General features: G+C 37.4%; 1 protein-coding gene and 1 non-coding gene across 3 annotated transcripts; both read left to right on the top strand.

Moving 5' to 3' along the window:
* The first annotated feature begins 1,894 nt into the window (after window positions 1-1,894).
* On the top strand, window positions 1,895-2,001 carry LOC132186001 (small nucleolar RNA R71). Its single transcript, XR_009440684.1, has one exon. It is a non-coding gene; the product is annotated as a small nucleolar RNA R71 (small nucleolar RNA).
* Window positions 2,002-42,362: 40,361 nt separating this feature from the next.
* LOC132185610 (nuclear-pore anchor) lies at window positions 42,363-107,283 on the top strand. 2 transcript variants are annotated; one of them, XM_059599369.1, is made up of 48 exons: window positions 42,363-42,957; window positions 43,083-43,229; window positions 43,341-43,439; window positions 45,649-45,777; window positions 45,892-45,984; window positions 46,078-46,143; window positions 51,790-51,879; window positions 51,980-52,057; window positions 52,579-52,688; window positions 53,878-54,016; window positions 55,688-55,780; window positions 56,458-56,506; window positions 69,044-69,147; window positions 69,226-69,294; window positions 70,109-70,246; window positions 70,358-70,462; window positions 70,564-70,677; window positions 70,858-70,936; window positions 78,244-78,284; window positions 78,383-78,456; window positions 84,917-85,019; window positions 85,146-85,280; window positions 85,357-85,455; window positions 85,523-85,564; window positions 85,680-85,733; window positions 86,030-86,209; window positions 86,376-86,423; window positions 88,182-88,232; window positions 89,413-89,496; window positions 89,577-89,651; window positions 89,747-89,931; window positions 90,002-90,104; window positions 90,613-90,729; window positions 92,064-92,156; window positions 93,366-93,524; window positions 93,649-93,702; window positions 95,457-95,575; window positions 95,879-95,951; window positions 96,084-96,233; window positions 96,322-96,393; window positions 97,234-97,389; window positions 97,483-97,536; window positions 97,712-97,799; window positions 99,061-99,128; window positions 99,214-99,288; window positions 101,465-101,569; window positions 105,261-105,441; window positions 105,632-107,283. In XM_059599369.1, the coding sequence occupies exons 1-48, from the start codon at window positions 42,652-42,654 to the stop codon at window positions 107,008-107,010; spliced, it is 6,225 nt and encodes a 2,074-aa protein (XP_059455352.1). In that variant the 5' UTR covers window positions 42,363-42,651; the 3' UTR covers window positions 107,011-107,283. The 2 variants fall into 2 exon arrangements, with proteins under 2 accessions (XP_059455352.1, XP_059455351.1); XM_059599368.1 differs by having other exon boundaries at window positions 99,214-99,321.
* Window positions 107,284-121,500: the final 14,217 nt, after the last annotated feature.

Raw genomic sequence — 121,500 nt, 5'->3', positions numbered from 1 at the left:
CCAACAAATAACAAATGCATATCCATTTTGGACTTTAATTTTTGTTTAGATTTTGAAAATTTAGAATAAATATGTAAATGTTAAAAATTAAAAAAAAAAAAAAAACAAAGGAAAAAACAAAAGAAAACAAATAACATAGCTAGCTAGATTTATTTTATTTACGGTCCCCATATATAACAAATGTATAAATGTTATAATAAACGAAAAAAAAAAGCAACAAATAACCTAGCTAGCTAGATCTATTTTATCTAGGGTCCCCATACATAAAAAATTCATTTAGGTCTTACAAATTTAGATTATGTAAATGTCATAAAAAACGAAAAAAAACAAAACAAAACAAAACAAAACAAATAACCTAGCTAGCTAGCTATATCTATTTTATCTAGGGTCCCCATGTATAACAAATGCATTTAAATTTGGACCTTAATTTTGTTTAGGTTTTGCAAATTTAGATTATGTAGATGTTATAATTAAAACTAAATGTATGTGTTTATTTGTTAAAAATAAACAAAAAATTGAAACTATGTAATTAAAGAAATACACTAAAAAAAATAACAACTAATTAACTAACCTAGATTTATTTTATTCAATTAGGGTTCCAGTAATTAAAGCTATGGACAAGAGTTGGATGACAAAGTCTAGAGGTACGAGGAAGTACAGAGACAGGTGTAGATTATTTGTGGACTTCGCAGTTATGAACTGTACAATCCCTCATGGAAAAATTCACTGCCCCTGTAAGTCATGTCGTAATAAGTAGCGCCACCTGCCGGGTTTCGTATTTGACCACTTGACAGGGGGTAAATGAATAATGATTGCATATAGAAACTGATATTATCACGGTGAGAAGCTTGTACGGTCTCCTGTTGCAGTCTCTAATTTGACTACCACAATCACAGATGCGGGTATAAGCACAGAACAAGGTGAAAACATGCACGCAATGTTGCGTGATCTATTCGGCATGCACAGTGTTATAGAAGACAATTGTGAGCCTTAAGTAATAGTGCAGGGGAATGAAGAAACTATGAATGAAGAAGCCGCTAAAGGTGACATACTAAAGTACTACAACTTGCTTAGAAAGGCAGAGAAGCCACTTCATGATGGGACCAAACATAGCAAGCTTAGTATTACTATATATCTGTACAACTTGAAGTGCGTTGCCGGACTTAGTAATGCGATATTTTCATCTTTCCTTGAGTTCATCAATCAATTACTACCTGTGAGTGATGAAGCTTTGCCAGTTAATATATATGAGGTGAAAAAAGTTTCTAAGGGACATGGGACTCGGGTATGAGAAGATCCCGGTGTGTCGTAATGATTGTATGTTATTCTTAAAGAACAATAAGGATTTAGATTCATGTACCGTTTGTGGAGTATCTAAGTGGAAGGATAAAATTCATTTGGATGAGGATGGTCAACCCATATCATCGAGTAAGAAACACTCGGTCAAGGTGTTGCGGTGGTTTCCACTCATATCACGACTACAGAGGCTGTTTATGTTAGAGCATACTGCCCCTATATGAGGTGGCATGCAGAAGGCCAAACTAAGGACGATGTATTGAAGCATCCGGCTGATGGTGAATCATGGAGGGCATTCGACAATTTACATCCAGACTTTTCAGTGGACAGCAGGAATGTCAGGCTTGGACTAATCTCGGATGGCAGCCATTTGAGCCTGAATTCCTCCATTGGTGCTCTCTTTATATATCCTTTTCCTTTGAGTCATTGTCTCCTATTAGATGTGAATTGTTGGGAGTGCTCACTCAATGTCTCGAAGAACTCCATGGCTTCCTCACTGCTTTTCTCCATCAACATGCTACCACAAGCTAAATCTACAAGACTCTTGTTAAGATCATTTAAACTCTCATAGAATGTCAGTACCTGATCGTCTTGAGATATATTGTGATGAGGGCATCTGAGAAGTAGTTCTTTAAAGTGTTCCTATGCCTCGAAGAAAGGGTCTCCATCTTTTTGTTGGAAGGTCAAAATTTCCCTTCTCAATTGCCTTATCTTGTGGGCTGGAAAAAACTTCTTTAAGAACTTTGTGGCCATCTCATCCCAAGTATGAATAGAACTTGCGGCCAAAGAATTGTACCATCTCTTAGCATTATCTTTTAAAGAAAAAGGGAAGAGGATTAACTTGATTTCTTCTAGAGTTAAACCCTAAACATTTTGAGTCCTGTAGAGATCACAGAATTCTCGAATATGCTATATGGGTTCTCTGTAGGTGTGCCTTTATAGTGTGGAATCATATTGAGCAACGGAGATAAATCGTAATTGCTCTGCACAATGGGCTGAAAATTAATGCATGATGGCTGGTTGAGGATCTGGGAACTTAATGAACTTTCCATAGCTCTTCGCACCGGAGGTGTATTGTTTCTCAACATGATTAAAACAAAAAGGAAAATTAAATAACAAAATAAAAAGAAAAATAAAAATAAAAGAAATAAATCAAATCTGTAATTAGTGCAGTAACTGTGATGCTCTCTAGATGTGCGATTGATCGCACCGTGAGGTGCTCTCGATCGTACTAGTGCGCTCGATCGCCCTGGTTGGGCAATCGATCGCACCTCCAAAGGCACAGAAACTGCGGAAAAGACAATAAAAACAGAAAAATTTAAAACAAAAATAAATTAAAGAAAAAATTCCAAACAAAATCAAACAATCCCCGGCAACGGCGCCAAAAACTTGTTATGCCAAATACTATCTAAATTAATAGATAATATTTAGTACGTTTTAACTCGCAAGTGCACAAGATCAAAACAATAGTATAGTGCAGCAAGTACGAGATCGTTCCCACGAGGATTGTGATTTTATTTAGAATTAATTAAAAATATCAACTTGTCACTGAATTGATATTGTGAAAAAGAAATAAAAAGATAATAAAGATAAATAAAAAAGCTAAAGGTAGGGCTTTGATATCCACCACTAATCATACTTAGATAATATAACAATATGCCAATGATCCAATCATATTGTAAATACTTAATGTTTGTCAACCTAAGGGTACGAGTATCTACTCCTTAAGGTATTGATTTTCCTAAGCAACGAATTAGGCATGAGTGTCTACTCTAATTCTTTTCTTTCCTAAAGAATTTAGCATGGGTGTCTACTAAGTTGTTCTTTAAGAAAGCATAAATTTGTGGAAATCGACAAACACATTAGGCCTAGGGCATGGGTGTCTACTCTCGGTTCCCCATGTTGATTAACCCAAGAACCCGGTGTGGATATCTTTTGTTACTTATGTTAAATCCAGGACTTAGTCATCCAAATTGATTTAACTAACTAGTCTGTACCACAAGCATATAATGGTCAGTCACATACATATGAAGAATTCATGAAAGTAGGAATTAATCAAGTTAAATATCACAACATGATCATCACAAAGGCGCCAATATTGAAATATTAAATAAGCATAATTAGGGCTTCAATCTAGCCCTCCTTAAGAGTTAGTTACACATAATTAAAATAAAACTAAAAAGAAAAGGGAAATAAAGAACCGAAAACCGCTCCTAGAAGTAGCCTCCAAATTCCTCTCCTCAAGTTGTGCCTCTTCCAAGGATGTTCCAAGGATGTTTATTCTTGAGGTTTAGAGGTCTATTTATAGGCTTTAGAAGTCATAGACAAACTAGTAAACCTAGGAATTTCGCAGGGTTTTAATCCTATTACAATTAGGAGTTGGAAAACCCTAATATGGAAGGAAAGAGAGTCTGTCCGCAACTTTTTGAATTCTCCAGCGCACAGGTGCGATCGATCGTAAGTCACCTGCGATCGATCACACTACCAAAAACTCCAACTTTTCCAAAATTCGCTCTTTGAGCCCAAATCTTCCAGATTTACTTTATTTTCTTCCAAAAGCTTACAAAAGTATGGAAAACACATAAAAGAAGTAAAATAACATAAATTAACCAAAACTAAAGGATTAAAACATGTACGTGAAGGGCTAAAAATATGAATATTTTGGCAATTAACACGTACGCCCAAGGGACCACCTAAAACGCCCCAAGTTCTAGAGGTAGAGCGATTGAGAGTAATTGTAATATATAAAAATAAAAAATAAAAATCTCCTACCATATGATCTCCACAGGAACATAATATCACTAGAGTACTATAAACTCTTATTATGAAATTACAAACACATAATGTGCTAGTATTCAATAACCTCATAAGCAAACAAAATTACACAGTCTATGCTTGCCCTAAGCGGTCTAGTCTATGGAATGGAGTCTCAGACACTTCTACTGCTACTACACCTACTAGTTCAGAAAGCAATAAGCCCAAGTGTCCTAGCCATTGGGCCAAATGATCGGGTCTTTAACAACTAAGAGGCCCACCGGTGCCCCTGTCCTCAATATTACGATATATAGGGCAATCTAAAAAAAGATATATAGGGAGAAAGGGGTGAGTTCAATAACTCAATAAATAGCCACAACACCAAAATGCTATAAAAATTGCTATGCATATTTTTATATCACAATCTCAATCATGCACTATAATAAACAATTGAAAAGCGAGAAGTGAGTAAGTTATGCAAAGTATAGGCACTTCCTTTTATTTTTCTTTACTCAAATCATGTTTACCCTTTGACCCATAATCGCAATTTTACCATGTGCGGCGCATGTTGGCTTGTCCCGAAGGACCTATAGGCTCATCCTGCCATCACAGGGGAGAGTTACCAGGTTGGGAACTTCTCCTAGGTGAATGTCACTCGGCTGATAGCACACACCTTGTAACCGTCTTTCGGTGTGCTTGCCATGCTACCCATCCGATCTGGTACCGTTCGTGACTATATCAGTGTCTCGGGTGAACAATTATGACATGAATGCACATATAACATTTTATATAATCTTTTAAGCTCTTCTATAATGGTATAACATACTATGAAACTTTGTAAGCTTCTTTCATTCATCATTGCATTCATGCATAACTCATAAAAATGAGGTAATTGTAATTCATAAAATCCTTAAACCATGCCATATGATTGAATACAACTTTGCATTAAAAAAATGAAAGAAAGTGCAATTGAAAATCATGTAAGTGGATTCTTTATAAAATCCCCTAACATTTTCAAAAGATTTTTAATAAAATCGGTTGGGGTTTTTGGTGTTGTGTCCCATTACCTAGCATTGCATGTCATTATTTTGAATCCGCATCCAACTCAAAATTCCTACAACGGAGGTAAAAAGTACCTTAGTCATCAATTCGTTTTCAATCATGCATCACTTTAGTTGCTAAGGATCTTAGCTCTAATCTTTATCCCACCAACGTCTATCCTTAGCTAAAAACATTACAATCACATCAAACATTACCATGCTTGATTTATTTGCCTCCCATAAAATTCTAATAATCAACTCAACTAAGGCCTTATTCTAATCAATTGCTTTACACTAAAATACCAAGGTTATAATATTCTTATTATTTTAGAATCATCCGACTACAATTAACAGCTTAAGAAGTTTATCTAGCCATATAAACACTCTCTTCCTAAGCCATTTAATTTAGCAACTTACTCCCAATATCGAAAGCTTAGAAACATTTACAACAATCACTCTAATTATCATATGACATATTAGCACCTAAACCCAATAAGCACCAACTTCCATGGATCCCATAATAATCTATGGTCAATTAACACTTTAAATATAATTAACCATTCAAGAAAGCAATCCTAGTGTTCATACACCAAAAACCCCAATTTAATTTTAGGAATTTAGCTTCATACTAAAAATACAATAAAAGATATGAAAATATTACCTTAGAGAGTTCTCATATTTTTTTTTTTTTTTTTTCTTCTTCCTCTTCTTTCTTTCTTTCTATTCTTTCTTTTCTTTCTTCTCTTTCCTTTACCTTCTTTCTTTTCTCCAGCGGATCCCCTCGGATTTCTCCCTCATCTCACGCTCACTTGAGCTGTGAGCAATTGAGGGGAATTGCTCCCCTTAAATACCTATCGTATGTGGGACATATTCCCCTTGAGAGCTTGCCACATGTGGGACATTTGTCCCACATGCATTCAATTTCTTCTATACCACAAGACAAGTGTCCACCAAGAAATCCATAGAAGCATGCTGTATAACACATGTTACTTTAGGTGTCAACCAAGAAAACAAGAAAGGCATGATGTAGCTTTAGGTGTCAACCAAGTGGGTCTGTTAGGTATGCAATGCTTACACCATAGCACTTAGGTGTCTTGACATGAACCTATCAAGATGTAGTCATAAAATTTTGTAATTAATCCCCAATAAATATAATTCTTTGACTGTCACATACCTAAAAATTGTTGCCTACTAGGATCATTAACCCATCCAATTAATTTCCGAAGTCGCAGATACCTCAACTACTTGACAGATTGACCTATTAAACTTGGAAAAATCATAACTCTTTCAATTTAACTCCAAATCACACAAAATTTGACTTAAATTTTCCGCACTCAAAAATCATAACATATCCAAAAATCATACCAACCCATAAATTTTTGATACCTCAAAAGTCCCTCGAAATTCTGTGCCTCTGTTTGACTGAAATTCAAGTTTTGACACTTGCATCTTCTAAAAATCATAACTCCTTCTACAATTGTCCAAAAATTATGAAACTACTTTTAAAATCTTCTTTTCTCATCAATATACAAGGTCTTAAAACAATTTTATTTAATGTCACTCATTGAATTTTCGGCAATCAAAACAATGTGACTTTTCTTTCAATAACCCACTAAATTTCTAACTAGCGATTTCCATCATCTTTCACATTAAGTCTATTTTCCTAATTTCATATAAATCTTAATAAAATTGCAAATCCTCCTTATCCTTAATATTAAGGTCACCTTTATTCTAGGTATAAATTTAGGGGTATTACACCACCCGTACATACGTTGACCAGTCTTTGACCTAGTGGGCAATACCCTAGAACGTACACCTTAAACCTTTTACCCAATGTGTAATAGTACCCGTACGTACGCCCAATAGTACCAGTCTGTACGCTGACATCCTGAAAAACACTTTTAAGCCATTATTTACTTTTTCAGACAATACCACGCCTCCATTCCCAATATAAGACCCCCATTCGACCTTCAGCCACCCTTGCATTCAAGAAACCCTAAAATCCTAGTATGAGGAGTGATTTTGTGGAGGATGGGGGAGATTGGAGGAGTTGGTCATCTTATAAGGTAACCCCTTGCCAATTTCCATAACTTTCGTGTTGTTCTTACTACCTTTCTAATGTTTTAAGTTTTAAGGATGCTATGACAAGCGCTTGTACCCATTTTCTTAAAAAATCAAGAAATGTTTTCAAAAGACTTTAAAGCGCCTCTTTGATTATTTGAGTTGCATAATATGTACCTTGCATATGTTTGTTTAGTAGCCTAGGATGAGATATAATATCCTATAGATTTCATAGAAGCCTCAAAACACAGTTTAGAGTTGTTGGCCGAAATGCCTAACTCATTGGCCGAACGTAGGCTCACGAGGCCGTACGTACAACCAGGCATCTGCCCCTTAGTTCCACCTGTGTAATCTTAGGTCCAGCAATCCTTAGATAGAACTTAGCAACATACTCATAAAAGTCCTCTAATACTACGCATAACTATGTACCATATTTCGTTATAGCAGGGTTTTGTGATGTCGAAGGACTCGAGTAGGCGAACGAGGTAAGTAAAAACTTATGAACACTTTCCTTGAAAACGTGGGATATGTCAGCTGACTGACCACGCGTACGATATGAGCATATCTACATTTTTGTAAGGAGAAAATGCATTTTACCCCCTGAAGTTTGACTTCATTTTCAATTTGAACCCCAATGTTTAAAAATTTGCAATGTGCCCTCACAAAGTTACAAAATTTTGCAATTCGACCACTCCATTACCAAATTCCGTCTTCTCAGATGGAAAGTCAAACACGTGCGTGGCATGTGATAATTTTTCCCCAAATCCTCCCATTTTGCCCCTCGTTTAAAAAAAAATAAAAAAATTGGGGGTAGCTACGCTTGCGGATCTGTTTCCCTCTATAAGAGATGCTCATTCCTCATCTTTTTCCTAATCAATAAAACCAAAACTAAGTTTTCTTCTCATAGTTAAGCGCCATCCTTCCTAACTTCATCACCCTCCTCCAATGGGTGACACAAAGATCAATACCAAAACGTAGAGATGTTGTGCAACATTCTTCACATGGGCATTTGATTTTTATTTTTAAATCTTGTTTTGGTGGAGCAGAGCGAAATGGAGAAAAAAAAAAGAATTCCATACCCATTAAACGCAAGTACACATAAATCAATAAAACCCACAACAAAGATAGTGGCGAGTATTGTAAGAGAGAGAAAACAAAATTCCCAAATGAACAGAAAGGGAGGGAGAGAGGTCTTTGGTAGTTGAAGGCAACGTTCGGCGGCAAGCCTTGTTCCTAGTGGTCGAAGGCTCTAGGTGTCTTTGGAAAATTGTTTTGGAGGGAGAATAATTAATGGTTTTCTGATTTGGGTGGTTTCGGCCACTCCCATTTGGCCCCTTGGGGGTGGCCAAACCACCCCCATGGGCCGTGGGAGTGGCTCGCCACCCACAATCCGGCCAGATGGGGGTAACTAAATGTTTTTTTTTTTTTTTTATAAATTAGGAGCAAAATGGGAAGATTTGAAAAAAAAATTATCACGTGCCACACACGTGTTCGACTTTCCGTTTGAGAAGACGGAATTGGGTAACGGATTGGTTGAATTGCAAAATTATGTAACTTTGTGAGGGTACATTGCAAATTTTTAAACATTGGGGTTCAAATTGAAAAATGGGTTAAACTTCGGGGGGGAAGGGGGAGGGGTGAAGTGCATTTTCTCCTTTTTGTAATAACGTGATAACTGCTTTAATAACTTGTTGATAAGATGCATTATATGACATGGTACACCGGTATGTGCGATATAATGGTTATGGGCTTACTATATAAACTTGATTCTATGGTCAAATGTGTGTATTGTTATATAGGTCTCGATCCAATGGTTGTTTCGTGACAGGTGTAACCTTAACGGGCAGTCACTACAGGACATACATCATTAGTAGCATGGGCGACCCGAGGTCGGACTTGGTCAACCTACTAATGTAATGGATGGTAGCATACAATGGTCGGGGCATCGGCATTGTATTACAAGTCCCTGGGAACAGCATCAACCCTTCTGAGAAGGGGTAATATCTCGAGTAGACCATATACGATAGTTACGACCTATAAATCATTAGTTTTCTGCCTTTAAATACTTAGGCGATTGCCTCCGGGAGTACACCAACCTTTATCAAACCAAACAATATTTTCAGGGTGTATTAACGGAGACAACACCTCTTTTCAATGATATCGGAACTGGACGTTTATTTCGTATAATAATAATGAGCTTATGTCATACTCAATTGTGAGGTTTACTTACTAAGTCGTTAGACTTATTCAGTTATTACTCTTATAGAGAGCTTGTTCTTAGAAACCAAGAGTGGTACGGTTGCCACCACAAACTTTGCTTTAAGATCTTCAAGCTATTACAGGTTTGCTTTAAATTATTGTTAGTTGCTCTATGCCTTTAAATTAAGAATTTTTATACTTGCACCTGTAATGATTTATAGATTTCTCTGATGTATTTCACCATCCTATGCATTACCTCTGATAATGCTTAAAGGGGAGGTTCCCCATTTAGCCACCAGTTGGTTAAACTGGGGTAATTGCCAGTAACCTTACCAGGCTGGTCAAAGCAAGTTTTGTGGGCGTTAAAATTGCAACAAGAATTTCTGAAGAAGTATTTCCCCATAAGAAAGACCAATGACATTAGGAGAGCTATTGTTAGTATCTCCCAGTATGAGGTGAACAATTTTATGAGACCTGGGAAAGACTTAAAGACCTTCTTAGATCGTGCCAGCGCCACGCTGTCCCGAAATGGCAGCTTGTCCAAAGATTCTATGATGGCTTGACCGAGCCTCATAGACAAATGGTAGATGGATCGTGTGGGGGGACTTTTATGATGAAGAGTAAGGATAAAGTGTGGACCTTGCTTGAAAATCTGAGTAATAATTCTGCTCAGCATGCTTCCACTAGACATAGGGCACCTGCACTTAAAGCACCAAAGATCGAAGATCTTTTTGACGTAGGACATTCCTTAGATGTGGCTACCAAAGTTGTAGATGCTATAACTAGGCAGATAGATCAAATGAGGGTTGCTGGTTTTGCTCCTAACTCTACTCACATGCACACACAGCACGACCCAAGTTCATTATGCTCTAGTCCTATGCATCACATGAATGATTGTCCTATTGCTGGACAGTTTTCTGACATTCCTAATGAGCAGGTCAATGCAGCGTTCTCAAGACCGGGTAATGATCCATATTCCAATACTTACAACCCGGGGTGGAGAAATCATATGAACTTCTCATAGAAGGCTCAAGCTTCAAGCAACTCAGCTCCATGACTGCACAATCAAGCACATTCTAGCAAGTAGCCCTACCAGCCTTTTTCCATATACCGGTCTCCACAGTAGCAGTATCAGGCTGTACCACGTCCCCGGTTGAGTTCTAACTTTGAAGACAAAATGTTGAAGGCTCTACGCAAATTGGATGATAATGATCAGATACTGAACTTTCACTCTCAATCCATTGCCAAGATAGAGGCTTAGCTCAGACAAATTGCTAATACACTCAACACGAAGGAAGAAAGAAAGCTTCCAAGTCAGTCGGTGGTCAATCCTAAGGGACACTACATGGTAGATGAGGGTACTTCATGTCAAGAGCAAATTCAAGCTGTCACCACACTGAGGAGTGGAAAAGTGGTCGACAATCATGTGGAAGAAAAGAAGGATGAGCAAACTAAGATCCCATAGAAGCTGCATAGGGAAAAAGGTAAGCAAGTAAGCACTGAGGCTTCTTCATCATCTGCTCCCATTCCCGAGATACCATATGAGCCTCGGGCCCAATTCCCAAAACGTCTCAAAGCACCGTCTCACTTTGGGAAATAAGGAGAGAAAATACAAGATATGATGGAGATTTTCAAGCAAGTAAAAATCAACCTCACACTCCTTGATGCCATCAAGCAAGTTCTTGCTTATGCAAAATTTCTTAAGGACTTGTGCACTCAGAAGAGAAAAACTCGGAATCATATTCCCAAGAAAGTCCTTCTCATCGAGCAAGTGAGCTCCCTGATTCAGCACAACACTCCTTTGAAGTTCAAGGACCCTGGATCTCCTACAATTTCATGCATTGTTGTGAAAATTTTAATATACTCGCAAGTGCATGAATCGTTTATAATTTAATGGATTGCAAATGCGAGGTCAAACCCACAGAGAATTGTATTTTTGAAAGAGCAATTTAAATCTAAACTAATTAAATCCTAACCTAGTTCCAAAAGGGTTTTGAATTTTGATTTTTGAAAATTAAAAGACTAAACATAAACTAAATAAACTAAGAAAGTCAATAGATAAAGGCACTAAGGATGTAGAATCTACACTCAACAAATCATAACAACATATTTTATATTCATCAATATTAATCCGAAGTTCTTACAATTTAAATCTCATGTATATTTTACTATGCTTAAAAGAATTAATCAAAATCATCCCATGTATCCATTCATTCACCAAATCACAAAAGGAATCCAAATTTAATTGAAACACCAGATGTATCCGTAGAACAACTCACAAGGGATATCCAATTTTTATGAGTTAAAAACCAAGCAATCAATTATGTGAAATTATCCTAAATCAACAAGTGTATCCTTGAATCACAACAAGATATCTAAGAATCATGCCACGTATTGAAAATAAGTAAAACAATTGAAATAATAAACCAATAAAATCGGAAAAATAAAAACTTACAATAAAGTGATGTTGTTCTTCATCGGTGAGGCTTCATCTCCAACCTTTGTTTAGAATTTAGCTCCACATGACTATGAAACTAAAACCTAAAGAAAAATTAAACTAAAAGAAAAGCTGTGGATTACATTCTGTCTCCAAAATTGTATCCAAAAAGTAGTTTATGGAATTGTATATATTTTCTTGAATACAAAGAGGTCTATTTATAGACTTAGGGAAGTCCTAGAAGCCCTAATAAACCTAGATAATTTGGAGGTCTGTCTCCCAGTCCAAATAGAAGTCTCAAATCGGAAGAGGATTCGTCCAAATTTGTGTTCTTTTATTGCGGGGCAATTTTGGTATAGTAACCTTCCGAATTAGGAAAATCCTATTTCACAGTGAACTGTATTATTGTGAGTTAGCTTTCCTATGCCACTTGAATCATCTCAATCCGATACTTGAGTAGAAAGTTATGGTCAAAATACTGAGACATGTGTAGAATATGAATTTGAATCCAATCCGAAATTTTATCCAATCTGAAATTTAATCCAATTTGAACTTTAATCCGATTCATTCTTTTCTTGGATTTGGTTAAACTTAACCACATCATCTAGGTCTTTTCAAAGTGTACTTTCTTCAAACTTTTCATTTTTCCCTTTAAAGATCTAGTTTCTCTTTTACAACCTACGAAATACTAAAAACACAAAACTAACACAAAACATTAAATAACAACACAGCTAAAGGATTAACTAATGTAAATAAAGGGGTCCAAATATGCAATATTTGGCACTTATCAAACATCCCCAAACTTACATTTTGCTAGTCCCTTAGCAAAACAAAACAAAAAATACAATGACAGCAAGAAACATAAATCCTCTTTCGTGGGAGAGACGATTGCATTTAGCATATGCAATAAGGCTTTTAAACCCCTAGGCATTCCGAGTGGACAAGTGAAGTCTCGTGCGGGTTTAACAGGAATAATACCCACAAACATTGTAGCGCTATGTTGTTAACAAGAAAGAAGTTTCACATAAACCATGGTTCTTATTCATGAGCAAGCTTAAAAAGACAAACACCTTCATCCCAGTCAATAGGAAATCCAAAATCAATTTACTCATAAATGGACAATTGAAACCTCATATGTTCCGAAAAGTAAAAAGTGTAATTAGCATACAATCATGAAGCTTTCAGCTTAAACTCAAGACAAGTTTCATAAAATTTGTAAAAATCACTAACAAATGAAACAACTAAGGCAAGATATGCATTTTTTTTTTACAGTATCTGCAATGTCTAACTCCCTTAAGCTTTCTAATTGACTCATGTAACAAGTGTTAGGCCAATGACTCCCAAGGCAGGTGGCTTTAGGGCACTAGATGTAAAGCATCCCTAAGGGTTTATTAACTTAAGTAAAAAAGGCTACAAAGTCAGATTAGCCATATCATAAATCAACACTGAACTTCACACCTTTTGACGCGAACACTCAATGCTTAATGAGGCAAGATATCTGGTTACTCAGCGGAAAACTCAACATAATCTTTCTTTTCTTGTACCTTATCTTTTTTTATTTTTTATTTTTTATATATCTTGTAAGCCAATGGTTATTCATCAATAGGTCATCCAACAAATCTCAAAGAGAACAAGCTTAAGCTCAAACATCATACCTCACAGAAAACATGCTAATGTGCTCATAAAAATTTATCTCAAAACAAGTGAAATCTCTTTTACCCAAAAATAAGTCAAAGGACTCAGACTCCTAATGACATAATGATGTGTTCAACCCTTTCAGCAGGCTAATGAAATGCAAATCACGGTTACAGTTTAACTCAAACTTGATAACAACATAGCAAAAATTTTTTATTTTTCAAATTTTTTTAACACAAAATGACAAATAAAAATAAACAAATAAGAATAAAAATAAACCGGCAAAATGTTTTTCCATACCCCCAAACTTGAATTACACATTGCCCTCAATGTGTAGTATAGAAATACATTACCGGAAGTAAGGAAATCTGAGTGTGAACAAGGCCAGGGCATCACCCAAACTTAAACACCAAAACACCTGTCAACAAAAACTAACAGCAATATTTTCATAGAAACAAACATCAAAAGATTAATTGCTGTAATAAACAAAAACAAATAATAATAATAAAAAAACAAAATGTAATGAAAAAGGAAAGAAAGTATTTATAGAGTGAAGTGCCGAAAATAAACTAGAGGAGAGAACTTTACAGTGCTTCCCCCTATCATGCGGATGTCCAACTAATCCCTTCCACCCCTTCTTCTTAAAAACTTCATACCCCTCTGGAAGGATATTTCGCCATCTTATGTAGAATTGTTGTGTCGAAGGATCTTCTTAGGAAAGTGGTTCCTAGATTTGTGTGATTGTGTGCACCAGTCCTTGAGTATCTTGACATAAGATGGCTCTTTGAGACATTTAGGCGATGAAGCTTTGGGCTCTTAATATGTCTCAAGAGGGACAGTGATGCGGGCAGGAGGCCTGTAAATGAGCCGAGCCAAGCCAAGCTTTGGCAAACTCGGACCGGCTCATTTAGGAAGAGAAATAATCGAGCCGATCTCGAGCTCGAGCCGAGCTTGAAACCCCCGGCTCAAGATCGGCTCAATTACAATTTTGACACACTCGGGATTGAGCTTGAGATCGCGAAAGGGCACTTTTCGACCCGAGTCGAGCCCTCGATTGGCTCGGCTCGGATCGAACTTGAGTTAGAAAGAAGAGTTTCACCCTCGCCAAACCGAGCCTAAGCCTGAGCTCGAGCTCGGTTAAAAGCTCATTTGAGCGTTAAACGAGCAGCTCGGCTCATTTACAGCTGGTTAAGATTAATATGTAATTTTTTTTTTCTAAAACAGTTAAATTTCAACACTGAATCTTGTAACATTCAAAGAGCCAATTATAAATCAATTAAAATTCACTTAACAAGGTAAGATTCACTAAATCAGGTAAAATTCAGGACAATTATAACAGGGATACGATTAATCTCATAGGACAACCTAAAACTAAGTAACTTATAATTACAGAAACTATAAACACCTGAAATTACATGCTTACAGAACAAGTATATACTATATATTAGAGCCTTACAAATTACAAGCAACCTCAAATTGAAGAAAACAAATTAAATTACAAATGAAATTGAAGAAATTACAAATGACTAAAATGAGTCAAATGACCAGAAGGCAAGATTCATCCAATGGGACTACACAACCTAGCCACCAGCTACCAACAATCTGCCAATCATCAGAAATTTTATTAACAACCTCAGGAACAGGTGCTTCCTCTTCTTCAATCGAATCCTGTACTTTTTGAGGAGGATTATACACTTCCTCTACATCAACGTCCTTTGGCACTGCAGGTGATGGTTCAACAATATGGATCTCCAGGACCGAAGGATCTGCAACACAATTATCCTTCAAATCAATTAAGAGTGCACCAAACGTCTATACATTGAATTGCAAACTGCATTTCACATTACCAAGGTCAGGACTAGGAGGCGTTTCAACATCATTATCCAAACCCTGGTTCCTCTCATCAACATATCTAAAAACATCATTCAGACAAAGTAGCCTTTGTCACTGCATTCAATGAAAAAAGAAATGTGTTAAATGTTTTTAACTCCCTGCAAGATATCAAGGGGCTTTATCACTTGAGATGTCAAGTAATCTCAAATCAATAGCATAAAAAAATAAATATGATATTTATAAGCACAGTTTTTATATATTTTCAGACCATATAATGCAGAAACTTAAAAATACCAAACTAGCAACTAGCATGTAAAAATATGTGGCAGCTTTTAATGAAGTTTCTTAGTCAAGGAATATGTACTGCATACACAAACAAACCAAAAAAAAAATTGTTAGCAAATTTTGACTCCCTTGAAAATTACATAAGATTTTTTTTGATAAGTTATTGAGAACCCAAGCCCTTTGGTGGCAAAACTGACCATCCAGTGTAAAGAATGAACTGCTAAAAAAACTTAAATAAGATCAAAGGTAAGAAGGTTCTTCTTACCGAAGCTGATGATCATGAAAGTCAGCTGCAAGAAATATGAAGAAAAAAAATTAATTAATAAAATTGCATAAACAAATCTAACCTAGGGTCATGATTAAGAAGAAATTAATAAAATCAACACTATAAACTTCTAGACTTTATAAGTTTGGGCCTTCAATTAGGTATAGATAAACAAATCTCATACATTTTTTTATTGAATATAGGAAGATAATTTCTTAAGAAATTGAACGTATTTTTCATTTTTATCATTGTTTAATTTGTTTCATAAATCTAAACAAAACCTAAAAGTTTGAGAACAATGATTTCCCAAGCACATGGTTATACTTTACTTGCTTTATCATCAAAGACAATCGATCCATTTCTATGTCATTATGTCATTCTATATTGTTATGCAAATAACTTATAAGATTGAAACCTTACCTTTGTCATTTATCACATATTGTCGTGATTTCGATACTGTTTTGACAAAGAAAAAAAATAGTATAAGTGTTTGAAAACATATATAGAATTAAAATTTAGCATTTCTTTTACAATTTGAGATCCCGAGTAGACTATCACAGAGCACCCCAAAGAACACCCAAACACATAATCAAAGTCAAAGTAATATGGTCTTATTTTGATTTGAAATCGTCATGAAAAAGTAAAAAGAAGCAACCAGATTATGCATTGGAACGTACCTTTGGGCGATCGGCTTTCACGAAGATGGATAACCCTCAAACTTAGAATCCCAGAGGAAGACCTTCAAACTCATACCCAATCTACAAACAATCAAGCCAAAATCTATCACAGTCAAACAAAAATCAATGAAAGAGAAAGAGATATAGAGTGTTTTGATCTGAGATTTCATCTAAAAATTGAAGCGGCTACCGAGAGAGTGAGAGATAGAGAGAGGGTTTTGAACTTTTGTTTTGGGGTTAGGGCTGCTGGAAGCTTGAAAGAGATGAATCAACGGCTTGGATTAAATCAAGTTACATTCAACGCTATAATTATAAGATGAAAAGTTTCAAATTTCAAATAATCATAATAATATAATATGAGTAATTTCATGTGAGCTCACTTATTAACTATCTAATAAATGATCTTGACCATTTATTTGATCCTTATCTTCTCATTCAATAAAGGACGTTGGATTAGCTCAATCAGGGAAAGCTTACAACGATTCGGATGCACCATATAACTCCTACGCAATTAAATGGTTTACAGTTGTTGTCCTTTGAATGCAACCAACGGCTTAGATTTCATCACAAAATTTTGGACGACTGAGACAGCCTGCGTGCAAACCGAGACTACTGCAGTCTCGTAGACCGTGCATGTGTGGGGGAGTACGAGAGTGAAATTATCCTCCCCGTGCGTGAGTTGGTGAATTCGGTTCCATGCGTTATCCAATAAATGATCTTGACCGTTTATTTTGATCTTTATTTTCGAATTAAATTCAGAACGACGGATTTGTGAGCTCAAGGTGTTATGTGGAACATCATATAACTCTCACGTTAGGAATAGATTACAGCTGTATTCCATTTATCAAATCCAACGGTTATTATTAAATCAATTAAAATCGGACGGCTATGATTCTAAAATGAAATATTTCAAATTTCAAATAATCAGAATAATCTAGTATGGGTGATTTTAGATGAGCTCGCCTCTTAATTATCCAATAAATGATCAAAACCGTTACAATTAAATACAAATTTGTATCAATTAAATCACAGCTGTTTAATTAACTAAAGTACGCAGCAAACTGGGCTTGCAATAGTACCCCCTAAAAACTCTAAAACAAAATTTTAATTAAATACTAAATAGGTTTTTAAATGGTTGTATTTTTTATCATTATTTAGTAGTGTATAATGTCTAATTGTTTTAGTGTTTTAAGTCTCATAATCCTAATTAATATGTCATTAAGACAAAAACAAGTAACATATATAGACTATAGTTCATAAACATAGCTACATTACATATTAAATTTGAAATTTGTAATTAATATATCATACACCAATACATTAAACCTATTATTAATAACATAGTCTCATATAAATATAATGCTAGTTATGCCCTTAATTAGTTAATTGTATACACATTAAATCTATGATTATTATTGATTAAAAATATAGTCCATAAACATAGTTACATTCACGACTCACATTTTCACATACTATTAGTATTATCAAATAATGTCATTATGTCACATAAACTAATCACTATTATCATATTATATGTAGTATTATTTACAATTTTAATTAATATGTTAACTTGTTATACTTTGAATTTTGAAACTGCACTCAAAAGAGATTTTAGTGTTTTCCTTAGGAATTTGTGCAAGCCCATCTGCTGAAATGGCAAAATTCAATTGTTTCACTTTACGAGTTGGAAGAAAGAAGAAAGATAAGGTGAGAATCAGTTGAATTTTATTTTATTTATTAATTTTTTTTTTCTTCTAACTTCACCATGTTTCCTTTGTTTTCTTTAGGGGAATGAGGAATCTGAATTCAAGAACTTGAAAACCCTGCAAGTCAAGATTGAACATCTTGTAAAATCGTCTTTGGCTGAAGAGTTAAAATTGACGACTTTCAGTATTGAGGTACCTTATACTATCCACAACACCTCTCAGTGCAGCGTCAAGGTTATAAGCCATGAGAGTCCTGTTGGGGTCGAAGCAGTAGAGATAGCTTATGAAGGGGAATATGAGCACGAAGATAACTCCCCCGCGCAGTAGCTTCTCTCTAGAAGCTTCACCAAACAGCATGGGAGATCTCTTGATGAAATTTATCATTCAGTTGTCAAAAAGCAAGAAAAGCCATGTATCCCCGACGGCCTTCCTCCACTACTTGAGAATGTTCTTATTGGTTGCTTTGAGTATGACTTGAGGAGTCGTCCTTTGATTACAGACATATTGCGTGTGTTTCAAAGTTTTTTTTTTCCAGCAACCCAGTTTTTTTTTGCAGTGAGTTGGAAGGGACGAGGATATTTTGGGTACAAATAGGCTAGAAGTGATCACGTGCGTGTTCCGCCAGTCAAAGCGGCTTTGACTGACGGAATGGCCAAATTGTAAAACTTTGGCAAGTTGAGGGGGGTGGATTGCAAAAATTGAAATATTGGAAGTCGAATTGAAAATCGCCCCAAACTCCCCAAACTTTGGGGGGTAAAGTGTAATTTTCCCTAGTTAATTGTAGACATTAAACCTTTTTTTTTTTTTCTTGAATTGGACATTAAACCTATAATTAATAACATAGTCCATATAAATATAATGGTAGTTATACCCTTAATTAGTTAATTGTAGACATTAAACCTTTTTTTTTTTTGAATTGGACATTAAACCTATAATTACTAACATAGTCCATATAAATATAATGCTAGTTATACCCTTAATTAGTTAATTGTATACACATTAAATATATGATTATTATTGATTTATAACATAGTTACATTCTCGTGCGGTCGGGTCGGGTCAAGCGATAATCGGGTCGAGCTCGCGAGCCCTAAACAAGTCGGGGTGAGCTTTAAACGATCTCGACTTAAACGAGTCGAACTCACGAGCCCCCGTCGAGTTTAATTGAGCGAGCTGGGTATGTGTCACTAGCTAATCGAGCGAGTTTCAACAGTAACGAGCAAGCTTGTACAGTGTCGAGCTCGAGCTCAAGTCGAGCTTAGCCGTGCGGGTATCGAGCGAGCTGTCGAGTGTGTCAGCTCATTTACAGGCCTAGGCAGGAGCTTCAGTACTCACTTCCATGTCACTTTGTAGATCAAGATCTGTTGGTGGCTCACTGTTCTCATGGTGCTCAACTTGCTCAGGGTGCTCAACTTCTTCTTCTTTTTCTTCCTCCTCAATGTTATCAACAATTTTCTCACTCTCAAGTGTGGTGGTGACTTGAGCATGCTCAACTTGCTCTGCGTGCTCCTCTTTGTTATCCACAATTTCCTTCTCATCAACCATGTAGTGTAAAATGAATGGACATTCGCTTTGGTGGTGAGCAGGATTATCACAATATTGACAAAACAGAGATGGTCCCCACTTATTCATAGTTCTGATATAGGCCGACCTAACTGTCTTGAGTTGGGCTATTCTCCTTTTTAAGTCATCAATGTGAGCAGTTGGACAAATTTGAAATACCATATCTTTAGGAAGATAATTTCTTGTAGCACTTTCCTTCTCATCAACCATGTAGTGTAAAATGAATGGACATTCGCTTTGATGGTGAGTAGGATTATAACAATATTCACAAAACAGTGATGGTCCCCACTTATTCATAGTTCTGATATAGGTCGACCTAACTGTCTTGAGTTGGGCTATTCTCCTTTTTAAGTCATCAATGTGAGCAGTTGGACAAAATTGAAATACCTCATCTTTAGGAAGATAATTTCTTGTAGCACTTTCCTTTCTTTCAAAGTTGGAGGTGGCTTGGACATGCTCATGATAAGAATTTTTGGACTCATCCTTATCAATCATGTAGTGTCCTTTAGCCATCAACTGACTTTAAAACTCTTCTTCCTTATTGTTATCCTCTATACTCTCAGTGTCCCAATATTGAGTCATTGGGTCAAGTTGATGTTCAGATGGGTGTTCATTCTCACTCTAGCCAATCAATTCCTCCCTCCCTACAGTAGCTTGAATGTTGGCATCTTTGAGCTCTTGATTGAATTGTCACAGTTCTTGTATGGTCTGGGAGTTGGAAGTCTTGAGCTCTTGTATAGCGTGTTGCATATTTTGCATGAATGCTTTGAATGTGTCTTCCAATGATAACTCTTATGGAACAGGCTGTGGCACTTGAGTGATGGATTGATAAGCAGGCAATTGAGCTTGGTGATTGAACTGTGGATAGTCTGAGTGGTGCACTTCATCAAATTGGTGAGTGTAATTTCCTGTAGCTTGAGCTGACCATGAGAAATTAGACTGGTTGCTCTAGTCTGGGTTGTAATAATTGGAATTTGAATCAAACCCTAGACTAGAGAAATTGGTGTTCATTTGCTCATATGGAAAATTAGAAACTTGTCTCCATTATGGACAATCACTATAATGATGATAAGGATTGGAGCAGTATGAACATGGCTTATGTGGGTAACAATTTTGAGGGTAGTTGGTAGGAGCTGGTGTCCTATAACTGGGAGAGGCATTAAAATCATTAAGATGAAAATTCATGCTTCCCCCTCACTTTTTAGCATTCAAATGTCCCACATAAAACATTAACCATTTTTTTTTTTTTTTTTTTAAAAATAAAATAAACTAAAAAAACGACTAACTAACTAAAAAAAATAAAACTAAAATTTAAAAACTCACAAAAAGGACCAAAAATTTACGGAACTGCAGCAATTGCTACCTTTGCTGTGAGTGCGCTCGATCGCGCTAATGTGCACTCGATCGCACTCGAGTCAGAGTATGTATGAAGATGCGGCAGTTGACGAGCGCAGGTGCGCTTGACTTGCTGTCTTGGCCTCGAGTGTGCTCGATCGTAACAGAGTTGCGATCGATCGCACTAGCAGGGGTGTGCGAAAGGTGCTGCGGCAGAACTGGAAAACAAGCCAAAAAAAACAAAACAAAAAACAAGAAAATTCTTCTTTTTTTTTTTTAATTAGTAACACGAATAAAACAAAACAAATTGCTGAAAAATAAAATCCTAATTATAACTAGTAGAAGAATAAAACTATTTAGAAATAAATTGGTTTAAAAAATTGAACAACTCCTAGGCAACGGCGCCAAAAACTTGTTGTGCAAATTTTAATATACTCGCAAGTGCACGAATCGTTTGTAATTTAATGGATTGCAAGTGCGAGGTCGAACCCACAGAGAATTGTATTTTTGAAAGAGCAATTTAAATCTAAACTAATTAAATCCTAAACTAGTTCCAAAAGGGTTCTGAATTTTGATTTTTGAAAATTAAAAGACTAAACATAAACTAAATAAACTAAGTAAATCAATAGATAAAGGCACCAAGTATGTGGAATCTACACTCACTAAGTCATAACAACATATTTTATACTCATCAATATTAATCCGAAGTTCTCACAATTTAAATCTTTTGTATGTTTTACTATGCTTCAAAGAATTAATCAAAACCATCCCATGCATCCATTCATTGACCAAATCACAAAAGGAATGCAAATTTAATTGAAACACCAGATGTATCCGTAGAACAAATCACAAGGGATATCCAATTTTTATGAATAAAAAACCAAGCAATCAATTATGTGAAATTATTCTAAATCATTAAGTGTATCATTGAATCACAACATGATATTCAAGAATCATGCCACATATTGAAAAGAAGTAAAACAATTGAAATAATAAACCAATAAAATCGGAATAATAAAAACTTACAATAAAGCGATGTTGTTCTTCATCGGTGAAGCTTCATCCTTAACCTTAGTTGAGAATTTAGCTCCACATGATTATGAAACTAAAACCTAAACCTAAACCTAAAGAAAAATAAATTAAAAGAAAAGCTGTGGATTACATTCTGTCTCTAAAATTATACCCCAAAACAAGTCTCTGGAATTGTATATCTCTTAGTGAATGCAAAGAGGTCTATTTATAAGCTTAGGGAAGTCTTAGAAGCTCTAATAAACCAAGATAATTTGGAGGTCTGTCTCCCAGTCCAAATAGAAGTCTAAAATCGGAATAGGATTCGTCTATATTTGTGTCCTTTTATTGCGGGGCAATTTTGGTATAGTAACCTTCCGAATTAGGAAAATCCTATTTCACAATGAACAGTATTATTGTGAGTTAGCTTTCCAATGCCACTTGAATCACCTCAGTCCGATACTTGAGTAGAAAGTTATGGTCAAAATACTGAGACATGTGCAGAATCTAAATTTGAATCCAATCTGAAATTTTATCCAATCTGAAATTTAATCCAATTTGAACTTTAATCCGATTTATTCTTTTCTTGAATTTGGTTAAACTTAACCACATCATCTAGGTCTTCTCAAAGTGTGCTTTTTTTCAAACTTTGCATTTATTCCTTTAAAGATGCAGTTTCTCTTTAACAGCCTACAAAACACTAAAAACACAAAACTAACACAAAGCAAACACAAAACATTAAATAACGACACAGCTAAAGGATTAACTAATATAAATAAAGGGATCCAAATATGCAATATTTGGCACTTATCATGCATCATCAGAGATAATGAGATTGATAAAGCACTATTAGATTTGGGAGCTGGTGTAAATTTACTCTCGTATTCAGTGTATCAACAACTTTGCATTAGGGAAGTAAAGCCCATCACAGTGATTATGCAGTTGGTTGATCGATCGATTAAGAAGCCAAGAGGGATTGTAGAAGATGTCATCCTCAGGGTGGACAAGTTTTTCTTCCCAGTGGACTTCATAGTGCTTGACACAGGACCTGTTCCCAATCCTGAGAAGCTGATCCATGTCATCCTCAGGTGTCCTTTCTTAGCCACAGCCAATGCATGCATCAATTGTCGGACCGGAGTCATGGAGATCTCCTTTTGAAACATGAAGGTCAGAATGGACATCTTCACTGCATTCTAGCATCCACCTGATCAAAATGAGTGTTTCTTCTTGAACAACATTGAAGAATATGTAAAAGACTCACTCTTAGTCTCATGACAAAGAATCCATTGGAAGCTTGCCCAACTTACATCAGCTTTGAAGACTTCAACACTAACCAATACATTGATGAGGTCAATGCCTTGCTAGAGATAGTTGCCAATGTAGACTTCCATCCCTGGAGAGTACCAAAGGAGCCCCTACCTCTGACTTCGAGCACTCATCTTGTTCCTTCCCTTGGGTCTATTGTGACAGATACTACCTAAATTAATAGATAATATTTGCTACATTTTAACTCGCAAGTGCCCAAGATCAAAAAAATAGTATAGGGTGCAAGTACGAGATAATTCCCATGGGGATTGTTGATTTTTCTTAGAATTTATTTTCTAAATTAAAATATCAACTTTGTCACGAAATTGATATTATGAAAAAGAAATAAAGATAAATGAAAAGGTAGGGCTTTGGCATCCACCACTAATCATGCTCAATAATATAATAATATGCCAATGTTCCAATCACATCAAGAATACCTAATGTTTGCCAACCTAAGGGCATGTGTATATACTCCTTAAGTTATTGATTTCCTTAAGCAACGAATTAGGCATGAGTGTCTACTCTAATTCTTTTCTTTCTTAAAGGATTTAGCATGGGTGTCAACCAAGTTGTTCTTTAAGAAAGCATAAATCTACCAAGTTTCCAACATGGAGATCAAGCACTGATGTACAAATTTAATTGTACTCGCAAGCACACAAGTCGTGTGCAGTAAAGTGTGTGCAAGTGCGAGGTCGATCCACAGGGAATTGTGTCGTGAAAACTAATTCTTATCTAAACTAATCCTATTTTAACCTAGTTCCGAACTTTGTCGTGCATTTGAAATTGAAAACAAAAACTGAAACAAAATGAAATAATTAAAAGATAAAAAGGGCACTAAGGTTTTCAGAATCCACCTCACCAAATTAAAGCATACATTATCATGTGTTTATTCATACATCTGACAAACAATTAAAACCTATGCATGTTCTATTGTTCCTATTGAAAGATTCAATGAATCCATCCATTTTACAAATAACAATGCATATCCAATTTAGTTCAAAAGATCCAATGTATCCATGCTTTGCACAAAAGACAATGGATATCCAAAGTAAATCAAAAGATGCACAGTATCCGTCAGATGAAACACAATGAATATCCAACTTTGGCACAACCAAACACAATTTTGTCACATAATTGAATTGAAACGAACATACATTACATTAAGGTCGGAATTGTACGAACAAAACATGAAAACATAAAACTAATCAATGGTGAGGCTTTATCTTCAACCTTAGTTGAATAATTAGCCTCTCATGACAAAAGAAATCATAAAGAAACTACATTACTTCATTAAAATTAAAAACTTACAAAAGAATTCGAGTTCCAAGCTACAAAAACCCAGAAAACGCGAAAAACAATCAAGAACGGCGCCCCTGGCGCGTCTCCATACGTTTACAATGAAAAAGAATGATATTTATAAGTTAATTTTAGGGTTTTAGCGCTGCCAGGTCGGTCGAGTGCACTCGATCGCACTCTAGGTGCTACCGATCTCACTCGTGCAACATGTCTCCTGCGGCGTAGGGCGCAAGTGCGCTCGATCGCACTTTTAGTGCGATCGATTGCAATTACAGTAGGAATTAGCCTACTCTTGTGAAATATGACTTTGTAGATCTTTGAGTTACCTTTCCAATGACACTTAGATCGCTTCAATCCGAGCTATACAACCCTAGATATGGCCTTTTTAGTGGGACTCGTTGAGTGCAAATCATTGCTCGATCCTAATTTGCTGTCAATGCTCCATGAAGTGTCTTAAGTCCCAGAATTAGTGGAATGAGTTGGAAATATCACCTTAAAGCCGCATTTTTCTCTTAACAGCCTTCAAATCACTAAAACACCAAAACTAACCAAAACATCAGAAAATAACAAAGCTAAAGGCTTAGCAAATGTAAATGAAGGGTTCCAAATATGCAATATTTGGCACTCATCAAATACCTCCAAACTTACATTTTGCTAGTCCCTTAGCAAAACGAAATGAAAAACAAAATGAAAGCAAGAAATATATGTCCGCTGTCGTGGGAGAGACGATTGCATTTAGCATATGCAACAAGTCTTTTAAACCCCTAGGCATCCTTAGTGGACGAGTGAAGTCTTGTGAGGGTTTAACAGAAATGATACCCACAAACATTTTTAGTACTATGTCATTGACAAACACAATTTCCACACAAACACATGGTTATCACATCATGAGTAGATTTAACAAAGTAAACACCACATACAAATCATCAAGCCAACCACAAATCATTCAACTCAAAGGTGGAAATTTGAGACAACACAAGCTCTAATAGGTGCAAAGTGAGACTAACACAAAGTTAAGAGGCTTCAATTTTTCTCGAAGTTTGGTGTACCTCAAAATTCATAAGAATTCACACAGATAAAAACACCAAAGGCTTAGATCAAGACATGCATTTTTTTATATATATATTTTTGTATTTTATTTTTTTATTTTTTGTGTAGGCTGTGCAATGTTCGGCTCCCTTAAGCTTTCTAATTGACCTATGTAGCGAGTGTTGGGCCAGTGACTCCCGAACCAGATGGTTTTAGGGCACTAGATGTAAAACATCCCTAAGGCTTAGTAGCTCAAGTCAAAAAGGCTACGAAGCCAAACTAGCCATACAATCAACCAAATTGAATTTCTCATCTTTTTACGCGAACACTCAATGCTTAGTGAGGCATGAGGTCCGGTTACTCAATGAAAAGCTCATACTGATGATGACACTTCTTTTTTTTTTTCTTTTTTTCTTTTTTTTTTTTATCTATCCTCAAGCCAAGGTTTCATCAACACTTTATCCTACAAATCGTAAGGCACACCCTAATCAATCCAAATCTCATACCTCACAGACTTTATGCTAGTGTGCTTGTGATAATCAACTCAGACATGTGAAGTTTCTCTAATCCACCAAATGAGTCAAATGACTCAGATTTCTAGTGACATGCAGTGTTCAAAAAGTTAAACACACTAATGACATGCAAACCATAGTTATGATGTAACTCATGCCCAATCAATAACATAGCAGATTTTTTTTTTTTTAACAAAACAAACAAATAAAAACAAACAAACAAAAAGACAATGTGTTTTTCCACACCCCCAAACTTAAATGACACATTGTCCCCAATGTGGCAAGAGATACAATACCGTGGGATGAGGAAACTCGAGTGTGCAAAGGTCAGGGCGTCCCCCGAACTTGAACACCAAAACACCTGTCAAAATCTAACAGCAATATTTTCTCATAGAAACAAATATCAAAAGATTAATTGCTGATAGAAACAAAAAGAAAATGACACAAAACAAAATAAAAATAAGAAAGAAAGAAGATTGTGCAGAAATTAAAATGGGGAAGAAATTTTACAGTGCTTTCCCCGATCATTTGGATGTCCGACCAATCCCTTCCACCCTTTTTTCTTAAGAATTTGATATCCCTCTGGAAGGATGTTTTGCCGTCTCAGGTAGCCTAGTTGCTTGCTTCGAAGGATCTTCTTAGGAACATGGTTCCTAGATTTGTGACCTTGTGTGTATAGATCCTTGAGAATTTCAGCATGAGACCGCTCTTTGAGACATTGAATAATTGAAGCTTGGGGTTCATGAATTGTCTCAAGAAGGATTTTGATGAAGGAGTGAGCTTCAGTACTCACTTCCTTGTCATTGGTCAGATTTGGGGGCTTAATTTGCCCCCGGTGCTCAACTTGCTCCAAGTGCTCCTCTTTCTCTTCCTCTTCATTGTTATCCATAATGAAAGGCTTAGTTGTTGATGAAGATGATTTAGATGATGATATCTCAGTGGTTTCCCCATTTTCAGTTTGCATCTTAGGAGTGGAGTCCAATAAGGCATCAGCTTGCTCATGTAACTTGTCAAGGTCTAGGTCACATCCAAATTGAGCAAAGCACTTTCCCAATGGGTCCTCTAGACTTGGCTCATCAACAGTCTCCTCATCTTTTTCCTCACTCCCAAGTATGGTGGTGGTTTGAACATGCTCATGTCCAGACTTGCTAGCATCTTCCTCATGAATCATGTAATGGTTAATGAATGGACAATCATCTATCCGATGAAAAGGATGATAACAATATGAGCATGACTTATGAGGTGTGTGAGTGTGAGGAGGTTGGGTATGGGAACGCCTAGCGCCATGAGTTGATTTACTCTCTCCTCTAAGTCATCGACATGAGCAATTGGAAAATGTTGCACTAATGACTCTTGAAGAGGGTAATTGCAAGGTGAAGGCATGGAAGAATGGTTATTGAACTGCGGATATTCAGGATGGTGTAGTTCATGAGATTGGGGAGCATAATTTCCCGTTGCATGAGCTTGCCACGAGAAATCATAATGGTTGCTCCAATATGGGGTGTAGAAATTGGAAGTTGATTCAGACACCAGACTGGAGAGATTGGTGTTCACCTGCTCATATGAAAAATTGGAAAATTGTTCTCAGGATGGACAATTACTTGAACTATGATAAAGGCTAGAGCAGTATGAACACGGTCCATGTGGGTAGAAATAGTGAGGGAAGTTGGTAGGAGCGGGTGTCCTACAACTAGGAGTAGCATTAAAATTACCAAATGGAAAATTCATGCTTAGCCTCACTCTTAAAACACACTTCCACATGAAACATTAATCAATTTTTGTTTTTTTTTGTTTTTTTTTTTTTTTATGGTTAGATGAAACAAAATCGAAACAGATAAAAATAAAAATAAACAAAAATTGCAAAAAGAAAATGAAACAAAAATCTACCTAAACTAGTAGAAAAATAAAATCAATTTAAACAAAAATCAATTTTTACAAAAACAAACAACTCCCCGGCAACGGCGCCAAAATTTGATGTACAAATTTAATTGTACTCGCAAGCGCACGAGTCGTGTGCAGTAAAGTGTGTGCAAGTGCGAGGTCGATCTACAGGGAATTGTGTCGTGAAAACTAATTCTTATCTAAACTAATCTTATTTTAACCTAGTTCCGAAGTTTGTCGTGCATTTGAAATTGAAAACAAAAACTGAAACAAAATGAAATAATTAAAAGATAAAAAGGGCACTAAGGTTTTCAGAATCCACCTCACCAAATTAAAGCATACATTATCATGTGTTTATTCATACATCTGACAAACAATTAAAACCTATGCATGTTCTATTGTTCCTATTGAAAGATTCAATGAATCCATCCATTTGACAAATGACAATGCATATCTAATTTAGTTCAAAAGATCCAATGTATCCATGCTTTGCACAAAAGACAATGGATATCCAAAGTAAATTAAAAGATGTAGTTTATCTGTTGGATGAAACACAATGAATATCAAACTTCGGCACAATCAAACACAATTTTGTTACATAATTGAATTTGAAACGAACATACGACATTAAGGTCGGAATTGTACGAACAAAACATGAAAACATAAACTAATCAATGGTGAGGCTTTATCTTCAACCTTAGTTGAATAATTAGCCTCTCATGACAAAAGAAATCATAAAGAAACTACATTACTTCATTAAAATTAAAAACTTACAAAAGAATTCGAGTTCCAAGCTACAAAAACCCAGAAAACGCGAAAAACAATCAAGAACGGCGCCCCTGGCGCGTCTCCATACGTTTACAATGAAAAAGAATGATATTTATAAGCTAATTTTAGGATTTTAGCATTGCCAGGTCGGCCGAGTGCGCTCAATCGCACTCTAGGTGCGATCGATCTCACTCGTGCAACATGTCTCCTGCGGCGCAGGGCGTAAGTGCGATCGATCGCAATTACAGTAGGAATTTTGTGAAATATGACTTTGTAAATCTTTGAGTTAACTTTCCAATGACACCAAGATCGCTTCAATTCGAGCTATACAACTCTAGATATGGCCTTTTTAGTGGGACTCGTCAGGTGCGAATTATCGATCGATCCTAATTTGCTATCAATGCTCCATGAAGTGTCTTAAGTCTCAGAATTAGTGGAATGAGTTGCAAATATCACCTTAAAGCCGCATTTTTCTCTTAACAGCCTGCAAATCACTAAAACACCAAAACTAACCAAAACATCAGAAAATAACAAAGCTAAAGGCTTAGCAAATGCAAATTAAGGGATCCAAATATGCAATATTTGGCACTCATCAAGCACATTCTGGAGAAGACAACTAGGCCAAACCGCAAGAATTGGTCCTTGCCCCTCAATGATGCATTAGGGGCTATCGCACAACTTACAAGACACGAATTGGAATGTCACCATACCGGCCTATATATGGCAAAGCGTGTCACCTTCTTGTGAAACTAGAGCACAAGGCCCTGTGGGTGATCAAGCAGTTTGATGTGTGCCAAATATTGCATATTTGGACCCCTTAATTTACTTTTGTTAATCCTTTAGCTGTGTTATTATCTGATGTTCTGTGTTAGTTTTGTGTTTTTAGTATTTTGTAGGTGTTGAAGAAAAACTACTTTTTGGAAGAAAACATACTTTGAGAAGACCTAGCTGATGTGGTTAAGTTTAACAAAATCCAAGAAATGGGTAAATCGGATTAAGGATAAGATTGGATAAAATTTCGAATTGGATTCAAATTCAGATTCTACACGTCTCAGTATTTTGACCATAACTTTTCGTTCACATATCCGATTGAGGTGATTCAAGTGGCGTTGGAAAGCTAACTCAAAATACTATAATTCATTGTGAAATAGAATTTTCCTAATTCGGACGTTTACTATTCCAAAATCGTCCCGTAATTAAATGGTACAAACCTGGCCGAATTGTATCCGATTTCAACTTGTAAAACCCTAAGTTTTAGGTCTATAAATAGGGAATTATCAGATTAGTTGAGGGGGCTACGAATTTGAAGATTGCAGAGGAGAAAGAAGAGAGTTTAAGGTTCTCCTAACTTTTGAATCTCTACTTTGTGATTCTTATTTGTAAGTACTCGATTTTACATAATGAATTCAATCAATTTTGTTTTGTCTTTCAATAACATGAGAGGCTAAACCTTCAACTAAGGTTGAAGATGAAGCCTCACTTATGATTAGCAACTTTGTTTCATGTATGTAATATTTCCCAATTTAATGGTTTAATTGCTCTATTGTTTTACTTCTAATCAATTGGATTGAATAACACTTGGATATCTTTTGTGATTCAAGGATACACTTGATGATTTAAGATTATTCAATACAATTGATTGCTTGGTTTTCTTTGTTAAAAATTGGATTTCCTCTGTGATTTATTCTCTAGATACAATTGATGTTTTGATAAAGATTGGATATTTTCTTGTGATTTACGGATACAGTTAATGATTTGATCGAATATTGGATTTCTTTTGTGATTTGGGTTATGAATGGATACATGGGATCTTTTGATTAATTCTTTGAAGCAATAGTAAAACAAACTTAAGATTTATATGTGAGAACTTTGGAGAATATTATAGATCATGAAATTATGTTTTATGAATTTGTGAGTGCGGATTCCGAAACCTTAGTGCTTCGTCATAAGATTTCAATCACTTTAAATTGCTCATGCTTTGGCTTTTTCATTCAAACAAAAAAAAACTCTCAAAAATTTGGAACTAGACTAGGGTTTAATTAATTTAGATTTAAAATTGCTTTCAAGAATACAATTCCCTGTGGGTTCGACCTCGCACTTGCAATCCATTAACTACAATTGATTCGTGCACTTGCGAGTTAAATAAATTTGCACAACACAGTTCAACTTCGACATGCAAGAAGCCGGTTCCCACCGAAAACTTCAGTTGACGGAATTGAAGGAACTGCGCAATGATGCATATGACAGTGCCTACATTTACAAGGAAAAGACAAAGGCATTTCATGATCGACATATTATGCCCAAGTCGTTTGTGCCAGAACAAAAAGGTATGTCTTTTCAATTCCAAACTCTGGCTCTTTCCTAGGAAGCTCCACTCAAGATGAGATGGCCCCTTCATAGTCACATCAGTGTCTCCACATGGCGTCATCGAATTGCGGGACCCAAGGGATGGCATTTTGTTCAAGGTTAGCGATGAAAGATTTAAGCTCTGCATCCAAAGCCTTGAGCTAGGTAAGGACATGGAATCCGTCGATTTGACGGATCCCATCTACTTTTTGCATTAGACACTAACACACCTAGGCATGAGCATACCTACAGTGCGCTCGATCCCAGAAGCGGGCCTGTGCTCGAATTCACCCCTGGTAGGCTCAAGAGCAACTACCCAATAGCTCCTGCATGAGTGCACCTCGTTGTGCGCTCCAACGCACCTACATGCCCTTTGCACGAGTGCAATCCAGCGCACTTTGAGGTGCGCTCGAGTGCCCTCATGTAGAGTGTCTCACGTGACCTTTTTAGGTGAAATTTTCCCCCTTCATTTTCTCCCCTGTATCGTAATTGCCCCAGGCCCCCACCCCCCGGCCACTCTACACAACCAAGCAGCCAACACCTACACTCCACCGCCGCTCCGCCTCCACCCCCCTTTCCCGTCGCTACACCGCCCTCTTCCCCTCTCACTTCTCAGTTTTCCCTTTTCTTCTTCTTCCCCTCTCCCCTCTTCCCATTTTTCCCCTTGCCCCCAATTATTTTGTGGAAGACAATACGTGGGTGCCTCTCCATGCACAGATTATCTTTGTGTTGTATTTTTCTTTGATTTTGCAGGGAGTTGGGCCGTATTTTAGGGAGGTTTTTCACCCCATCATCTTGGAGCTAAACCAACTTTCAGCATGCCAAACACCTGAGCTTCCTCCTCTTGGCCCTCTAGAGCTCGGGCCACTTCCTCGCAGCCCACTTGGCAGCTTACTCTAGAGACCACATTTGCTTTGCACACCGACTTCAAGTCTTTTGGAAGAAAAGAAGGATGAGCAAATTGAGGCCCCACAAAATCTGCATCAGGACAAGGGTAAACAAGTAAGCATCGAGGCATCTTCATCATTTCCCCCCACTCCTGAGGTACCATATGAGCCTAGGGTCCCATTCTCAGAGCGGCTTAAGGCACCTTCCCACTTCAGAAACAAGGAGAGAAGATACAAGACATGATGGAAACCTTCAACCAGGTTTCCATCAACATCCCACTCCTTGATGCCATCAAGCAAATTCCAGCCTATGCAAAATTTCTCAAGGACTTGTGCACTCAAAAGAGGAAGAATCAGAAGCACATTCCTAAGAAGGTCATTGTCACTGAGCAAGTAAGCTCTCTGATTCAGCATAACACTCCTCCAAAGTTCAAAGACCCTAGAGCACCTACAATTTCGTGCGTCATTGGAAACACTGAGATTGAGAGAGCTCTCTTCGACCTAGGAGCTAGTGTTAATTTGCTTCCATACTCGGTATATCAGAAACTAGGCTTAGGGGAATTGAAATTGACAAGTACTGTTTTGCAAATGGCTGACCGCTCGATCAAGAAACCCCGTGGGATTATGGAAGATGTCATTATCAAGGTGGACAAGTTCTACTATCCAGTTGACTTTATAGTTCTGGACACAAAACCGGTCTTAAATCTAGAGAAGCAGATTCCAGTCATCCTTGGGCGTCCTTTCCTCGCTACAGCCAATGCATGCATCAATTGCCGGACCGGAGTAATGAAGATCTCTTTTGGGAATATGAAGATCAGATTGAACATCTTCAATGCCTTCCAGAATGCACCGGATCAGAATGCATGCTTCTTCTTGGATGACATTGGAGAAACTGTTGAAGACCCACCTCCTGGTCCTTTATTTGGAGCCCCATCTTGGAGAAACCCACTGGAGCCTATGCCTCTCACTTCAAGTACTCCCCCACTTGATGACAACCCCACAGGGGACATATTTCATTTAGAGGTTGCTGACGTAGATTTCATTGGGGTGGAAATTTTTTTGGCAAATTCCCTGGCTACCCCAATTTTTGAGAACTCCCATAGAGACAAGAGGTTGATCCTGAAACCAGTTTGGGACAAACACCCTGAACATCGTCATGGGGAGCATCCAGACCTATTAGCTGAAAGAAGCAGTTTTGGGATGTTAAGAGGAATCCTCTTCTTTGTGGAGTGCTACATGATCATAAAGAAGAAGGGATGGAAGAGCTTGCTTGGACTTCTGAAGGATCGAGGTAAGATCCTTTGGGACTCGGACTTACATTGAGAAATACCTCATAGGATCAAGCGCAGGCCCTGTGCGCTTAACTCCTCACTCCACCAGGGTACATAATCTCCATCCAGGTTTATTTTATCCATTGTTGCTTCAGTATTTGATTATTTTTTTACAACAATGTATGCACTTGATTGGTATTTGGTTGAAGTATCACCTTTTTTTCAGGACGTGTTTTTGCCTTCAAGTTTGGGGGTATGATATGCCCACATCTGCTCATTCAGGTATTCCTATACTCTTGATCTTATTCTTTAGTTCTATACATACATTGGGGACAATGTATGATTCAAGTTGAGGGGGTATGGTCCATTTTTGTTGTTATGTCATTCTTAATCATATGGCTGAGCTTTGATTCTGGTTTAAATTTCATTGATAGGCATAAAGTTATGAACACATGATCATATGACTTAGGAATTTTGAGTCTTGTTACTTACTTTCGGCAACATGAGATGCTTCTTGTTTCAATTTAAATCTATCTTGAGCACACTAGAACATGTTTGTGAGGTATGAATTTTGAGACCAATTATGTTTGTTTTCAATGTCTTGAATTCTGATGGGTGACATATCGGATGAATAACTTTAGCATGCATATGTATATAAAAAAAAAAAAAAATTAAAAAAAAATCAAGTTTGAATTTTTCGCTGAGTAACCGGACCTCTTACCTCATTAAGCAGTGAGTGTTCGCGTCAAAAAGTGAAATTTTTGGGTTGATTAATAAAATGGCTAGCCTAGCTTTGTAGCCTTTTTGACTCGAGTTAGTAAGTCTTTAGGGGTGTCTTCACATCTAGTGCCCTAAAGCCATTTGGTTTGGGAGACATTGACTTAACACTCGATACATGGGTCAACTAGAAAGTGTTGTGCAAAATATCTACCTAAATTAATGGGTAAATAATTGTACGTTTTACCTGCAAGTGCACAAGATCAGCATAGTAGTATATGGTGCAAGTATAGGATCATTCGCACGAGGATTGCTGAATTTATGTTTAAAAATAGATTACTTAAGCAAAACAAAGATTGATTGTTGAAGTGATGATAATAAAGGGTAGAGCTTTGATATCCACCACTAATTATATTTAGCTAATATAACAATATGCTAATGCTTTGATCAAGTTATGCATATCTAATGTTTGTCAACCTTAGGGCATGGCGTATACTCCTAAGGTTATAGATTTCCCTAAGCAACGAGTTAGGCATGGCGTATACTCTAACTCTTTTCATTCCTAAGGGATTTAGCATGATTTATACTAAGTTGTTCCTTAGGAAGGCATATGTTCTATGGAAATCGACAAACACATGAGGCCTAAGGCATGGCATATACTCCCGATTCCCCATGTTGATTAACCAAAGAACCCGGTGTGGATTTTTTTTGTTACTTATGTTAAACCTAAAACTCGACCATCTAAATTGATTTAACTAACTAGTCCGTACCACATGCATATGTTGATCAGGCACACACATATGAGGAATTCATGCAAGTAGACATTAATCAAGTTAAATAGCACAACGAGATCATCACAAAGGCGTCAATATTGAAATATTAACAAAACATAACTAGGGTTTCAATCAAGACCTACTAATTAAATTAGCTACACAGACAGTTGATGTTAAACATCTTCATAAAATAAAAGAAAAGAAAGGGAAAGAATAAACCCGAGACTTGAACTTGAAGAGCTCATATTCTTCTCCTTCCCAAGTATATATATTCTAAAGGCTTTAAGGGTCTATTTATAGGCTTTAGAAGTCCTAGATGAATTTGTAAACCTAGAAATTTCGTGGGGTTTTGAGACCTATTATAATTTGGAGTTGGAAAACCCTAATATGGAAAGAATGTCAATCTAGCCGCCACTTGATAAGTCTCCTGCGCACGGGTGCGCTCGATCGCAAGTCTGCGATTGATCCTTCTTCTAGCATGCGCTCGATCGCTCCTGGCCTGCTTGATGCTGTGTCCTTTCGGGTATTGCGCTCGATCGCAGGTGCCCTGCGATTGATCGCAGTACCAGGGAGCTCCAATTGTCTCCATCTTCTCTTTTGAGCCCAAATCACCTAGTTTTACTTCATTTTCTTCCAAAAAGCCTGTAAAAGTATGAAAAACACAAAAAGGAATTAAAATGGCCTAATTAACTAAAACCAAAGGATTAAAACATGCAAGGTAAGGGCTGAAAATATGACTATTTCAGCACTTATCAGAAAGCTTAAGGGAGCTAAGCATTGCAAAGTCTACAATAAAAAAAAAAATGTATGCCTTGGTTGTTTCATTTGATATGAAGTCCAATGAATTCTGAGATGGTGATTCATTCATATTGGAATTATTTTGAAGCCTCATGACTATGTGTTAGTTCACTTTGCACTAATTTAAATTTGTGTATCTCAATCTGTCATTTGTAAGTGCTTTGACTTATAAATTCCTTGGAATTTTGAAGATGGAATTTATAATTTTAAGCTTGCTAATGAATGAGGGCCATTATTTTTGTGATGCTTTATCCTTTTGAATGACATAATGATGACAATGTTTGTGGGTATCATTCCTGGAAAAGCCTCACGAGACTTCACTCGTCCTCTAGGGAATGCCTAGGGGTTTAAAAGGCTTGTTGCATATGCTAAATGCAATTGTACATCCCACGAAAGATGGATTCATCTTTTTATGTTTCACTTTATTTTCTGTTTTGTATTGCTAAGGGACTAGCAATATGTAAGTTGGGGGGGTATGATTAGCGTTGAATGTTGCACATTCAAACCCCTTAATTTACATATGTTAATTCCTTAGTATTGTTATTTGTTTGATTTTGTTTTGTTTTTGTGTTTCAGGTCTCATTTGACAACCATTGAAAATTGGGCTTAAGAGTGCAAAAAGCTGGGCATACTGGATCTAGGATTGAGCGCAACTATTCCTGAGCTCGAGCGCACCTGCGCTTGAGTGTTTGCGGCTAGGGATTGAGCGCATGACTGCGTTCGTGCACACAACAGCTAAGCTCGAGCACACTGCGCTCGAGCGCACACTGGCTTGTGGTGCGCGGCAGAATCCTTTTCCAGTGTGGATTTGGCTTTCACCTTCGGTTTTTTTAGGGTTTCTAGGGTTTTTAGGGTTTTCCTAATCCCTATAATAGGGCTCTAAACATTGTAAATAGACACACCGCTTCCTAGAGCTAGAAATCAGAAAATTGTCTTTGGAGCTTAGAAGATCATGAGCAGCTAAACCTCTTCGTAGGGTGTTGATGTAGCCCTATCCAAGCACAATAGTTTGATTGTATTTAATTTCTAGATTTTCAATTTATGCATGTTGATTGTATAACTATGAGGATTGCTAAAATTGATTTTTGTTCTTTATATTAAATCAATTATTCTTAAATTTCAAAATCAATATTTGTGAAATTCTTCTCTTATCTTAGAAAGTATTTTACCTTTATTGAAATCAAATCATTCTTGTTTTCTATGATTATGAGGATGATGGTTATACAATGGGTTTAATTGACATATGATCAATAGGATTTAATAGGCTATGCCTAGGGAAGACGAATTGTACTACACCCTAGTTTAGTGTAATTTAGGTAGACAATCTGTGCCAACCGAAGATGGGTTACACTTATTCATTGATTGTATGTATCTTGTTAAAGAATTTGATAATTTATACCTAGGAAAGACGGGTCGTACCGCATCTTAGTGGTTAGGTGGACAATCCGTGCCAACCGAAGATAAATTATGCTTATCCTTTAATAAGGTAGTTTCTTGTTTATTTATAACATGCATAGAATGAATTTCTAGGATTAATTATGATTAGCCATTGTTGTGCGGATAAAGGTGAAGTCAATACTCTACACTCTCTCTCTTATTTTAAATATCTTTTATTTTCATGCACTTTAGTTTTAAAGAAAATCAAATAAATTCTCTTTTTAATTAAGTTAATTTTGATCTTTCAAATTTTGATAACAAAACCACTGCAGTTCTTGAGGTTCGACACCCTCTCTATAGCCGTATCCTACAAACATTCGTCCAATTGCGAGTGGTTATTTTTATAATTGATATTTTTGGTCACAAAAATACCACATCAATCATACTCAAAAGAACCTTGCAACTTATGAAGCTTGTAGTTCGTAGTTGTAAATGGAACTGAGAATTCTATCTAGATTATAACATGTTAAACCTCAAATGATTTATCTTGGACATGAGAAGAACAGAGGCTTCAGGTTAATATGTTAGGGTATTCGCAAGGTTACGCCATATGCTAAACATGACCACGTGAGCCATCAATTGTAAAATATTGTTATAACAATTGATGTACGTGCACGATGTCTTAAACATTTTACTCCAAATCTTGAGAAGTAAGTGAACTCAAATGTGAAATGATGATTACTTTGATATATCATAGGGTGAGACCTATCGTCTGTCAATAGAGCTCAATACATTGGGCAATTACATCTAATATTGTGGGAACATGAACTTTAAGAAGGAATTCAAATCCTTTGTCAGAGAGCAAAGTGATAAGGAATATTCCCCCTATTTTAGATTTAATGGGAAAGATTATCCTAAAAGCTCCGGGCCGAATGTTTTTTAGTAGTTACACTGAAAACTTGTATATGTACAAGGTGAGATATAATCTTAAAAAAGTACATAAGGATAATCATGAATTTAAATCAGTGACTCAAGTAAAAGAGGTAATGAACAAATTGACAGTTAGAAAATTATTTGGTTCAACCACAAAATGATTCCATGGAAGGGTAAAATGCAATAGAACATCATGAAGATTGCTAGATTAAATCAAAAATAATCATTAGAGAGTAGTCACAATTCTTTAGTAGAAATAATTGTGATTAAAATAGTATCGTGTGATATGATCTTGAGAGATATATTCACATGCCTATTAAGCTAATGATATTTTACCTTAGGTCCCTCTTTGAACTGATATAAATTGACTGATAAAATATATTGTTCCTCAAGTATTTATTTATTTACTAGGTTAATAAATCATCGGCTAAAAGATTTAATCTTGTTAGTTAATTGGAGAAAGGAATTAAATAAAAGCACTATGCTTATGTTTTAATTCCTACAGCTAATGAATTAAAATAAGACTTGGGCTTATCATTTTAATTCATTGGGCTTGTTAAATGACAATGGGCCACAAGTAATCAATTTTAAAGAGCTAAAGTTATTTAAAAGAACATTGGGACCCATCACTAACCACCCACAGTGGGGCCTGATCCAATGGAACCAAAGGCACTCCCATATGCTAAAGAGACCTCTGGCACCAGCAGCAGACGCAAAGACGGTCGAGGGCGATGCAGTTCTCATGGACACATATGTGCCAGCAGCTGAGGAGTCTCGGACAGCAGCTGAGGAGGAGGAGACCATTACCATGGCCATCTCCGAGTACAAATTCATCAGCAATTAGTTGTTGAACCTCAGGTTTGAGTTAGCTGATCAGCAGAAGGAGGCCTGGGAGGACAAACTCATGGCGGTCCAACAATTTCATGAGCAATAAGAACTATTGCGGCCCATTCTAGCACGACTGCCACCTGCTCCAGGGGCATCTTCTTCAGCACCGCAGTGATTGTTCAGGTACTCCTATCCCCCATACTGTTTTATTTTCTTTATCCACACACTGAGGACACTGTGTAATTTAAGTTTGGGGGTCCGGGAACACATGTTATTCTTGAGCATGTAGTTGATTTTAATGTCTGATTTGCATTTCATTGGTGAGCTTAACATGATGAACACATGATCACTTGACTAGGGAATTAGAGTTTTGTTACTTTCTTTGGCAACATGAGATGTTACTTGTTCAATTTGATTCTCATAAGCACACTAGCACATAGTTTGTGGGGTATGAAACTAAGATCAATTATGTATGTTGTCAATATCTTGAATGCAGTTGGATAACTTGTTGGAGGAATAACCTTGGCATACAAAAAAAAAAAAAAATTGATTACTTTGAACTTTCCATTGAGTAACTGGACCTTTTGCCTCATTAAGTAGTGAATGTTTGCGTCAAAAGGTTGAAAGTTTGGCTTGATTGATAGCATGGCTAGTTTGGCTTTGTAGCCTTTTTGACTCGAGTTAGTAAGCCCATAGAGGTGTTTTTACACCTAATACCCTAAAGCCATCTAGTTTGGGAGTCATTGGCTTAATGCTCGATTCAAGGGTCAGTTAGAAAGCTTAAGGGAGCTAAGCATTGCACAACCTTATTTAAAAAAAGAAAAAAAAAAAAGAGAGAGAGAGAGAGAGAAAAAAAAATGCCGGGGTTGTTTTATCCAATAAGGAGTCCAACGAATTTTGAGTATTGAACCATTCATGATTGAGATTAGTTTTTGAAACCTCATGACTATGTGTTAAGTTCACTTTACATTAGTTGAATCTTGTGATATCTCATAATGCCATGTGTAGTAACTTGATTCTTAATTTCCTAGAATTATGAAGATGAAGTTTATCTTGTTAAGCTTGCTAGTGAATGAGAACCATGATTTTTATGATACTTCATTCTTGGGGATAACATGGTAGTAACAGTGTTTGTGGATATCATTCCTGTTAAACCCTCACGAGACTTCGCTCATCCTCTACGGATCCTCAGGGGTTTAAAAGGCTTGCTACATACTCTAAATACAATTGTACATCCCACGAAAGAAGGATTTAGTTTGTTGTTTTTCAGTTTATTTTTTGTCTTGTATTGCTAAGGAATTAGCAATATGTAAGTTTGGGGGTGTGATAAGCGTTGAATGTTGCACAGTTAAGCCCCATAAACTCGCATATGTTAATTCCTTAGCGTTGTTATTTGTTTGATTTTGTTTTGTTTTTGTGTTTCAAGATTTTAAATGAAAGATGGAAGAACTTCATTGAAAATTGGGCTAAAATACACTTTGAATGCATTTTGGAGACCTGTGATCGAGCACACTAGTAAAAGAGTTCGAGCGCACCTGCGCTCAAGCGCCCCAGCACATGGGCTCGAGCGCCCCATCAGCTAAGCTCGAGTGCACACGGGATTCCAGAACACGGCAGAAGCCCATTTCCAACTTGGACAAGGTTTTCAGTCTCCCACTTGGACTAGGAGACTGACTACGGTTTTCCTAGGGTTTCTAGGGTTTTCCTACTCCCTATAAATGGGCCTCTAACCATTGAAGAAAGACACACTAATAGTTTAGAGCAAAATTCAGAAAATACTTCTTGGAGGATTGAAGAGTTGAAGAGAAGAAGATCATGGCAATAGGCCATCCTAGTAGAGTCATGAGCGGCTAAACCGCTTGTGGGATATTGATGTAACCTTATTCAAGCACAATGGTTTGATTGTATATTAATTTAGAGATTTTCTGCTTATGCATGATGATTGTATAATTTAGAGGATTGCTACTATTTGATATTGTTCTTAATCTTTTAATGCAATTGTTCTTAATTTTAAAACTCAATATTGATGAAATTCTTCTCTTGTCTTAGATAACTTTTTATCGTTATTGAACTCAAATCATTCTTGTTTTCTGTGATTATTAGAATGATGATTATACAACGGTTTTAATTGACGTATGATCAAGAGGGTTTGATAGGCCATGCCTAGGGAAGACCGATTGTTCAACCTATGAGTACTTGACCCACGAAAACGTCGTTGTTGAATCTGATCAATTCCGTTGTGGAGAAAGTGCAACGCTCGCGTATTCACTTTGGGGAATTTGGGTTGCAGAGAATCAACTTGATCAACTCATCCTCGTTGTTGAAGGGTTGTTTCTCGCAGTTGCGTAGGATGCCGGTCAAGGTCTCGATGCTCTCGTGGTCGATCCAGGCTTGGATTTCAGACTCAATGGAGGCGGCGACGCGGGAGATGGAGTGGGTGGAGGCTGGCCGAGTGAGGAAGGATTTGAGGGTGTTGTGGCCATGGGATTTATGGAGGGTATCGACGAGAGCCTTGAGGCCGGAGAGGTGTTGGGAGAGGGCGGAGAGGTTTGGGTCCTTGGAGAGGATGGTGTCGGACACGGTCTCCAGCTCAAGCAGAGCGTTAATGGCGGAGGATGAGTTCAACTCGGACGAGTTTGGGACTTGGGTGTGCTTGTAACTAGTGCGAGGCTTGTTTTAGAGCTTCCAGGACTCTGAGGACTCGTGGGCTATTGTCCTTTGATGATGGGTCTTTCATGGCTGATAGAAGCTTTGATGGAGGTTGGGCTGCTGTGCGGAGAAGGGAAGTGGAGAAGAAGACGAAGAAGACGAAGCTACTGCGTGTTTAGGGACTAGGGTATTTTTTTTTCAAGCCAAATGACGTCGTTTGGGGGGGCCTTTTTTAAATTGATTTTTTTTCCCACAAGGGCATTTTAGTAACTTAATCTCAAAAAAAAGACGTCGTATTGCATTTTCCATCCACTTTGATGGTGCTGACTAACATAGTGGCCAATTTGAAATTTTTTGGAACTTCGTGAGATTACTTTATTATATTTTAAACATCGGGGGTCTAAATCATAAATGACTGGTAGTTTGGGGGGCCTTTTTATATTTTTCCCTTATTTTTATCATGCATAGAATGAATTTCTCTCATTAAATATGATTAACAATTGATATGCATATAGTGGTGAATTCAATACCCTATTATCTTTCTATTATATTTCAATTCTCTTTTACATTTATTTTATGCACTTTATTCTAAAACCAAATCAACAACTCTTTTTTCAAGTTACTTTTGATCTTGAAAAACTTGATAATAATTTCCGCGTGGTCCTTGAGGTTAGACATATTCAATATAGGTTAGACATATTCAATATAGCCTTATCCTATAAAGATTCAATATATTTTTGTTTTAAAAAGATTACATCAATCATTTATATTATTGTAGAAGATCTTGCGCCGGCATTTTTAGGGAAGGTTTGCAACGGTGACCAATAGCCAATAGGCATGGACTCATTGGAACATTTATTTATTTTCCTTTATTAATCATTTCCGGTTCAGATAGCAATCCCCATAACGCCATGGAAGGCGGAAGCTGTCTGAAGAAGTAAACTGCAAGTCTCTTGTATGGCTAACAAAGCTCCAGGCCCAGGCAGTGGCGCGGGCCCAAGTCCAACAAAGAAAGAACACCACTGCTAATTTAAAAGCATATATACGGCATCTCTTCCGAATCGTCTCTTCCCCAAATTATTCACCTTTCCCTCTTCAATTTTCTCACTTTCTCGCTTAATACTCTCTAATATATCTCCATCGCTCACGCCGATCGTCGATATTAGGGTATCGAATTGCCAAAAATGCCTCTCTTCCTGACGGAGGAGGAGCTCTCGCGGTACGCGAATGACGCCGTTGCGGTGGCGGAGAAGGCCGACGCGTTCATCTGCGAGCTGTACAAGGAGGTCGACACCGTGAGGGCTGAGGCCGACGCCGCTTCCATCACCGCCGAGCAGACCTGCTCGCTCCTCGAGCAGAAGTACCTCTCCCTCTCCGCCGAGTTCTCCAAGCTCGAGTCCCAAAACGCTCAGCTTCAATCCTCCCTCGACCACCGCCTCTCTGACCTTGCCCAAGTCCAGACCGAAAAACACCAACTCCATCTGCAATCGGTAAGAACACGTTTCCTCTCATATTTCAGTGTTCTGTTTTTTTTTTTTTTTTTGGATGTATATGTGGATATATCACTGTGTGTGGGTTTAGATGGAATTGTCTTAGGGTTTATGGAATTTTGTAGATTGGGAAGGACGGGGAGATAGAGAGGTTGACGATGGAGGTTTCGGAATTGCATAAGTCTAAGCGGCAGTTGATAGAGTTGGTGGAGCAGAAGGATTTGGAAATCAGTGAGAAGAATGCCACTATCAAGAGCTATCTTGATAAGATTGTGAGTTTTATACATTATTGCCTTTGCAATTATGTTGGTTGGATTTTAAAAGTAAACAAAACTTGGTGATTAATTTTATGTGTTTTCCACTCTTGTTTGATGATTGTTTAGGTCAACTTGTCCGACAATGCTGCGCAGAGGGAGGCTCGTGTGAGTGAAATCGAGGCGGAGTTGGCTCGTACTCAGGCTTCAAGTTCTCGTTTTTCACAGGTATCGACAATGCTTTGGTTGTTATGGGAGTTCTGGGTTGCTATGCTATAGTCACGTATAGCTCATATTCTTTTGAGAGTGGTTCCGTTGAATTTTCTTTTCTTCCTGAAGGGTTCCTTATTCTTTTCCTGGTTTATTTATTTTGTCTCTTTTTTTTTTTTTTTTTTGGATGTCCCAATCTCTTGTGGAAGTTTCTTCTTCTTCCTTTATTCTTTTTTTTTTTCCCAAATTTTGGACCACCTTAGATTTTAATAATTGTGATAGGAATGTAAAATTCACAATTGGAATTGGGGGCAGAATTTGTCATGGGGTGCACTGCCATTCTGTTTTTTGGGAGTCAATAACAACCATAGTTTAATTCTTTTTTTTTTTTTAACAACTAGCCTATGACAGAATTGTCACGAATCTGACTTTAATTAGTATCTGAAGAAGAGTTAGGACTTTATTAACACAACCATGATTAGGGAATTTGGTTGCTGCTAGTAACATTTTCTGTTATGTTCTCCTTCTCTCTCTCTCTCTCTCTCCCCCCCCCCCCACCCTCCCCTCTCCCCCCTTTTCCCACACTCTCTTGTGCCATAAAGTTTCTTAGCCTGAAATCCCGGGCTATTATAGTTTTCTTCTCAAAAAGCATGCAAGGTGTATACACTACATCTTCTTAAGAGACAGATTAATTGACAAACTTCTAAGAGGATTTGACTTATAGTCTGTAGTTAGATTTGTTTTTATCTCTCCTTCCCCCTTCCCTTGAGGCCAATTACTTATCCAAAAAAAAAAGCTTGATTTGTTTTTAAGTCTTCTTAAGGACATAGAAGTTTGACTGGAAAAAACCAGCTTTTCTGATTGAACTTTAGTGGAAGAGGTTGACAAGAACTTCCATGCTGGGTGCCCTCATTGAGGGAGTGACTTAGCCTAAAGCTTGCAAGCTCCAAATGGGTGGAAAAACTTTGCTAGAAACTCTTAAACATACTAATGAAAGCTGGCAGAACAAAATGCTTAAAACAAAAAGTTGGCAGAACAGAATGGAATTTTCTCTGCCACTCCTATGCTCTTTACACACTATTTGTCACATCTGGTAGATAATTCTCATTATGAGGCTTGTTTAATGTTGTTTAACAAAATACCACATTTAGGAAAGGGGATGACAAAAGAAAAAGGGGATGACAAAAGAAAAAGGAGAAGCATATTTGGTCTACTTTAACTGAATTTTTTTTGATAAGTAATAATCCAATCTTATTAAAAGCGTAAGGCGCCCCTAAGTACATTGAAAGTATACAAAAGGAATATCCTAACTAGAAAGAGAAAAACAAACAAGGAAATCATCAAAACTAATCAACAGAGGGGATACAAAAGCTGTAGTCTAAAGATACAACGTATGGAAGAAAGGGGACAAAAGATCCTCTAATGACCTCTCTAAATTCTCAAGACTAGTCGACTTTAACTGAGTTCTTCAGCAGAATTTGCTTTCCATCTCCAGTCATTGAAACAAAATAATAAAAATCAATTCCAGTTTCATCTGATTAGTGCATACTGGTTCGTGTTCTTGCCATATCCAGGAATTTTCCATCTTCTGCAGAATTCTTGCCACTTTCATGGTTATGCAATGGTGTACTTAGGAGCAGCACCTGTTTTAGCTAGCATTTTTTCCTTGTTGGGTAAATAGTTGATTTCTTACCACAAAAATACAAAGACCCTAAAAGGGAACAAATCTAGAATTGATGACAGTAATGTGGTAGCCTTTATAAATTTGTAAATTTTGTACATGTTTTTCGTGGTTCTAGCAATGTGGATAAGTGGGTCCCAAGAGTATGTATTTTTTAATTTTGTATTGTTAACATTTAGTGTACCTGACATTGTTGGCAATTGGTGGGGATACTTCGACGTAATGCTAATATATCTTACAAGTTGGTAAAAGGGTATCTTTTATCACCCTACAAATAATTCGCTCAAAATATTTTTGGTGGCTGACAGATAACTTAGATTCATCAATGATATGGGTGGTTCACATTGCTTTTCTTTTTTAGTGTTTTTGAAAGAGTTATAATAATGCTTGTTTTCATGTGCATACTTTTCCTTTAGCTTGTCCATGCTAGCTTCTGCCTTTGAGTACTTGCTGTTACTTCACTGACTACCTGCTGCTTCAAATGTCTTCTATCTTTGCTTTCTTTTGTGGTTCATTTGGAGCAACGTTGTGTTTTGATTTGAGCAGGAGAAGGAACTCATTGAGAGGCATAATGTGTGGCTCAATGATGAGTTGACTGCCAAAGTTGACAGTCTCATTGAGTTGCGTAGAAAATATAATGATCTTGAGGCCGATATGACCACTAAGCTTGCAGATGTAAGAATGCCTTGGCAAGTCCTATTTTATTTTTATTTTTTATTATCAAGGAAGATTTCTTCTATTAATAACATTATTACTTTGCCATTTTTGATTTTCTGTTTATCCTTTTAGGTTGAGAGGGAATTCAATGAATGCTCTAGCTCATTACAATGGAACAAGGAAAGAGTGAGGGAATTAGAAATGAAACTGACATCCTTGCAGGAGGTGTGGAATGTTCTATTTGGCCTTCTAAGTTGTTCTGAATGTCGTTCATCTTGTAGCAGCTGCCTCATTGATATTTCTTTGGCACTTGTGCAGGAATTGTGCTCATCTAAAGATGCTGCTGCTACCAATGAAGAGCGATTATCTGCTGAACTTGCAACAGTGAGTTATAGTTAAAGTTTTTGCAAATTAAAACAGTCGGTGGATTTTTTATATGTAATTTTCGTATTTCTTTGGGCCCTACAAAAATTTGTCAATAGTAATGACTAAATATTCTTATGCCTGGTGGTTGATAGGAATAACTGATAAGACATTTGCATTTTTTGAGTAACCTCAGTTGATCCTGTCCCTTTTGATTAGAATTGACACAATCCTTCTGATTAGAAGACCGAAATGGACCTAATATAAATAAGTTCGTTTATTTCCCATTATTTACACTATGAATTTGATGCTGTATTATATTCTACGTATTGATTCTTATGTTTTTGCTATAATAGTTTCATTTGGGAACTAGCCTAGCTAAGCTGGGATAGGGTAGGGTGTATAATGTGCATCAAGTAAGTCAGATCTTTTTTGGGTGACTTAGGACATCAATGGGATGTAGGGTTGAGGAATATACCAAATAGAGTGTAATAATTTGGGAATTGACTAAATTTACATATGCATTTGCTGGAAATCACAAAGAGGATTCAAAATACAGCTAAAGGCAATGACTACCTATTGCAATCACACTAGTGGGTTCTTAGGTGAAAGACAGCTATAAGGGGAAGCATCAAACCTTATAGCTTTGGGCGAGAACTTTAAAAGAAATATTATGGTCATCATGAAGCATCCACACCTTGTACATTAAATAATGGGCTGTATCAAAAAGGAATCGTGAAACAGTATTGAACCACAAAGATTATGTTTCTGCTTCAAAATTTGGTTGAAATTCGGCAAATGCATATGTAGCCAATTACTTCAGTTTTACGATAGCTTGTTTAGCGAGAGATTCAATTGGTGGCTTAGGTCGGATTGCCTTTCTTTTGGTTCCATTGGTTAGGATGAGGCCATTCGGTTGGAGAGAATTTTTGAGGAAGATGAGGTCTTTGAGGTGGTGAAAGCCCTCATAAGTTACAAGGCTTGGGCCTTGACAGTTTTATTATAGCATTCTTCCAAGCTTGTTGGGATGTGCATAAATAAGATATCATGAATGTTTTCATTGATTTTCATGCCATGGGAATGTGTTAAAAATGCCTTAATGCTATGTTCATTGCTCTTATTTCGAAGAAATTAGGGGCTGTTGAAATTAAGGACTTTCAACCTATTAGCTTAGTTGGAGTTTTCAAAATTGTTGCTAAAGTTCTAGTTGATAGGTTGAAAATGGTAGTTGAGAAGATCATTTCCAAGTTGCAGAATGCTTTCGTCAAGGGTAGGCAGATTCTGGACTCTGTTCTCCTAGCCAACAAATGCCTTGATAGTAGGATTAGATTCTGGGAGCCAAATTGCTTTGTAAGTTGGATATTGAAAGGACTTATGATCATGTCAATTGGCATTTTTTGTTGTATATGTTGAGGATTTGCTGTTATGGGGAGAAATGACATAATTGGATAACATCTTGTATTTCTTCGGAACGCTTTTCTGTATTAGTGAATGACATTTTGACCGGTTTTTTTAGTAGTTTCTGTGGCTTGAGAAAGGGAGATGTTGTTTGTGATTGTTATGGAGGCGTTAAGTATAGTAATTTCTGCTATGGTGAACGAGGTCTTTTATCGAGCTCCTCGGTAGGGTCTTGGAATAGTGCCACGAACATTTCCTACCTTTTGTTTGTGGACAACACTTTGATATTCTGCTGGGCAAAACCCAGATTTGTAACTTGCATTGTATGTTCTTATAATACTTCAAAGCAGTCTCACGTTTGAAGATTAATCTTGCTAAATCAGAGTTGGTCTTGTTGGTAATGTCAATAATTTTGAAGGTTTGGCTAGTATTCTGAGTTGTAAGGTCTCCTTTGCCTATGAGGTACATAGGTTTTTCGTCGAGAGCTTCGTTTTAAGGCTAAATCTATTTGGGATGACGTAGCTGAGAAGATAGAGCGCCGTTGGGTTGGATGGAAGAGGATGTATTTGTCAAAGGGTGGAGGGTTACTTTGATTAAAAGTATTTTATCTAATATGCTTACTCATGTATTTTTTTCCTTAATTGCATAGAGAAGTTGCAGAAGGATTTTTTTTTTTGATAAGTAATGCTATGCATATCAACAAGTGGAGGGGTGCAACACACATGAAGTATACAATAGAACGCCTAAAAAAAAAAAGCCGAAAAAAAAACCAAAAGGAGAAACCCCAAGACACCCACAACAGATCCCTAAACCACAGAGAATAACTAAACACTCAACATAATCCTGCCTCTACCCTGGCTAGAGCCACTGCCTCTAGCATCAAAGTGTATGGAGCATTCCAAATTTTTAAGCTCCCTCGTCCCCTTTGGTTTAGAAGTAGAACCCTCATCATCAAGAAATCGACCCTCTTCAGTTGTAGAAAACAGCTCCAGTAGCCTTTTCTTTCACCCCCAAAAGACAACTCTAGTGTGGGAGCTGCTCCCATTGCACTAAGCACAACCTCGGAGTTGCCTTCCTCCCTCACTTCTCCATTCTCTCCATAGGGGAACCAGCCACTAACAAAGGGGCGAATGGAAAACATTCGAGGACTGAAAAGGATGGAGACTGGAGGAGGAAGATAGTCCCGGCAAAAACTGGGAGATCACCGGCCTAAGCGAAGTTAGAGGGATAGCTCCAATGCCCGATGAAACCTCTGAGACTGTAGGTAGACCATAAGAAATTTACTTCTATTCAACCAAGCTTTGTTTGGGAAGTGGTTCTGGTGCTACGTACATGAGAGAGAGGCTTTGTGGAGGGCGGTGGTGGATTTTAAATGACAGTTTTTGGGGTGGGTGGTGTTCTAGTGATGTTCATGGGTTGTATGGGATGGGCCTTTGGAAAAATATCAAGAGGGGGTAGGGGGGATTCTTAGGAGCAGAGAATCCACTGATCAGCTCTTACTCCATTATGAGATTGTTGCTGCTTTATGAAATTCTATGTTTAGTCTTTTTGGGTTACATTGGGTCTGCTTTATGGAATTCTATGTTTAGTCTTTTTGGGTTTCATTGGGTCATGCATGGAGTAGACCTCTTCGCCTGTCGAGTGGGCAATTTGATAGTCCTCATTGTGCAATAGTGTGGAAGTTGGTACTGTCTTGTTTGATGTGGTGTATTCAGAGAAAAGAAATGAACAAAGTTTTTTTGACCACGAGAACACGGTGGAATTAAAAGCTTTATTCTTCAAAACACTTTACCAATGGATCACTGTTTTGGATTACTTTCATTTTACTAGCTTTAGTGATTTTATTTCCCCTCTACCCCCCCGTCTCTCGTAGTGGCGGCGCGTGCAGGTGCATCCCACTAGGTTTGTGGTCTAGTTTCGTCGCCAGCTAACCAATGCTTGTGTTAATATTATGAATTGTAACCATTCCTATATATGCTTAGGGTTTGGGGAACCTAGAGTCTACACAAGTAGTGACACTTTTATTTATCATTTATCATTTGTCATTGCTCTAATTTTTGGGCATAGCTAACTCGCTCGATTTGTTTGTATGCATCCAACCACGAAAAGCTGGTATAGTACATGCTTTTTAACCTGATTGAATTTTATGTAAGTTAAATCACTAGTTGTCCAAAAATTGGAGTTAATAAAAAATTGTGAATTTATTCCTTTAATTAATATTTTATCACTCTTCTCACGTTGGGCTCAAACTTTCCCTCAACAAATGGACCTAACACGTGAAATATTAAATTGAAATGAGAGGTAAATTATGGAGTTTGTGTTTGAACTCTTGACCATTGCTTTGGTATGCTAAGTCTTCAGTTATCTCAAAAACTTGGAATTGGATCCTCTCAATTTCATTTGAACTGGATAATATCCGGTTCAAATGAAATTGAGAGGATCCTAATTGCAAAAACTTAAGCTAATATGAAGTTGTAAATCAAAACGTTTAATTAATATTCGACATATTATTATTATTTTTTTTTGATAAGTAATGTAATATATATTAAAAAAAGCGCAAAGTGCCTCTAAGTACACAATAATGTATACAAAGGAACCCAACCAAACACCCTAACAAACCAAACCCAGAAAAACCTCTAAGAGCCCAAGAAAGAATACAAGGGACCCAACCAAACACCCAAGAAAAGCCCTAGTGCACCTCAGGGGGAAACCTAATGCACCTCAGGGGGAAATGAAAAAACATTTTTCGACCCCAAAAATCCCCGCCAATGCTGGCCCTTCACCGGAGAGATGGAGCAATCCAGATTTTTGAGCTCCCTCATCCCCTTAACCTTAGGGATTTTTGAGCTCCCTCACCGGAGACATATTATTATTTTTTTGATAGTTAATCAGAGAAATTTTATAAAAGGCGAAGGCGCCCCTAAGCATACATGAAGTATACAAAAAGGACACAAAAAACAGGAAAGACAAAGAAAAACAAGAAGAAACACCCTCAAAGACCCAACAACAACAGAAACCCTGAACACCCCAGTAGAAGCCAGCCCACAAGCCTAGGCAACATTACATCACAGCAAGAGCCCTCTTGCTTTTGCCCCAACTAGATCCAAGACTTCTAGCATCAAAGTTGATTGAGCACTCTAAGTTCTTCAGCTCCCTTCTCCCTTTAAGTTTAGGAGTGGAAACTGGGACCTCAAGACGCTGTTCCTCATCCACTTGAGCCAAGAAATCCAAAAGGCCCCCAAGACTTTGTCCCTCATAGGAGATCCCCACAACTTGAAGACACAAGCTAGCATCAAACACTGCCCCGAGAGAACCAACAGTCGCTTCAAAATCATCTCCCCTTGAAGATTCTCCCACCTCAAAGGAAGAAGACGGCAAACTCGATGGCAAATCCGGCATAAGCCTAGGCGGGGGACCAAAACTCATCAACTTCTCACCACAAACTGGACCGTGGAAACCTCAAACCTAGGCGTGGGGTCTAATCTCGACAACTTCACACCTACAGACTGGACCGAAGAGAAAGGAGATCCACCCACTCTCGGCGTAACCACATGCGTAGCACCACTAGGCGGAGGCGCGGGAAGAAGGAACCCATGCCGAAGAAGGCTTACAGGAGGCTTCCTGATTGCATCCCGAGCAGGTGAAGACGCCATGACCTCAACCAACGACGAAGTATGAAAACCCAACGGAGAAGGAGAGACGCCCGGTTGGCGCCACATACTCAGTTGTGGTATTATAATATTGGAAATTGCTAATAAAGCTTTGCATATAGATCACTGTGGTATTATGTGGCAGATGTTTTCAATGTGAATCATTCCAAGTTTTTGCAACACAAATGATGTGGTTGGACTCTTTGTTGTGACCTACATCATATTGTGATTGAAGTGTTTATAATATAGTTTCTATTGTTATATTGCTTATCTTTCATTGGATGATCAATTTGGAATTTATGTGTTATTTTATTCTCCCGAAATTAGCTTTTGAGGTAAAGTGAGCAGAGCAAAAGTTGTGAGCAAAGTCTGCTTGTGCACTTTTGGATTGTAGATCTTTCTTATTTTGAAAGGATCTTATTTATTGGACCGCCACATCAGGTCACCAGGTTTCGTGAATGACTTACTAGTCTAGCCTTCGAGAAAATGTACTCTTTCTAGCAGGTCTCTGGGTTCCGTGATTGTTTATGTGCCTCCCAAAGCATGAGAATAGCCATTTAGACTTTATTTAATTTCTATTCATCTCTTATTTTTCACTTAAATGTTTGCAACTTTGTAGGTAAATAAGCTGGTTGAACTACATAAGGAAAGTTGCGAGGAATGGTCCAGAAAGGCGGGAGAGCTTGAGGGTGTCATCAAAGCCCTAGAGGTGAAATGATCTCTGTCAGTCTGGTGTTTCATAATATTTGGTTGTCTGGAGTATTTGCCCTTTTGTCCTGATTTTGTGTTTTGGTTGCTATTCTAAGCAGACGCATTTGAGTCAAGTTGAAAGTGATTACAAAGAGAGACTTGAAAAGGAAGTATCTGCAAGAAACCAATTTGAAAAGGTATGCTCCCTGACTTATATGTGTAGGACATTAATTTTAACTGGTCAGGTATCACTTGTTTTGATGCGGCCCCTTTTATTTTTCTAATAATTTTCATGACCGACTGTATAACGATTTCATAAGAGTTAGTTATCATACTTGTGTTTAGAAAAGATAGATGGCTATTGAAGCATTTATTTTGGATGGTTTTATAATAATAGTATTAAATAATATAGTTCATCTTCTTCTTGGCACGATTACAATGTGAGGCTGAAATAATTTTCCTTGTAGATTTGGAATATTAATTAGTTTTAACGAATTATTATTTCAACTTTAAAGTAATTGTGATTCAATTTCTTTTGATATTCTCGTGATGGTTATCTGGGAGCTGTGTTTATTTGTTTTAGCATGCTTTTACTTTGTCCAGCCTACTGCTTTCTGTCATGTTATTTATTTGTTGATTTTAGTCCCAATTTCTTTTGCGCCCAAGTGGATTCCACTGTTTTTCCCCATACTTTACATTTTGCTTTTGTTTCTTATAGGAGGCCAAAGATCTGAAAGCACAACTTGAGAAGTGTGAAGCTGATATCGAAAACAGTAGAAAATCAAATGAACTGAATCTTCTTCCACTTAGCAATTTCAGTACCGAACTGTATGTTACATTATTGTTTATTTAGTGGCTGTTTTGCTAGTTACTCATCATTTTTCTTGAAAGATGGGATGTCTTACACGTTCATGCTGTTTAGTCCAATGATGTGGCATATGTTAATATGCTTTTGACTTTATTGGATATTGGTTTATGTAGATGTATAACATCATCTCTTTGGGTCAAGATCCTTACTAGCTTAATTTTTCTGTTATTAACTTCTAGATTACTCTTAGTATATTGTTTATTTTTTATAAGTAATTGAGATATCAATAAAAGCGTAATGTGCTCTAGGTACACAAGAAGTAACAAATATGTTGTAATATGCTTCATTAGGATTTAGGAGTCTATGAATTTGGTCTGGACCATTTTGCTCTTGGCCGAAAGAGAGTTGAGTCCATTTAGATGTTTAAGCTTTGATTTGTTTTTTCTTTGATAAGTAATTTTTGAGCCTGAGAGGGAAATAAAGATTTGAACTAACGACCTCCATTTCATGAGGTGTGGTCTTCGGCCTAAGCTAAATCAAACAATTTGAAGTAAGGATAAATCAAACAATTTGAAGTAAGGACTTATATCCAAGTCCTTCCTCTGAAATTACACATCCAAGTCCTACCATTATGTTGGGATCTCTTGAAGGGTTTGGCTAACTCTTATTTTAGGTTATAATTATGTATGGGGATTTCTAAAACTTTTGGATATATATATACACATGGGTAATTTGTTATGTTTTTAGTCTTCTCTCTTTATGCTATTTCTAATATCATGCAGAATGAAGCAGATATGTCTTTGGAATACTAGAGAACTAAGAGAAAGTATCCCCCTTTTTTTCGACACGAGCTTTATGTGTTTGACAGTCATTTTGCTGGAGTGATATACTGTATTAATATTCATGTGTTGTGTATAATACAGATATTACACATATTTGAAGTGCTCATGTAATTTAACTCTAGTGATATCTCCAGTTTGTTATTTCATTCATATTATGGGCTGTTTACAAACTTCCTTAAATCTTTTCTAGGTAATGTAGTACTAAGAGACGTTGCAGTATATTTGTGAAATTGAGGAATATAATTTATGGTTGGAAGCTGAAGTTTGTTTTACAACGTCTCCTTGACTAAAACTTAAGCTGCTGTTGTTTGTTGTTTGAGGTTATCTTTATACAATTTATGTAATTGAACTGATTGTGTTGTTGCAGATGGAATAATTCATTTGAAGAAAATGACATGGTTGAGGATAATCGCATGGTTGAGGCTAATCGCATGATTGTCCCCAAGATTCCTGCAGGTGTTTCAGGAACAGCCTTGGCTGCTTCGCTTCTGCGGGATGGTTGGAGTGTGAGTTATTTCAACTATGCTTATTTTAGGGTTTGTTTGTTTCGACGTAAAACATTTTGTCAAAATCTTTTTTGTAAAATCTACAAACTGTGTTATGTTTGGCTAAATTGCTGAAAATTATTATCAAACCTTTTTTCCTACCTAGCTCGTAATGAAAATCATTGTCACATAACTATATTTTGAACAATTCAAAATTTGGTACCGGTTCATTTTTTGGCCATAAACTTTGATCTCTTCAAACCTAAACATACGTCACTACCACATCCCATCACAATGTCCTTCGGCCATCGGCTGAACCAAAACACCACCCAAACTATCATAAAACCACCTGACCACTGCACACCACGACCACACACCCACAATGCCCACCATTGTGTACCCATCCCAGTGGCTTAAATCCATTCAAGACTGCTGTCTCTCAACCCCTCAACACCAAAAACACAACAGCTTTGTAAAACCGCTATGAACTGCTGGCCAAAACACCCTCCACATGGCCAAAGCACCCCATCAGCAAACACTAAAACAATGCATCCCCAAAGCCTGAATGCAATGTCACTCAATAAAATCCCAAACCATCACAAACCATAGTCAACAAAACTCATATTTCACCGCCATCTCACAGCTAGATAAAACACTCCTACAAGTGTTTATTTTTTTCAGGTGTGGAGATTGATTTATTACTTAAAAGAATAATAATAATAATAAAAAAAATAGAGAGAGCTGGCTGCAGAGCCACCTTTACCAAATAAGGGTGGCCATGTGGCTACCCTAATAGGTCAAGGGTGGTTATGCGGCCACCCCCCTCCTATATTTTTCTAAAATAATTTATTATTTTTTTTTTTAATTTTTTTAAAGGAAGAACTCAGCCTCCAACCTCAAGAATGAGTATGTGTTTTCTGAAAATAAGCATGTTCATTGTTTACTTCTTTGAAAATAATACACCAAATATTTTTTTGTGGACGCAACAAACAACATTGCTTTTTAAAGTGGACACCACAAACAACATTTTTGCAAATGTGGGAAAACACTTCTCAACCTTTTACCACTTTAAAAACAAATTCAATTTAAAACACCAAAAAATCTTTACAAACATACCCAATATTGTTCAATTCATTTGAATTCTGTACAATTATTAACAAACAGACGCACGAGCATCGGCACGCGCACACAATCTGGATCAGAGATGAGCAATTTCTGGTTTTGCCCTTTTTTTTTACCCAATTAGTAACGTTAATTGAGTTCATGATAAATGGTTTATGCTTTGTGCTGAAATATAAAAAGATGTCCAATTTGTTTGTTTATTTTATTTTTTATTTAATTTTTAATTTTATTTTAAGTTAGATGGAAAATGGATTCACTTTTGTGCTAGTTTTCCTTTGACCGAGAAAGGTTTTTTTGTTGAGTTGCAATTTTTGATTGCTCTAAACGCTGTAAAATGTAAATTTTTTTTCTAAAATGTTTTATGTCTAAACAGTGACACCTTTAATGAGTGAATATACATTATATATATATATATATATATATATATATATATATATATATAAACGCTGTAAAATGTAAAAAGTTATTCTGAAAACATTTTATGTCAAAAGAAACCCACCTTTAATTTTCTCGTAACTTAATTAATTTGTGAATTTTATATTTGTTGCTTGCCTTTTTCTTGTTTTTTAGCTGGCTAAAATGTATTCGAAATATCAAGAGGCTGTTGATGCCCTGAGACACGAACAGTTGGGAAGGAAGCAATCTGAGGCCATTTTGCAACGGGTATGCTCTTCTTGGTGCATTAATTTATGCATAATCTTTGAGCAAGGCTGGTGTATATTGATTTCGCTGCATTTTGAATGTTAATATTTTGGATCATGCTTAATGATTTGTAATAAGAGTTTTCTGGTACTTATTCTGAACTAATATAGTGTTCTATGTTAGAGTTTTCCATTAGCATAACTCTTACTTTTGTACACTTATCAAAAAAAAAAAAAAAACTCTTTACTTTTGAACAGTTGGTGATATTTTTCAAGTGCGATTAAAGAGCAGGTCTATTTCTGGTCCTGTTTTGTAAGTGGACCAGAATGGACCTGTCACTTTATTGCTTTTGCTTTAGGCTTTAAGTTTCTTCTTATTCTTCCAGCTGGAAATTTTTAATATTGGGCTCGCTGTCTTTTTGGTTTTTTTTTTTTGGAGATAGTATATCCTATGAGTATAGTCTCTTTGTGCTAAGCTCTTCAAAAAATTTTGCTTGACAAATGCTTTCCTTCTATCCAATATATTATTCTTATTCTACCAGCTTTTCAAATTTCTTTCACTACCTTATTGTAAACAGTTCTCATTTGGTTTGTCAATTTATTGTTGAACACAAATTTTTTTCTATATGTGGGTGGATGTCATTTTCTTATTTAGAAGCGAGGAAGAATGCTTAGTTTAGCTCAAATGTGCTTGTGCAGGTCTTATATGAATTGGAGGAGAAAGCGGAAGCCATTTTGGATGAAAGAGGTATTTGCTAACATTGATTTCATTTTTGACTTTTTTTTCCCTTTCCCAAATAAGGTAATTTTTATTGCTAGTGAATTGCTAAATGCATCAAACTCTTTTATTTTTTGTTCTTTGGTGGGGAGGGGTGGGGAACTTTGCATCAACCGTTCAAGTGGTAATAATGGAATTTTGTATCTAGTATGATGGCATGTTTACAGCTATTGAATGGAGATGCTGTTTTCTAAATGTTATGCCTTGTGTGCTTGAGTGGAATTCCTTCTTCATGCTAAAGGTTATTTGAAAAAACCTTGAATGAAAGTCGTGAAAATGTGATTTTCTTGTTTCCATGTGCTTATTGTCAGTTTTAGGTTGTAATACATTGCTAATTTGTTTTGTAATATGCAGCCATTCCCTGCTAATAGGACATCAGTTGCAAGGGTCTTCTTGATAATGGGACCTACTTTATCATGCAAGATTTCCCTATAAAACTGATTGGTGTTGGTATCATAATACATAAATACATATTTGTGTGTGTGTGTGTCGGTGTCTATATATATACATGCTGATAAGTCTGGCCCAAAAATTGATCCAATGACAAAAGTTGGTTAGTTTTGAATAATTGTTATATGGGGTGCTACTAAATATCTTTCATTATCTTATTCTCTTTTCCCGGTCTATTGGTTGAGACTAATCGTCTTTTATATCATATTATCTCAATATTCTCTAATGCATGCTAATCTCCTTTACTATCAAAGAAGAAAAGATCCCTCTAGGGTTTACCACACGTATATCTGCGGCAAGAAAGAATTTGGGGACAAGTTCTTACTCTCGTCGGCGCGTCCCTTTGTTTTTACGACATCAGCATCTAACAAGCTTCTGTTGCTCTTATTTTGTCATGGGTATTTGAATGTTGTTTGAGGTTTAGGTAGAGGGTGGGATCTCGTTTTTAGAAATAAGTGAAAGAAGTAGGGGTGTTCTTGGATCATTTTTTCTAGGTAAAGTCACTAGATTGTCGGTGTTGGTTACCGTGGAAGCTTTATCTTAGGCGGAGGAGTTGGAGGAATTGTGAAATTGTAACATCCCCAACCCGTTTAGGCTGGATTTGTCACTTTTTCTTTTGCAACACAAGCTTTGCAAAGATGTATAAGGTCTATCAGAGTGTTTAATACAAATTATTGGAAAAATTAATTCTGCCCCCATTCCGGCCTTCTATTCCAGCATGCTCTTTACCTGAAACAAGAAATAAAATTGATGAGCCCAAAGAGGGCCCAATAACTAAAATACACAACCATGAGCAGTTTTACTCCTTGTTTCGTTTTGAAAATTGGAACTCATAACTACATATGTTCCCAGTATATTTTTAAGAAAACAGAAAGCACATAAAATATATTATCATCAATAAAAATGTCGATAGTCTTTATCTCATATTAGGGCCCATGTATACTGTTACCCCCGTATACTAGGGTTGCGTGGCCCTTGCGATCTGGGATGAGATACTGTAGCCACAGCCCCACCCTCTTGGCTAGCCGATTAACTCTTGGTGCACTTAGCATGGCAAAAAAAAAAAAAAAAAAAAAACACTGATGGAACCACCTTTTGTCAGAGCTCTCTTTCAGTGGTTGCGCCTCCATTCTTAGCATTGGTACCGAGCTTTTTTCTTGTTTTTCTTGGGGCCAAAAATACTCTCCTTCATACATGTGCCCTCATTTTATTACTTTTTTCTCATTTCTTGTACTTCTCTTGATACATCGTAGGGCATCATGTTGGAGGGTTTATTATTATTTTCTCAAAATTCTCTTTATCAACATCACTATTTTCAAAATGTTTTCTTTTTCTCAAACTTGTCATGCATGCAGCATAATTCCATAATATAAACAAAATGATCATTTGCAATTTGAGACAGAATTTCATAAATAGTTTGGCGTGATAATTTTTCTGGAAGGGATAGTAAATTCACTTACCTCGATAAAGATGCTAGAGAGATTGACCGGCACGGTCACACACTTGAATTAATACAACTTAATTATGTTAGCCTTAAATTAATAAAAAGCTAACCCTAGAACCCCTAGGCTTCCACTTCTTTCCCTCAAATGATTCTAAAGGTAACAATAGATTCCTAGACTTTTTCCCGAATAGGAGGATTATAAGTGTGGATTACACACATAATTCTTTGAAAAACACTTTGGTTCCTAAGTAACTATTCTTGGCTTCTTAAAAGACAAGTGAACGTTGGTTGATAAATTCCAAGGCAAATATATATATAAACATGGGTTCTTTAAAAGGTGACATGAGAAAGGTCATGAACATGGTGGTTGACAAGTCAAAACCAATAAAAATATATTTATATATTTATATGAAATATTGATTTCTTAAAGGTATGCAAAAGAAAGCACGAGTTGCAATTTGTTGTACTAACGTAGAGACATATCCCATATAGTATTCTCAGTATTAGGCATGGTCTAGGTTTTTGATCTACAATACATAGCTCAAGTATGAACAACAATTATACTTGCATATTTAATTGAAAACATAAAAGAAATCAACAAGGGGGAATAAAATAATTTACCTCAAGTGGAAATGAAAGTTGGAGAAGATGACTCAAAGCTTTGAGAGCTTTGTGTAGTATGTTGTGTTGGAGAAAGGTAGAGAGAAAGAGAAGTGATGCTTGGGTGGTGGTGTACGGTTAATGTGAAAAGTGGCTAGGGTTTTGTCTTGTTCCTATTTATTTGGGTGCTAGGAAGAGCAAAGAGAGAGAGAGGTAGGGTATGTACGTGTGTTTTCAATCTTAAGGAGGCTAGGGTTTTGCCTTATTCTCCCAACTACCCTTCTAGGGTTTGGAGGCTAGTGGGGTGGATATATTTATTTTAAATAATAATAATAATAATACCAAAATAAGTAGAGGCAATTTCTCTTGTAATATGTAAATTGCTAGAAGGTGATTTAATTCAAAACCGATTTTCTCTCTTAATGGTTCTTAAAGCAATAAGATAATTAAAATTGGTGTAATTGATGAGGGGAAGAAGGGGGAGTTGGAGTTTTTGTTCAACTCTATTGAAGCTTCTAGAATGCAGGGTGATTCTGATTTGGGAGGCATTTCTGCCTATGTTCCTGCTCCAACAGGATTTAAGGAGCTCAAGGATTGTGAGAGGGGTGCATTGGTGGATCATGAAGCTTAACATCGTAACATGGAATGTGAGAGGGTTGAATGCCCTCAAAAAAAGGTTGTGTATTAGGGGTCTCTTGAAAGTGAAAAGTAGATATAGTGTGTTTGATTGAGACTAAGATGGAGGTTATCTCCCGAGAGGTGGTTCATAGTCTTTGGGGAGGTCAACATGTGGGGTGGAAGTTTAAAGGGTCTAATAGTTTGTCGGAGGGGTTGTTATTGATGTGGGATAGGAGGGTGGTGGAGTGTAAGGAGGAGTGTGTGGGGCATTTCTCCTTGGCATGCTCTTTTCAAAATGTGGAGGATAACTGGGTGTGGGCATTTGGGGAGGTGTATGGTCCGAATGAGGATGTGGAGAGAAGGGCCTTTTGGGAAGAGCTGGCTGGTTTGATGAACGTGTGGGAGGTTCCTTGGTGTCTTGGAGGGGATTTTAATATTGTTCGGTTTCCTAGTGAGCGTTCCAGTGTTTCTTATTATTCCACTGGCATGATGGATTTCTCGGATTTCATCTCATAGAACAACTTGGTGGACATGCCCATGATGGGGGGTCAATTTACTTGGTCTAATAATCAAGAAAATGAGAGCTGGTCTAGAATTGACTGATTCTTGCTTTCCTCGGATTGGGAAGATCACTACCCTGCAGTGTCACAAAGAAGACTTCAACGCTTGATTTCCGATCACTTCCCTTTATTATTGGACTGTGGGGCTCCTTGCGGAGGTAATAAGTGCTTTAAATTTGAAAATATGTGGCTTAAAGCTGAGGGTTTTGTTGACAAGGTTAGTTCTTGGTGGGGGTCTTATTCGTATGAGGGTTTACCTAGTTTTGTGTTAGCTAAGAAATTGAAATCGCTTAAATTGGATTTGAAAAAGTGGAATGAGGAGGTGTTTGGGGACATTGGGAGGAAGAAAAAGGAGTTATTGGGAGGTATTCAGGAGTTGGATGAGTTGGCAGAGGTGAGAGGCTTAGCTCAGGAGGAGAAGGTTCGAAAGGCGGATATGGTGAAAGATCTGGAGAACACCTTGTTGTGTGAAGAAATTCATTGGCGCCAAAAATCGAGAGCTTTGTGGCTCAAGGAGGGGGACCGAAATACTCGTTTCTTTCATAAGATGGCTAACTCTCATCGCAGGTATAATCGTCTGGAAGTGCTTCATATCAATGGCGTATTATCCGATGATCTAGCTGAGGTAAAAGATCACATTGTGCAATATTATCAAACTTATACTTGGAACAAAGCTCTTGGCGACCTAGAATGGATAACCAGCCTCTTTTGTCCATTGATGAGAAAGATAATAGGTGGTTAGAAAGAGATTTTGAGGAAAAGGAGGTATGAGAGGTGGTTAAAGGCATAGATGGTGATAAGGCTTCGGGTCTGGATGGCTTCTCCATGGCTTTTTGCAAGCCTGTTGGGGTGTTGTTAAACATGATGTTATGGCGGTTTTTGCCGAGTTCCATCGTAAACGTCAGTTGGTGAAGAGCTTGAATGCAATTTTTATTTCCTTGATCCCGAAAAAGGCGGATGCGGTGGAGATGAAGGACTTTTGGCCCATTAGCTTGGTGGGAGGAGTGTACAAAATTGTATCTAAGGTTCTTGCCAATAGGATGAGAACTTTGTTGGGTAAGGTCATATCCTACTCTCAAAATGCTTTTATCAGGGGTCGTCAAATCCTAGATTCTGTTCTCATTGAAAATGAATGTGTGGATAGTCGCATGAAGTCAGGGGTGCCAGGCGTTCTTTGCAAATTAGACTTGGAAAAAGCTTACGACCATGTGAATTGGGACTTTGTTTTGTATTTGCTGCATAGGTGTGGTTTTGGCGAGAGGTGGAGGGCTTGGATAGAGTGGTGTATTACGTCGGTAAGGTTTTCCAATCTTGTGAATGGTTCTCCGGAAGGCTTCTTTAACAGCTCGAGGGGAATTCGTCATGGGGACCCTCTTTCTTCGTTACTTTTTGTGCTTGTTATGGAGGCATTGCGTAAGATGGTGAATGCGACGGTTAACCAAGGCCTTTTGACTGGCTTCTCGGTGGGAAATAGGGTATTATCGGAGTTGGTGGTTTCTCACTCTTTATTTGCTGATGACACTCTGATTTTTTGTGAAGCATCTATCGAGCAAATCCGGTATGTGCGTCTCATTCTTTTATGTTTTGAAACTGTTTCGGGTTTGAGAGTGAATCTTGGAAAGTCTAAAATTGTGGCTATTGGTGAGGTGGAGAGCATTGGGGTTTTAGCTAATATCCTTGGGTGTAGTGTTGCTGATTTGCCTATGAAGTATTTGGGTCTTCCTCTTGGGGCGGCGTATAAGGATACGGTTATGTGGAATGATGTGATCGAAAATATGGAGCGTCAGATGGCAGGTTGGAAGAGAATGTATCTCTCTAAAGGAGGTCGTTTAACTCTCATTAAGAGTACGCTGACTAATCTTCCGACTTACTTTTTGTCTCTGTTTCCAATTCCTATGAGTGTAGCTAAAAGGCTTGAGAAAGTCCAAAGAGATTTCTTATGGAGAGGGATGGGAGACGAGCCTAAGCTGCATCTTGTAAATTGGAATCAAGTCTGTCGTCCCCTACGTTACGGTGGGCTTGACATTCGAAAGTTGTATCAGTTTAATCAAGCTCTCTTGGGTAAATGGCTTTGGAGATATGCGAATGAGAGTGAGGCTCTTTGGTATAAGGTTATCAAAGCTAAGTATGAAGACCAGGATGGTGGGTGGTGCACGAAGGAGGTTTCGGGTTCCCATGGTGTGGGCTTATGGAAGCATATTCGACAAGGTTGGAACTTTTTTGCCAAAGGTATACGATTTGAGGTGGGGGTGGGTTCGAAAGTTCGTTTCGGGCATGATATTTGGTGTGGGGAAACCTCTTTGAAGCATGCTTTCTCGTCCTTGTTCAGCATCGCTAGACATAAAGAAGCTTGGGTGAAGGATAACTTTATTTGGAGGAATGGATTTGTCAAGTGGAATGTCATTTTTGTGCGGCCCTTACAGGATTGGGAGATGGATTTGATTTCTCCTTTCTTTGATCGGTTGTACTCTTGCAAGATATCCATAGGTTCTGTGGATCGTATTCGCTGGTCATCGTCTAAGAAAGGCAAGTTCGAGGTTAAGTTGCTTTTCAAGGCCTTGTCCAATTTTGACCATGAGGTGTTTCCTTGGAAGAGCATTTGGCGTACTAAGGTGCCTTTGCGAGTGGCTTTTTTCGTGTGGAACGCGGCCTTAGGCAAAATTTTGACTCATGACACCCTGCGTAAGAGGAACCTAGTGGTAGTGGAATGGTGTTGTATGTGCAAGAAGAATGGAGAGCCAGTCGATCATCTTCTTCTCAACTGTGAGATCGCAAGTGTTCTTTGGCATACTATTTTTGATCGGTTTGGGTTGCATTGGGTCATGCCTTGCAGGGTGAGGGATTTGTTTGATTGCTGGTGGTCGGGAGGTTGTTCTCGTAGCGCGGTAGTGTGGAAAATGATCCCTCTGTGTCTTATGTGGTGTATTTGGAATGAAAGGAATGTTAGATGCTTTGAGAACTTCACTAGGACTATAGAAGAATTGACTCATTTTTTCTTCTTTATTTTGTACTCCAGGACGGCCGCTTGGCTAGCTCTTATAGGAATTAGTTTCTCTGATTTCCTATTTCATTTTTCTCCTTCTTAGGTGCTCTCTTTTTATACTTCCCGTGTATGTGGGTTGCGTCTCTCTGCGCTTTTGATGTATATTATTATTACTTATCAAAAAAAAAAAAAAGCAATAACATAATTACTAAAGTATAAAATCATAAAAATATCCCATTATAGATACGTAAATTACATTAATGCTACCCAATTTTGTTTATTGGGATGAGGATGTAATGGAGGCTAGGTTCAAGACTAGAGGATTAGAGAAATCAATGCAGTTTACCAAGTTTCCTTAAAAGTAATATTTTTAAAATTTAAACTTGGAGCCTTTAAGATGATGCATAGGCGGCTAGGGCTTTTGGAAGTAGGGTTTTTGTAAAAATTTCCTTACAAATAAAAATCACTTTAAAACATAATTTTGTTGATATATGAGGATTTCAGCTCATGATAGATTTATGAGATTAGTCCAGACTAAACCGTTAAGCCAACCTTATCATTCGAGATAAAAACCTTTAAATCAAAAATATATATATATTACACCTTAAGGTTGTTTTGATCCCAACTAAAATAAGTTCAATCCTACTAATGAGGCTACACAATTCCAAAGTCATCTATCAAGGCTAGGCCTGAGAATTACTCTAACCTAAAATCAAGGTCGCTACAGAAATCCTCGGGGGTTCGAAACAAAGCCTTCTTTGCCCAATTATGTTCTAATTGTCACAACCGTTTCTTGCCTTTTGCGGAGTATGGGTGTGGATTCATTGTCTTATTGAAAGGAAGAGATAGGAAGGGTTGGAGAGGGTTCACCCGTGAGCTTCAAAAGGTTTATGATCTTTTCTAGTCGCCCTTCCGCTTTGGGTTCAAGGCGGTTCCTACTCGAAAGCCTCAAGGTAGTTGTCATTTGTTTGGCATGGGTGGTAATCCACTGAGGGTACTTGATGGTCCAACTTCTTGTGCATTAGAATATTTAGATTGGGTGTTGCAGAAAGTCAAAGGTTTTCATCACTTTGTGGGGCTGCTCTGTGAGGGATTTGAGAAATTGTTGATGGGCCTTAATTGGTTGGAGAGACTTTTTGGGCCTTAATTGAAGGCTTGATTGTTTAAGACTTTTTGATTGGGTTATTGTTTTTGACTCTTCTGTTACAAACTTTCATGTTAATTTAGATCTTTTTTGCTTCTAGCCAGGTGTCACTTTTGTAAACTTTTTGTGTACTTGGGTTGTGTTTTTGCGCTTTTCAATAAATTGGTGATTACTTTTTTTTTTTTTTTTTTTTTTTTTTTAAATTATGACCTTAAGGGAGGTCATCCTAGCTTGGGGGGGGGGGGGGTCAACTTCTTGTTGATGAAGCCTAAGATATTGTGTTGGAATGTGAGAGAGTTGAATGAGAGGCATAAATTGATGAGGATTAGGAATTTACTTAGAGAGTGGAAGGTTGACATTGTTTGTTGACAGTAAACTAAACTGGAGCTTTTGACAAGGGCTGTTGTGTGCATTTGTGGGACTGTCAACATGTGAATTGGTGTTACTTGGGTTCAAGTGGGGCTTTTAAAGGGATCTTGTCAATGTGGGATAAGAGGGTGGTAGAAATTGTTGAGGAATATATGGGCTTATTTGTTGTTGCTTGCTCATTTAGAAATATCCTTGACAATTTTGAGTCGGCTAAACCCCAAGGGGTTGGCTCAAGTGGTAAGAGCTTTAGTCCTTTGTGGTAGTCCATGAGGTCTAAGGTTCAAATTCCCTTGAGTGCAAACAATACATTAGGGTCAGTCCTCTGGCAAAGCCAGAGTATTATCCAATCTATGTGAAGGGGGAGCTTTACACGGGTCCAAAGTTTACCTAATAGCGGTGCGTACAAATACACAAAGTGGCCCTGTCTTGGAGGAGTTTCTCGTCATGAAAAAAATTGAGTTTGCTTTTGCAGTTGTTTATGGGTCTAATGTTGATTGTGATAGAAAACTACTAAGGGATAAATTATTGGGTTGATTAGTTGGTGCCATTTACTTCAGTGTATTGGGGCTGATTTCAATATCATTCGCTTCTCGAATGAGAGATTGAGAGATGTCTGTTCTTCCCCAGCTAGGTTGGAGTTTTCAAATCCATTTTTTGTTTGGGTCTTTTTGATATCGCTCTTTTAGGTGGTAATTTAACTTGGTTCAATAACCGGGACCCTATGTTGTGGTCCAAAATGGACGTGTTTCTCTGCTCTTCGTAATGGGAAGCCTAACTTTTAGATGTTTCTTAGAGGAGGCTTCCTAATATGTTGCTAGGAGCAAACAATATTTCAAGTTCAAGAATTGGTGGTTAAGATCAGAGGGTATTGTGTAAAAGATTATATAGTGGTGAATGTCTTGCCGTGTCTAAGGTGCTCCCAGATTTGTCCTGGCTTGTAAAATGACAGATCTGAAAATTGTTTTGATAAAATTGTAGGACATATTTGGCAATGTAGAGAAGAAGAAAAAGCTTTTGTGGGACACACATCAAGGTCTTGATGTTATTGTAGAAGAACCTTTTATGGAGATTACTATTGATTTGGAGAGGTTGAGAAAGATTGAGTTGGGGACATAATTCAAGGGCACTTTGTTGAGAGAGGGTGATAAGAACACAATTTTTCCACTGTGTGGCTAATTCAAACAGAAGAAACAAAACTGTTGAATCCTTACTTGTTGAGTGCCGTGTTTCTATAAGTACTACAAAAATAAGAGAGCATATTTTGTAGGTTTACAATTGTCTTTGTTCCGAATAGTTCAGTTGTCGGCCTAAATTGGATGGCCTTATTTTTGATTTTATCGGTGTTGTGGACAGGCCATGTGGATGGAAAGTGGTTTTGAGGAGAGTGAGGTCCTTGAGGGGGTGAAAGCTCTGAAGCTGATAAAGTTGTGGGTGTGGACGGTTTTTCCTTCATTCCTTTGCCTTGTTCTACACCTACAGGGAGGTTCACAAAGAAGATTTCATGAATGTATTTATGAGTTCAATGCTCGAGGTAAGTTTGTGAAAAGCCTCAATGCTACTTTTGTTGCCCTTATTCCTAAGAAAGCGAGAGCTATTGATATTAAGAATTTTCGTTCGATTAACCCCAAGGGGTTGGCCCAAGTGGTGGAGGCCTTGGTCTTGAGGTATCATCCCTTCAAGGTTCAAGGTTCAACACCTCATAGGTGCAAACAATTCCTTGGGGCCACACCCCCTGGTGAAAAGCCAGTGATTTTATCAGTTCCGTGTAAGAAAACTTTTGAGGGTGCGGTGCACGGGACCGGGGTTTACTCTACAGGGGTTGGGTTCGAAGAGCTCTGCTTGGAGAGGTTTCCCGGCATAGTAGGTGGAGAGATTTTCGTTCGATTAGTCTAGTAGGTGGTGTCTATAAATTTACTCCCAAAGTCCTAGCTAATAGGCTGAAAATGATGTTGGAGAAGGCTATTTGCTGGACTCAAATATCTTGACAGTAGAATCAGATCATGGGTTCCAAGTCTACTTTGTAAATTGGATCTAGAGAAGGGTTTTGATCTTGTTAATTGGGATTTCTTGTTGTATATATTGAGATGTGATTTTGGGTGGAAATGGTGCGAGTGTATTGCACATTGTATCTCTATAGTACGTTTCTCTATGTTGATCTATGGAACTAACTCCTGATGGCTTTTTCAATATTTTTTGTGGTTGAGGACTATGAGATCCTTTGTTATCTCTCTTTTTAATTGTTGTTATGGAGGCTTTGAGTAGATAGTTGTCCGGTATTGTGGATAGGAGCTCTTATCAGGCTTTTTCGTTGGGGTCTGAGAATAATGATGAGTTCCTCTTGTTTCATCTCCTATTTGCAAATGACACTTTGCGGTGTCTCACATTGCCTAGGTATGGGAAGGGGATGTGCTTATATGTATACACACACTCTTCTTGAGAATAACGCATTTTAAAGCCATGATGGCCATGAAGCTATCAGAACTTTGCAGTTAAGCATGCTTATGTGAGAGTAGTACTAGGATAGTGACCTTTTGGGAAGTCTGGTTTGGGGAGCCAAAAGCAAACATTATTGTGTCATTGAGATGGGAGAGTGTGCACAAGCCTATGAGGGTTGCTAGCGAGGACGTTGGGTGTCAAGAGGGGGTGGTTGTAGTGTCTCACAGGTTTGGGGATGGGGATGTGCTTATATGTATGCTAGCACCCTTCTTGACATAACATGTTTCAAAGTCGTGATGACGATGAACTTATCAGAACTTCGCAGTGAAGCTCGCTTATGCGAGAGTAGTAACTGGATGGGTAACCTCTTGGGAAGTTTGGTTCGGGGGAGCCAAAAGCGGACATTATTGTGTCATTGTGGTTGGACGTTACACACCTTGGTCTTTTATGAGCAAAATCTAGATCATCTTCTTACCGTATGCTTTGAAGTTGTTAGATGGTTAAAAATTAACTTGGCCAAATCAAAGTTGGTCTCTGTTCCTGCTGTAGAGAATGTTGGAGGCTTGACCCTTATTATTTGTTGTAGGGTGTGTATGAAGAACTTGGGTGTTCCATTGGGGTCTTTGTTTGGGGCAAAATCAACCAAGGATGTTATTATTGAAAAGATGGAACGTCGTTTGGCTAGTTGGAAGCGACTTTATCTGTGTAAGGGTAGTAGGATCACATTGATTAAAGCACTCTTTCTGATTTGCCTACTTGCTATTTATTCCTCTTCACCATTGCTGTTGGTGGGGCTAATTGTATGGAGAAACTTAAGTGGGATTTCTTGTGGAGCGGAGTCGGTGATGAGTTCAAATCCCATCTAGTTATTTGGTCTAAGATCTGTATTATGGTTTCATTAGGTGGTTTGGAGGTTTGAAACCTGCTTTAATAACCAAGCTCTTTTGGAGATGTGGTTATGGCATTATGCCCCGAAGTGAGATGCTTTGTGGATTCCAGTTGTGGATGTTAAGTATAATAGCATGGTGGGAGGGTGGTGTTCTGCTGCAATTAGCGGTTCTTTTGGGGTTGGGGTGTGGAAAAACATTAGGAAGGGGTGGGTGGACTTCTTTAGATTTGTTAGATTTGAGGTGGGTGATAGGTCAAAGACCAAGTTTTGGCATGACATGTAGTGTGAGGATGAGACTTTGAGGGCAACCTTCTCGGAGTTGTTTAGAATTTCTCGCTGTAAGGAGGCTTCAGTGGGATGTCACTTTTATTACATCAGTGCATGATTGGGAGGTGGAGTTGGTTTATTCGTACTTTAATATTTTGTACTCTTTGAAGTTGAGAGCAGGTGGAGATAATAAAATTTATTGGATCCCTTCCAAAAGGCTGACGTGTGAGGTCAGATCATAAAAGATGTGCTTAGTCCCTCCGCTGGAGAGGTCAGTTTGAAGTCATTGCAGTTTAAAGTTTGGAGGATGGTTCCTCTGTATTTGGAGGATACAGAGGAATGTAATGTTCAAAACTTTGAAGATTGTGAGAGGACGGTAATTGAGTTAAAAGCGATTATGTTCAAATCTCTTTATTATTAGATGGCTGCTTACAGTTCCCTCTTCTCTATTATTCTTGAATTTCTGAATTTGTGTTTTCCCTAAATGGGTGTTTCTCTTGTATTCTTCCTATATACTTGGATTGCGCCTTGCTGCGCTTTTTATAAGACTGAATTCCTTCTAAAATAATATTTTGTCAACTTATTGAGTAAATACTGTTTATTCCATATACATTGTCAAGTTCATAAGCGATAGCTTCCCTTTAAGTAGATACACCTTTTTCACTCTAAAGCAAAAGGTTGGTGTTTTTATCTTGTCGCTTGGCGTGTCATATTTTTTGTGCTGATAAATGATTGAAATTGATGCAGCGGAGCATGAGAGAATGGCGGAGGCATATTCTATGATCAACCAAAAAATGCAGAACTCTCTGTCGGAACAGGCGAACTTGGAGAAAACCATCCAGGAATTGAAGGTTTTCTGACATATATGACAGAGTTATATGTCCTGAATATTTTTTGTGGTTGGTTGTGCTGATGCCTATGTTTTTCAGGCTGACTTGAGGAGGCATGAACGTGACTATACTTATGCTCAGAAGGAGGTTGTTGACCTCCAAAAACAGGTAAAAGTGAAGAGCGTTCTCAGTTGTGATGATTTATACAACATTTACTTATCAAAAAAAAGTTGTGATGATTAATTAGTTATATATAGAGTTTCATTCTTCTGCCTTATCTCCATTGTTTATTGTACTGAATCATTTCGCTGTATCTACTATCTACTTATGGGCAAGTAATTTTGTTTGTATGTTGTCAATATGAAAACATGACAATCGAGGTCATGACATTTTCTTAACCTTTACTTCCTATAGATGTTAGCTTATATATACTGTTGTATCCTTATTAATCACTTCTTCCTTGGTTTGCCTTCTGCCATTAATACCCTCCTTAAGATTATGATTTGAAAATATTGTCCTGGTTCTTATATGTTTTATCATCATCATCATCATTATTTTATTATTAGCAACCTTTTTCTTTTCCTCTTGTTGTTTTGGTTGTTCGCTTTAGAACTGAACATGTCTTAATTGTGGCTAGTAGCTACTTATTAGCCACTTCCTTACTTTAGAAAATATGCTCTTAAAATGTGGTTTTATCAGACATGCATCCAGGCATACTAGAGCCTTGATGTGTCTGGCATTAACGTAGTCGTCTCTGAAAGTGCCAGTGATGGTATACTGAAGTCAGATGAGCTTCAACTCATGTAATGTGCTCTATATTTACTAATAATATCATCATATATATTTTGCCAAAGGGTTGCTTTTTATCAAAATATTTCTTGATTGAAGTATGTCATCAATGCTTTTTTCTTGTAGTGTTCTGGGCAACTTTTAGTAGGGTGCAAGCTTACCATTGTTATGTTGTTGGGTGATAATCTTTTAGGTGACTGTTCTTCTTAAGGAATGCCGAGATATACAACTTCGTTGTGGATCTACTGGGCTTGATAGTATCAATGATGGTACAACTATTGTTGGGACAAATGCAGAGTCTGATACTGAAAAAGTTATTTCAGAACGCCTTGTAAGTTTGTTGCTTATTCTTTCCTCAGCACGATTCCTTACATGTGTTCTGTACTTTGTAGAAGTAATTGATGTGTAGTTGATGTTACTTTTGGATGAAACATGCAAACAGTTGACATTTAAGGACATAAATGGATTAGTTGAGCAGAATGTCCAACTCAGGAGCCTTGTGCGCAATCTTTCTGATCAGGTTGAAAGTAGAGAGATGGAGTTCAAGGTTGGTCAGTAAATTTACTCTCTATGTAGCGCTTGCTTGTTTGGCAAAATGATGCTTTTCCTTGAAAAACTATTTAATACTTTGCTGTGTACTGATTGAAGGAAAAGTTTGAAATCGAGCTAAAAAATCATACAGAGAAAGCTGCCTCTAAAGTGGCAGCTGTATTACAAAGAGCTGAAGAGCAAGGACGCATGATTGAATCCCTTCACTCCTCTGTAAGCTTCTACGAAGGCCAAACTTCTATTTTGCTGATAGCTTGCTACTCATTATTATTAATTATTGTTATTGTTATGGTTGGTTCTTTTGTTGTTGTTGTTACTACTACTACTTTTGTGACATGCTGTTGGTAGTATGAACTTTATGATTTACGTCATTTCTTCCTATTTTCTTCATAGGTTGCGATGTACAAAAGGTTATACGAAGAGGAACACAAACTTCAATCATCTCTGCCCTATTCTGCAGAAGCTGCTCCAGGTCTCTTCCTTTGTTCTCTCTCTCTCTCTCACGTTACAAACTTTAGCCTTTTCTCTTTCTTTTACTGGTCCCTATGGCAGCTAATCTAAGAATCTTGATAGTGCTGGCCTTTTAAAAATTGAATGCGTGTATTGCCATATCTTTTCTTCTTTCAAATTCCACTAAAAAATCCATCTTATTAGCTTTGGATAATTGTTTTAACTTCCAAAGTCAAATTAATATCGGAAGTTAACATCCTCTTTCCAATTCCAAGAGTGGACATATCCATTGAAATCAAATCTTTATCCAGATTTCCAGATAATGTGCCCTTGGAATAATATAACTGAGTTGGAAGAGCCACAAAATACTCTTATTTTCCTTGATGATTACTTGACACTGTTACATTGTTTATATAGAAATCTGATTTATCATTGAGAAATAAATGGAAAATCAGATAAGCCGTTTTTGGAAGTTTCCTTCTTCAACGCTCCCCCACAAGTTGAGGCGAAGATTACTTGCACGCCTTACTTGAACAAGGCTAAATGAAAAACGGGTCTAGATGCTCCTTTTGTCAAAATATCTGCATTTTGTCCCTTGGTCTTCACATTAGATGTACAAATAAACTGTGCACGTAATTTTTCCTATCAAGTTCATTGGGTTTTGTTTTAGTGTGTTGGACTGGACTATGATCGATATTAATGCGGCCTTGTTGTCACAACATAATCCCATAGGCTCTTGAAAATCCTATCCAAATTCTTTTAGTAGAATCTTGAACCATTACAACTCATTTATCCATGTGCAATGACACATAGAAAAGTGCTAGCTACATCTATGCTTTCACCCCAAAATAACTAGTCAATTTGGAGCTTTCCTAGAATTCCTTATAAAGCCCAGTTTGACCTAATAATTAGGCAATGTAGGAGTTATCATTCATGACTACCTTTTTAAACCACCTACTCTATGTGGGCTACTTTCTATTTTCCTAATATTGGGACGCACTATCACCCCAAAACGATTAGTCAATTTGAAGTTTCCCTATAATTTCTTATAAAGCATAGCTTCACTTAGTAATTAGGCAATGTGAGAGTTAGAACTCATGACTACCTTTATAAACCATTTACTCGATGTGGGCTACTTCTTATCTTTCCAATATGGGACCGGGGTGTTACACCATGGGACATGGCTCAAAATCCACTTTTTCCACTGGATCTAGCAACAACTGACTGTTTCTTACTATGCTAGGCAACAAGATTTCCTCCCATAGGAGTGTAGTAAGCCGAAGTAGATATTCGATCCGTGGCTCATCTAGCTCAAGCTGTATTCATATAAGCTTCTACTTTCAGGTGATTATGTAGGGCAAACAACCCTTTCCTTGGTGAAGATTTCAAATATCAAAGTATTTGTAAATTGCTTCCATATGAACCATCAAGGTGAATGCATAAATTGACTCACTATATTGATTTCATAGGCCATGTCTGGATGAGTGTGGGGCAAATAGATTAACCTACCAACCAATCGTTGCTACCTGCCTTTATCCACAAGAGGGCTATCATCACTTTTTTCAAACCTTTTTATTGTGCTCTACTAGATTATCAACGACCTTACAATTGATCACCCCTGTTTCCATCAATATATCAAGAACATATTTTCATTGGATGAGGAAGATACCATGTCTCGATCTTGCAACTTCATTGCCCAAAAAAGATTTCAAATGGCCCAAGTCTTTTATCTCAAATTCAGTGGCCAAATATTTCTCCAACCTCTGCATTTTCTCATTACCATTTGTAGTCAATATGATATTGTTACATAACTTATAAAAGTGGTTACCTTCCCGTGTAGAGTTTTTGACGAATAGTGTATGATCCACTTGAGTTCGTTTATAGCCAAATCTCTTCAGAGCTCAAGAGAATCTCTCAAACCACGCTCTTGAATATTGTTTCAGTCCATTGTTCGAGGGAAGGTGGTGTGCTGTTGGTGAAGCAAGTTTTGGGGCGGAGTTTTAGCATGGTCTGGAGTTGTCTGATCTAGGTTTTTGGCCATGCCTTTCCGATGCTAAAGCTGAACGGGTTGGTAGAATCTTAGAAAAGGGAAAGAAGCTTTTACCTTTTTGGGCGAGGAAGGATAGGATTTCGGGGTTGTGGTTCGAGGCTGAGCGGGCTGTCGGGAACTATTTAGTAGGGTGGTGGAGTTGGGTTGCTACCCACCTTGTTGGCCTTCCCGCAAGCCATCTTTGTTGGACAGAAAGGATTGGATGTGCCCTTAAACTTAAGCCAATGGCTAACTTCTTGTGTAAACCCAAATCCAAGCTGGCCTTGGGTTCTAAGAGGAAGCCCGCATCCATGGTGGGTTTGGATGCGGGTCTTGGTTTTCTCGGTATGGTCACCCAACACAGTTCTAGTTTCCTGAAAAATGAACTAGAGGAGGGTACCTTCTTGCCTTCGCAGTCTGCCCAGTATGCCTCGCCAGAGCTGGTTATGTTTCTGGAAAATGTTGGGAGTGGTCTGGCATACTCTAGTGACACCGATGACTCTTCTTTAGGGTCGGCTATGTTGGGTGAAGGGGTTTGACCTACTATGATTTGTCAGGCCCTGGCAGAGATACTCCTGAAAGTCGAAGGACATTAGAGAAGTTCATTTGGATGAGAGCTTGTTTGTCGTGGTTGTGGCGGCGATCAGTGCCTTGTCGGTTACTTCATTGGGTTTTGTTTCTTTGCTGTTGGTTTGAGTTGTTGCCCAGTCTGCGTTGGCGTCTGGAAGGGGTGCGGTTAGGAAATCTTCTCTAGTAAGTTTTCTCCAACGAGGCTTCCTTATCCTGTGCGCTTCTAGTGTGGTCTAGAGTCCTTCGATTGCCCAGCCTTTGTTTGCTAGCGTTGGGTTTGGTCCATTGTCTTCGTCTGGCGTGGGTGGATTTGCTCCCTTAAATCAGTGGGATGATGGTCTTGTGGGTGAGAAGAGGCTGGGCTTTTGTGCCTCGCCTGGTGGTTTGTCTGTGGATGGTCCTCCGTGCTCATTGCTACCGCCTAGGCCATTTCTTATGTTTTCCATTCTAACTGGGTGTTCCTCTTAGTTTCTCCCAGGTATGTCTTGGAGGGCTCATTAGCTTTCTTTTGTCTTTGAGGTGGGTGAATCTTCGAAGGGGGGTGATCTTAAGGTGGGGGTTGTAGATTACCCCGAGGCACTCCAAGGTGCAAGGCTGTGTTATCATACTATGGGGATCTCTTACCGGGGTGATGAGAAGGGTTTTTCGGATTTCTGACTTGATGAGGAGCAACTTCAAGAGGTTTCAGTCTCTCCTTTTAAACCAAAAGGGAGGAGGGAGTTTAAGAATTTAGAGTGCTCGATCAACTTTGACCTAGGGGATATGGTTCTAGTTGGGGTAAAGGCTGGGGGGGCTCTTGCTATGATGTAATGTAGCCTAGGGTTTTTGTGGGCATAGGGTTTCTGTTGTGGGGCTCTTGGTGATTCTAGTTTGGTTTTTGTGGGTTTAGGGTTTCTGTTGGGGGGCTCTTAGTGATTCTTGTTGCGTTTTTCCATGTGTTTTCTTTGTTCTTTTTTGTTTTTCATTATGTTTTAGTGTTCTTTTTGAATACTTCATGTATGTTTAGGGGCGCTTTACGCTTTTTTTTTTTTTTTTTTAACGATATTTCTTTGATTGCCTATCAAAAAAAGAAAAAAGAACAAAGAAATTGTTTCAATCCTTATAGGGTTTTCTTCAATTTACGCACTTTAGCCTTAGTTGAGGGGAATTGAGAACCAAGAGGAAGTTGCATCTACTTTCTCTAGATTGCCATGAAGGAATGCATTCTTCACATCAAGGTGGTGAAATGGCCAATTTAAGTTCACTGCAAAAGAAAGTAGAACTCGAATAGAATTCATCTTTGCTGCCGGGGCAAATGTCTTTTCATAGTGTATTCCATAAGTTTGAGTAAAGCCTTATGCTCCACTGTAAACACCCATTTTGCAACCATCCCCCCCTTATGCTCAACCAACTCCCATGTATTATTTTTGCGTAGAGCTTTCATCTCTTCCTGCATGACTTCCCTTCTCTTTGAATCACTAATTGCTTCTTGTAAACCTTGAGAAATAGACATGAAAGACAATCTAGATACATAGGAACAATACGATAGTGACAGATGTTGATAGACACATAGTAAGATATAGGATGTTGAGTACAAGGTCTACTCTCTTCATGTTGACCAATAGGCAGATTTTATATCATCAACAACCATTGAATTTAAATAAGGGGCAGTGATACCATTACCTAAGTCAGGGTCATATGTTCGGGAAGTAGCATCAAGAATAGTGTTACTGTTCGGATGATTTATGTAAACTCTCAGGTTCTCCATTGGTGGCGGCTCAAATGGCTTATCAGCAAGCAGTTGTTGTTTATCATGCTTGATGAGTGGTCGTGTGTAGGGCTGGCAAAAGGGGTAAACGAGTAGACACGATTACGACCCGTTAGGACCCGCGACACGATTACGCTATATACGAACACAACCCGTTTAGCTAAACGGGCTAGCGGGTCTGACACGATTATAACACGAAAAATATCTGAGTAACTCGACACGACCCGTTTAAAATAACTGGGTTATATCGGGTATACACGATCCGACACGACCTGATAAAATAAACAATTAAAATACACTATACATTGGTTTCATGTGCAGCACAAATCCTGGATGCACCATACTCCTCCATGGATATGATTAAAGAGGAGCAAAAATCATCCAGTAAATGGCATAAATACTTAGAAGCCGAAGAAAGAGCAACCCGTTATCCAATTTTAATCCCATGGGCATCAAGATTCAAGATGAGGTAGCAGCCTTGTGTAAGCTGCAGTATGATGGTTCACACTGCCATGATATGATCTATGATCTATACAAGAATTCTTTGAAAAATATTTCAAAACAAAAGGAAAAAAAAATATATATATATATATATATATATATATATATATATATATATATATAGAAGAGATTTTAGAATCTAGTAAACTAAATATACCCCATTACAAAATCCTATATGCTCCTAGCAACAATTGTCATGGTAACCGGAGCCAGAGAGTGCAGATTACCGCCGTCTACAAGGGGGAGAACTTGAAGAGGCGCAGCACAGAGATTCAGAGATGAGAGAGAGAGAGAGAGCCGAGAGGGAGTCAGGGAGAGAGAGGCGCGGCTAGGGCTGGGTGGGGGGCGATAAAGTGAAGAGTCTGAAGAGGGGAACTTAGGTCCCAGTTCCTGGGTTAGTTAGGGCATTTTAGTCTTTAGGGTTTTTTTTTTAAATGGGTCTAGCGGGTCACCCGGTTGATCCGTCGGGTAGTCCCTCCAGACCCGAACTTAACTGTGTCTTAATCGGGTAGACCCGATTAAGACCCGAACCCGGTAAGTCCAAACCCAATACCTGTTAACTTCGTGTTGTGTTCGTATCGGGTTCGTGGGTCGTGTCAAAATTGTCGAGTCCCGTGCCTATACCTCTTATATGTAGGGGAAGAACCCTCAAAGATATATTTGAGAGCACAATGATCTAATTTTCCTCGAGTTGGACGATGAATGTGAACAAAATAGACATAACCAAACACCTTTGGAGAGACTCCTTTGGAAGGAGATAAAAGTGGGGATATCAAGACAAAGTTTTCCTTCAAACTGGGTTGGAGGAATTTTCTCTAATTTAATCTATAATAATGATATGTGTCCTCATATCATGTGAAAGTCATTTTTTTTTAATAAAATCTCTTCCAAGTTTGTTCCTACACATGTCATTATTATAGATTAGGTTGGAGAAAATTTCTCTAATCCAGTTTGAGGGAAAATTCTGTCTTGGATAACACCTCTAGAGGTATGTTAAAATCTTAGAAACATGACGAAATTCTATTGATGAGATATGTTGCTGTGAGTTAGGTTCACCCCAATAAGATTTGTGGACATGCATATCAATCATTAGAGGACCGTGTTATCTCAAGAAGATGTCGATTTTTCCATTGTACAATTCCATTATGTTGGGGAGTATCAACACGTGGTTTGATCGATGTTACATATTTATGAAAAATGGTACCATGAATACTAGATAGATACTCACCCCCATTATTAGAACAAACAATTTTGATGGAGGCATTATTGGGCTTGGATCATATAGTGAAGTATTTGAAAAACAAAGGACACTTCATTTTATCTTTGAATAAATAGACTCAGGTGGTGCTATAAAATTCATCAGTGAAAGATACAAACCACCGATGACTAGATAAAGAAACTACTTGTGAAGGACCTTAAACATTAGTATGGACAAGAACAAAAGGCATATGGTTTTTAGTTATACTAGGAGAAAGTGTTACTCAATGATGTTTAGCAAGCTCACTAGTTTCACACTTCAACTTAGAAATAAGATTATGCAAAAATAAGGAAGGAAACATATGCTACAATAATAGAAAAGAAAGATGTGCTAACTGCTGATGCCAAAGCCAAGTTCTTTCTGCAGAATCATTTGACCGAACGGTGTGATAAGCCTATGTGAGCTGACCTTGTGTAGTGGGCTGGAAACCCAGATAGTACAAACCATCTCTTTGGCTACAGTTCCTGATTATCATTCTTGTGTTTACGTCTTGGAAAAAAAAAAAAAAAAGAATAAAAGATGTCTCTACAATATAACTTACGAATAATACGAGCAATGGACAATAAAGTGGATGCAAAATCCACTGTATGAGAAGGTCATCGAGGAATTTTATGCATTGTTAGTTGACTTGACATACTTTGTAGGTTTGCATTATGTTTGGCATTTGTTATTCTTATTTTCTTTTCTTTCTTGTGGCCATATAATTACAAATTGGTTTTGTGCTAGCCACCTCCGTGTAGGAGGTCATTTGAGAATGGACAAAGTTTTCCTCCAAATTGGGTTGGAGGAATTTTCTTCAACGTAATATATAAAAATGACATATATCCATTTTTTTAATAACATGTGAGATGCACATGAATTTTTAATATTATTTATTCTAACTTTGTCTCTGCTATTAAAAAACATGTGCATCTCACATGTTCAAATGATACATATCATTTTTATAGACTGTGTCGCTCTCTTGTATACTTCCTGTGTACTAGGGTTGCGCCCCTCTGCGCTCTTAATGCATTATTACTTATCAAAAACATATCATTTTTATAGACTGAGTTGGAGGAAGTTCCTCCAACCCAGTTTGGAGGGAAAACATTGTCCTTTGAGAATTGTATGCATTTTTACCCGACCTCACTTCTATAACAAGTTATTTTCATGTCTTTCATATGTTAAAGTATTCTTACTTACTTTTCTGCACCTGGTTATATAATTAGAAATTGTTTCTTACAGATGATAGGAGGACCGATCTCAAGCTTCTTGAAAGATCTCAGGTATGGTACCATGGACATTATCTAAGAAATGGAGGTTTGAGATATCATTGGTAGTGTATATTTCCTGACATGTTCATCTATATATAAAAATAATGCAGGAAGCTACTAAAAAGGCCCATGAGCAGGCCATGGAGCGAGTTAGATGTCTTGAAGAAGAATTGGCGAAGTCTAGGTAAATTGTTATTTTTGGAATTTGGTGTATATGTCTGTTTCCCTAACTCTGATTTGAATTGCTTGCATGAAATTTCAACTTATCTTGGTTTTTGGATGAAAATAAAGAGAGTTGTGAAGGAAAGAGAGTGTTGAAAGATGATCAGTTGGTTACCATTGCCCTATATTCTGCTTTGGCCCTTGATTGTGCCATTACTCTCTGTTCCTTACTTTTCCAAGTGACTAGATTACGGCCTAAGAGTGTACAATATCCTGTTACAGATCATCTATCTGAGGAGGAACTTGCCCAATCTGCATAAGTAAAACCTTCTACTTGAAGGTATTGTTTCGGTCTAGAGAATATAACATGGCCATGAGTTCTTTTCAAGTATTTAATAATGAGTATCAATTTCCCGATGTGAAACCCTAAGAGCCTCGAAGAATCAACTAAGAACACTAAGACTTCAACCCCACAGTGGAGTACATCCCTTAATCTCTAGCCGTTTGCAACCCAACTTCCAACTTAGAATCGCCGGAGTTCATTCCCTGATCATCAACCATTTTCATCCTAGCGCTTTACCCAAACGTCTGCAAACCAGTACACACCTACAACAGAACCGCTGCTGGTCATAATCCATAGGACCACCGCGTGTTCCAATCTCCAGCCCCGCACACAGTCACTGCCTCCCAAGACCCACTGAACTATCACTGCAAAACTGCTGTTGATCAAGACCTAGGACAACCGCACACTCTAGCTCCAATCCTGCATGAAGCCATTGCTGCCCAAGGCCACGGACAAAACCGCCACCGACAATCCAGTGATCCACCACCATGGACTCACCCAGCCCTTTGTCAAGACATTGCCCTTCCACTCACACTATAGACTTGTCTAGCATGAGACCTAGGACAACCACCGCACCAATAAATTTTTGTCACTCAACCATAGTAGTGAAACCCAGCAAACCCAATAGAACAACCCGTTCAACACCCAGAACAACAAGGAATTAAACTCCCAAACCAATCCGTCATCCATACTTATAATAATGAAGCAATGGCTACTAAGAGCTTTCACAGTGGATTAGCCCTTCTTCATTTTTATCTAAAATGGCTAACCAAATCCACAAAAACTCCCCTCCATCCAATTATGTACAAAAAATGTAAAATGCAATTTTTCTCCATTTGTGAACAGTGCACCGCTACATGTAGCGGTGCTGTTCACGTATGCATTTTGTTTTGTATTTCTCTCCCTTTTTCTTTTCATGAATTTTCTTCTCCATTTTTTTTTCCACCTTATTTCCGTCCTCTCTATCTCTCTCGTTTTAACGTATTCCCCTCCCTTGTTTCTCCTTCTTTTTTTTTTTTTGATAAGTAAATTGTATATATAAAAAAAAAGCGCAATGCGCCTCTAAGTACACAAGAGAGTATACATAGGTAGCCCAAATAAACCCAAAAAACAGACCCCAAAGAAACCCCACCCAACTATAACCACCACCAAACGAAAAACCAAAGCAAGAGTACTGCTTCGGAGAAAGTTTCTCTCTAACCTCATAGTTGATGGAGCATTCTAAATGCTTGATTTCCCGCTTCCCTTTTGCCTTAGAGGTAAAGGGCTCCCGCTCCTCTTCAATATTCAAAAAGAGATTCAAAAGACTCTTCTCATCACCTCCTTCACCATTAGACAGTCCCACACTGGAGGTGAAATTCACCGCATCTATAACCACCTCCGAATAGTTCCCCACCCCCTTCTCGGAGGGTTCCGCTACAACGTCGGCAAACAGCTCCTTGTTCTTCTGCAACTGCTTGGCAAGCTTCTTCTTCACCCTCCGGGCATACCCTATTTGAGATTTGGAAACAGAGGAATAAATCGGAGCACCACTCTCCGACATTCGAGGAAAAGGTTCGCTTATTCTCAAACCCAGCTCAGCCGCATGCTTTCCCGAAATAGAACAGGTTAGTGAATCTTCGACTACAACCTTAGAGCCCTTTACCGACGATGAAGCCTCCTTCGTCCTAGGCAGAGAGGAAGCAGAAACATTTCTAGACCCTAAAAACCCCCGACGTAGCAACCCTTTCGCCGGAGCAGTCTTAACGGGTTCAACCTCCTTCGTCGGAACAGCACCAGCTCCCACCGGAGGAGTAGAGACCACCACCGGAGACAAAGGAGAGACATGGGTACTCACCGGAGTCAACAACCAGTTCTGGGTATTCTCCGGCAACAGAGCAGCCTTCGTCGGAAAAACAGGGACCGTCGCCGTTTCAAGAGACACAGACCCCGCCGCACAAACCAGGTGATTTGACTTCGGATGCACCTCCGCCAATGACAGCCCCACCAACGCAAGCTCGGAATCATCGTTGGAAACCCCGGCGAGACCACCGGCGACCGGCGCAAATACCTCAGATACGCACGCCTCCCTACGATCGGCCGGATCATCAATCTCTCCCGGCGAGGCAGAACCACATTGTTGCGACTTAGGCAAACACTTAACACGACGCTTCAAACCCCTGCGCCAAGCTGTCTTGAAATACCCAGCGTGTTTGGGCTTAAGGAAAGACCCAAACTCGCGAACACCCAGCCCAACTAAAAGTCCTTTAACTAACCCAGCTAGGACCTGGCCCAAAACAGAACGTAAAAGACCTAGCAATGTCTTATTCTTCTTCTTCTTCTTCTTCGTATGATCCGCCGCCGGGATAAAACATGTAGCCAGATTAGCAGGATCCGGCAACTCCAACTCCAACCAATCCACCAGCACCCACGACTCATACTCACCGTACCCGGGCTCGAAAGAGTCCTTCACCGGGAAGAGATCAATGAGTTGCGAGGATCTAACCCTCCTCCCAATGGAAGGCTCCTCAGAACCAGCTGCCAGTCGAAGAACCTCCGCAAAGGAGCGCCCAGGGTGACATCCAGAGATGGATTCTCCCAAACCAAGCTTGAGCTGCGTCCCCGGTACATGGTGCATAGAGGCTGTTGGACCCAACAACCTCCGCAATTCATTTGCAAACCGACGCCATCCCCTCCCTCCACGGCCCGCAGGTAGCCAAATGATTCCTTTACGACCTCCCTCAGCAAAGACGGCCACCTCCAGGAAACTACTTGCCTTATTAACACCCCCATGCACCATCAAAGCCTTATCGCCCTCACGGTATGACTTGGCGATATCAACCTTCAACAGAGATTGACTCACCTCCTCGACCATATCCACCAACCATGAAGCACAAGGTTGGCTCACGAAAATTACCCCTACGAACCCTTTTTTCTTTTCCTCCAACCGAAGATCAGGACACCCTACCTTCGCTGACAGGCAAAAGGATTTCGCTTCTATGGAGAAGCGCCGTTCCATAGCGGCTGACCAGAGCCTAGCGCACAACACCTAAACAGCACCGCCGCTAGGGCAGAAAACTATCTTGCTAACCTAAAAAATGTAGAGGGAGAGAGAGAGAGAGAGAGAGAGGTATTAAAAAACATCACGAGTATAAATTTATTGACTACCCTTGTTTCTCCTTCTTGTGAGAGGAAAACCTAGAAATTTATTGACTACCCATGATTCCGATACCGGTGGTTGAACCGGACGAAGCCTAGCTCTTGCCGTATGTTGTCGACCATCGAGGTAGCAGTCCCAGAGGACAAGACCCGCAGTCAGGTTGCTGGATGGATCGATAGCAGGTGGTGGGTCTAGGAGGGCTTGTTAGGCTGCGACGTAGGCTTGGGTTGGGTGGAGGAATAGGAGGAGTACAAGTCGTAGGAGGAGGATGAGGTCTGGTTTTTTTGGTCGTTAAGGGAGGATTTTGGTTGCGTGGATGAGAGGATCCGAGACCTAGATCGAAGTCGAAGCTGGATTTGGATTTGGACTTACTGTAATTTGAATTCATGGTTTCAGAGTTTTGTCCAACTAAAATTGTATTGCTCACATTGATGGTCATGGAAATCATTGTAGTTTCTTCTTCTTCTTCTTCTTCTTCTTCAGTGTCAATATATTATATAAATCCCTTTGTAACATGATCATGCCAACCACCAACTGCAGTTCTTTCAATCGGATATCTCTGGGAGGACCCGGAGGAGGGAAAGATAGAGGAGAGTGGTGGAAATAAGGAGAGAGGCTATTTAGGAAGCTATTATTTTGTGAAAAGATGGCAGGGTTTTGAGAAGACATAATGAAATAAAAAAAAGAAGAAAAAAAAAAAAAAAAGGAAATAAAGAAATAATAAAAAATAATATTTAAATGATATAGAGAAATAATAAATAATCGAATATATGGTGTCTTGTAAAATTCATTAGCTAAACTAGATAAAGTGGGTTTTGATTAGCCATTTTTCATAAAAATATACATAAACCACTGTGAACGCTAACAAAGAAATGGTTGAAAAGGTAGTGGCAGATTTTCGAGAGATGCATTGAAGCGTTGAACCACTCTTTTTTTTTTTTTTTTTTTTAAATCATATAGGGGCACTTCCGGTATTTCAATGGTCAAAGGTGGGGGTATTTTGGGAAGAATTTTGTCAAAGTGGTAACAAGTTGGTAGGTTGACGTACCCAAGTGTTACGCTTGGTAGTTCTGGGGGACTTAAGTATATATTGCCTATAATATTAATTGTGGTGGTGGTGGAGGGCAGTGAGAGAGAGTTTGGAGATTGGACAAAGAATGTAGAATTAGAAATTTGAAGGGAGTATTTAGTCAATATGATTGTAGATTCAGGCGTTTTGGTGATGTAATACTTATAATATTAATTGTGGTTGGGGCAGATTTGCCTATCATGGAGCTTGTCATTATTGTGCAATTGATTGATGTAGGACGATATTTACCTTTATTTTCAGTAAAAATGAAAATAAAGAAAATATCAAAAATAATATTGGAGCAGCGCCGCTTGATCAGAATTTTATTCGTTCTCAAACAATGAAAGTACAAAATGAAAGATTGCCACGATTCCCGTTGATTGTCAATCTTATATTAGGATTTTATTTTATTTTATTAGGACTTTATTTCCTTTCCTTATAGGGTTAGGTTTACTATTGTTACTAGGATTATGTTTACTTTCCTACTAAGATTAAATTTACTTTCTCTACTCGGATTAGATTTACTTTCTCTACTAGAAGTAGGTCTACTTTCTTTACAAGTATTTATCTTTTATAAATAGGCTTGCTTATTATGTAAAACTCAACTCATTAAATTATTATTAAATCAAAGAATTCTCTCTCAAATACTCTACGGAGTTTTATTTTTCTTTTAGCTTGCGGGCTTGTTTTTATCTTTTTGGGTAGAAGACGAAGACGCTTCTCCTTGCAGAATCAAAGACGTTGCTCTTTGATTAGTTACCTTAGTATTCCGCTACATCATTGATCAATTACATATGATAAACAAATCAATGATTTGGAGCAAGAAGTGATGTGGGTTGTGGAGTGAAGTGAGAGTTGGGTTGTATGCAAGTGATGCTGAATTATATATTGAAAAAAGTTTAAAATTGAATGAATTCCTTCTAAGTTTTTTCCTAGTATTACAAATTTATTCATTACTTCATCCAACAGTAGATTGTGTGCTTTTCTCTTTTAGCTGTCCTAAATGATGAAAGTCTCCAACAATGAAAGCATGTATCTATTTAAAATAATGTATTTCTTTATAAAGTTAGAACCCACTTTTGTATTTCCCAACCAATGGCATTTTGGGAAGACCTTTTCATAAAAGTGTGCGATTTGTAAAATTCCATCTATTGTGGGATGAGAGAGTAGTAATAGATTTATTTTATCATGTAATGTCAGTTTTTGGACCTGGTTGAAAGTTTGAGGGTTGACCCTGTTTCTATAGTAGTTTAATTATTGGTTCTGTTTTCAAAGCTATCCTATTAATATTTCTAAATACAGTCAAGCAAGCAATAAATCTTATATTTTTTTTGATAAGTAAAAAAAAAATATAAGACATAAGCATGTATACTTCTTTCCCTAAACAATGGGGCAGCAGAGTCAGACTTGTTTGCTTACACCTACCAGAAATGGGCGACATGGCCAAAATATTTGGTTTAGATGGGCCAGTCCCAGCAGGCCCAGCCCATGGGCCATTTAAGTAGATGTTAGAATGTAGTATTGTCATATTTTTAGCTGACATTGCCACAAATCCTAATGATTTAGAGAAAAAGGGGTATAAGGGAAGAAAAAATGTAATGCTTTAGAGATCTGCAAAATCATTGTATTGGATCGAGTGTGTACCATGTTTCAGATTGAGTGATTCCAGAACACAGGTTGCAAGGATAGTAGATTAAGGGAAACTCTGTTTTTTACTATTTGTTTATTTTTTGTGTTTTTGATTGATGATTGGTGTGAAATCTTCTATTTGTGTGACTCTAGTCGAATCGTCTTCATCATAATCATCAGCACAATCATCTCTCAATATTATTATAATGTGACTTTACCTTTTCTGTTTCTTTTCATTTTTACCTGTTGTCTACCTTATATGATTTGTTGCTCATTCTGGATATTGGATGTCTTACTGTCAGGAGCGAGATTATATCGTTGCGATCAGAGCGTGACAAGTTGGCTTTGGAAGCAAATTTTGCTAAAGAGAGACTTGATAGGTTTATGAAGGAGTTTGAAAATCAGGTGATCATCTCTCTCTCTCTCTCCTCCTGGCCCTCCCACAAGAAAAATCCCATTTGTTATCTTTCAGACCTGGTGTAGCATGTAATGCCTGATGTGGGGAGTTTCATGTGATGTATGATATACCAGAGAAGGGAAGCCAATGGCATTTTAGGTAGAAATGTGGAGTTTTCGCAGTTAGTAGTTGACTACCAACGGAAGCTGCGTGAAAGTTCTGAATCTTTGCATGCTGCTGAGGAGCTTTCTAGGAAACTGACTATGGAGGTGAAAATTTCATCAGCGTATCTGTTGAGTTTGATCTACTATGATTTTACTCACGTTACATTTTGTAACTCAATAGGTATCTATTCTAAAGCGTGAAAAGGAAATGCTATTAAATGCTGAGGAGAGAGCCTGCAATGAAGTGCGTAGTTTGTCGGAGAGGGTGTATCGTGTCCAGGTTGGGATTGTGGCAATTTGAGTTTTTAAATTAAATGTAGTGTTTGTTCTTATATAATTATTTGCAGGCTAGTTTGGACACTGTTCAGAGTGCCGAGGAAGTTCGTGAGGTAGTTCATCTTTTTTAATTTATTTGTACTGGGTTTTTTTTTTTTTTTGCATAAATGGGGCAGGGTGAACATGTAGTAACTCGTTATATGAGTTTGGTTCTTCTTGGGACTACAGGAGGCAAGAGTTGCTGGGAGGAGAAAACAGGAGGAGTATATAAAGCAAGTTGAGGTTTGTTTTCCCATATTTGTTGATCATTACATTGTTGATTGATACTTATTGGCTACTTTAGTTTTTTCTCATTCAGCTGCTCCTTTTATATAGATGCTGACTTTTAGATTTCCACTTATTGGCATTGCATGGTTGTTGCTTGGAATTATCATCACTATGATCATCTTTTTCTCGAATGTTAATTTTATTTTCATTCCCATGCCCTAATTTCAAGTGAATTTGTTGCAATCCAAAATTCTTGATAATAAAGAATTGAACTTCACTATACGTTTTGTTCTCAAATGGCTCTCTCTCAGAGGGAATGGGCTGAGGCTAAGAAAGAGCTGCAGGAAGAACGGGACAATGTTCGAACCCTCACACTAGACCGTGAGCAGACTATAAAAAATGCTATGAGACAGGTTGAAGAAATGGGAAAAGAGTTAGCTAAGGCTTTGCATGCTGTTGCAGCTGCTGAATCCAGAGCTGCTGTTGCTGAGGTCTTTATTTCCTTTTATTTTTTACTTTTGAAACCTCACTGCGTAATAGCAATGCATTATTGCATTTGTGTTGTTCTTACTATTATTATTATTTAAAATTTTAGTTCGCTGTTGCTTTTGTGCCCTATCAGTTATTGCCATTTACACCTTTGGTTTGATCACTCAGGTGAAACTATCTGATGTGGAGAGAAAAATCAGATCTTCAGGTGCTAAGGTAATTTCTTATATATTTCGCTTTATGTTTTAATGTATTATTTTACGGATAGTTTTCCTCCAAATTGGGTCCTCTTAACCCAGTCTATAAATTTTTCATGTGTCCCTTAAGCTTGTAAGAAGTATATGCTTTTTTAATAGGATTAAAAGAGGTTTGTTAAAAGGCATGTGCTTCTCATATTTTAAGGGACACAAGGGAATTTTATTGATTGGGTTGGAGAAAGTTTCTCGAAAATTGTGTCCTTATTTTATCATCTGACTTTGCATCCTGAAGCATTCTTTGCCTTGCGCTTATAGTGTGTGTCTATACATATACATTTTCTTTTTATGTTCTCTTTGGCTATTAGTGTAGATTTTGTATACGTAAATTCAATAAAAGCGCAAAGGTTGCAACCCAAGTACGCATGACATATACAAGAGAACACCCAAACTAGATCAAGAACAACGAAAGAGAGCACAAAAATCTACGAAGTTGTAGCTATGTACTCGTATTCTCGCAATATTTGAATCTTTGAGCATTTATTTCTCTCCAAATGCATCATATCAAGCAAGAAGGGAATGCATTCCACACAATGTTTAAATCATTCCGTCAAAATCTTTGTTTCCAGCATGCCAAGAGCTCCAACACCCGTCCGGAGATAACCCACTCTACTCCAAACATCTAAAACACCATATTCCACAACTCTCTCACAATATCAATGTGAAGAAGGTCATTTGGAGTTTTCCCACCATTTTTACATATGCAATACCAATCCATCACTATCATGTGACACTCGTGAGGATTTTCCATGGTGATAATTTTTCTAGGGATGTTGTCTAAGTGAAGAAAGCCACCCTCAAGTGAGCCTTAGACCTCCAGTTGCTCTTTGACGGTAAAGAGGATTCAACGTTGTGGAGGACTTTGTAAAATGTTTTGACCTTGAAAGATAGCCTTTTCGAAGGATTCCAACAGAACTTATCTTTCTCTCCCCGACCCAACCTAACAGTTAACAAAACATTGAAAAGCGGGGATTCAGAATCCAACTCCCAATCATGCACAAGTTTGAAAAAATTCATGTCCCAATGCACTCTGTGATTTTGAGCGACAATGTGATCAGCCCCTAAAGATTCCTTGTCCCTTGCAATGCAAAATAACTCCAAAAAAGGTTTGCTTTAAAAAACGATCCCCACTCCAAACGTCATGCCCGAACCTGGTCCGAGTGCCATTGCCCACCTCGAGACTAACAGAACTACAGAAGGCATCCCAACTAATATGTTTTCAAAAGACTCACCCCATATGGCATGATAACAACATAGAGCACCAACCACCCACCTGCCTGTCTACCATATTTTTTCACAACTATTTGTCTCTAATAAGCATTTCTCTCCACAACTTATCCCCATAACCATTTCTCTCCACAACTTATCCATTTGTCAGTTTGAGATGAATTGTTCAACTGCAAAAGCAGATTTGGTTCTTATTTAGTATTGAAACATTCTTAGTATTGAGCATCTTGGCAAACACATTGAAAACTTCTAGGACCAAGGATAATATTGGATGTCACCCAATCCCGGTCCCTGGTATCAGATTTTCGTAACGATGGTTCCAACCATTGGTTGAGATTGAAGAGAGGGTTAGCATGCCAGACACGTGGGCTGTTGGCTCTTTAAAGTTGCCTTAATTGAAGCTTGAAATAAAGAGATTGACGTTGCCTTAAAAAAAAAAATTCAACTGTGTTCTTTTAATTTTGTTCTGTCTTTCCTTTGTCTGTGGATGCAGGATGTTGAGATGGATGGTGGGAGTGAGCCTTTGTCTTTCGCAAGGGATGATGTTAGTCTTTTTCATTATCTAATTTATCTTTGTCTAGTTCTTTTAGGGATGTACAACTATTGTTTGTCTGACTTGCTAAAACTCAACTGGTGGTCCTTCATGAAGTTGAATTAAATTTATTCGATGTTCTTGGGTTTGCTTCTTAATGTGTTTTTTTTTTTTTTTTCTTTTTTTTGGGGGGGGATTTGGGTGGGGTGGGTTGTTTTTGGTTTGAAAAGTGTGATGATGTGACGTAAATATGAAAATTATTTATATGTTTTTAGGGTGTTTTGTGTTTTGGGTCTTTTTGTAATATTTTTGTTTTGAGAATAGAAAACAAAAAGACACAAGATAAAAAGATTAACAAATATAGCCCTTGTTCTTTTCTTATTTGCCTTTTTAATTTGAAGGTTGTTTTGTCTTGTAATTTATAAACTTATCCCCTACATCTGTTCTTCCAGTTCATCTCATTGAAGGCATCTCTTTCTCTTTTAATTTTTATGTTTTCCCTTATAAATCACCACTTTCCCCAGGAGCATAAGCTGATAGGAAAGGAGACCCTAGGTCGTCTTTTTGGTTTGTCCTTGTGATGAAAGCTTTGGGTAGAAGTATTTCTGTTGTTGTGTGTGGAGGGCTGTTGGCTGGTTTCTCTTTGGGCAATGCTGGTGGGTGTGTTTTCTCTCACCTTCTTTTTGCTGATGATATGCTGATCTTCTATGGTGTTCTTTTGTGTTGTCTGGTGCGTTCGAGGTTGGGGGAATGTTTCGTGTCACACCAGATTTGAGGTGAAAGATGACTCCAAGATTAGATTTTGGCATGATCAGTGGTGTGGGAATGTGGCCTTTAAGGAAGCCTTTTTAGATTTATTTGGTACAGCCTGCACAAAGAATGTCTTTGTTGCTATGTTATATATTTGACTCTATTTAGGAACTTAATTGCTAGATAGATGTTCTTTGAAACATTAGGGAGTTAACTATGAATTTAATTGCCAGATCATTTTTTAGCATTTAATTGAGATATTTTTATGATTAGCTATCTGGAATGCACTGCTCTAATTCTTTTAAAGTGATGTTGTAGTTACTGGAGGACAGCCATGCCCTTGATTTATTTTTGTCACATTTGAGATTTCTTCCATGTCATCACATCTTTCTTCTGTGAATATGTGCCTGTTTGTCTGAAACTTTAGTTGAATTTGCTCTAGGTTATTGCGGAACTGCGTGTGGCAAAGGAAGAGATTGAAAAACTGAAAGTGGAAGCACAGGCTAACAAGGATCACATGCAGCAGGTGTTTATTGTACTTCTTGGAAGTGTTCAATTTTTTTAATGCCTAGTAAACTAATAAATTAATTACATTTTAATTTGCAGTATAAGAGTATTGCAGAGGTGAATGAAGATGCGTTGAAACAGATGGAATGTGCCCATGAGACCTTTAAGATTGAGGTATTGTGGTGTTATGTAAATTTTGATGTATTGGTTTTTAAATTTTATAATAATTTTATCTGCTATTTGTTTACTTTTCCAAATATTATATACAGGCAGACAAACTAAAGAAATCACTAGAAGTTGAGCTGCTTTCCCTTAGAGAGAGGGTATCTGAACTTGAACATGAATCTAGTTTTAAATCAGAAGAAGTGGCTTCTGCAACTGCAGGGAAAGAGGAGGCTCTTGCTTCTGCTTTGGCAGAAATAACAAATCTAAAGGAGGAAACTTTGGTTAAGACGTGAGTGTTTTTTATGCATATATTCTGAAATTGACTATCCCACTTCGTGTCTCATATTTGTTGCATATAGTTCCCAAATTGTACAAATGGAAATTCAAATTTCTGCTTTGAAAGAAGACTTGGAGAAGGAGCATCAGCGATGGCGTGCTGCTCAAGCTAATTATGAAAGACAGGTTACTTGTTTTCCTTTTCAACTTGGATATATACACATTATATATACATGTCAGCCACACTAGATATAAGTGTATATGTATATTTATTTTTTTATAGGTACCATATATAAATGTATAGTAGCACATATATATCTATAAATAGGCTTAGGATGAATGGTGAGGTTGTGATTTACGATTTGTGCATTGTGAGAGAAGCAAACAGCAAAGCCCAATTTGTATGTATGTTGAGGAATTGTAATAATCACTTTGTTCTTGGTTCTACTGACACATATTTGTTAGTCAGGCTCAAATTTGATCCTGGCCATGTTGCGTTGAAAAGATACTTGTATTTTGTTCCCCTCATTAATTTCAAGTTATCTATTTTGTTTCAGAAGATGAATGTTAATGGGCCATCTTATTCTTGAGCTTTTACTGTCCATTAGGAAGGACATATCACATCTGTGCTTATTTTAATGCATAAGATTAGCCTCATATTTTAGATGTTGCTAATCTTTCCTATATTGCGCAGGTCGTCCTCCAGTCTGAGACTATTCAGGAGTTAACAAAAACATCACAAACCTTGGCTGCGCTCCAGGAGGAAGCATCTGAGTTGCGTAAAGTAGCGGATGCTCACAAAAGTGTTAATGTATGTTTCTAATTCTGTACTTCTTTTTCTGATGTTTTCTTATTTTGGTTATGTTGGCATCTTAGTTATTTTTTGGGATTTCAATTTTTCTTTTTAGTTCTATGAAATACATGACTGAAATTGGCTAAGGCCATAGATCTGGACATATCGTTTGGAGCCTAATGTTGGCTTCCCAATGACCTTACTCGTTTAGTGCTGATCTCTATATTTTGAGGTCCATATATGTGGCATTGTAATATCCTTGGTATTGTTATTTTAAAACATTACATGGTCTTTAAGATGATGAAGAAAGATGTGATGGTTCGGGGTCTCCTTCCTCTTTACTGGATGGTATTAGTTTCTCAGCTTCTCCAGCCGTTGACAAGGAAGAAGACAGATTGACTGGTTTGATCCAATCTCAACAGTGGCCGGATGGTTTTGGTCCGTCTGGGGAGATTTTTGTGTGGGACCAGGGAAAGGAGAGCTTCGAAATTTAGAAAGCTCTGTTAACTATGGTGTGTCCTCTCGGAGAAGGAAGGGCAAGACTCCAGTGTAGTAGCGCTCCGCGTGGGTTTTGAGGGCTTTTGGTTTGTGGGTGTTGCTTTGGGGTGTTAGTTTGAGAGATTACGGTTTGTTGGGTTTATCAGGTTTCTTTTGTGGGTTTGCTTTGGCTTTCCTATGTATACTACCTGTGTACTTAGGGGCGCCTCACGATTTTTTCTTCAATAAAACTCCTTATTACTTATCAAAAAAAAAAAAAATACATGATGAAGCCTAATGAATTGAAATGTTGACCCTAGAGACATGCATGAGTTGACAATGTAATATCAACTTCATGAACTCATTCATTCTTCTAAACTCATTGTGCAACGCTGTAGAAATTGGTTTGCCGCTGATACATAGTTTTGGGCTAGCTGCATTACTGATAGGATGCCATTGCCAAACGATAAAAAAGGGGGAAAAATTCTTGGGATGGAATTGCAGGTTTTATGATTGACACTGCCATTAGGTACACGTTTTGGTGCTAAATTTGTGATCTTGGTAGTTTAGCCAATATTGGGTTTGTTTGATAAAACTATTTAGAGGGTGGTTTTTGCTTTTTGGTTGAAAATGTTTTATGATGTGACATAAATGTGAAAGTAATTTTGTGTTTGGAATTGTTTGTTAATGCTTTTGTTTTTTTTTTTTTGCTAAAAAGCAAAAAGCTTCCCCGTAAAAGTGTTGTCAAACAAGGCCATTATTGTTATTAGTAGTGTCCATTGTTACTTTGTGTGCGTTACGTATTTGAATCTTTATTTAAATTGTCTTGACTTCTAAGTTGAGAAGATATGACTATTCTTTTTTGTGCTTTACAGGATGACTTGAAGGTTAAGTGGGAAGTAGGGAAGGCAGTGCTTGAGGAATCAAAGAATGAAGCTGAGAGGAAGTACAAAGAAATCAATGAACAGGTCAGTGCTCTATGATGTAGTATATACTATATAGTGATACGTTCAACATGTGTGGCTTGAATGGGTGCTCGGGTGCATGGAGCACCATGTACCACTGAATATGTTTGTATACCCATTGGAATGTGATTGAGAGAGTTATTTGAGTGTATTTAGGTATTGTAAGAGTTTTTTACGCCCTTTTGTACTTGCCCTAATTTGATAGAGTGAAAATTTCTAGTTGTTGCTGCCTGTTAGGCTGAACCACTTGTGGGAATCTTTTGATTGTTTTGCTGTATTTTGCCAGAACCCACTATATTTGTCTCCACCTTTAACACAATATTATTATCTCTGTTCTAATTAATTACTTTAATCTGTTTTCTACCTCATTTGTTTACCAATATATATGCACTTTTTTAGTTCCATTATCTGTAGTAGAAGAGGAATTAAAAATAGAATTATAGACCTGTAAGAGCTGAGATTAAAAAACTAGAGCTCTGCACTTTTATGAATTGTCTTTAATTATAATTAATTTTCCGTTGAACCATTTTGGTTCTATTGTGGATAACCTGTTGTCCGGATAAATATATATCAGCTAATCGTCTTTGGATTGAATGTCATGTCTGCCTCCCCCTCCCCTGCCACACACACACAAACATCTATATATATATATATATAGTTACCAAGAATGATGTTCTTGTTTGTGATGTGCCCTTAAGGAAGTAAGGAAAAGGGCATAACTGTAGGACACAATGTATGGAAGAGATATGCGGAAGACAAAGAAGAGCAATTAATTCTTTATCAATCAGTCAACATTAGTCCTAAGTTGCCTTTTCAAATCATAGCATTCAGATCCTTTTTGGTGGGCCAATTATCATGTCAGAGGTGTTTAGGGATTTTGTAGTGGAAGTAGGGTATTATGCTCATTCATCCCAGATCACTAAACCAGGTTTTTGAAGTTACGGTACACCATATAAAAGTTTCTAAACTTTGATATTGCATTAATACCTGGATCCTGAATAGCGTCAAGCTTTCAAGAAGGTCTTGTATTAATTCCTTGTTTGTATATTATATCAGAAGTTTCCGTGTCAGATAAACTATGCAACAATTTCATTCATTCTGCGTATGATATTTGTAGATTCTTTCATATATATATATATATATATATATTTTCTTTTTCTTGTCATGCATTTTGGTAATCCCTTTATCTGGAGCTACATCTATGTCCTTCAGAACAAAATACTGCACGATCGACTTGAGGCTTTGCACATTCAATTGGCAGAGAAGGACCGTAATTCTGTGGGAATTTCTTCTGGTAGCATCGGCACTGATAAACTTCCTGATATTGGTTTACAGAATGTTCTTAATTATCTCCGTAGGTCAAAAGAAATTGTAAGTTTCTTTTGCCTTCCAACTGTTCTCTCTCTCTCTTTCTCTCTCTCACGCACACACACCCATGCGTGCACACACATGTATATGAATTTAACTTACAAATTTTTGGCTTCAACTTCAACAGGCAGAAACAGAAATTTCATTGCTAAAACAGGAAAAAATGCGACTGCAATCACAAGTAAGTTTATCTTAGGTTGTCTTATGTCTTAGGTTTATCTCACAACTTTATATGTTGGTGTCATTTTGTTTGCAGTGCGACTTCTGGCTTAGATTAAGCTGCTATTCTGTTACATAAACATTAACTGTTATCTGGCCTTCTTTTTTTGTTCTGCTATATCATATATATTGCTGGGAACGCTATATTCTTTATCTGTGGAACCTTGTTAATAAAATATCTCTTCTACTGGATTTTGTTTTAGAGTTAAACCACTTCTGATGGACAAAGCCAGATTACAATTTTCTTTTCCGTAAATGGTAGTCTATGCTTCTTCTTTTTACTTTTTAGTAGAATTTAGAATGTTCATGTGCCTAATCAAATGCATTTGTTAGTAATATTTCGTGACAGTTTTATCCATATACTGACATCTGGAGCTCTTTGGACTTGGAGGATCTTGTAGGATCAGTCAACTGAACTACACTAAGCATTAATCTAACTATTTGGGTCAATTGCGTGGTTCCTTTGACATCGCATACTCTAGATAGTGCAATTACTCATTCATTCTATTATTTTTCGGCGCCACCTCAACCTTCTCAGAAATCAATTCATTCATTATCCCATCTTTTATAGTGTTACTATGCATCCATCTTGACATCCACATGTATGCTCCACTCATTTTATTGACATGATTCTTAATTCCCTAGCATTATGAACCATACAGATAGTTGGCCATCAAAATTATGTAAAATTTTCCCTTAAATGTGATGGGTATCCTACCATTGCACAATACCCCCGAGGTACATCTCCACTTCTTCACTTTACCCTAACTATATAAGAAATATCCTTCTCACTTTTCCATATTTATGTTGAACCAAGATATTTAAAATGGTCACAATTTGGTATTTCATTATCATCTAATCTTGTTATTCCCTCATACTCGATCTTGGTATCACTTAACCTAAATTATTTAAATTCTAAAGTGGGCCTCCATGGTTTAATTTAGAATTAATCCCACTCCATTTTTGTCATTTAATACTATATTATGTGAAAATAATATACACCAACAGAGCTTGTAATGAATATGTTCAGTATTCATTGTATATTGAGGGTCCGAAGGAAAGAGAAAATAGGGGTGAGTGGTTGGGCTATCATGTGCTTGTGAAGCCAGTCTTTTTGGTTGGCAGCAGCAGGATACTAGGAATTTTGGGAATTCTTTTGACATTTCAACAACAGTTCTTATATTAGTTAGAGTTCCCTCATACATATCTTTGATGACTTTAATGCATTATTCCTGAATGCCCTTTGTTTCTTAGACCGACAACATTTCGTTCCTTGGAACCCTTTCTTACTAATAAAAACTAGTTGAATGTATTTTCTTTATATTTTTCTTCTAGCCGCCTTTGTAAGAAAATGTTTTATATTTGATCATCCTGGCATAATCCTAAATTTATTTTTCAGATATAGTTATTTGATTTATTAACTTTGCTCAATCACCCTCTTCTGAAGTTCCATTGTAAAACTCATGAATAGTATGCCCCGATAATTTGCACACAAATGTATATCCCTTTTATTCTAATAAATTGTGTGGTAAATATCACTTTCTCCACTCGTTAGGTATCATGTCAGAATTACTTGTACTATAAACCTTCTCACCTATATATGTTTGGTATCTATCTATGTATGCATTGATACGTGTGCCTCCATATCTCTGTGTTCATGTTTTGCTGTTGGTAGACAATTTGATTTACTCAGCATCACTTTTGGTTTCTGTGCAGCTTGAGAGTGCTCTCAAGGCAGCAGAGACTGCCCAAGCATCATTGCAAGCGGAGCGTGCAAATTCAAGAACTTTGATCTTCACTGAGGAAGAAATCAAATCTTTACAACTTCAGGTTAGGTTTCATTCAATATAGATGAATCGATCAAATCTTTTCAAGCTAAGATTAAGTTACATTCGTTTTGGAACTTCTGTCTGTAGAATCCTAAGGCAAGTATCTATCTGCTGTTATTGGTTCATACTATTCCTTCTCTTATTTAGCATGTCAGTTTTTTTCTTTCTTGGGAACTCACCCTGGTACACTTTTTTTTTTTTTTCTTAACTATATTTAGCATCCCCTTTTGGTGCTTAAAATATTACAGACATAATTTCATTGTCCTTTTAAAAGTAAGCTGTATTCTCTTAAATGTTTTTGCAGGTTAGAGAAATGAACTTACTTCGTGAAAGTAACATCCAACTCAGAGAAGAAAACAAGCACAATTTTGAGGAGTGCCAGGTATGGCAACAGGGAGTAACTCCCATATTTGAATATCCTCATTTTTTTATTTTTTTTATTTATTTATTTTATGTAATTCATTCATTGATGGTTTTAACTAACTAAAACTTGGTTGTTTTCATTTGGTCTTAGAAATTGCGTGAAGTAACTCAAAAAGCTAGGGTTGAGACTGAAAAACTAGAGAGCCTGCTAAGTGAGAGACAGATTGAGGTGGAAGCTTGTAAGAAAGAAATTGAAATGCAAAAGATTGAGAAAGATCACCTGGAAAAGAGGGTTTGTGAGGTATTACATGTAGGAACAGCATATTTATGTCATTTACACATTATGTCGATATTCTAACATCTGGTTTTTTTTTTTTTTTTTTTTGAAGTTACTTGAAAGGTGTAAAAATATAGATGTGGAAGATTATAATCGTATGAAGGATGATGTTCAACAGATGCAGGTGGGTTAAATTTTTTATCTTAGTAGAGCTTTAAAAAGCTTTTGGTTTATTTTTGGTTCATTAAAGGCTGGTTATCTATAATGTGTACTTAGTTGTTCTCTATTGACATTACATCAAGCATCCTATCCATCGTTTTCTCCACTGTTATTGTCAATTAAGTTATTCTTCTAGTTAATGAACCCATAAATTTTGGTTATATGGAACTATTCTTCGTTCCAATCGTTTTAGTTTCCTCAATCTTGTAGTTTGCTTAGAAACAGTGTTGATAAGCCATAATTTCACGCTTATTTTATTCAGTTGCTCTAGATTTCCATTTTATGATGATTTTGACATGACAAATGCTATGTGGTTTGAGTATGCCACATGCATGATCTTGAAGAAAACTGCAAATTGAAATAAATTGGGACAATGCACTTAATATTCAGTTTATTTTCGTCTCCCTGTTTACTTGGACTGCTATTGATTTAGCTCCGTTAGTGATTAATTTTCCCGAGTTTCTTGTTCTTTTTTCTTTTTCTTCTTAGGCGTTCTCTTGTATACGTCCCGTGTACTAGGGTTGCCCCTCTCTGCGCGTTTTGGTATATACAACATTACTTATCAAAAAAAAAATTTTCTGTTTATTTTATGTTTTCCTATTCATTTGATAACTTTGAGGTCCATGCTTGTTTTATTTAATATGGTTTTCATTTGACTATTACGACGTGTAAGAGTCAGTGTCACTGCTTTTAGGGTTTTCTATAATTTTTAATTTTTTTGCAATGCATCTTTCCTTACTCTTAAAATTTTTGCTCATGTAGTATGTAACACTTGCACTCTATTTCTGCCTTTTGCTTTGAATAGGAGAAACTGAAAGAGAAGGATGCCCAGATAGATGAGCTCAGAAAGCTTCTTTCTGAAAGGCAGGATACAATATCAAAATTAGAGAAAGATCTTTCAAAATGCAAATTGGAACTGAATGAGAAAGAGAAGAGGATAAACGATATCTTGCAAGTTGAGGTACTGTATCATAGTGTTGTTTTCAATAGAAAGATACAGCTATGAGATATCTTTGGCCTCCGCGTAGCTCCTTATTGTGGTTGCCATTTGCAGGCAAGTTCAAAGCTAGACATAGAGAAGCAAAGGAAAGGAACATTTCAGTTGAAGGTTGGTAAAGATTCCTTTTGTCTTCTTGAATGTCAAATTTGTCATCTAATATTAATAATTGCAGATTTGCTTATTTATCCTAATGAATTGAGTATAGGCTCTGGGATCAGATTTACTTTGCCTTTTGTAAGTTGTGTGGCTCCATTCATTTGTTGCCATTCTTTTCTGTCTGCAGAGGAGGGTTGAAGCTCTAGTAAAGGACAAGGAGGAACTGAACAAGGAGAATCAAGCTCTTTCTAGGCAGTTGGAGGAGGTCAGACAAGGTAGTCGACTAGTCTTCTCTTTTTAGATATAAACTAGCCTATAGCGTGGGTTTTTTTTCTCTTCATTATAGTTTAATTTCATTAATTTTTACAAGGAATTGTCTTGGGAAAGAATAGTAGAAATAGAAATATTAATAATGACAAAAAAAAAAAAAAAAGAAAAAGAAAAAACTAATGGAAATGAAGGTGTAAGATGAAAATAGCAATCAATCACTTTTTTGCTGTAAAACTTCCTGATGCCATGCTCTGCAAATTTCTCGCCCACTTAAAGTTTCTCATGCAATTCTGCAATTTTGTTCTCTTTTCTAACTCCGATAGCATTTTCAAATTTGGATTTGGTGAAGTATTGTGGGCGCCTTTTTCTTTTTCTTATACCTTTGGTAAAAAGCTTTGGGAGTTTTATGTCTTCCGAAACGAATTATACAGATGCACATGGCAGCATTGTATGATTCTAGAATAGGTTATAAGTGTTAGGTAATCAATGATCTTTGGCTTAATTTCATAAACAATAAAATACTATAAATTTTTGTAATAAATTAACATACTTCGAGGCATCTTACAAATAAAATAAACCTCTAAGTGAGCAAAATTTGCCTTCCACTTTAACCTTCATGAAATTTAAAGGTCTTTGTCTTCTTACATTAGTGATAGGACCTTGTAGGCTTTTTTGCATTAGTGGTGAGGGGGGACCAGAAGCCCTTTATTTAGTGTGCCAAATTAACTCCACCTATCAAGAGTCATAATTATGAGTTCTTTAATTTTCTCCTACATTAAATTAATCTTATGAATCCATCCATTATAAAATACCAAAAGGCATCTGTTGGAAAACTAAGACTCCATTATGTGGTACATTTAAATAGGAGATTTCTAAAATGAATGAATTGTGTATTAAGCCTTTTAACGTACATGACTTTGGTCATATTGCCCATTTATAAATTCAATGTACACACCATCATGATTTATCATACAATGCATGCGTATTGAACTTTTATGTGATCATTACGGCCACATTTAGTTCTAAATTTCCAACAATAAAAAATATAATATAATTTGAGTCATCCTATGAACACCCCTGGCATGTTAGCTATTTCACTTGTCACAATTTTAGCCTCCCTAAAATGCCAGTTGTAACAATTTTAGCCACCCTAGGATTTACATTCCCTTAGTTTCTGTTATCATATTTTAAATTAGATAGCTATTAGATTTGTAGCACTATTCAGTCATAATGTCTTATTTTTGTTTTTCCAATTTTTCATTGCAGTGAAAAGGTCAATTGGTGATACTAATGGTGAACAGGCCATGAAGGAGGAGAAAGACACCAAGATACAGGTTAATCCAACAATCAACGTTTGCCACCTATTGTGTACGTTGCTTTTCTTTTTATCATATGTTCACTTTTTCTACATTTGCCCAGACTCTAGAGAAACATTTGGAGAGGCAAAGAGAGGAGTTAAGGAAGGAGAAGGAAAGGCGTCTGAAGATTGAGAAGGCAATAAGGGATTCTTATAATAACGTTGAGCAGGTTTTCCTTTTGTTTGTCATTCACTGATTATTTTTCTCTTTAGACATGGGCTACTATGTTGGTTGTTGCACGCTCATAGTTGTCAAACCTCTTAGGCAATGGCCCCTCTCAGTGCTTAGGCATTTTGCTGATTAGCAGGCCCGTCTTTTTTCCTTTTTTTTTTTTCTCTTTGTTGAATCATGCAGTAAGATTGGTGTGTGCTTCATGGGCATTACAATTAATCACAAGATGTAGACACCTGTAGTCAACCTCTTTTAAGAGCACATAAAATTAGGTGCATAGGATGAAAAGAAAGAGCAATAAATTCAGTACATATTAATAAGCTTTTGGTTCTCATAAATTTTCTTATAATCTTGTCTAAACGAGATGCTTGTTTAAAATCAAACTGAAAATGAAGCTGATATTCTTTAACAGAAAAAAAAAAAAAAAAAAAAAAAGGTTAATAGTTGATAACTATCTAAAAAAAATCTTGCTAAATATGTTCTTGGAGGCCCCTTCTATCTATTATGGTTGAGAATGCTCCACTTAGAAGAAAGAAACCGAGTTGGTAAAGGATTAAAATACCAGGGGACACTATGGTTCGACCTAGGTGCAAGCTGTGAGGCACAGCCTTGGTGAAACAAAGTACATAAACTTGCAATAAGTAGGCTATCAATATAACATAATTTGTATTTCAGCTGGCATCTTCAGTAAAAGAATTTTAATGCTTAAAGGCCAAAATAGAAAACATTGCTTCACTGATCAAGAAAGAAAACATTTATAAAAGTGAAGAATAGTGCTAGGTTTAGTGTCCGTCTATGTCAAAGTAGAAACAAGGCTAGAGCTCAATACTTCTGCTTTGGAGTTCTATCTTACTTTTGTCTTGAAGAGTGAAATACTGTTAATTGGTGCATGCTAATGAAGTGCACAAAACTAACAAACAGTGCAGATCCCCATAGTATTATCAGAATTTGGAGATAATAAAATGGTTGCAGACAAAATTATACTAAAAAAGAAAAATCATTTAGTGTATTAAGGAAACCAATTGAGGCTCCACCTAGACTAGCATTTTTATCTGATGAGTGGCTGCAAGTAAAATCTGTTGAATAGATAATCTCGAGAATTGTAAAAATGTGATAATGAGAGTTGGCAAGACTGTTAATTTTCTTCTTCATTGTTTTGTGGTTCAAAAATTATGGTCACCTATGTTTTCTTTTATGTGATTGCTTGGCTTATGCCTAATACATCAGTTGGACTGTGGGCTTGTTGAAATGGGAAATTACATGAACATATAGGGTAGTATGATGTGGAAAGTGGTCCCATTGTGACTTATGTCATCTTTATATGGAGGAAATTCTGTGGCAGGTTTGAAGCTGCTGTTTTTAATACTAGTTTCTTTTCTCTTTTAATTCATTGATATTTCTACTTATCAAAAAAAAAAAAAAATTGATATTTCTAGATTTTGTAAAATTTTGGTGAACTGGTCTTGTATGTGTAAATCCACTTAGTAATCAATTGATCTCCTGTATTTCGTTACTCACTTGCTAATGAGTTTTAGTCTATCTTCTTGTTTGGGGTGGGTGATGCTCAAGAAGGTAAGTGATGTGTATTTAGTTGGAAAGGGTAGATTGGTGTGGATGCAACTCTTTGCCTCGTGTGGATCTGGAGTAGAGATTTCTACTCAAACTTCAAAACTCTACTTTTGAGATTGTTGTATGATAGGATGTTGGCTTATGGTAGAGTCCATCTCTTGAACTTTCATTGTAATATTTAAGTGCACTGTTTGAACACTTTGTGTACGTATAATTCATTAATAAATCACATACCTATCAAAAATAATTATTTTTCATCTTTTCATTTTCAGTATTTCTTTTATGTATTCCCTTGTACTAGAGTTGCGCCTCTTCATGCTTTCCAATGAATTATTACTTTATAAAAAAAATTGTGTCAATTTTGAGAATTTGTTGCAGCTACATTATCTTTTCATTTTGCATATGGCATTGGAGGACACTTTCAAAAAGAAACATTCTTTGCTCTAGAAAGAAAATAGAGGCTACTGAAATTGCTCAGTTTTAAATTCATGGTTGATTGTTTCTCTACAGTTTGATTTCGATTCAACATTACATGTTGTACCAAATTTGATATCTCCTTCTTGCAACCTTAGGATAAAACCAAGTTCATAAATGAACTTGAGATGCATAAGCAGGCGATGAAGCGGCTCTCAGACGAAATTCAAAAGGTTAAGCAAGCAAAAGACAATTTGCCAGAGGTAAATAAGTTAACTATCAATCAAGTATATCTGGTGTGTGTGTGTGTTATTTATTTCTTTGTTGTCATTTGATTTTAGATTGCATTTGTCAGTCTAGAATTTCAATGTTACATCAATGTGTTATACGAGGATCTTGATTTGAGTTGGTCTCTATCTGCCTTCTCCCATATGTGAACACTTTGGTTCCACTCATTCCCTCCAACTTTGCAGTAGTATAGTAGGACCGATTAGGGATTAGTTCAATGTGTAGATAGGATAAATTTTGGAGGGTTCATGAGAATTAGGCCGCTTCCCTTGTCTTTTGGATGAATGGTGTGGTTTAAAAGGCGCTTTCCGATCTATGGTCCCTTGATTGGATGATGCCTTGGTGGATATAGCAAGTATGCGGGGTATGCTGCTTGAGCGTTGTAGGTTGGATGCCTAGCATGAATCAGCCTTCTCTGGTTGCGGCACTATACCTTAGTTAGTTGTGTAAATTCAACTTGTTTGCAATTCAAGTATATTGGTCTTCCATATTTGTCTTGCCAAGGCCATGGTGAAAAAAGTGAGAGTACTCTTAGGGATTTTCTTTGGATAGGCAGTGGGTTGAGCACCAGAGGAATGTTGGTAGCTTGGGACCAAGTGTGCTTGTCTAAGGAGGAGGGCGGTTTAGGCGTAAAGTACGTGGAACAATGGAACAAGGCAGCTATGTTGAAGCATTTACACCCTTGGGGAAACCTTGCCCACCATTTTGAGGTATCCTTCATATTTAGGATTTTGTTGGACAGTCTTTTCAGGCCGTGGCTGTTTAGTCCATGGTTCATTAGATGGTCGTGCAAGCCCATAAATTGCAACGTCTTGATTCCACTTGTTCCTTTCAGTTCTGCAATGTGGTGGCAAGACTGATAGGGGATTTGCCCCAGGTGTAGATAGGGTAAGATTTGTAGGGTTCATACAAATGTATAGGCCCCTTCCCTATTCTTTTGGATAAATGCCGTGGTTTAGAGGGTGCTTTCAAATCTACGGCTATGGGATGAAGCCTTAGTGGATATAGCTAGTGCGCCAGGGATGAGGCTCGGGCATTGTAGGTCTGGGCGTCTTGCATGATGTTAAACTTCTTTAGAAGTGGCACTATACCTTACTATAAAATATAGGGGTGAAAAGACGGTTACTAAATTTCACTAACCGCATCCTCTAGGAGGTTAGCGGTTAGTCGGCGGTTAGCGGTTAGTAAAACATATAAATTACCGCTATAACTGCTTTTTTTTTTAAGTTGGGCCTTTGAGCCAATTTTCAGTTTTGGGCTTTTTTTTTAATTTACCATATTGGGCCAAATTGCTCCAGAAGGAGCCCATATTGAAAAATCTAATATATTTGACTCCAAATTTACATTAATTTACATGTACTTGTACTAAAAAAAAAAAAAAAAAAAAAAATGCAAGTTATACATCATTTAGTTATTTACCAATGTTTTAACAAGGACTTGAATGGAGACTTAAACACAACATATAAATAAAACACCACCAATAATAGTGAAAACACCATCAATCCCCCACCAATTATACATATAAATTATAATTATATGTATAATTATAATTTATAACATATATGGACTTATAAGTTTATAACATACATTGGAACTAAGTCTCTAGGTACTTAATTATTGTATTAGTATGAATTTGTATACTTATGACTTATGTCATATTACATATGTATAATTTGTTATTATATAATCATATGATTTAATCATTAATTGATCATGTGATATAATCATATAAATTATAATGATAATATGTTAATACTTCAATTGTGGTTATAAGTAACACATTGTTTAATCCAATGCCAATTACTTAATTTGATATTATACGAATCACATTATCGTACATTAATAATATGATTAAGTATTTGAATTGTCATTAAATCATATGATTAAGTATTGATCTCATACATTTATATTATTCAATATGCATATATTTATAATTATAATTTATAACATATATGGACTTATAAGTTTATAATATACATTGGAACTAAGTCTTTAGTTACTTAATTATTGTATTAGTATGAACTTGTATACTAATGACTTATATTATACAAGTATAATTTGTTATTATATAATCACATGATTTAATGATCAATTGATCATGTGATATAATCATATAAATTATAGTGATAATACATTAATACTTAAATTGTGATTTAATTCTCTAAAAAAAAAAAATTGTGATTTAATGATCAATTTCATGTTATTATTATTATTATTATTATTATAAAGGCGGTTAATAAGGTTAGCGGTTCGCGGGTGGTTAATAACCATCCACCTTTTCATCCCTATTAAAACATATAAAACATAGGTAGCAGAGTAAAGTCCACCTTGTTTACAATTCAAGTGTATTGTCTTCCATATTTATCTTGTCCAAGGCCATGATCAAACAATTGAAGAATACTCTCAGTACTTTTCTTTGGACGGGCAGAGGATTGAGCACCAAAGGAACTTTGTTAGCTTGGGACCAAGTGTGCTTACATAAGGAGGGCAGTTTAGGTGTAAAGTACATGGAGTAGTAGATGTTGAAGCACTTACGACTTTGTAGAAACCCTGCCCACCCTTTCCCTATTTTGTAGGATCTCTTGTACCTAGGATTTTGGGTTTTCCGGACTCTTAACAGATGGCTAGGGAGAATAGGGTCAATGGTGGTTTCTGTTATAGGTCCTTCATTGGGGAAGACCCTCTTTTTTTTCTTTTTTAATCTCCATATAAAGGACACAGTGACCATAAAATTTTTTTGTTTCAACTTTTATTCTATTACTTGAATTATTGAAGTGACTTTGAGGCAACATATGAGCTATAGGATAAGCTTAGAGAAGTGATCATTTGGTGCATGTCCCTGTCCAGACATCTTCTCTTGTAGTTGTCTTTTTGCAGGAGTTCTTCAATGTCTTCAACTACATGCCTAAGTACAATGCTACCACAATCATAAAAAACTAACGACGTGGTTCATCCTCTGAGAGACTGGTACAGGGAGATTCTTTGAATCAAATGACAACCATAATAGATGTTGGCTCAATCCAAACTATGCAGAACATAATTAATATGAAGCTATGTGACAAGAAATTGATCCCTACCCCTTTTGTCAGGTTATTGCCAATATAATCATAAAAAGCTTAGTTTTCAAGGATTTTATACCAAGCTTCTGATAAACTTTGATTTTCAGCTTGCCTACACTAACTCATTGATATGTTTCTTGCTGGAAAGTATCCCTGATCCCATTGATAATAAAGGGGGACAATATATTTCAATCAGGCTAGTTGCTGAACCATACCACATGGTTCCAGCAACGAGAAAAGCGCCAAAAAAAACAGAAAGAAAGAACAGCAATAATACCCACCTCATACCCAAAAAATATGCCAACGAAGCTAACCATATTGTGGATTTCATTTTCATGTTACCATTTTTATGTTTCATTCCTTTCGAAGTTTATTTGCTCTGGAAGTAGGAAACATCAGTGTCTTTCCCACAACACTCATGATCTAAGCCAGTTAAACATCTACGATTTTATGAGCGATACTTGCATAATCTTGTCATAAAGTATTTTACATTCAGATTCCATATCCTCAATTTAACATTTTATTTTTGTTCCATTTCCCATCTGTTGGAACTGGCTTTTGTTTCCATTTCACTTGAACTTCTAGCTGTTACATTAATCTTTCCCAGGGTGCTTCAGCGGTTCAACTTCTTTCTAGCACTACTGCCCTGGATGATTCTGCTGGTGCCTATGGGTTGGCTGTTGAAAATTTTGAGAGGGCGGCACGTTCAGTTTTCAGTGAGCTTGGAGCCCGTGGTGGTCCCTTGGACACCTCTTTAATTGCAGACACTCCATCAGCAGCTGCTGCAGGTCCTTTAGTTTTATCCTTTTTTTTTATTTTTTATTTTTTATCTCCCACCCCACCTCCCCCTCTATCTTAACTAGTTACACCATTAATTTTCCTGGTTTTAATCCCTGTTTTTGTCTCACTTTTTATCTGCAACTAGTTCTGTTCAAGATGTGAGTTGATATTTCATTGAAGTTTTAATCCCCTTTGCAGGTCCCATAGTCTCCATTCAAGCCCCTAGTTTTGTACCCTCAATGGGACCTGCGACAAGTGGCTTACCAGCTAAAGTAACTGAAGAAAGTGATAAGAGGTTCCCTTTCGCCAAAACCACTGCTGAGACCCGGAGAATAAGTAGAAAGTTGGTCCGGCCCCGGCTTGTCAAATCTGAAGAGCCACAGGGTGATATAGAAATTTCAGAGGTGGAAGGATCTAACATTGTGGGCAAACCTGCACCTCCTAGTGACACAGAAAATCAGGGACATCTTAGTGTACAAACACAACCATTGGCTCGCAAACGTATAGCGTCTTCATCCACTTCTGAGTTGCATGAAGAATCAGTCATCCAAGGAGAAACCAGTTCTGATGTGGCAGCACCTGTGCTGAAGAAGTCCAAAGTTTCAGAACCCCACCAAGAGATTGCTGGAGGACAATTTTCTGCTCCTGTAGAAGAACTTGGAACTCTACCAGGTACTGAAGAATCATTTGGTGGTGGTGAGCTGCCACAAGGTTCAAATGAGGAAGCAATGGATGCCGAGAAGGAAGAGGTTGACACTATTGGGGATAAAGCTGAGGCGGCAAAAGAACAATTAGATGGCATGAGTCAAGATGAATTGCAGAGTGAGAAGAACAATGTTCTAGAAGAGAATTTGGATAGACCAGGTGGATCAGAGATGGTTTCTGATGATGGTCCAAAGGATCAAGCTGAGCAAGAGAACCAGCAGTCAATTTTGGAGTCTGGAAGTGATAGAGAAGAGGGGGAGCTCGTGCCTGATGTTGCAGACCCCGAGGCTGGTGGTGATATTTCCAACACAATGGGGAGCCCAGAAATAGTGGAAGGTCAAGCTGAGCCTGTTGCAACCCCAGTGGCTTCACCGGCTAGGGCTGATGACGAAGCTTTAGTTGGTGCAGCACTGGAGCTTGGTGAGATAAATTCTCTGGAGGGTGTAAATGATGATAAGAATGATGTAACCGAGGAGACTGCCGAGGGTTCTGATAAATCAAATGATGGAAACGACCAAGTAGCAGTTGAGGCTGATCAGGTCACTGAAGATCTCTCTGTTCCAGTCGAGAGTACTTCAGCAAGTGCTGCTGCGGAAGTTGATGTCCCAGAACAAGCGAGTCCTGTCTCAAAACAAGCTAGTTCAACCGTCACTACAGAAGGGGAAGTGGTAAGACAGAAATCCCCTGCAGGTAGCACTTCAACTACTATAAACCTTTCAGAGCGAGCTAGGCAGAATGCTGCCAAAAGATTAGGTGTGGTTTCTTCTCCAGTGGTTAGAGGCCGTGGACGAGCAGTACCACGTGGTCGAGCTGGACGTGGTACGCGTGGTGGGCGTATGGGACGGGGACAATCACCCAGTGAACAAGGTTAAGCTTGGCGCTTTTCGCCCTTTCTTTCCTATTTAAATCTCCTTTTTCGTCGAATGTGATTTAATGTGGTGTCACAATTTTTAGTGTTTGGATTCAGACACTTGAGGAAGATTCTGCCTCTGCATTCTGTTTATAGAACTTATAGTAAATATATGCAGAAGCGTTTATCTATTGATGATTGGAATATGTAAAATCAATTTTGGCATTTTACAAAGTATTATTATTATTATTATTATTATTATTATTGCTGTTTAATATATTGCCCTTTTGTTTAAGATACATAGTCTTGCTATTCCGTGCCACTCAGAGCACCAATTATATTTTTCCAATGATTTGTTCGGGGTGAAGCAGAATTCCCAAGGCAGGTTCTGTCAGTAGTGATATTGCTGTGTTTTCTCAGACGGTCCTTGTGTAGGATTCATTCATAGAACTGGTTCCATTTTCCTTTTACACTTGACCATTTTACTACCGGTAAATTATTCAAACAATTTTTTTTAAAAAAAAATATATCTAAAGGCCAAGTCTTCTTTATCGCAGAGTGTTGACGCTTTTTTGACTTGTTTAGGATCTTGAAATTTTGAATCTTTTCACCTGCGTAGAGCTTATTATTATGCGGAATGTTGATTGTGTTCTTATTGTTAATGTTACTATTTTTTTTTTGCTTTTTATGGGTAAAATGAGAATACATTAGCTGGAGAATGAAAGAGAAGGAAACACAACATACAAAATACAAGGGTAGAAACCCCAACAAAAGTAGAAGCTCGGTCAAAACAGTGCCAAATGATAACAATACAGAAAAGACCAGAAGAAAAATTACGAAAAATCCAGCCCTTGTTTCACCAAGTTTGGGTTACTGTACTCCATTCTTTTGGGGCTGACGCAATGGCTTTTCGCCCTAGCGCATTCGTCCAGACGGCCGCCACCTAACCTTCCACTTCCTTATTCACTTGGTAGAAACAACTGGAAATGGATTCAAAGCTCCGTTCAATAATTTCTTCACTCGCAGGCTAAAAAATGGTACGTGAATGGTGGGGCGGTTTGAGAGCAGAAGTGAGGAGGAACCTGCCGAAGCAAGTACGCAATATTGGATTACCACAAGAAGAAAGTTGCACTGATATGCTTTGAAATGGGGCCATTGAAGGGGAAACGCATGTCGGAGTTCAGAATGGAAGATGAGGAACTACAACTAAAAAGCCTTCGTGAACAAAAGCCTTGGAGGGATTCAATTATAGTGTATCTGAATTGAAACTTGATTCTTAGGTCTAACCTCTTCACGAATTCCAAGATATAGATGTAGACAAGCATAAAGCCCCGCCACATGTTGTAACATATCAAATCCTAAGGGAAGAAGATGAAATGGGAGAAAATCTTAATTGTTCTCATTGACTTGAATGTATTGTAGCTTTCACTATATATACTCTATTTTCATATGCGTAAAACAGAGTATGAGAGAAAAAGAGATTAGTTACAAAACTGTTCAACAGTTTAACTACTTTAATTAACAAGCTAACTGTTTAACTAACTAAACTAATTACAACACCTGTTAGTTTAGATAGAATCAATCTGCTGTTAGTCCCCCTCAAGATAGAATATATTCAATATGTTCATCTTGGACAATAGAGAACTAAATTGCGCAAATCCAAGGGGTTTAGTGAAGATGTTAGTTAGCTGGGAATTTGATGAGACTTGCAAAATGTGAATGATACCAAGCTGAATCTTTTCCTGGACTAGATGGCAATCTATTTCAATGTGTATTGTGCACTCATGGTAAACTGGATTAGCCGCAATGTGAATTGCAGCCTTGCTGTCACAGAACAGAGCTGCGAGTTGTGGATGAAGGACTTGCAAATCCTTGAGTAAAGCAAACAACCAAGTTACCTCACATGAAGTGGATGCCATGGCACAATACTCGAACTCAGCAAATGATCTGGAAACAACCTGCTGTTTCTTTGATTTCCAAGAGATTAAAGCATCACCAAGGAAAGCACAATAACAAATGCTGGACCTGCGAGTATCTAAGCAGCCAACCCTATCAGCATCACAAGAGCGAAAGAATAACCCTTGACCAGGGGAATTCTTTAAGTTCCTTAAAACCCTATGAGCAGCTTCTAAGTGTGGTTGATCCATGAACTGGCTTAGATTCTGAACTGCATAAGCCAAATCAGGACGTGTGATTGTAAGATATATCAATCTGCCAATGAGACGTCTGTAACTAGTTGGATCTGTCAACAAATTGCCACCATCTTTAGATAGCTTGAGGTTATGCTCCATGGGGAATTTCGATGGTTTAGAAGCCAATAAACGAGAGTCTTCTAGGATCTCCAATGCATACTTCCTTTGGGATAATGAGATGCCTTTTGTTGATCTGGCTGCCTCTAAGCCAAGAAAAAAAATTCAATGTCCCCAGGTCTTTAAGTTTAAACTGGTCATTGAGTGAAGTTATGAATTGTGTGATAATTGCATAATCATTACTAGCCTACACAATATCATTAACATAAACTAATAAAGCAATAAAAACATAACCCTTAGTCCTAGTGAAAAGACTATAATCATATTTGGATTGAATGAAGCCTTGAGCAATCAAGGTGTTGGAAAATTTTGAGAACCACTGTCGTGAGGCTTGCTTCAGACACTTGGGAATCCCCCTTGATGCCAAAACCAAGTGGAATGTTCATTATACCTTTTCATCAAGGTCTTCATGTAGAAATGTGAAATTAACATCTAATTGGTGTAGGAACCAATTTTCAGCTACTGCAACTACTAAGAGGCATCTGACTGTTGTAAGTTTGGCCACATGAGAGAATGTTTCATGATAATCTAAGCCTTCACTTTGAGTATAACCTTTTGCTACCAAACGAGCCTTGTATCTCTCTACACTTCCATCAGCCTTGAGTTTTATTTTAAAACCACTAGCTTTCTTTCCAAGGGGTAAAGAGGTTAAAAATCAAGTATTGTTTGCCTGGGAGGCAGTGAGTTCTGCTTGCATTCGCCATTCATGTAATTTTACAGCTTGATGAAAAAAATTTGGTTCAATGTGTGAAACAATGGATAAGCTAAATGCTTTATGAGAAGGGGATAGATGGCCATAACTCAAAACAGATGAAAGGGAATATGGAATATCTTCATTAGCATTTTCAATCACAACATCATCAGTTAGTCTAACCATAGAATCCAATGAAGTGGAGTTGGAAGAAGAAGCAAGTTGGCAGTGATAATTCTACAAGTAACTAGGAGCTTGCCTAATACGACTGGATTTTCTAAGGTTTACATTTTGAATGAGAGAGGGTTCTTGCATAATATATGTTGGAGTGCTAATGGTGGGAGAAGATGAATGAGGATCATAAGGATCATGAGAAACTGTTTCATGAGTAGAATGATCATCATTCAATTGATCTTCTTCAATGGGAGTTGAATGATTAGAATAATCATCACTGAGATAGGCAAAATTATTGAAAAAAGTAGGATTATGGATTAAGTCTTTGCATTGTTCATTGGAATCAAAATGAAAATCATTTGATGCTAAAGGAAATATATGTTCATGAAAAACAACATTTTTGGATACAAAGACAGAATTGGTATGAATGTTTAGAAGCTCATATCCTTTCATACCATGAGGATAACCTAGGAAAACACAAACAGGAGCTCTAGAATCAAACTTGTTTCTATCCAGAGATAAGGTGGAAGCAAAAGCTAAGCAACCAAACACCTTTAGATGGGAATATGTAGGAATTTCAGAGAACATCAACTCAAATGGGGATTTGTTAGATAGTAAAGGGGATGGAATTCTATTAATCAAGTGAGCTACTGTTAGAATGCATCTGCCCAAAAAGAAAGAGGCAAATGAGATTGAAACTTTAAAGCTTTAGCAACATTAAGTAAATGTTGGTGTTTTCTTTCTACAATGGAGTTTTGTTGAGGTGTCTCCACACAACTATGTTGACGTTACCTTGAGTAGATAAAAATTCAGCCATGTGAAATTCTACATCATTATCAGATCTCAAAGTTTTAATCTTGAGGTTAAATTGTGTTGCAACAAGTTTAAAGGAAGATTGAATAAGAGACCTAGTTTCAGACTTTTGATGCATGAGATGAACCCAAGTATATCTACTGAACCCATCCACAATGGTAAGAAAGTAATGTGATCCATTGGTAGATTGTCTAGAAAAAGGACCCCAAATGTCAACATGAACAAGATCAAAAGGAGCTTTGGAAATTTTATTACTAGTGGGAAAACGTAACCGTTTCTGTATTTTCCAAAGAACAAACACTACAAATCTTATTAGAATCAATGGAAACGGAAGGAACTAGATTGTACAACAAGCTTATTCTAGAATTTGACAAATGACCTAGCGTATAATTAGGGGTGAAAAACTAGAACTGTTAACCGCTTTTTTAACCGCTAATCGCACTAACCGCTAACCGCTTTTTTTAAATATAATATATTTTTATTATATATAAAAAATAAATTCATATATATATATATATATATATACACCACACCACCGCTTGCTTCTTTCTCTGCAAGAATGACGCCAAGCTTCAAATTTCAGGACTAAAAATGTTGAGGTATCGATCTCCTCCTCTCATCACTCTCTCTTTCTCTCTCTCCCTCCCTCTCTCCCTCGCCGCTTTCTCTCGCCTCTTCTCCTCATCTATTAAAACCGAAACTCCCCCTTCAAGTTGAGATGCTCTCTGCTCCAATGCTCCTCTTGTTCTTGTTCCTCTCTTCCTTCCTTTGTTTCATTTCTCCAAAACCCACCTCAGATTTCTTCACTTTCGACCTCATTTCCTTGGTACATTCATCCCCATCATTTAAGCACACAACCAAGAAATAAAGATTTTGTATTTCTACTGATGTGATAACATTGGAACCTTGCAAAGGGACACCGATGTTCTAACCCAGTAGTGCCGCTGGGCTTGAATTAAATCAAACTCCAGCAAACAATAAGCAATTGTAATTTCCAGTAATGTTGTTTCACCAAGCCTTGGAGAATTCCTATGCTTTGGGTAACCTTCTGGAGAGGGTGGAATTGCACTAGAGGAAGGTTAGGATGCTTTGTTTGTCCCACATCGAGAAAAGCTATGAAGACTCCTCCTTCCCGTATCTATAAATTGAACGCCCCTTTGTTAGTGGGAAAGGCTTGGGCCAACTAACGAGAATCACAAAAATGCCCTTAATTCTCAGCTAATCCAAGCGGCTGTAATAAAAACAAGAAATTGACTTGAGCAAAAGCCAATGGCTTGCTCTCGACTCGATTTTTAAGCTGGCTTCTTTAAGTACAAATTTTTTAATTTTTTTTTCTTCAAAAACCAGTTAACCGCTAACCATTTAATTAATTGCTAACCGAGCGGTTAATCGTCTAGCGGTTAGCGGAGGCGGTTAATAAATTTTACTAACCGCCTCTGCAATTGTGGTTAGCGGTTTTAGCCACTAACCGCTAATCACAATCGCCTTTTGACCTTACCGATAATGCCATAAGTCTGTGGAGAGGTTTTTGAGAGAAATAGAATGAGCACTAGAATGTGCAAAAAACTTGCTTGGTGATTGCATAAAATAAAACAAGCCTCATCTTTCCTTGCCCACTCCAATCGTTTTCCGGTTGATCAAATTCAGTATGAAGTAGTAAGTGTTAATGAAAATGAGGCAGCATTTAAGGTGTTTAATCAACTTTGTAGAAGAAATAAAATTGAAGGAGAAAGATGGTACACATACCACATTGGTTAAAATGAAGTGTTCTGAAATTTTAACCGTGCCTATGTGTATGATAGAAACTATGTCACCCTTAGGGAGTTTGACAGATGTGGATACACTCGAAGTGATTGTTGTGAATAAGGAAACACAACTAATCACGTGATTAGTGGCTCCTGTATCAATAATCCAAGGAGTATCCTTTGGATTTGGATTTAGTTTAGGCAAAATGGGGGTTGAATTAAAAACATAATGCTTAACATTGAGGGCAAAAATGTTACCTAACATCTTTGAGAAGAAGTGATCTTGATTTGTAGGTAAGGAACCTGCTTGGTTGGCAAAAGCTTGATGAGGATTAGTTTGAAAGAATTCCAAAAGCCTTTGAAATTGCTCTGCAGCTATTGATAGCTGAGGTGCTTGTAGAAATTCATAATGACTCTATAATTCTAAGTAATAGAATGAACACTTGGAGAGGGAAAGAGTCTCTTTGTGAACTTAAATCCAGGAGGATAGCCATGTAATTTGTAACACTTATCAATTGTGTCACTAGCAACACCACAATGAGTACAAATTGGTCTATCCTTTCGATTCAACTGCTTAATGAACCTATTATGCTATACAGGAGCAGATTTGGTTATCAAGGCTGCAATGTTTGGAATCATAGAACCTATGAAAATCTCTTTTTGGCTTTCTTTTTGAACAACAAGTGAAAACACTTTGTTGACTAGGGGCAAAGGATCAGTCAAGAGGATTTGTCCTCTGATATGTGAAAAAGACTCATTGAGTCCCATTAAAAATTGAAAAACATATTGTTGATCAAAATAGATGTTAATAGATTTCAAACTGCCACAAGAACATGCAGGTGCAAGGAGAAAATGATTTGTAGTTGCCCAATTCATCGCAAAGAGATTTGAGACGAGTAAAGTATGAGCTTACAAAAAGGTTATCTTGTGATAGACTAGAAATGAATTCTTGGGGTTGTGAGAATCGTTCCTTCAGACTCAACCACATGTCTTGACAATTGTTGATGTAAATTATGCTCGTGGCAATGCCCCTTGATACTGTGTTGACAGTCCATGAGGATATCATGCCGTTGCATCTCAACCGAGCTCTAACTCAGGTCCGCTCTAATTGGAAGGCTTAGGAAGAGATCCATCGATGAATTACAGCTTGTTCTTCGCAGAGAGAGCCATACACATGGATCGGCACCAGGTGTTGTAGTTCTCACTAGTTAATGGTTGAGGAACCAACAAAAGTCCTAGATTATCACCATTGTGCAAGTAGAAATGACTAGATGTATTATTGGTGATGAAGGTGGATGAATGAGAAGAAGAAATTGGAATAGATTTAGGAATCTCTATTAATAAACTTTCACAAAATAGTTTATTGTAGCTTACAGTATATATACTCTGTTTTCATACGCGTAAAATAAATTATGAGAGAAAAAGATATTAGTTACAAAACTGTTCAACTGTTTAACTAATTTAATTAACAAACTAACTGTTTAACTAGCTAATCTAATTACAACACATGTTAGTTTAGATATAATCATTCTGCTACTATAACACCCAAAAAAAAAAAAATGGAAACTAGTTACTTGTTAATCCAAAATACTAGGAATAAAAATTACACTTATGAGAGTTTTTGATAGTTAGTTGCCCAGTGCAGTCATCCGTGATAGGTGTTCGGACGAGTATCCTAGTGTTCTAATTCGTAGTAGGCATTTGGAAGAGCTACAAACAAGGATTGAACATAACTGTTCGTCAACTGTGGCATTCGGATGAGCCCTGAGACAAATATTGACAGAAGTGCCCATTCCCAGTTGGTTTCGATGAGCCATCAGGCAAGTTTTGACAAAACTGCTCGTCCCAATTTATGTTCAAACAAAATATCAAACGAGTCACTTGTTTGGACAAACTGTAATAATATCAATGTGTGGTTTAGATATCATAACCACTTTCTCTCATCTAAAAACACATTTCTCTTGACTATTGGTAACAAACTCATCTATGGACATCATGAAGGATCTCATGTGAACATTCAAATACACAATTATTCCCATTAAAATAAGGAGGAACATACAATGCCAATGAAGAAAACATTCTAACCTAAGGCCAAGGATTACACTAGAAATTAATTCTATAGAGTGTGTGTACCTACGCTCTGATATCCATTGAAAACAACTATCTAAACCCCAAATACACGCAATAACAATCACAACAGTTTATATAATCAATTAGAATTACTATAATGATATAAAGACATCAAACCACATAAATAAATTCTCAATAATCAACACAGAGATTTTTGTTGATGTAGAAAAAAACCTTAACCACTTAAGGAAAAACTTATCTAGGTTAGCCAAATAAATGATTCTACTATGAAGAATAACACAAGAACATGACACACTTACAATCCTTTGAAACGTTTTAAACTCCATGTGTAGACAAGCTCCCCACTCATCTTCATGGCTCCTTACCGGGCTCCACTTCTCGTAGAATCTTTACAGACTCACCGGTAGACTTCGTTGATGACAAACAGATGTGCAATAGCATCGTGGTTTGATCTTCACTCCAAGATCCTTCAACACATGAACACGACTCTTGCACATAATACAAGAACTTTGTGTAATACCCCGAAAATAAATTAGGGTTAAGTACACTCTAATTATGATGCTAGGATTGGTTCTCATCGGGTAAAGTGTAAGACCTTAAACTTTTTAAGAATTTAATATTGCACCAAACATTCAACAGAGATATTGATGCCTATAGTACTGAAGAATCAACTTATACATGGTAACCAATGAGTATGGAGTCAATTACGTTGTGAAGGTTAAGGAATAATTCCCAAAAGACGAGAAAATATTGGAAACACCTTCTTAAGAGGGAAATATTAGATTTTTGAATCCTAAGAAGGCACTCAAAAATATTGGAATGGACACTATGACGTTCGTCTCAAAAAGAGCTTTTCAGAATGGGGTCGTATGCACAATTCCGAAATCCATAGCAAAAGTTATGGTAGTTTTACTGAACACTATTCTCTGACCGAACGTTAGCTAAAGTACCAAATGTTAGGACAAAGTACCGAACGTTCGTTGACACAGTGTCAAGAAAGTACAGACAAGATCTGCAGCATAAGCCGAAAAGTGCACCCAAACGTTCACCCATAAGTACCGAAATTTCGTTGACCATTTTTGGACCGCTGGATATTAACCAAACGCTTGACAAAAGCTGCGCACATTACCTGAACATTTGCCCAATAGTACCGAACGTTTGCTACTTTTTAGAACTATCATAGCAGCGCCCACAGCTTTTCCTACCCTATAAATACCCCTCCCCACTCGACCTTTAAGCCTCATTTCGCCCCCATTGCCCTCTAGAATCTCTACTTGAGTGATTTTGTGAGTTGTGAGAGTTCTTGAAGGAGAAGGAGAATGAGAGATTTCTTGGAGGTTTTGCTTTAAGGCGGTAATCTTCTAAGTTTAGCTTGTTCCTTACTTAGTTGTTATGTTGTTCAAGTGATTTTCATAGTTAACTTAGTTGGTAGTTTTAAGCTTCTAGTTATGTTGTTGGCCTTAATCTTGGTTTAAGAATTGTGAGCATTTCATTCTTGTTGGGCATTTTTCATTTTGAATGGAGATATTATTTTGGGCTAGGAGTATGTTAGGAACCTTGTTGTAGCCTTAGAACTTGCTTAAGAGTGATTAGAAGGCTATTTGGTTTGAAATGGGTTTCTAGGAGCACGTTTGCACATTCTGGCCGAATGTTCAGCTTCGAGCCCTAACGTTCACTAGGTTGGCAAAACTTTCAAACAGAAACTCATATGAGACATTCTTAGGTTTATGACTCATTTTAGCTCAGGTTTAGAACTAATGATAGGTCTTTTCTCAATAGTTGAGGTTGTGGAGCCTCATAGGGATTTTATGGAGGAGCCTTACGACTTGGGTTAGTACAAACTCACATGGATACTTGTTGTTACTTTTCCCGCATTGCACTGCTATTTTATACAACTCTCATGAAATACATTTTGGACTGTTGTGAACTCTCTTTTGTGAAAACGTATATTGATTAACAAGATAATCAAATGATGAGACTTGTAAAAGCATGCATGCAAAAGACAAATAAAATTAATTGCATCGTATGATATGGTACACCGGTACATGTGGGATAACGGTCATGAGCCTATTATACAGGATAACTCTATGGTCAAGTGTGTGTGTGTTTATATAGGCCTCAGATCCAATGGTTATTTGTGATCGGTGCAGCCATGTTTGATGATTGGTTGATCACTACTGGATTGACATCATTAGTAGAGTGGACCACCCGAGGTCGGACTCGGTCGGGTTGCAAGTGATGGATGGTAGCGTACAATATCCGGGGCACCGGTATTGTATTACAGATCCCTCGGGACAGTGCCAACCCTGCCGAGAATGAGTAATATCTCGGGTAGATCATACGGTTGAACTATGACATAATTATCATATTACAACATATATTATATCGATATTGGATCCATGATAAGCTGTCACCTCATAATGCTACATGTGCTCTATAAACAACTGAGTTCACCATTTAATGACGGATGCGTCATGTGCATTTATACTCACTAAGTTGCTAGACATACTGTAACGCCCTAGAAATTAATTAACTAGTAATTAATTCCACGGTTCGTCTCCCAGCCTTATCCCTCGGGGAACAAGACTCAGGGACCTCTACTCCTCAAAAGAGAGGATACTAAACAACGGAAACAAAAAGATTCTATAAACATTAATCATTACAACCAGAACATTTACCAAGGATCATCAAAGTAGCTAAAATACTATACATATCATCATCTTTACGAGGGATTCATGTTATACCTTAATATGCAGACATCCATCTCTGCTAAACTATCTATAACCGCATAGTTGTACATACGGAGAAAAAAGGAAAATAATACAAGGGTAAGTCCGACGACTTAGTAAGTATAGATGCACATAACGTACCTGTCATTAAATAGTGAACTCGGTTGTTTATAAAGCACATGCAACATTATGAGATGATAGTTTATCATGGATGTGATATAGATATAATAAATGCTTATAATCATGAGTATCAATAATAGTTCAACTGTATGGTCTACCCGAGATATTACCCCTTCTTAGCAAGGTTGGCATTATCCTGAGGGACTTGTAATACAACACTGGTGCCTCGGATATTATATGCTACTGAACATAACATTAGTGCCACGACCGAGTCCGACATCGGGTGGCCCACACCACTAATGATGTTCATCCTATAATGACCATCCATTAGGGAATGGTTGCGCCTGGTCACAAAACCATTGGATCTAAAGCCCCCCCACACACATTTGACCATAAAGTTAACCTATATAGTAAGCCCATGGCCGTTATCCTGCACATACCGGTGTACCATGTCATACGATGCAATTAATCTTATCAGTCTTTTACATGCATAGTTTTACAAGTCTCATCATTATCTTGTTAATCAACATACATTTTCGCAAAGAGAGTTCACAGTAATTCTAAAATGTATTTCATGAGAGTTGCAACGCAAAATATGCATGTTTATATATATATATATAATAGACGTGCAATGCAGGAAAAGTAACAACAAGCATCCATGTGAGTTTGTACTCACCCAGATCGTAAGGCTCCTCCATAAAAATCCCTTAAGGCTCCATAAACTTGAATACTAAGAAAAGACCTATCATTAGTTCTAAATCCAACTAAAACGAACATAGAACATGAAAACAGAGGCTATCAGACAACTGGCCAAAGTGGCGCTCCCTGGAACACTTCTGACCCTACGTCCACTCAGAAGGCTTGTATGTCCGATCTCGTGGCCGTACGTCCGCCCAGAAGGTTCATGTAGAACCTCATTTGGTTCAACCGTCTTCCTTTCCTCCCAAACTAGTTCTAAAGCTACCAAAAGGATTCCTAGGACCTCCTATCTCAAAACACACCTATATGCAAAAGGAAATATGCTCAACAAGAATTAAATGCTAACCCATGCTTAAACCAAGATTAAGGGCAACAACATAAGTAGAAGCTACAAACTATCAACTAAGCTATCTATGAAAAACACTTAAACAACATAACGACTAAGAAACAAGCTAAGCTTAGAAAATTACCTCCTTGAAGCCAAAAACCTCCAAGAATCACCTCTCTTTCTCCAAGACGAAAAACGCACAAGAACACATTCACATAGAGGTTTCAGAGAGCCTAAGGGCAAGAATGAGGCTTAAACGTTGAGCGTAGGGGGTATTTATAGGTGAGAAAAATCTCAAGGTGCTACCAACTATTCTGAAAAGTAGCGGACATCCAATACTATTTACCCAACGGTCCAAAGGCTATAGCGTACGTCCGAGTATTATATAGGGATTAACCCAAAAGTAGTGTACGTCCAGTACTATTGGGGCGTACATCCGTGTATTATTTGCAGAGTATGACGTACTATTGTCAGCGTACGTACGGTGGTCTCCATGTGTACATCCTCACTTAAAGACAAGAGCATACGTATGGTGGGCCCCCCTGTGTACGTCCTTACTAAAAACAAGAGTGTACATACGGTGGTCCCTGGATGTACTTCCAGTCCAAAAGTCCAAAATTTTCAAAATGCCCTTTCAGCTGTCTCTAATGACCCAAAGTCGAAATTAACCTTCTAACTAAGCTACCTAAGCTTAGAGCCTGTTTGAGATTGAGTTTGAAAAATAGAGCTTTTAAGTCAAAAAGAGCTTTTGGGCAAAAGCTTCATTTTTAAGCGTTTATCAAAAATGCTTTTCAGTAATTTTTAGGGTTTTTAGACCATTAAAAGTACTTTTAATTTTTTTACCAAACGAATACTTTTTTCTTCGAATCGACTTTTTAAGTGTTAAAAGCACTTTTAAACCCCTTAAACGCAATCCCAAACAGGCCCTTAGTCAACACTTACCCTTGTATTATTTGTATTGTTTCCCTTTTTTCTCCATATGTACATATATGTTGTTATAGATAGTTTAGTAGAAGATAGATATCGCAAAGCATCCGGTTACTATGGAGGATTCAATCCATGAGATGCTTGAGGACTTATTGTGAGCTTAGGCGGGTGCTTATGGTAGCCAGTACTTTTGGGTTATGATGTAGACCTAAGAGCTTTGATGCATGTTTGCATATTAAGGTATAGAATGGACCCCTTGTAAAGATGATATGTATAATGTGATTTCAGCTACTATGATGATTCTTGGTAAATAATCTAGTTGTAATGATTAATGTTTATAGGATCTTAATGTTTTCGCTGCTTAGCATCCTCTTTTGGGGGAGTATAGATCCCTGAATCTTGTTTCTCGTGAAATAAGGCTGGAAGACGAACCGTGAATTTAATTACGAGTTACTTAAATTTTCGGTGCGTTATACTTTGTGCATCAACACAACAAAGTCTTGGTGTTGGTTAGGGTGTTCATGAGCGAGTTTGGGATCAGCTCATATAAGCTCGGCTCGTGCTCGACTCGATTATTAAATGAAACGCTTTGTGAACACAAATCTTAGCTCGAAAATTAAACGAAGCAAGCTCGACTCGGCTAAGTTAGGCTCGCAAGCGCGCTCATGAGCAAGCTCGTATAAGGCTCGACTCTCTTATTAGGCTCGACTCATATATTTTTTTATTAAGTAACGAATAATAATATATAGTCAATATTACTCAATAATAACAAATATACTAATATTCTATATAATTTTTTTTTTATTTTGTTATTTATATATGTGTCATTTGTGCATATATATATATGTGTGTGTGTGTGTGTGTGTGTATTATATAAACACATATATGAGATGTAAAATATATATAGTAAATAATAATAAATATTTGATATAATCATTAATCATTATATCATATGATATAATTATATGGTATAACTGTATAATTTATTGTTCCATCAACCACTTAATCAAAGCATTATTAGATACTTTATACTTAGAAAACGTATATCACATGATATTAGATCTAAGATTACATTATTATATTAAAATGAATTGTGATTTGTGAGATAATATAATCATATAATTTAAGTATGAGTGTATGACCATTATCATTTAGAATTTAGGGCTTAGGAGTTTGAGCATTACCATTAGATAATAAGTTCAACTCAAAAAAAAAAAAAAGATAATAAGTTAACATGATAATAATTTAAATCATTAATCATATGATATAATTTAATGAGATCATATAATTATATAATATCAAATTTAAGTAATTAACATCGGATTCAACAATGTGTTATTTATGTGCCCAATGGATAGCTTAATTGGCTGGGGACCACGCCTTATGAAGTGGAGGTCACTAGTTCGAATCCCCCATCTCCCCTCTTGTGTGGACATGTCAAAAAAAAAAAAAAAATGTGTTATTTATAAGGGAAAAGTACACTTTACCCCCCAAAGTTTGAGCCGATTTTCAATTCGACCTCCAATATTACAATTTTTGTAATTCACCTCCCAAAGTTTAAAATTTTTGTAATTCGACCTATATGTTAATCAAAGCCGTTTTGACTGGCGGAAAAGTGATCACGTGCCTCACACTTGATCAATTATGCATCCTTCTTCCCCAAAATGCCCCTTACCATCCTTCCATCAATGGTAGCAACATCAACCTCCAATCGTCACACCCAGCACCGTCTATTCCTCTCTCTGTCTTCGCTTTCAAGAACAGAATAGAAGGACCCCCTAACACTGTAAGAGAAAGAGAAATAAACTGACCCACTGAGCGTCTTGGAGAGTGAGAGCGAGAGAGAGAGTGAGAGAGAAAGGAAGTCTGGGTTATTTTTAAGGGAT

The sequence above is a fragment of the Corylus avellana genome, chromosome ca6, assembly GCF_901000735.1.
Source record: "Corylus avellana chromosome ca6, CavTom2PMs-1.0".
Classification (NCBI taxonomy): domain Eukaryota; kingdom Viridiplantae; phylum Streptophyta; class Magnoliopsida; order Fagales; family Betulaceae; genus Corylus; species Corylus avellana.
This window is presented reverse-complemented; position numbering and strand designations above follow the sequence as displayed.

Excerpts from the sequence above, each read along its gene's own strand:
- LOC132185610 (XM_059599368.1), top strand. The coding sequence starts at position 42,652 with ATGCCTCTCTTCCTGACGGAGGAGGAGCTCTCGCGGTACGCGAATGAC. Across the intron at positions 96,234-96,321 it reads TGGAAAAGAGGGTTTGTGAG|TTACTTGAAAGGTGTAAAAA; the intron begins GTATTACATGTA and ends TTTTTTTTGAAG. Across the intron at positions 96,394-97,233 it reads ATGATGTTCAACAGATGCAG|GAGAAACTGAAAGAGAAGGA; the intron begins GTGGGTTAAATT and ends TGCTTTGAATAG.